This window comes from Mustelus asterias, chromosome 5 (genome assembly GCF_964213995.1).
Source record: "Mustelus asterias chromosome 5, sMusAst1.hap1.1, whole genome shotgun sequence".
In the NCBI taxonomy this organism is placed as follows: domain Eukaryota; kingdom Metazoa; phylum Chordata; class Chondrichthyes; order Carcharhiniformes; family Triakidae; genus Mustelus; species Mustelus asterias.
In genome coordinates, this window is record NC_135805.1 from 63045070 (window position 1) to 63189248 (window position 144179).

Sequence of the window (144179 nt, forward strand, 5' to 3'; positions counted from 1 at the left end):
AGTGACAACCAAGAAGAGGGAAGAATCTACTGGATCCCATCCTCACCCTGTGCCTGATGCAGATGCATTTATTCATTGCAGTACTGGCAGTCCTCGCAGTGACAAAGTCCCATCTTCACATTGAGGATACCATCATTGTATTGTATGGCACTATCACTGTGCTCAAAGGGATAAATTTAGAACTGATCTAGCAGCTCAAAAATGGACATCTATGAGATGTGTGCTATTGACAACAGCAGAATTGTACTCAGCCGCAATCTGTAACCTCATATCTAGATGCGCGGCCAGTTCTGCAGCACAAGGCTCCCTACCCAACAGACCTTCACCACAAGGTGGCTCATGAAGACAGCTCGTCACCACTATCCAAAGGGCAAGTAGGAATGGGCATTAAAACACCCACATCCCACAAATGAAGTAAAAAGAAACACATTTTGCATAAGCTAGGAAACCTATGGTCAGACTTCTTAATATGATTTATGGTGTAGGACGCAGCAATTATTTTACCCGAGGAGTATGCAACACGCAATGACTTTGACGAGTCACAAAAGAAGATTATTCAGTCACCTTAAAGACTCATTTCACTCTTTAGCTTTTGATTTAATTAGGTTTGCAATCTTCTCCCAAGATAAGAACAGGTGTTTTAAAAAAACAAGTTTAGGTGGGTGGTTTGTGATCGTTTTACTGCAAGCGTATTGAGCTGCACCTGAGTAGGAAAATTGAGTGGGCATCATGATGGGAAGGCAGCTTTTCTTATCTGATTTTCCTTATTGTGTTATTTACAGGGGGTGAAAATATCCCCCCATGATGTTTAGTTTACATCTGTCAATTTCTAGACTTTCCTCCAACAATCATTGGAAAACATGTTTCCAGTCTGCAATTGGAAAGGTGCCAATTCAAGAACAGGGTTAATTTTGAAGTAAGTTGCTGAGTAGCAGAATGATGTAGCTGGGAAATTGAGGGTCTGTATCCTGTACAGAGTGGAAAATCCACAGGCCAATGACTCCCCAGCTGGTACTCCCTGTGAGCACTGCTTTGTCCTATAGCTTCTTGACTGTGAAAATCAGCCTTTCTGGGTCATTTCAATAATCTAGCTAAACAGCTCAAAGCAACCGCTAAAAGCAAGTGAAATTAATGTGCAAATTCTAATTTCATTACCAAAATAGACTGACTGAAGGAAGCTAAACTTTTAATGACCTGAATTTTATAGTGGTGCAGTTTTCAATTTTAGAGTGCTTATTTCATTTTTTTTCAAGGATTGTGTCTGTTGCATCTTTAGCTTATTTTCAATGCGATCAAATTAAAATGACAAACTTACAGATTTTCCAACAATATTTCCCTTCTGCTAACTTCAGTGATTCCAGAATTGTTGATACTCAAAACTATTGGATATTGCCATTACATCACACAATTTATCGGGTGACTTGATAAGTACCCATTGACTTTGCAATTGCAGGTATCTGATTAGCTAGTTAAACATGCGTATGGGCGGCACGGTAGCACAGTGGTTAGCACTGCTGCTTCACAGCTCCAGGGACCTGGGTTCGAATCCTGGCTTGGGTCACTGTCTGTGTGGAGTTTGTACATTCTCCCTGTGTCTGCGTGGGTTTCCTCCGGGTGCTCCGGTTTCCTCCCACAGTCCAAAGATGTGCGGGCTAGGTTGATTGGCCATTCTAAATTGCCCCTTAGTGTCCCGGGATGCATGGGTTAGTGGATAAATATGTAGGGATATGTGGATAGGGCCTGGGTGGGATTGTGGTTGGTGCAGACTTGATGGGCTGAATGGCCTCTTTCTGCACTGTAGGATTCTATGATCATGCAAGAATCCAATTGATTCCAAGTGGCTGCTTGTTGCATCCCTCAGGACTGTTCTGACGAGATCATGTTACACATCCAATGCTAATGTGGCTGTCCTGTATTGAAGACGCCCATTTCAAATTACAGTCATTCAGGCTACAGGATAGCTGAGCTGCCACCATTGTGAAATTGAGCAAAAGGATGCAAAGAGAAAGTCTCTTCCTGTTTGTGATTTTTATGTACCTTACAAATCCCCAGCTTTTATTATTATGTTTTGTTCCATTTATAAATCTGTTTTTTTCCCCAACTGTTGCACTATTTAGTGATTGTGGAAGCCATATTTATGATACAGGCTCCAACATTTTGAAATAAATATGGTGCTAAATGATGTTGATTTATTGTGATTCTCTGTGTTGGTTTGAACAAATAAAGTTTAAGTATTAGTCACAAGTAAGGCTCACATTAACACTGCAATGAAGTTACTGTGAAATTTCCCTAGTTGCCACACTTTGGCGCCTGTTCGGGTCAATGCACCTAACCAGCACGTCTTTCAGACTGGGAGGAAACTGGAGCACCCAGAGAAAACCCACGCAGACACGGGGAGAATGTGCAAACTCCACACAGACAGTGACCCAAGCTGGGAATCGAACCCAGGTCCCTGGCACTGTGAGGCAGCAGTGCTAATCACTGTGCCACTCCAGAATTATACAGATTGATGTCCAAATGTAATCCCAGGATTTTTATATCTTTTGTGTCATCATACTGGAAAGGAACCACAGTTCCAGTTAAGCACCTGGTCTGTTCTGGTTGAAGTCAAATACTGGGTTATCTAACAAATCCGTAATCATAGGTTATGTGAGTATCCGTGAGAGCCAGCCCCTGCTCTCTTGACTCCGCTCTCATTCAATTTTATTCCCTGCTCCTAATGCTAGATTATATTGTAAGCAGTTTCTTCTCCTCGGGGTACTGTGCCTCTCCTCAGTCCATCCTTGAACCATTCTGGTCTTTGCAAATTGCCACCCCATCTCCAAACTACCTTTCCTCTTCAAAGTCCTTGAAGGTGTTGTCTCCTCTCAGAATTTATGCCCATTTTACCTATAACTACATGTTTGAACCTCAAAGATCACCCCAGTTTTCACTCCTGCCACAGCACTGAAACTTATTCAAAGTCACAAGTTGCAATTCAGCCTTCTCCACTAGTCTGCTATCTTTGACCTGACTGACCACACCATCCTCCACCAACACCTCACCTCCGTTGTCCCTGTAGATGGGACTGTCCTTGCTTGGTTTCACTCTTACTGGGCACATGTGGAGGAGAAATAGAATAATTTGGGCAAAACTAGTACAATTTATTTGGATGATAATTTATTACATCTTTAAAGGATAAAAATATTAAGATTAATAAAAGAACTAATTTCCACATTTAGCAATTTTTTGGATGCAAGGAACAGAAACTAGGCACTTGAGCATCAGTAGCATCTCCCCAGGTCACAGAAGAAACCCTCTTTCTCTGAGCTACCTCCCCCACCTTTTCCTCATTCACTTTTTTCCCCTAATGTAATCATGCCAATAAAATGAAAAGTAGTCTGCTCCCCAAACAGACAGTCGTGAAAGAGTTGGTGTTGCAATCCTACCCATTCCCCTCCATCCTTTATGGATATCCCTGCAGAGTGTTTCTAAAGAAACTGTGGCACATCTCAGTGGTGCATTTCTTTCTCTACAGATCAGCACAGGCTGAAATGTGCTAAGAGTGTGTGAAGATAGCAACATCTATACGCATCATTGAGCCCTGAGTGAAAGGAGCTATGATTAAAAGTCAATGAAAGCCATAAATCTTGTCGGTTTTTGTTTTTGCATACAATAGCATTTATTTAGTAGTTCATGTTTAGGGGTTTTAGCATAGTGCAGTCTGCCAGCAACACATTAGTGCAGAGAGATTTTCAGTAGCTTTGTGCTGTAAACCTATTTGCTATAACAATGAAGGTTTATGGAAGTAGTCTTCAAAGCAGGTAAAGCAAGAACTTTTCCCCTTCATGCTTCTCTGTAAAAGAATAATGAAAGATAATTGACAAATCTTCAGTATTTAATGTTAATATTTAAACATATGAAAATAAATATTCAAACTTCCAGCATCCACAGTATCTTGTTTTTGCTTCAATATGTAAACTTTGTTAAGTAGTCACACCCAACAGAATTAAATGTTCTGCCAATTTCAGAAGAGAAAATAACATAGTCACGTTTTAATCACTAACTGAACACACCGCACAAAGACCAATTTATCCTTCCTTCCTGGGAAAGTGGTGCAGATTTGGGTAAGGCTTTTGTGAAGAAATATAACAAAGATGTACAAATGAATGTCACAGCAGTCCAAGCAATAGTTAAGCATTATCCTCGACACTGAGTAGCACTCAATTACACTAGCCATTGGGCCTTTGGAAAGTGTGCATGCCTGTGGCAATGTATTTCTGGAAGATATGTACTTGTGTTTGGAGGGATTACAATGCATTCATTGCAAATTCTGATTCAAGTCACGTAATTATGTTAGCAGCTTAGCAGTACGTGCTGTAAAACAAAGTTACTATCAGAAAGAATGAGGATATAGTTGAGAAAAAAATAAAATTGGAGCCACCAATGAGAAAAAAAGCTCATGCGCTTTGGGCGACCGATTCAATCAGTTGGGATTGGGCAGGGCAAAGCTTGCTCCCCATTTGATATTCTGAGGGTTGGGTCTCATGATTTGGCTTCATAATAGCAAAGGTGAATTGCTCAAACATTATGAGCATCTTTCTGGTTGGGGATGGACCAAAATCCATCAGTACCTCTGAAGAAGTGAAGGCAGGTATAAAAAGGAAGGGGGCAGGGGGCATCCAGGGGAATGAGAATGAAAGTGAGGCATCACAGGATCAACCTTAAGTGGTCAGAGGAATCATTAACACACCTTCTGATCCCACAAAAGTCATTTTTAAATGTGAAATTATCCCCTTTTGAACCTCCTGCACCTTTAAGAATTGCAGGATAGGTTGCTCAGCATCTATGATTACCAATAGTCAGAGCACATGCAGTAGTGCATACTATGAAAGATCAAAAAGATGTTTGAGCAACTCACCTTTGTTACAATGAAGCCTAATCATGAGACCCCACCCTCAGAATTAGTTTAGCCCATTTGTAATGAAAATGCCATTGGAAATCCAATAGCCAGCATCAGACTCCAATCCATGTATTGAAATAAATGGTTTCTGCTTGTTTTGAACAGGCGAGCTGGTCACACATTTCATTCATGTGTGGAGATTTAAGTTTCAGCTACACACTTGCATTCATGCATTCAGTTGGAGATTGAGTTGGGAGGACTTTGGTTAGCCAGTAGACATGAAACTTATTTTAAAAATTGCATCTGTGGTCACCCCGAGGGCAGTCGGCCAATGAAAGTTGTCTGCAACAAAGCTGATGAAACAGTAGGTCTTAACAAACAGTTATAAATTATCTATTCGTGTAGACTGAAATACGCAACTTTTACTGGTTTGTTTTGGATCAGTAACTCTCTCACCAAGTATCCATGATGATCTAGTTCATGAATAACCAGGTGTAGGAGAAGAATCACATTGTCTTTGTGCTTGCAGACAGTGAGTGGAACATTACTCCACAATCTACCCAATGATTACATTAAGCAATTTACTTGGCCTTTTGGCTAAGATCAATTGTTGGATCAAGCGCTAGATGGGGTGCAATGCCTTATCTTGTCAGATTGGATCATGATTGTCTCTCTTGTGGGGACCATGAATTGGATTCATAGAATCCCTGCAGTGCAGAAGAGGCAATTCAGCCCATCAGGTCTGCACCTACAGAGCATCTTACCCAAGCCGTCTCCCCTGCACTATCCCTATAACCCCACACATTTATCATGGCTAATCCGCTTAACCTACACATTTTTGGACACTATGGGGCAATTTAGCATGGTCAATCCACCTAACCTGTGCACCTTTGTGTGGGAGGAAACTCACACAGACACGGGCAAAATGTGCAAACTCCACACAGTCACCCAAAGCCGGAATTGAACCTGGGTCCCTGGAGCTGTGAGGCAGCAGTGCTAACCACTGTGCTACTGTGCATTCAATTTGAATTTGATTTTTAGAGCAAGCAAGGAGTGGATTCAGGTCTGCCCGGTCCACTCTGAGCTCTGGCTTTACAACTTTAACAATGGAGTAAAAAAATTTAATTAAAAAATACATTTAGTGCAGGTCAGTTATAGTGCAGGACTGTCAGGTCAGCTCCCATTCCCAAGCAGGGCAGTATGAGAGGTAGTGTTCTGTTCTATTAGTTTCCCAGGTGAACAAAAAGGTAGAAAGTTTTTTTTGCATTTTACTTCTGCTGGCCAGCATGAACTTCCACTGGGTTTTCACCAAATCTGCAACCAAGAACTTGAGGTGTGTGACCGAAGCAAGATTGATTTTCCCAACCTGCCCTTTGCATCAGCTTACAGTGGCATGGCTGTGATTTTTAACAAAAACTGCCAGGAATGAAACCAGGGGCTTGAGTCATAGTCTGTCACTGGACAACACAGAGAGATGCAATGTAAGGTGCAGCGATACTGAACCACCCCTCCATAAAAACATCTTTCCCTCAAATGCATCATTATACGTAACAGTGATACTCACATGGTTTCCAGCTTATGATCTGGCGGGCCTTGCAACATTCTGTTCTCATTGTAGTGCTTCAATGCTTGCTGTGCCAGCATTTCCGAGAACTTAGCATCCTCCCAGTTGTTCTGTCCTGGAACCATGAAGGTCAATGGAGGCGAATCAAAGATCTGGACTGTAACAGTTGTAGCCGAATCTTTGGATGGACCGTCGTTTGCAGATCTGGACATTATCTGGAGAAGTGTGGGGATAAATGACGTAAGTCAATTCAGTTGTGTTTGAGCCAACAGAATAGAAATGCAGTCTCCTGCCTCAAACAATAACACAGTTAGAAGTCTCACAACACCAGGTTAAAGTCCAACAGGTTTATTTGGTAGCAAATACCATAAGCTTTCGGGGCGCTGCTCCTTCGTCAGATGGAGTGGAAATGTGCTCTCAAACAGTGCACAGACACAGAAATCAAGTTACAGAATACTAATTAGAATGCGATCACGGGCATTCAGCCTTGGATCTTCAGGTAAGCGTTCTCCAAGGTGGCCTTCACGACACACGACAGCGCAGAGTCGCTGAGCAGAAACTGATAGTCAAGTTCCGCACACACGAGGACGGCCTAAACCGGGATGTTGGATTTATGTCACATTATCAGTAACCCCCACAGCTTGCCCCCTGGACTTGCAGAATCTCACTAGCTGTTCTGTCTGGAGACAATACACATCTCTTTAACCTGTGTTTAAAATGCTCCCTCCACCCACATTGTCTGTACCTTTAAGACCTGGCTGGCTGTCGGGATTTGCATTCTAATTAGTATTCTGTAACTTGACTTCTGTGTCTGTGCACTGTTTGAGAGCACATTTCCACTCCATCTGACGAAGGAGCAGCGCTCCGGAAGCTTATGGTATTTGCTACCAAATAAACCTGTTGGACTTTAACCTGGTGTTGTGAGACTTCTTACTGTGTTCACCCCAGTCCAACGCCGGCATCTCCACATCAAACAATAACAGCCAGGAAAGGCTAGCTGAGCCCAATTACAGTCATCTTAACTGGTATAATTTTCCATCTTACTTAATTCTTCCATTGATTTCTGCTTATTGCTTTACACGTATCTTGCATACATTTCCTTAGTTCAGTATGAAGGAATTAAAATGTCTCTGGGGGGCCAAAGTGGGATGAGGGGGACCTCCAGGTTCCCACAGACAGCAAGGACCAGTTTAGGTGCCTGGAGGTCGCATCCAGCAGGCCAGGGCTTGACAAGGTTCTCCCTGCATGGATGCAGCCCTGTAGAGTGGTGGTTTTTGCCTGCAAGATTTAAAACAGTTGGATGGGGGGTATTTGTTATCTATTGCAGCCCGGTGACCCCTCAGGCTCCAATTGCCTGCTTACCATTTTTAATAGGACAGCCAATTAAAGGCATGCTGCTGTAAAAACAACAATGAGTTGTTGCTTTCCCCTTGGCTGTGGGTTTGGGACCCAGTAACAGTCACGACTTCTGTTTCCCAACACTGAGGTAAAATCCTGCCCCAGAACACATCAGCCACTTCTCTTTTTCCAGAGTGGCAGCCTTCATCTAAATGAAGGTTTTAACTTGGAGTTTCAAAGAAAAAATGAATGCAGCAATAAACATGGATATAATAGGCACAGAAAGGAGGTAAGGACAATTTCTTGCATCCATGCCCATTAGCAAATAATTCTAGATCATTTGGTTCTTCAACATTATTGTGCATGAATTTTATTGAGATGCAAATCAATTCCCAGCCTGCAACCATGTTAACATACAGGAATTTCCTTTGTGACTGGACTGGGTTTGTAACGCATGGCACAAACATTGACATAAAACACAAAAGGGATTGTCTTAAAATCAGTGACCACCTACTCCAATGAATCAATGAACTACCTGGTATGATAACGAAATTCTAAATGAAATGATTTCTATCAGAGCATTTGATCTTTGCTCTTCCCTCTGTGACTGGATCCTGAACTTCCTAACCCACAGACCACAATCAGTAAGGATAGGCAACAACACCTCCTCCACAATCACCCTCAACACCGGTGAAGTGGGGAAAAACATAAAGATGGATACCTCACACATAAAATGGCTGCCTGGCACATAAAAAGGTTACCTGGGAAAGAGATATTAAGCAGGCACTGAATTGTAGCGCAGACAGCTACTTGACATTAAAACATGCAGAACAGACAGTTATTTACATGCAGGGAACAAATACTGCAGGAAGCCAGGGCTTGAGGCACTTTTAAGATAAGGACAGACCCAGGACAATAGGGTCTGATAAAGAGATTAGCCACAAATGGGAACGGGAATACATAAATGCAGGAAAACCAATTACTGTATGTATAGACAGAAACTAAGTCATTGATAGATCACTGAAAGAGGAAATGTATCCATTCTATGAAACAATGCGATGTTAAAAACCAATGTCTGTATATGTCTGGCTGTAACGATGTGTTAAACTATCGATCCTACTCAACTGTAACGATGTGTTAAATGGCTAATGTCCGGACTATCCACTGTCTGAAAAGTATAAAAATGAACCACTCCTATTGTATCATTGGGAGAAGGTAGCTGCCTAAAGTACTGCGGAGTGCCAGTGCCTTTTCTCCACGAAGCTTCGTTAAATAAAACTGTATTGTTGAACCTCCAGTCTGACTCCGGTGGCAATTTTCCCACAACACCGGTGCCCCACAAGGCTGTGTTCTCAGCCCCCTACTATGCACCTTATACACGTATGACTGTGTGGCCAAATTTCCCTCCAACTCGATTTTCAAGTTTGCTGACGACACCACCGTAGTGGGTTGGATTTCAATCAATGACGAGACAGAGTACAGGAATGAGATAGAAAATCTGGTGAACTGGTGCAGTGACAATAATCTCTCCCTCAATGTCAACAAAATGAAGGAGATTGTCATCGACTTCAAGAAGCGTAAAGGAGAACATACCCCTGTCTACATCAACGGGGATGAAGTAGAAAGTGTCGAGAGCTTCAAGTTTTTAGGTGTCCAGATCACCAACAACCTGCCCTGGTCCCCCCATGCTGACACTATAGTTAAGAAAGCCCAACAACGCCTCTACTTTCTCAGAAGACTAAGGAAATTTGGCATGTCAGCTACGATTCTCACCAACCTTTACAGATGCACCATAGAAAGCACTCTTTCTGGTTGTATCACAGCTTGGTATGGCTCCTGCTCTGCCCAAGACCAGAAGAAACTAAGAAAGGTTGTGAATGTAGCCCAATCCATCACGCAAACCAGCCTCCCATCCATTGACTCTGTCTACACTTCCCGTTGCCTCGGCAAAGCAGCCAGCATAACTAAGGACCCCACGCATCCCGAACATTTTCTCTTCCACTTTCTTCCGTCAGGAAAAAGATACAAAAGTCTGAGGTCACGGACCAACTGACTCAAGAACAGCTTCTTCCCTGCTGCTGTCAGACCTTTGAATGGACTTACCTCGCATTAAGTTGATCTTTCTCTACACCCTGGCTATGACTATAACACTACATTCTGCACTCTCTCCTTTCCTTCTCTATGAACGGTATGTTCTGTCTGTACAGCGCGAACAAAACAATACCTTTCACTGTGTGCTAATACATGTGGCAATCATAAATCAAATCAAATCAAATCTTAGTACACTCGGAGTTAGGAGGTGCAAAGTCAACCAAGACTTGCACTGCTGTTTGCTGTTCATTGATCTCTGCTGGTTAATGTACATCCATGGGTGAGGTTTGTCTGTGCTGCCACCCTTCATAAAGTGGGCTTTAATTGACCTTTCACAGAATGATCACTTGAATGAAGTAGCAGAGGGCTACAACTGCCTGTGGTGTGGAATGTAACCCCCATGTTCATCAATGCCTCCAGCAGAATTCAGAAAAAAAAACTGAGATTAGTGAAATTAAAATCACAAAGTTGTTATTAACCTGTTTATCTGCCCCAATTTCAAAATTTTGTTGAATGCTTTCTTTCCTTTGAAAACAAACCTCAGAATATATTTTAATAAAAACGTCAATAAAAACAAAGGTCCTGAAATGCTCAAGGTTCTTTTCTGTGGTGAGTAACTCACCCCCTGACTCCTCAAAGCCTATCCACTATCTACAAGGCACAAGTCAGGAGTGTAATGGAATACTCTCCATTTGCCTGGATATGTGCAGCTCCAACAGCACTCAGCACTCAACAACACCATCCAAGACAAAGCAGCTCACTTGACTGGCATCCCATCCACCACCTTCAACCTTCATTCCCTCCACCGACGCACATCTCACCTGAGGCAGTACCTTCCAAACCTGCGACCTCTACCATCTAGGACAAGGGTAGCTTCTCTTCTTCTTAGGCAATCCCTCGGAGTCAATGATGACTTGCTTCCACACTAAACATGAGTTCTCAGGGATTGAGGACTCAATGCGCAACCTAGTCTCTGTCAGGGGTGGGGCAGACAGTGGAGTAGGTGGGGTGGGGTGCCTGGGTTGCCACACGCTCCCTTCAATGTCAACATGTGACTTCAGCTGGTTCTTGGCTATGAAACTCAAGGTGTTCAGCTCCTTCCCGGAGATTTTCCTCTATTTCAGATGGTCTTGGACCAGGGGATTTCCAGGTGTCAGTAGGGATGCTATATTTTTTCAAGGAAGTTTTGAGGGTGTCATTGAAGCATGTTTTCTGCCTCCCTGGGGCTCACTTGCTATATCAAAGCTCTGAGTAGAGTGCTTGTTTTGGGAGTCTTGTGTCAGGCATGCGGGCAACGTGACCTGCCCAGTGGTGCTGATCAGTGCCAGGACCCGGGTTCGATTTACGGCTTGGGTCACTGTCTGTGTAGAGTTTGCACGTTCTCTCCGTGTCTGCGTGGGTTTCCTCCGGGTGCTCCGGTTTCCTCGCACAGTCCAAAGATGTGCTGATTAGGTGGATTGGCCATGCTAAATTGCCCCTTGTCAGGGGGATTAGCTAGGGTAAATGCATGGGGGTATGAGGATAGGGCCTGGGTGGGATTGTGGTTGGTGCAGACTCGATGGGCCGAATGGCCTCCTTCTGCACTGTAGATTTCTATGATTCTATAAACATGGTCAGGGCTTCAATGCTGGGAATGTTGGCCTGAGCATGAACACAAGATCTTGCAGGATCTTGCAGAGGCAGCGCTGGTGGTACTTCTCCAGAGTTTTGAGGTGCCTGCTGTAAATAATCCATGTCTCTGAGCCAATTAGAAGGGTGAGTATTACTACTGCTCTGCAAACCATGAGCTTTGCTCCAGGTCTGAGGTACAGGTCTTCAAAGAGTCTTTCCCTCAGGTAACCAAAGGCTACGTGGGCTCACTGAAGGCATTGTTAAATCTCACTGTCTGCCCATGTTGACAGTCGGCTCCCAAGGTATGGAATGTGGTCCATGTTCTTTGGGTATATTCTTTCTCAAGTAAGCAGACCAAAACTGTACACCATATGACAATAAGACACAGGAGCAGAATTAGGCCACTCGGCCCATCGAGTCTGCTCCACCATTCAATCATGGCTGATATTTTTCTCATCCCCATTCTCCTGCCTTTTCCCCATAACCCCTGATCCCCTTATTAATCAAGAACCTATCTATCTCTGTCTTAAAGACACTCAATGACCTGGCCTCCACAGTCCTCTGTGGCAAAGAGTTCCACAGATTCACCACCCTTGGCTGAAGAAATTCCTCTCATCTCTGTTTTAAAGGATCACCCCTTTAGTCTGAAGTTGTACCTTCTGGTTCTCATTTTTCCTACTAGTGGAAACATCCTCTCCACATCCACTCTATCCAGGCCTCGCAGTATCCTGTAAATTTAAATAAGATCCCCCCTCATCCTTCCAAACTCCAATGGGTGCAGACCCAGAGTTCTCAGCCATTCCTCATACGACAAACTCTTCATTCCAGGGATCATTCTTGTGAACCTCCTCTAGACCCTTTCCAAGGCCAGCACATCCTTTCGTAGGTATGGGGCCCAAAACTGCTCACAATATTCCAAATGGGGTCTGACCAGAGCCTTATACAGCCTCAGAAGTACATCCCTGCTCTTGTATTCTAGCCCTCTTGACATGAATGCTAACATTGCATTTGCCTTCCTAACTGCTGACCGAACCTGCACGTTAACCTTAAGAGAATCTTGAACAAGGACTCCCAAGTCCCTTTCTGATTTCCTAACCATTTTCCCATTTAGAAAATAGTCTATGCCTCCATTCCTCCTTCCAAAGTGCATAACCTCACACTTTTCCATATTGTATTCCATCTGCCACTTCTTTCCCCATCTCCTAACCTGTCCTAGTCCTCTGCAGCCCCCCTGCTTCCTCAATACTGCCGGTCCCTCTTTGTATCAGATGATATCCTTGTATCATCTGCCAACTTAGCAACAGTGCCTTTAGTTCCTTCTTCCAAATTGTTAATGTATATTGTGAAAAGTTGTGGTCCCAGCACCGACCACTGAGGCACACCACTAGTACCAGCTGCCATCTTGAAAAAGACCCCTTTATCCCCACTCTCTGCCTTCTGCCAGTCAGCCAATCCTCTATCCATGCCAGGGCCTTAACACCATGAACTCTTAACTTATTTAACAGTCTCCTATGCGGCATCTTGTCAAAGGCCTTTGACACAGTACTCCAGGTATGGCCTCACCAGCACCTCATACAGCTGCAACATAACCTCCCTGTTTTTAAACTCCATCCCTCTAGCAATGAAGGCCAAAATTCCATGTCTTCTTAATTACCTGCTGCACCAGTATACCAACCGTTTGCAATTCCTAACTACTCTCTCTAATGGGGGGAGTGCAGAACAAGGGGGCATAACCTCAATATTAGATCTAGGTGAAGAAAGCACTTCTTCACTCAAACAGTACTGAAAATCTGGAACATTTACTCCAAAGGGGTGTTGCCACTAGGTCAATTGAAAACATCAAAATTAAGATTTATCAATTTTGTTACATAATGGAATTAAAGGATATAGAACCTAGGCAGGTAAGTGAAGCGAAAATGAATGGCTCTTGTGCCTAGAAATTTGTTTAAATGCCTTAATTTAATATCTATTGGTGTTCGGTATTACAACTCTCATGTAACACAGACATAGCACACTGGTGAAGGCTAGGGAAGTATGACGGCAGTTGTTAAAAAACAAGAACAACAGACTGGAGGAGTGAAAGATTAGGAGAGTATTTGGCACAGTGAGTTGACTGATAGGTAGTTGTAATGTTTGCTTCCTGTGCCTCTGCGAAGAGTTTTCAAGTGGAGAATCAGGGCATTACAATGAAGTTATAAATAATATTCCATTTCAACATTCAGACCCTCCTGGATGTGATGAAATGAATGAGGGAAAGACCATTTAACCTCTTAATTAATAGCTGCTATCTAATCTTTCCCTATTGTCATTAGAGCTATAATCTGTGCCATTGTGAAGGTGTAGACTTGTATCAAGTGATGTCTGAGAGGGTGGGCTGTTGCAGATTACAATGAAGCTCCCACACACTGCATTCCTTCTTGCAACACTGAGAAAGTTTCAATGATGGTTCTGCAAATAGTATCTGCAGGTGGCAGAATAACAGCCGCCATTTTCCCCCCCATTTTCCAAAATGCCTACTTATCTCTGAGGAAGTAGTGTTGGACTAAGCAAGCATGATGTGTGACTTGAATGGCAACTTGAGGGTGGTGGTATTCTCAAGCATTTTCTATCCTTCTTCTTCGTTAAATTCACAAGTTTGGGGGACATTGTCAGCCTTGGTGACATGCTGCAGTGCAGATGGTACATACTGCTGCCATTAAGCACTGGTGGTGGATGGAGTGAATATAGTATATCAGATACCTCTGAAACAAGTAATTGAGGGAAATGGGTATAGTGTGGGAAGGTGGAATTAAAGTAGATGATCATCCGTGATCTTATTGAATAGTGGAGCAGACTTGATAGGCAAAATGGCCTGGTCTTGTTCCCATTTCTCATGTTTAAATATATTTAGAATTGCACTCATTCCAGCCAAGTTGAAGAGTATTTCGTCGCACACCTGACTTGTGCCTTGTCTGTCACACACCAAGTGTTTTTTTTGTAGAACATCCGGAATACCTTCTCTTATAGTCATAATATTTATGTGGTTGGTTCACTTAAGTTTTAGCTCAATGATTACTCCTTCAGGATGTTGATGAGGTGACATTCAACAATGATAATGTTGTTGAAAATCAAGGGGAGGTGGTTAGACTTTCTCTTGTTGGAGTTGGTCATTACCTAGTATTTATATGGCCTGAATGTTACTTCCCACGTATCAGCCCAAGCCTTAATTTTGTCCAGGCCTTGCTACATGCAAATACAGAAGACTTCATTATCTGATAAATTATGAATGGTACTGGACACTGTGCAGTCATCAGTTGACATCCCACCTTTGACCTTATAATGGAGGGCAAGTCATTAATGGAGCAGATGAACCTGGTTGGGCCTTGGACAGAAGTTTTCTTTTTTGGCTCTGAGCCACATTATTTGGTTCCTCAGCACCTGTTTTGCTATTAGGGATCAGAAAAATTATACTGATGTTTCAAGCATGTTGTTCTTTGTTGATATACAACTTTTTTTTTGGTCTTTGAGCTTTGAAAGGTTGGATACCCCTGTCATACGTATCTGCCCTACAAACTCACAGCTTTAACGTGAAACGATCCATCGGGGCTCTGTGTGTAATTTGCCAGTTTAGACACCCATCCAAACTGTTTGTTCAGCATCTCTAACTCCCTGGTGCTGTTTTCCATCTTATGCTGAAACTCTTTCATTAGATTATCGTATTTCTTTGTAAAATGCTCTGCCATTGACAAAGCCTCTTCAAACGCCTTTCGTAAAGGTTTGTGATCCACATCAAAACACTCTGAAATGAAGAGGAGAAAAACAAATGAGTCATAGAAAAATCCTAATCATTAAAATAACGTCATGTGGCTTATTATTAATAGATGGGTGACTGTTCACAATTCTACTTTGTTAATATCCAATTTGGAAACTAGCAGAGTGAAGGAACTGTCTGGGTAAATGTCTGACGAAAAGGTCCCCCTCTATAATAAGCAACTTTTGTTGTTCCAAATCTCGTGATTCTATGGCTTGAATTATCTTTCAAAGAAATTGCTAAATATTTCCCTGCTTTCCGATTACACTGTTTTACAATAGGATGGGTCAGAATTGCTTCTGCAGTTTTTTAAAATGTTTTGTTCAGTTAAAGCAAGGAAAATCACAGTGCAGGGCAGAATTTTCTTTTATAATAATTTATTTTCTACCCATTTATATTGCTTTTTCTAGTTTCAATGTATTCATTTTGATCTAACTTGCTTCTTTCTTAACCATTGCAACACCTAACTCTGACAGCAGAACTCTTTATCCTCTTCTCTATCTCATACTTACCTACATTAAATACAATAATGCTATTCACTTCAACAGCTTCCTTATGCTTTAAACATTCAAGTTTTCTTTATTTATGTTCTAACACATTACTTCCAAGTTCATCCATATATATGCGAGGATAATACCTTTGATTGGAAATGAATTCTCCATAATGCATTTATGAGTTAAAAAATTTTGATATAGCACCCTGGACCCTGGATATTTACATATAACAGGCAAATGGACACAGTGAGTTCTCACAAACTGCAATGAGAAAATGGTGCAGCTAATCTGTACGAGTTGATGGATAAATGCTGGATGGGCTACTGGCTGAGCTCCCCTGCTCTTCTCTGAATTATATTATTAAACCATTTACATGCATCTGAGCAGGCAGTTTAGTCACACTTCTGTGATACTAAACTCTCAAAGGTGGCACCTCCAGTACACCATCACGATCCGTAACGTAAGAGACAGGGAATCCCGGAAAATTCCTTGATGACATGGTGTTAAATTGCCCACTGCATGGAAGGCCCAAATGGTGGTGCATTTCCTGGTACGGTTATTGACATAGGCACCAGGATCAGCAAAATCCTCCTTACTAACGTCTGGGGTCTGTGGTGGACCTCAGTTGTGCCTTTGTCCTATATGGACCACCGTTGTGTGTGTTTGTCATACCTGGACACATCCCCTTCCAGTTTGGTTCCTCCCCTCAGCACCTAGTATAAAGGTGGCTGTCTCCTCCCCCTTGTTCAGTCCAGGTCGGTTACTTGTTGGGATCTGCTCCTGATTCTGTTGTGAATAAAAGCCTACACTTATATTGGCATATCGGTAGTCTTTCGCCTTATTGATAGCGCATCAGGGTCTTGTGCCAAAATTGGGAGAGCTGTCCCACAGACTAGTCAGGGAACAGCCTGACATAGTCATACTCATGCCTCACAGAAACTGTAGGTTATGCTCATGTAGTTCAATCTCATTTCCCTGCACTTTCATCTAATATAATATAGTGCAGGAAGCTTGTGGCATTTAACATCAGACGTCATCTGAATTATTTTTTTTCTATTGTATTACCACAGAACAGGTCCATAAATAAATACCAAAATAATAAATGGCTGACTGTAGGATACTAATGCTATGTGGCTTGCAGCTACTGCTCTAGAAATAATTCCTCCTCAGAGCAGAGTTTACAGATTTGTTGTAAGGCATGGACTCCTGGGCTGAGAAAGAAAAGGTCCATGATGTTCTATGTAATTATCACCCCACATCGCATCACATTCAGGCTTCTGACTCAGATACATGAAAGATTTGAAATATAGCTTTGTGTTATTTTTATGATTTTGATATTTACCAAGGATCTTCAATTCTAAAGTGAATTTCTTTCCTCCCACAACTTAAAATGTATGGATGTGCTTAATTGGTTGAAATGCAATCAGCAGCTATTACATGGACATAAATAGACAAGGAGAGCTGTTAATAATTTAGCAGATATACAATTCTGGTCAGAGCAATTTTCTTTCCCTTCATCTCCACCTATTTTGTGGCGCAGAGGCCACCACCCTGACAATTCCTCAATATTGCACAAGAAGAGTTTCATTTAAGGTATTACAAAATAATTTTAATGAGAAAGGAAAGAACTTGCATTGATGTAGCAATACATAATGATTAAATAATTTGTTTACAAGAAGTTGAAAGTTATGACGGGTAGGTCGTGCCTTACGAGCCTGGTTGAGTTCTTTGAAAATGTGACCAAGCACATTGACGAAGGAAGAGCGGTGGATGTGGTCTATATGGACTTCAGCAAAGCGTTCGATAAGGTCCCCCATGCAAGACTTCTTGAGAAAGTGAGAGGGCATGGGATCCAAGGGGCTGTTGCCTTGTGGATCCAGAACTGGCTTGCCTGCAGAAGGCAGAGAGTGGCTGTGGAGGGGTCTTTCTCTGCATGGAGGTCAGTGACCAGTGGAGTGCCCCAGGGATCTGTTCTGGGACCCTTGCTGTTTGTCATTTTCATAAATGACCTGGATGAGGAAGTGGAGGGATGGGTTGGTAAGTTTGCTGACGACACCAAGGTAGGTGGTGTTGTGGATAGTTTGGAGGGATGTCAGAAGTTGCAGCGAGACATAGATAGAATGCAAGACTGGGCGGAGAAGTGGCAGATGGACTTCAACCCGGATAAGTGTGTAGTGATCCATTTTGGCAGATCCAATGGGATGAAGCAGCAGTATAAAATGAAGGGTACCATTCTTAGCAGTGTAGAGGATCAGAAGGACCTTGGGGTCCGGGTCCATAGGACTCTTAAATCGGCCTCGCAGGTGGAGGATGCGGTCAAGAAGGCGTATGGCGTACTAGCCTTCATTAATCGAGGGATTGAGTTTAGGAGTCGGGAGATAATGCTGCAGCTTTATAGGACCCTGGTTAGACCCCACTTGGAGTACTGCGCGCAGTTCTGGTCACCTCATTACAGGAAAGATGTTGAAGCCATTGAAAGGGTGCAGAGGAGATTTACAAGGATGTTGCCTGGATTGGGGGGCATGCCTTATGAGGATAGGTTGAGGGAGCTTGGTCTCTTCTCCCTGGAGAGACGAAGGATGAGAGGTGACCTGATAGAGGTTTACAAGATGTTGAGGGGTCTGGATAGGGTGGACTCTCAGAGGCTATTTCCAAGGGCTGAAATGGTTGCTACGAGAGGACACAGGTTTAAGGTGCTGGGGGGTAGGTACAGGGGGGATGTCAGGGGGAAGTTTTTCACTCAGAGGGTGGTGGGTGAGTGGAATCGGCTGACGTCGGTGGTGGTGGAGGCAAACTCGTTGGGGTCTTTTAAGAGACTTCTGGATGAGTACATGGGATTTAATGGGATTGAGGGCTATAGATAGGCCTAGAGGTGGGGATGTGATCGGCGCAACTTGTGGGCCGAAGGGCCTGTTTGTGCTGTGGCTTTCTATGTTCTATGTTCTATGTAAATAGTGGCCAGTAGACCCACGTGCCTTGGCATGGCACATTGGTTAGCGCTGTTGCCTCAGAGCACCAGGGACCCGGGTTCAACTGTGTGCAGACACCTGGATGATTGTGTAAAGTTTGCACGTTCTCCTCATGTCTGTGTGGGTTTCCTACGGGTTCTCCGGTCTCCTCCCACAGTCCAAAGGTGTGCAGGTTAGGTAGATTGGCCATGCTAAATTGCCCCTTAGTATCCCAAGGTGTGTAGGTTAGGGGGATTAGCGAGGTAATTATGTGGTGTTACAAGAATAGGGCCTGGGGGAGATGCTCTGTCAGAGAGTCGGTGCAAATTCAATGGGCCAAAAGGCCTCCTTCGGCACTGTAGGGGTTTTATGATTCTATGAAGAAAACGCCCTTGGCTGTCTTCAAAAAGTACCATGGGGTCTTTTACATCCACCTGAAAGAGCAGTGAGACCTTCATTTAACATCTCATTGAAAAGACAGTTCCATACTGCGATGAAGTATCAGCCTGGCTAACATGCTCAAGTCTCCAGAATGGGGTTTGTACCCACGACTTTCTGAGGCAGGAATGTGTCACTAAGCCAAAGATAATGCCTGAAGAAACATATGTTTGCTCAATCACCTGTGTGAAACAGGAAGGAGCATTTCAGTGTGTCCTAGCAGGCTATGACTGCTGGCTAACAGCTGAATGTAATTACTTTATGACTTCCTTGGAAAATAATTGGCAGTAAAGATATACCAAAATATAAATTAAGCACGCTGTAAATATTCTCATCGAGGCTAGATCCAATAGACCATGGTTGTTAAGTTTCACAGGAATTCCCTTAGTCTCTCACCAGAGTTATGAGTGAATGCCACAGAGTTTTAGAATTGAAATAGTCAGAGTCATAAGGTGGAATTTTATGGTCTAGCTCATCTCAAAACTGTAAAATCCTGCCCGAAGTCAACTGACCTTCCCATTGTCCGCCCCGCGCCCGTTCCAATTTCCGTGGCGGGCGGGGCAGTAAAATTCCGGCCATATAATTTTACAGCTCAGAAAGAGGCCCTTCAGCCCATCGTGTCTGTGCCAGCTGTCAAGCACCTATCTATTCTAATCCCATTTCCCAGCACTTGGTCTGTAGCCGTGTATGCTATGGTGCTTCAAGTGCTTATCTAAATGCTTCTTAAAGGTTGTGAGGGTTCCCACCTCTACCACCCTTTCAGGAATAAATTCCAGATTCCCACCAAGATCTGGGCGAAAAGGTTTTTCCTCAAATCCTGTCTAAATCTTCTGCCTCTTACCTTAAATCGATGCTCTCTGGTTACTGACCCCTTTACGAAGAGGAAATGTTTCTTCCTAACTACCCTATCCATACCCCTCAATCAGGTCCTCCCTCAGCCTTCTCTGCTCGAAGGAAAGCATCCCCAAACCAACCAGCCTCTCTTCATAGCTAAAACACTCCATCCCAGGCAACATCCTGGTGGATGGATCTTGTGGCGCCGTGGTAGCGCCCCTACCACTGGGCCAGAAGCCTCAAGTTCTGGACTTGTTGGCCATAGAAAGAGCAATCAACACAATTCAATGGGCTGATAATCAGCTCGGAAATCCTTCCACTACTATTCTCCAAAGGGTAAGAAACAGTATGGGTGTGAAGATGTGCTATGCAAACAAACTGCACCCTTTTTAGTGCAATCACATTGTTCCTATAGTGTGATAACCACAACTGCACACACTACTCTTGCTGTGGCCTAATGAGCGTTTTATACCGCTCTATTATAACCTCCCTGCTCTTATATATGCCAAGGCTACTAAAGGCAAGAATCCCATATTCCTTCTTAACCACCATGTCTACCTGTCCTGCTGCCTTCAGGGACCCTAAGGTCCCTCTGGATTTTACTTCCTAGCATCCTACCATTCATTGTGTATTTCCTTGCCTTGTTAGTCCTCCCAAAATGCATTGTCTGAAGCCCAGAAGGATTTTACTTGTGGTTCAATGTGAATTTAAATTGGACACTGACTAATGCAAAGCAGTGTTTGTAGCTAACAGAAAAATGTTTCTAAATTCCTGAAAATTTTTTAAAGGTGACAAAATAAATAAATTGTCCCGTCAACTTCCACAAATAAATACAGGTCTTTTTTGTAGCAAAAAGGACTTTTCTTAGTTTCTTTTCTAATTTTCTTTCACAATTTAATCACTGGAATGTTTTAATTTACCCAAGGACATAAGCTCCTTGCATTTCTCACACTTGTCTGAAAGTTTCATGCACCCGGAGGAGTTCCGACGTATTTCTCGGCAGATGAGTGGATCCTGTCCGCCTGTTGAATTTGTCATGTTTTGTCCACCTGTTAAAAATGGAATCAAACCTTTAGTAAAAAACAAAAAAGAGGGTTGCATGGGAATAAGGACAAATCATCTGAGTTATTAAATGTGTATACAGCACAGAAACATGTCACTCAGCCCAAGAGGTCAATGCTGATGTTTTCCTGCTATCCTTTATCTAACCCCATCAACACATTCTTCCTCCTCATGTGCTTATCTAACTTTCCCTTGAATTCGACATAACTACTCCTTGTGGTAGGAAGTTCAACATTCAAACAACTTTCTGGGTGAAAAAACATTTCTTCTGAATTCCCTTTTGGATTTATATCTATGGTGCCTAGTTATGGTGACGCATGCAAGTGGAAACATCTTTTCAATGCCTACCCTATCAGTCCTTTACTAACCTTGAAGACCTCTGTCGGGTCACTCCTCAAATTTCTTTCTAGAGAAAACAGCCTATTTCAATCTGTCCCGATAGGTACAACCAACTCTCAGTTCCGGTATAATTTTAATCTCTTTTTCACCTTCTCCAGTGCCTCGATATCCTTTTTATTATATGGTTCCCAGCTCTTCATAGGACTGCAAAGTGTCATCTAGCTAAGATTCCACACAAATTTATTCCATTCCTGTAGAAATGAACCAGTATTTTGTTTGCTTTTCTCAATTGCCTGCATTACATTTTTTAGATGTTTACTTTCTAAGGAGTATGTTCCCTCCTTTTTTAAAAGATTTGTTCATGGGATATTGGTGTCACTGGCTAGGCCTATTCCCAACTACTGCCTTCTTGAATCACTGCAATCCATGTATTGCAGGCACACCCACAGTGTCGTTAGGAAGGGAGTTACAGGGTTTTGCACCAGTGAAGGAATGGAAAATAGTTCCAAGTCAGGATGCTGTACATCCAAGAGTGGAACTTGCAGGTGGTGGTATTCCCATGCCCCTGCTGCTCATGTCTATCTAATTGGGAGAGGTCATAAGTTTGGAAGGTGCTGTTGAAGGAGCCTTAGTGAGTTGCTGCAGTGCATCTTGTAGATGGTATACACAGCTGCCATTGTACGTCAGTGGTGGAGGAAGTGAATCTTTAAGGTGGTGGATGGAGTGATAAATGGCAAATAACATTCGCGTCACACAAGTGCCAGGCAATGGCCATCTCCAACAAGAGAGAATCTAATCATCTTCCCATGACATTCAATGGCATCAGCATCACTGAATACCCCCACCTGGGGGTGGTTACCATTAACCAGAAACTGATCTGAAATACCATATAAATACTGTGGCTACAAGAGCAGGTCAGAGCCTGGGAATTCTGCAGTAAGAAACTCACCTCCTGACTCCCCAAAGCCTGTCCACCATCTACAAGGCACAAGTTAGGAGTGTGATGGAGTACTCTCCAGCTTCCTGGATGAGTACAGCTGCAACCACAGTCAAGAAGCTCTATGCCATCCAGGACAAAGCAGCTGCTTGATCGACCAACCCATCCACCATCTTAAACATTCATTCCCTCCACCACTCGCACACCGTGGCAGCAATGTGTACCATATACAAGATGCACTGCTGAAACTTACCTCGTCTCCTTCAATAGTAGCTTTCAAATTCACAACCTTTACCACCCAGAATGACAAGTGCAGCAGATAGATGAGAATACCACCACCTTAAAGTCCTCCTCCAAGTCACACACCACCTTGACTTGGAAAATTATTGTTGTTCCTTCACTGTCACTGGGTCAAAATCCTAGAACTCCCTTCCTAACAGTGCTGTGAGTGTACCTATAGCACATGTGCTGCAGGAGTTCAAGAAGGCAGTCAACACCACCTTCTCAAGGACAATTAGGGATGGACAATAAATGGTGGCCTAGCCAGCACATCCCATGAAAGAACTAAAACTTACCTGAAGCATGAGGGGGCCAAGTTGACAAATGTAAAGATGGTTTGACTGTGTTTCATGTGCATTTGCACTTTAGCGAAGCACCAAGCTCTAGTCGGCTGCATTCAGCTCTGAAATATGATGGCACCTCAGCAAAATTCCTTATTACAGTACATTAACACTTCAATGTAGGTAATTTTTGATCAATTTGAAATGGGGCAAAACTTCTGCCTGACCCTTACAAAACAAAAGATGGAAAGAGTTGGAGACTCCTTACACTAGGAGTTCCCACTTCTGAGGCTCACTCAGGGTTCTGTAGAAAACAGAATAACCACTTAAAATCTGTTGGGTTCCTTTACATGCAGATGCTCCAAGTGGACCATTTTCTGATATTTAACAAGCTCAGACAAATCCAGGAAATTCAGCCCTACTCAACAGGTTATGGGCATGTCTATGACTGCATGGATTTGGCACAGTCCCACTTTCTAACTCTGTGGAAAGTCAGATTTCATTCAGTTGACAGTTGGCTAAGTATTTGCTGGAGGGAGTTGCAAGGTATCATTCTTAAACTGAGTGCTTAACAGGTCATTCCCACACCCATATACCTTCTTACCTATCTCATGATGAATTCCCCTATCTATTTCAGCATCATGCATAAGTTTGTGGAATTTCTCAAACATCCGCTGAGTCATCGTGAAGAAAGAGGAAAGCATCCCATGACTGTCGAACATGGAAGGTTTAAAAGGGGAAAAGGATGAATCTGGAAACAAAGAAAACTGCTTTGGGAAAATTCCAAAGTTGCTAGAGGGACGATCAATCAGTCTATCTGTTCCATCAAAGGCTTTCATGCTTTCTTTGAACATTTCATCGATGTCTTCATACTGTCTTTCAACAGTTTCGAACTGTGCACCCTGCTCTGCGTTCTTTTCAACCAGTGAGTTGAATTTATTCCCATTGAGCCATACAGAAAACAGTGGAGTATCATTAAAGAACCTTTCTACCTGTTGAAAAAAGTAGGTGGTTTAGATTCCAAGGTTCGATGGTGAAAAATTTTATGACAGATTTACAGCAAAACTTTATTGTTGATTCACAACCTGCCTCTTATTCCAAATAAGCTGGCTTGCTAAATGAAAACATGAGAATTATATTCAGTGATTTTGGCACTGTTACCTGTTTTCAGCAAGCCCATGGATGACTTACAACCAAAACAATTGTGCACATGTGTCCTAACAATTGTTGTCATTATTTATGGATGAAGTTCTATTAATTTATATCCTACTAAAAATAAATGATTCTGAGTGTCATAAAATTCTTATTCACAGAAGATACATATTGTATAATTTACTCACATTGTTATCATACTCACAGACCTTGCAATTGCATCAATCTTCAATAGATACAGACAAACAAGGTCCTGATAGTTCAACAGAAAGAGTTGTTTGGGACTGAATCATTTAGACTAGAAACTATATTTGGTATTAAGAAAGAGAATTAGCCACAGTTCTTGCTACTGATCACTGTTGTGTTTGTGTAAGTGAATATTAGATGAGGGCAGGATCAGCTATGGCTGTCACATTCTCTTCAGTCAAATTGCTTGCTGAGACCCTATAGTTGGGCTCACATGTGAAGGAAGACAGGTGGGCATAAACTATGGGGGAATAAGAGGAGCAGGGACAAAGACATATCCCAAAAGTTAAGGGTGGGAATTATCCGCCCTGCTGCGCAGGTCGAGTAGCGCAGTGGTTCGCGCCCAATTTCTCGCCTCTCGGGATATTGCCGGCTGTGTTCCGCAGGTGAAATCAGCCTCGCGCCCTTCCCGGGCACGAGGTTGATTTAAATAGCCTGGGATACAATAGTCCGGACTCACTTACCTTTCCCACTTCACCGGTCGAGGTCCTCACCAGCAAGGATGATAGATGGTCCCCACCGACAGGGACCTCGCCGGTGGGACCGGAGGCCATTGAAGCCCCCTTACCTTGCTGGAAAAACGGGTGAGAATTTCCAAGGACATTTTCACCTGAATATGTATTATCTTTTCTCCAGACTCTGGTGGGTCTTTAGCGCTGATGGATCAGCACATGCCCTAGGCTATGATGTCTGATAAATATGATTCGGTGAGTGTGATTTTGTCACGTTGCTCCTTGGCTAATCTATAGCGCATTCCTTACAAATTGGCCAGCCCATCCTCTGTCACGCTCATTCGGCACTTAGATTTTTTGGTAAGATCGCCCCTTTTATCTTTTACTTTATTGTGACTGTTTATACCTGAGTAGCTTCTCAGTTATAACAGCAAAACATTTCTATTTATATAGCACCATTAACACAATGAGGCACCTCGAGGTGCTTCACAGGAGCACTGGCAGTGGCAGTCCCTCATTTTCAGGATGTCGTCCACTCAGGGTCACGAGGTTCTGCCACAGGTCTTCATGTGACTGAGTAGGCAGATTCTGAATCTTTCGATTTTTGGGCACATGAGGCAGGATGTCCCACAAGGCAATGGGATCTGGAGTGCAGGATTTGCTTCCTTTTCTTTCCTTCCCTGCCACTGCTCTGCCTCATCATTAAGTCATTTGTCTCAAACCTTTATGGATGAGTTTCCACTATTTTGAACAATTGGTAGCAAATTTCTCCTACCCTTAATGCCAATACATGTTTCAAAGGGGGTTTCTGAATGTCTTTGAAGCATTTTCTTTGTCCATCCATGAAACATTGGCCATTTGAGAGTGGAGAAAACAGGAACTGACAGGGGTAGCTCTTTTCAGCCATCTTGACTCAATGTCCAGTTCACAAGGGCAAAATATGACACAGACACATAAAGGAGAGAGCAAGGTAGGGAGGTGAAGAGACAAAGGGAGAGAATTCCAGAACTTGGGGCCTAGGCAACTGAAGACATGGCCACCAATGATGAAGAAATTATATGTGGGAATGCACGAGAGGCCAGAATTAGAGGAGAGCAGATATCTTGGAGGATTGTGGGGCTTGAGGAGATTACAGAGATAGGGGCCAGGCGAGAGAGGGATTTGTGATGTTTCTTGACCAGGAGCTAGTGTAGGCTGGTGGGGCTCAGGGCTTGCTGCGAGTTAAGATACGGACAGCAGAGTTTTGGATGACCTCAAGTTTCCAAAGGGTAGAATGTGGGAGACCCAGCAGGAATAGTCAAGTTTAGAGATAACAAAGACATTAATGAGGATTGCAGCAGGATGTGAGCAGAGGCAGGAGTGATGTAAGAGAAGTGAAAGTAATGATAGTGTAGTTGTGGTGATAGAGGTCGGAAGCTCATCTTAGGATCAAATGTGACACCAAGGTTGCAAACAGCTTGGTTTAATTTCAGACTGTTGCTAGGGAAAGGGATAAGAGTTGATAACCAGGGAATGGAGCAAGGACCAAAACAATGGTGAATGCTTTCCCAATATTTAATTGGAGCAAATTTCTGATCATCCAGTACTAGAAGTCAGATAAGTAATCTGATAATTTACAGATACACAGTCTGGTAATTTGTCAATTTCGGAGGAGTCAAGAGAGGCAGTGATGAAGTAGAGTTGGGTAAGTGGAATCTAACGCTGTGCTATCGCAGAAGGTGACAGAAGTCAAATATGTGGGACTGGAGTCACAAATAGCTCAGACTGGACAGTGGGTGAAATTTTCTCCTCTGAAACACATTAGTGAAGCAATTGGATTTTTAACAATAACCTGTTAGGTTCTTCATGGCCATACATGATTTAACAACAATTCGATCTTGCAGCTTGCCGTGGTTGAATATCAGTTCATGACCTCTGTACTGGTAGCCATTACCACAGTACCAGTGTACTCACCAACACATTGGAAGACCTTTGCAATTTGCTGGAGCGTACATAACTTCAAGACATTAGTGTAAAAAATTGGCCTTTGGCAATTGGGAGTGAGTTGGACAGGATTTAGTGGGAAAAGTAAGTAAGGAACTGTGCATTCTCGTTTGAAGCCTGAGGTCAGCAAGATTGGCCATTATTCCTTATTGCCTGTTCTCTACAAGACTGGTGAAGCCATCTTTTTAAATTAAAGAGGGTACTCCTGACATTGAGTAGACGTGCTGGTCCTTTTCAGCACACTTATTACATCTTTGGAACTGATATGGGATTGGAATTGGAAGTGGGTTTTCAAATTACAAAATTATAACTTCCTCATTATAAAGGATTTTACCACATTGATGTCTGGTCCCAAGAGGCATGGGGGGTTTGAAGGGGTGGTGGGTGCTGCATGAGGAGGACCCTTTGCACTTACCTTTTGAAAGGTCCCCTCATGCAGTGTATAGTCCACGACAACTCTGAGAGGCCGTGAATCATGACTTATTGAAAAGCTGGCTTGACTCCATGGAAATTGCGGAGGACTAGGGACAACCAGGTTGGAAGAGCAGGGTTAGGGGCTACTGACCAAAACAAGCCGCACCCTTAAAAGTAACTCCTGAAAACTGGGAACCCTGAGAATGGGGTCAATGATCCCAGAACTGAGTCCTGGCTGCCATTTTTAAAGGACTCCCAAGCCATCGTGTCTCAGGGAAAATCCAGCCCTTGGTATTTACTTGGGAACTTTAGAGTAAGTCTTTTTATTACTGTTTCAACAGGATGTTCAGAGCTTTTGGCTGGTGATCTCCATCAACAGTAAAAATGTCCTGTTCTCAGAGGACCAGCAACATTGCTGCAAACCAAAGCGGCCTACAACGAACTTCAATTTCCTGCTGCTTGTGTCAACACTTGTCTTGCCCATGCTGGGAGTGCCAATGGCCCAGGACAGAAAATACAAATAAATTCTAAAAGTAATGTGAATTCTACTTTCTCAATTTACAATTTGGCACTGCTTCTGTCTGATTCTGCCAGAGGTGGGTTAATTCATTCGTTATTGTGCATCACCAAGCCATATTTGTTTCGTGCTTGGCATTTTAAATCTTTAATCAATTTTATTTAGTTGCGTGTTTTCTAAACTTTGCTGCATTACATAGGATTGTGTGGAACATAGGGCACAGAAACAGGCTGTCGTACCCAATCAGTTCATTTATGCTCCATAATTGAGCATCCTCCCATCATTCCTCATCTAAATCTACCTTTGTAATCTTCCATTCCCATCTCCATTACATGTTTGTCCAGCTTCCTCTGAAGTGCACCTAATCTATTTGCTTCAACCACTCCCTGTGGTAGCGAGTTCCACATTCTTACCACTCTTTTGATAAAAAAAAGTTTCTTCCAAATTCCCTGCTGGATTTCTTGTTGATTGTCTTATATTGATGGCCTCTGGTTATGCCCTTCCGCAGAACAGGAAACATTCTCTTTATAGCCACGCTATCAAAACCTTTAATAATTTTAAAGATCACCCCTCAGCCTTATTTGTTTTGCAAGAAAAGAGACCCAGTTCATCAGTCCTTTCCAGATATGGATCCATTGTTATTGGTGTACGCTGTTACCCTAAGTATCTAAGTAGATTTTATGTAGACAGGCAGCCTGCAGTGGGAAAAGTCAATAAAAAAAAAAATCAGGGACTCACATCTCCGATTAAGTTTTGGTTTCTTCCAAACAACAACTTGCACCTTAAAGTATCTCTAACCGAGCAAAACGTCCCAAGCCATTTAACAAGAGTGTTATCAATAAACATTTGATAAGTAACAATAATCTTACAGATCTCTTAGAGTATTACAGTACTTACGTCTTTTTCAACCACACCAAAACCTCTTCTGCAAACTCTTGAGTAGAATCGTGTGCATGTTTGCTTCAAGCATGGCTTGCACTCTTCCCAGAGGGCCTCCTTTGACTGACATTGCTCAACATCAGTCATCTTTCTCTGAGCATCTTTAGCAGCTACCAGAGCTTCCTGGTTAACATTTGAAAACAATCATTTAGCAGTTTTGACATTGCACAGTGCATATAAGATTAAGTTCAAGTACAATTATCTCATTATTTTCTACAGATGCTGCCTGACCTACTGAGCACTCACAGCATTTTCTGTCTTTACTTCAGATTTCCAGCACCCATTGTTGTACCAATTTAATTTCACGCTTTTGTCCACATGAGGGATGTTAGTAGCAGGTGATTTTGTACATTTGACTTCAGTGGAAGGATCAAGTTCTTTCACGTCACATTACATAAATTAGCTGCAGATTAAGGGCCCAATTTTACCAAAACAATCGCGGTAAAGTTGGGCGTCGGGCCTATACCGCGATCTGCACCCGATTCCGAGCAGATCGCGGCTTTACCAACACCCGATTCGGGCGGGGGTCCGGCCCACGCCCGAATCGGGCAGCCCGATGATTTAAATGCATTTGCATGCACTTAAATCGACTTAACCGCGCGCCCAACCCTACCGCCAAATCCCACTTTACCGTCTTCTGGCCCGTTCCGCATCCGCGCTGTAAGCGACCTGCAAAATAAAAGTCTGAAGTCGTCGCTGCAGCTTCCGAAGAGCGGGGTCAGAGCCTGGAACGGTCATCCTCTGGTTGGGGGTGGGGTGGGATGGGAGGAGGAGGGGCGGGGGGGACCCAGATCATTCTCTGGTCGTGAGGGGGTGAGAGGAGGGGGGGGGGGGTGGTACCCAGATCATCCTCTGGTCTGGGGGGGCGGTTCCGCTGCCAGTCTGCGGCCGATCGGTGGGGAGGGAGGGGGCAGGGGGGTCCGCCACCACTCTGCGGGCGATCCCTCCTCCCCACCGGAGGAACGAATCCCTCCTGCCGAAGTAGACGTGCGGCCATGCCATCCCACAAAACCTTCAGGATGAAGCGATTCCTCGCTGAGATGAAGCAGAACCGGCCGATTCCACAGTGGATCCGGATGAAAACCGGCTACAAGATCAGTACAAGTCCAAGAGGAGACACTGGAGAAGGACCAAGCTGGGCCTGTAAAGGGATACTCCATCACTGGTACACTACCAGCCGCAGATTACTCTTCCCTGCAGGGGCAAGAGAGCGGGAGAGATGGCTGTGGCTGGTAGTGAACCAGTGATGGTGTATCTCTTTACAGGCTCAGCTTGGTCCTTCTCCAGTGTCTCCACGTGGACTTGTACTGATCTTGTAGCCAGTTTTCATGCAGATCCACTGTGGAATCGGCCGGTTCTGCTTCATCTTCTTAGCGAGGAATCGCTTCATCCTGAAGGTTTTGTGGGATGGCATGGCCGCACGTTCACTCCGGGAGGAGTGATTCGTTCCTCCGGTGGGGAGGAGGGATTGCCCGCAGAGTGGCGGTGGACCCCCCAGCCCCCTCCCTCCCCACCGATCGGCTGCACACTGGCAGTGGAACCCCCCCCTCCCCCGACCAGAGGATGATCTGGGTCCCGCCCCCCTCTCCTCCTCCCACACCCCCCCTCCCCCCCTCCCCGCCCCGCCCCCCCCCCCCCCCCCGACCAGAGGATGATCGTCAGAGAGCCGCCCTCTCCGCGTTCTGCTTTTTTTTCTTTCACGCCCGGGCGCGCTCTGTCAGTTTTTTTCGAACTGCGCATGCGCAGTTCAGAGCTCCGATCGGTCCGCCAGCGCTAAGCCCCACCCACAGCACGAATTGGACCAGAGCCGGCAAAACGCGTATGGGCGCGCTGCAAAGAGGATTCCAGGCGCGGATCTATTTGACGCCCAGATTCGGCACTTAGACTCAAAATGATAAAATCAGGCCCACAATGTGCATTAGCCCCCGCCTAGGATAAATATCCATTTACTATCAATGTACCAGTTTTTCAATTGCCACTTGATTCATTTTTCTGTCTTTTCAAAGTAGGACTGTGCTCATTTATAGGCTGCTATACTGTGTTTTCATTTTCCCAAGGAAATAGGTTGAGATGATATTTCCTTTTTTTCAGAGCTCTGCAGAAGTCATACAGACTCGAACCGTTAACTTTGTTTCTCCCTCCACAGACGTTGCCAGTCTTGCAGAGTTTTTCCAACATTTTCTTTTTTTATTTCCAGCATCTGCAGTATTTTGCTTTCACTCAAGTGATATTGATAAATAGGAAAAATTGATAATCCAGAGATTTTGTTTCTTTTTTAATCATTCATGGGACATGTGCATCACTGGCCGGCCAGCATTTATTGCCCATCTCTAGTTGCCCTTGGAGAGCAGTTGAGAGTCAACCACATTGCTGTGGCTCTGGAGTCGCAGGTAGGTAAGGACAGCAGATTTCCAGGTAAGATCAGGTAAGGACGGCAGATTTCCTTCCCTAAAGGACATTAGTGAACCAGATGGGTTTTTCCTACAATCGACAATTGTTTCATGGTCATCAGTAGATCCTTAATTCCAGATATTTTTTATTGAATTCAAATTTCACCCATCTGCCGTGGCAGGATTCGAACTCGTGTCCCCAGAGCATTAGCTGAGTTTCTGGATTAATAGTCTAGTGATAATACCATTAGGCCATCGCCTCCCCAGCCAGACAGGATGATGGAAATGTGAAGGTAAGAAAGGGACTGCTGGTCAGACAAAAAGATTTTCCCTTATCCACTGTAGGAATGAAATAATGTGCTAAAGGTGCTGTTTCTAATATGGAAACAACATAAAAGTATGGATGGAAAATCGTGAGCTTTGGATCAGCTGCCATTATGTGCCCCACTGGACATGTCCAAAGTATAAATTACCCCCTTAAAATCACGGAGGAGAAATACTTCAGATGAAGGAGGAATTTCAGCTGCCTAGGATCACTTTAATAATGGAGGGCATGCAATTTGCGAGGCCAAGAATGTTCATTGATTTAATGGCTCCATCTTAGTTCTTCAGCAAAGAGATGATCATTGTTGGTTAGAGTTCAGAAGACAGAAAGCAACTGTGTGGATGAAATGAGCCTTTGCCATGTTCCGAATGCTGAACTTTACAAGATGGTAATATTCTAAAATGCTGCCTTTAAGTTAAGGTAAAATTGAGAATTCTAGAAGCACCCCAACTTGAGGCTGCTCTTACATTGTAAGTCAAAGAAAAAGGACTCTCTAGAGACAGAGAGAGAGAGAAAGCAGACACTGTTATGTCACTGTCTGTGTGGAGCTTGCACGTTCACCCCGTGTCTGCGTGGGTTTCCTTCAGGTGCTCCGGTTTCCTCCCACAGTCCAAAGACGTGTGGGTTAGATTGATTGGCCACCCTAAATTGACTGTAGTGTCAGGTGGATTAGTAGGGTAACTATGTGGGGTTACAGGAATAGGGCCTGGGTGGGATTGTCGTCAGCACAGACTCGACTGGCCAAATGGCCTCCTTCTGTACTGTAGGGATTCTATGATTCATCAAAGCAGCCACTATAGTGAGAAGCAGAGAAGGACTATTTTTTGTTAACAGCCAAACAGGATGCTTATCACAGTTAGTTTTCTGTTTGAAAAGGAAGGGGACCGAACCAATGGGACCTTGGAGATTTAAGGAACATGGTATCGCCCAGGTGAGCCTTATTGGTGAAACATGGATCTGGAAGGCTCATGCTGAGTGGAATGACTTTCGAAGGACACTGGAAGTTTCTATCTAGCATGCTAGGGAGAAACATGTTGGAGAACTAGGAGTAATTTTGGACTTGTTCCTGTAATGCCAGAAGTGAGGTACACAGTGAAGAGTAAGCTGTATCTTGATTGCATTAGTCAGTTAATCTGAAAGCTCCTTTTCTTTAGTTTGGTGTTATAGTTGCCTGTTCAGTAATGTTTGGTCTAGGTTAATTTTAGTTGTTACAGTAAAAGTCTTAAAACATAACATTTTGTTCCGTTATTTTTATAGTTTGCTATCTTTATCCTCTTATTTTGATCAATAAGGGGATAAAGAGTTATGGGGATTAGGCAGAAGTGGAGTTGAGGATTATCATAACAGATTCAGTCATGATCCCATTGAATGACAGAGCAGATCGATGGGCTGAATGGCCTACTTCTGCTACTGCGTCTTATGGTCTTATGGAAATTCATCTAATTTAAAAAGCTATTGGAATTGTAACAGCTACTAGTGTAAAACTAGTGATCATGAATCAGCAACCCATTTTACATTCTATCCAAATTTCTTTTCCATTGACTCTGGATATAAAGTAAGTTATCAATTCACCATAAACCCAATTCACATTACTGCTGAACATGAATTTTTCACCCGACGTATTTTTTAAGAAACTGGAAAAAACAAGAATATAGATTGAAGAATTACTGTATTAACATTACTTAAATGTGGAGATGCTGGCGTTGGAGTGGAGAAGGCACAGTAAGAAGTCTGCACCTGTAAAGACTTGATTACCTATTAAGTTACGCATTCCAGCCATTATCTTGTAATTGAGTCTGTGTCTATATATGCCCTGTTTGTGAACCCAATTCTTCACTCACCTGATGAAGGAGCAGAGCTCCGAAAGCTCGTGCTACCAAATAAACCTGTTGGACTTTAACCTGGTGTTGTGAGACTTCTTACTATAACATTACTTAAAATAAATGAGTTAATGCTAGTTATAAAATAACTTCCATTAGAAAGGTTAGGTTAAGATTATCTTTATTTCACTGAAGGGTTTAGAACAGTGCTTTCCAAATCTTTTCTGTTGTGACCCCATTTTTGTGCTCCACAGTTGTTTCAAACCTAGAACAAAAATTGCAGGGTGGGGTGGAGAAAGTTGTTGAGCTGCTTGGTGGTTAAAACAGCAGGGATACAGGAACAAAAAACAGCTCAGTCATCTACCATTTTGCAGGCTCTGTTGATGTCACCGACCAGGCCTCAGAGTTCATTTGATTATTTCATGAGCCCATTTGAAGGGCAGCCAATCCCAGGACTGTCAAATCTCAATCTCCATTCCCTCGCTTCCATTGTTGCCTCATAGCTCACGACCCATGGCCCATGACCCAACAGGGGGTTGTGACCCACAGTTTTGAACGCCTAGTTTAGAATGATTCAGCCATTACGTGGTCTCTCACTGAAGAGTGCACCGTCTCAGATGTTAAGAAACAAATGGATAGTGAAATCAGCAGCAACAGAGTGGATAGGGTTGAGTACGTTTACTTAATTGCAAAAAGGCAAAGAAAAAACTATTCATGCTGGAAAGCTGAAATTAAAGAAAACTCTGGAAATGCTCAGCGGGTCTGGCAGGCTGCACATGTTGAGAAACAGAAATAACGTGCTCGATTCTCCCATCACAACCCACAACCTTTCTGGCGGGTCCAGTTGGGAGAATCGCTTTGTCGGCCTTTTTCCGGGATTTGCGCACATGCCAGGAACACATCTCCCAGAGCTGGAGAACAGTCGGAGTCCAGACCATGCTGGAAACCGGCGGGAAGACAGGTAAGTCATCTGAATTTTTAAAATGTACTTTAAATATGTTTTGCATGTCATTATCGGGAACTTGCTGGTCCTGATAGAATCTCCCACCCCGCCAGGAGTACTTCATTCCAGCGGGATTTAGAGTAGCTCCCCACATTCAGGGGACTAGCGGGAGACCCCGCTGGAATGAAGGGGGGGCAATTGGGGCTACCAAGGGGTCAGGCGGGGGGGGGGGGGCGGGGAGAGGAGGTTGCACCCCTTGGGCATGGGCACCCTGGCAGTGCCAGCCTGTGTCCCCGGCACTGCCCAAGGAGCAAAGTGCCCATGCCCAGGGGGCACCTTGGCACTGCCCACCAGGCACCAGGCAGTGCCAAGGGGTCAGGGCCTAGGGGTGATTGGTGGGGGTGGGGGGGGGGTCCCGCTGCCACTCTGCATGGGGATCGGTGTGGGCTGGAGGGAGGCCAGTGATCGGGGCGGGCCACGGTGGTGGTGGGTGGTGGTGGTCTGCCGGGGTGAGGGGGGATCGCCACTGCTGGTGGGGTGGGCTGGACATTGGGGCACTCTTGGGGGCGGGGGAGGTCAGGGCTGGCCCGGGAATTGTGGGGGCCATGATCGGGCTGTGGGGGGGCGCTGGAGGGGCAGCACTGTGGGGGTCCCGGGCTGGCCAGCGATTGAGGAGGCCAGCAAACGGGGGGTCTGACAGATCGGGACCACTGCACATGTGCAGAGTTCCAGAACTGTCAAACTCTGGCTCAAATAGAACCCCCCACACCCGGGTTTTTAATGAGATTCACGATTGTGACCTCTGCAGTGCACAGAGTGCGGAGATTCGGGGCTGAAGCTGCACTGAAAAAACAGTCATGATCTAGAACAGTTTTCCCACCAATTCAGCGCTTTTGTGAGAACCATCACAACATTTCAGTCTTTCTCCACAGATGGTGCCAGCCCTGTTGAGTATTTCCAGCATTTCCTGTTTCTATCACAAATCTGTACTCCCCTATGCAGCCAATATCCATGTTCTCAAAACTCAAAGGGGGTGATTTCTCACAGGAATTCATCTACTTATCTACCATAAGTTTGACTGACAAGCCACGGAAACAACAGCTTGCATTTTTATAGGACTTTTCACATTGTAAAATGTTCCAGGTGCTTCACGAGAATGTTGTTACACAAAATGTGACACTGAGCTGCTGAAACAATTTTAGATCAGGTTACAAAATGCTTGGGAAAAAGAGATTCCAAGGGATGTCTAAAAGAGAAAAGAGAGGTAAAGAGTTGGAGAACATTAGGAAGGAACTCCACAGTTGTGCGTCTTGGCAGGTGAAGGAATGTCTGGTGATGGCCAAATAAAATATATTGGATTGCACAAGAAGCTGGAGTTGGTGGACAGCAGGGCTACTGAAATCCCTGGAAAAAAGAGAGGATATGATAATAGTGCCATATTTCCAAGGTTTCTTCTGTTGACATGAGAATGGGCAAACAGGAACTTCATGTTCATAATTCACAGAAATACTTTCACGCTTACGTTCAATGCTCCATGCTCATATTCTGTGTATATGTACAACATTTTTCACTGAGATTAGACTGAACTTGAACCTCGATCTTATCCTAACCTGCCTGGTTTTACTTTCCATTGAATTTGATGGAGTATACAACAGGAGTCCAACCCAAACTCACCCATTCCCACGGGGGAGGTTGAGTTAAAATTGGAGCCGTTGTAAAAGTAATAAAACCACAGAAACCAGGAGAACATTGCGCAATACCTCCTTTTGCTTGCTGGTTTGTTCTAAAAGCTGTAGATAGTCCTGGTGTTGTTGATCACTTTTATCAGCAATAGATTTCATCATCTTTGCTCCATTGATAGCATTTTCGATTTGTTTATTTACATATTTCTGTCCATCCATCGACATCTCTGTAAAAATACAATTCAGCATTAGCTCAAAATTATATAGGTATCCCCTTATTGCAACCAACTGGCTTGCTTCCCCCTCCCCAGTGTACTCATTTTTCCCTCTTACCCTTCTTTCCCGAAATATAATGAGTTACCATCATAGATATACATTCCCACGAGTGCCTGCTTCTAAGTGGCTATGCTTGATGCATGAACCTGTTCACCCTGTGCCAGTCAACTGTTCAACAGGAAAGCTATTACAATTAGCCCAATCCTGACATCACAAATTATCCATAGATGAACATTTCCAGTTAACTGTTAAAGAATGGAAACATTTATTTGCCCGTCTAGTCTGGAGCTAAATTATAACAACACCACAACCAAGGATTGTTATTCTCAACATAAATCCAGCTCAAAACTAGGACCTTCCTTTCTGGTCTGTTTAGCTGTGTAATTTTTACTCAGACACCAGTTAAACTCTGGTTTTGTAATAAATATGAGGAATTGCTAGGTGAACAAATAATGCTGTCCATCTACTATCACCTTCTACTAGTCAGATCATTGCATGATGCAATGATAATGGAATCATAGACTGATTATAACAATTAATTTCTATTAGTCCACAACAGACACTGACGTGTGACTAAGAAAATCCCAGTATGTCCACAGTCATCAGTTCCTGTATAATATGCTTCACATATCTCTGATCCCAATTTACTTGCTTACTCTATTCTAAAATATTAATTTCTGAAAAAGATCTATCAATTTGAATAAATCAACGCCCAACTGTCTCCTGAGGGTGCTGGTTCCTTACATTTACCACTTACTCACTGATGTTTCTGCAGATTTGACACGTAAAGGTTCTTTGCTTCACCTGTTCTGGTCAAGGTGAAATAACTAGTCATGGTTCACATTACCTAATCCCTTTAGAATCAGTGATCACCTGACCCCTCTCTTCTCCAGACCACCACCATGTCTCCAGAGGGATTTTCTCCAATTTATATAACACAAGCCCTCCATCCCCACAATTATGCTGGATCCTTTCTTCAGGGGCTATCCCTTCAACAGCACCCTTTGTATACCGTGGCAATCAGAACTGTGCACAATATTTCTACATGTGATTTATAAAGTTACAGGATTATTCCACTATTTTGGTTCAATATTGACTGTTTTAATATCTAGCATCTGATTGTTATCCTGATTAAAACACACATTTTCTTTCACAAATTCATCGGTGATGTATTCCCGTCAGTTGGTCAGTGCTGATATGTCCGCCAATGTGTGAAAGGACATATTGTACTTTACCGGTTACTTTTGGCAGGAAATTCACTTGGTGCGAAAATGAGCAGGAACAGCAGAGTGAGTCTGTCCAATTTTGTGTCCCCCACCTACCCCAGTTCTGCTCACTAAATGGAGAAGCGAGTGCAGAAAATCTTGGCTGCTGAATGCACACTGGCTACTCGCAACAAGGAAAAGAAAGAAAACCATATACCCACAAAGTGCATTTTATCACAAACAGAAATACTCAGAAGTCTCTTGTTAATAATACAAGATGTTGATCATACTTGGAAATTGAAATTCTTATCTTACTCTCACAATACACACTCTCACAATACACATTTTGATGTCCTCTGTAAGTGTATTGTTGAAAGAACTCAGCGTAGCCACAAACTTGTCCTATATCTTCAAGGAATAAAACTCTAAAAGTTCTTTACCTTTTCTACACATTAAATGCCTGATTGACAATATCATTCTGCTGCTGACTCAACTCCCAATTTTTAAACTTTACCTTAATTGTAACTGAAGAAGACTAAAAGAAAACTGAAGAAGGTTGGGTTATACAGCATCTGTTAATGGAAACTTGCTATAGCAGCATCAATGGATCCATAACTGGAGGCAATAATATTTTATTACACTGGTAAACACTGAAGTAATGAATAAAAGTATTTTACTTCAGAGACATTTCAGCAATTTTGAATGTCACTCACTTCTCAGTTTCTCCGGTGGAACCTGTTGCAAGCTTTCACTCACGGCAAGCGCGAGAATGAGCCACACGGTGAACATAATGTTTTTCATTTCTCTCTCAATGGGGCTTGAAAATTCTCAATCTGGAAGAGAGACAAATGATGACTGCATTACAATGGAAAGTTCAGGAAACATGATGAGACCCAAATTGAACTTGTTTCAAAGACAGCAGAATGGATATAATTTTGCATACGTCAGTGGCCGATCACTTAAAATACTGACAAGTCTGCACACAAACAACTATTTTGTGTTATTAAATCTTAATATCAGAGTGATGGCAGAGCAGACAAGAAGCTGATTTACATTTGTATTCGAGTCTACAGGCAATCAGTTTAATAATTGCACATTATGAATTGAAAACAAACAATTCTATGCCCTAGGGATGGAAGGAATCTGTCAGAGCTTGTGCTGGTGGTAGGCTGGAAGTCTGGTACCTTTTTATTCTGCATTCTTCCCTGGTGAGGAGAGCGTGGGCTTTTGCTCAATAGTGCTCCACCTATTCAATGTCTAGAAACTTGGCAGAGTTAGTGATCTGCTTTGTGATTTTGATTCCTTGTTACTTACTGTGATCACATCCTGGAACATGAGCCTTCTTGAGTTTTGTTAATATTTGGATATTTTGATTTGCAGCTTGATTGATTTCTGACCTCTGATCCTATTTCGCAAACATAAATGCTAACAGAAATCCAGTTCTCAGTTTGAGTCATTTATAAGCCTTTGTTCCAAGCTTACATTTGGACAGTCAGAAAATTAAGAGTGAAGAATGAGGAGAAATGAACAACTGTGTTCACTTGCCTCTGCTTCCTCAGCAATGTCGGGAAAGGCTTTCTCATCAGCCCTGCCTATGGTGTCTCCAAAGTATTCTACAACAACATTGCTATACTATTGACAAGACTTAATAACACAGATACAGATAAAACAGGGAATGCCCAATTATGCACACATCATTGGTGTCCTTCCATCTTCATAAGGTGATGGATGTGCAGCAAGTCAAATCCATTGAGGATGAGGTTTCTTCACATGGTGCACTTTTGCGGATAGGCAAAGAGACAAGTCCATGAGAGGCAGGTTCTGCCACAACTGCTGCATATGTTATGGATTCTTCTTTTCAGTATTGATGCCCGTTGCCAAACTGCTCTGGCCACTAATCAACATGAAGGCACATGCCAGTCCATAGGTGATGATGCCATTTCCCTCTGTCATTTGCTGTTTAGGGTCTTCATGTCAAGCACCCTTTAAGCATCTTACTGGTCCTCTGGCTATGGCTACCTCGCCACACAGAAATCTTTGTCCATTGTCCATCCTGCTAATGTGCCCAAGCCAGCAAAGTCACCTTTACTTGATGAATGTCAACATACTTTGGAGATTTCCCTTCGAGGAGACAGCCACATTCATAATTTTGTCCTTTCTAGAGATGCCCAGAATGCGCCAAAAACAGAAGATGAAAGTTGTGAAGCTTCCTTTCTTGACAGCCATAAGTCATCAATGCTTCACAGCCACGCAACAGAGTATTGAGAACGCAAGCCTGATAAATCAGCATTTTACTCCTAGGAGTCAGCTTGATGTAATTCCATGCATGTTTCATGAGTCGGCCAAAGATGGGAGCTTCTTTCCCAATGCGTGTTTCAAGTTCTGCATCTGGAGACAGGTTGTCTGTTACCATGGATCCAACTGGTCACAGAGTTTGCGAACCATTTCAGTGGGGTGTTACTCAGAGTGATCAAGGGTAGAGGTGCAACGACTTACCCCATTGCCACAGTTTGCTTGACACTTATAGTAAGGGAAAACAAGTTGCAGGCATGGAAGATTCAATCTAAGAGTCTTTGTGGCAATTATACACACAGATGAAGTATGTATCTATTATGGTATATTGACTCTTTTGAATCATAACATGATAAGACTACTCCTCGAATTATTATGCAAGATTGTGCATAATGCGATTGAGCAGACCTGAAGTGGAGGAGAGCTCAGAAATTGCAAGCCATTGACATTTCCACACAATAATAGAAAGTGGCATGGCCTCTTCCAAGCTTATCTTGCTCTCATGCTCATCCTGCTCTCCTGTCTTGTTCCCTGCTCACTCACTGTGTGCTTTAGGCATACACATAATGACACAAATATTACACATGTAAATATCACTACGAAGGATTCTAATGTTCTTTTCTGTCATTTTTAGCCTAGAAAAGTACCACAACAGAACAAAGGGTCAGTCGCAGGACCCTGTACACATATTCGCAAGCACCAGCAATGCAGCTACACACACCCCGGAAGATGCAGCTAGGGAACCTGAGAAGCTAAAAGCACACAGGCTGGCTGGACAAGAGCAGCAATCTGATGGTGAGAGGACCATATCAACGACCTACTCTCCTTGGGAAATGCAAGTGCAGTTGCATTTGGCAGGATGTTCTCCTGCTGTTTCTATTCCGTGGGAAAGGAAGTGAAAGCACTGGTCCTGCTTCACACTGTGCCAGTAGCATTTTGATACATTAACAGAAATTTACATTTATATAACACCACATTCTAAGATGTTTCACAGCACCATAATTAGTCAAAAACTGGCACCAAGCCAAACACAATATGAGGATGGGTGACTATAAGCTTGGTTACAGAGGCAGGTTTTAAGGAGAGGTTTAAAGGTGGTGAGGTTAAGGTCATAGATAGCAGGTGCGATCACCAAACATTGAGTGAAGGAAGTGGAGGATTCAGAGCAAGATACAATTGGAGGCTTGCAAAAGTCTCAGAGGGTTGTGGGGCTGGAGGAGGTCCCAGGGAAGCAGAGATGGAAGGCGATGGAGCAATTTGAACACAAGGCTGAGAATTGGAAAATCAAGAGGAGTGTACATATTACAGAGAAGGAGGTGCTGGAAGTCTTAAAGCGCATCAAGATAAATCTTCGGGACCTGATGAGGTATATCCCAGGATGTTGTGGGAGGCTAGGGAGGAAATTGCGGGTCCCCTAGCTGAGATATTTGAATCATCGATAGTCAAGGGTGAGGTGCCTGAAGATTGGAGAGTGGCAAATGTTGTGCCTTTGTTTAAAAAGGGCTGCAGGGAAAAGCCTGGGAACTACAGGCCAGTGAGCCTCACATCTGTGGTGGGTAAATTGTTGGAAAGTATTTTGAGAGACAGGATCTACAGGCATTTAGAGATGCAAGGACTGATTAGGGACAGTCAGCATGGCTTTGAGTGGAAAATCATGTCTCACAAATTTAATTGAGTTTTTTGAAGAGGTAACCAAGAAGGTAGATGAGGGCAGTGCAGTTGATGTTGTCTAAATGGACTTTAGCAAGGCCTTTGACAAGGTACCGCGTGGTAGGTTGTTGCATAAAGTTAAATCTCACGGGATCCAGGGTGAGGCATCTAAATGGATACAAAATTGGATTCTTGACAGAAGCCAGAGAGTGGTTGTAGAGGGTTGTTTTTCAAACTGGAGGCCTATGACCAGCGGTGTGCCTCAGGGATCAGTGCTGGGCCCACTGTTATTTGTCATTTATATTAATGATTTGGATGAGAATATAGGGGGCATGGTTAGTAAGTTTGCAGATGACATCAAGATTGGTGGCAGGGTGGATAGTGAGGAAGGTTATCTCCAATTGCAGCGGGATCTTGATCAATTGGGCCAGTGGGCTGACGAATGGCAGATGGAGTTTAATTTAGACAAATGCGAGGTAATGCATTTTGGTAGATTGAACCAGGGCAAGACTTACTCAGTTAATGGTAGGGCATTGGGGAGAGTTACAGAACAAAGAGATCTAGGGGTACATGTTCATCGCTCCTTGAAAGTGGAGTCACAGGTGGATAGAGTGGTGAAGAAGGCATTCGGCATGCTTGGTTTCATCAGTCAGAACATTGAATACAGGAGTTGGGACGTCTTGTTGAAGTTGTACAAGACATTGGTAAGGCCACACTTGGAATACTGTGTGCAATTCTGGTCTCCCTATTATAGAAAGGATATTATTAAACTAGAGAGAGTGCAGAAAATATTTACCAGGATGCTACCGGGACTTGATGGATTGACTCATAAGGAGAGGCTGAATAGACTGGGACTTTTTTCTCTGGAGAGTAGGAGGCTGAGGGGTGACCTTATAGAGGTCTATAAAATACTGAGGGGCATAGACAAGGTAGATAGTCAATACCTTTTCCCAAAGGTAGGGGAGTCTAAAACTAGAGGGCATAGGTTTAAGGTGAGAGGGGAGAGATACAAATGTGTCCAGAGGGGCAATTTTTTCACACAGAGGGTGGTGAGTGTCTGGAACAAGCTGCTAGAGGTAGTAGTAGAGACGGGTACAATTTTATCTTTTAAAAAGCATTTAGACAGTTACATGGGTAAGATAGGTATAGAGGGATATGGGCCAAATGCGGGCAATTGGGATTAGTTTAGGGGTTTTAAAAAAAAACGGCATGGGCAAGTTGGACTGAAGGGTCTGTTTCCAGGCTGTAAACCTCTATGACTCTAAGACTTTGGGTGACCTCGTCAGCAAGCACAGGGGTCAAGAGTGAATGGGACTTGTGTGGGTGAGGATACAGGCTGATGAGGATACAGGCAGATGAGGATACAGGCAGACGTGGGTGAGGATACAGGCTGATGAGGATACAGGCAGGCGTGGGTGAGGATACAGGCAGGCGTGGGTGAGGATACAGGCTGATGAGGATACAGGCAGGCGTGGGTGAGGATACAGGCAGGTGTGGGTGAGGATACAGGCAGGCGTGGGTGAGGATACAGGCAGGCGTGGGTGAGGATACAGGCAGGCGTGGGTGAGGATACAGGCAGGCGTGGGTGAGGATACAGGCAGGCGTGGGTGAGGATACAGGCAGGCGTGGGTGAGGATACAGGCAGGCGTGGGTGAGGATACAGGCAGGCGTGGGTGAGGATACAGGCAGGCGTGGGTGAGGATACAGGCAGGCGTGGGTGAGGACGAACTAGTTTATGAAGCGATATAGTGGAGGCCAGTGAGGAAAGTATCCAAGTAGTTGAGTCTGGTGGTTGCAAAAGCATTGATGAGGATTTCAGTGGTTGAGGTTCAAAAGAAAGGTTGTCCCTGATTTTAACGGCAGTTGCCCCAAAATCGGGGCTGGCGAGGCTCGCAGAACGTTGGCCTCCGGCACAATCTTACGAGCCTCGGACGGCTGTGCCGATAAAATCAGGGCCGTTATGTCCTGTCCAAGATGCACAGATAGAGGGAACTGAGAGTGATGGTCCAGAGGTAGATCTGGGTATGTGGAAGTTGAATCTTTGTCTACAAATGATCTCATCAACAGACAACAGAAAGAAAAGGCTTTTCTAACTGTAGTGGATTGGGAGTTGAGTAAATTGTAATGGACTCTGCAGTCTGTTCAACACATCACATGGCTTCAAAACACTCTGCTGTGACAGATAAAAATGGGAGAACCATAGCCAATATGTGTTCACCAGTTTCTTTCTAGAACTTCCCTTGAACAACTATGCCAGGACTCTCAAGGCCAGTTACAGCAATTTGTAAATATTTAATACATTCCAGTGACAGGTCTGCAAATCATTTTGAAAATTCCCTATTTTTCCTCTAGTCTACTAATAAAATGGACAGTTCGATTTTTGCAAACAGGCAGACTGAAAGTGCTGAACAGATAAGGACAAAAAGTAACCATTTTATTCATACATGTACCAGAACCAAGAAAACTAATGCTCTGTATAATGGAACAGACCCAAACATGGTTTAACAGTTTCTGCAGAGCTCTGCATACATTGAAACAGGCCCAATAAAGCATTGTACGTGTTGTCATTTATGTTTAATAGCCCAGTGGAGTTAAATGCATTAAAATGATAAAACGCTCAAAAGGGATAGGGAACAGTGTCAATACATGGGATTAGAACTACGGTTTATGTGGATTATAAACACCAATGTGGACTGCCTGGACCGAATGGCCTCCTTTTGTGCTGTAAACATCTATGAATCAATGAGAAAGTAAAATAAGAAAACAAGCCATTCGGCCCATCATGTCCACACCAGTCAACAAAGATCTGACTGCACTAATCTCATTTTCCAGCACTTGGCCCATGGCCCTAGAGGTTATGACAATGCAAGTGAATATCTAAATACTTCTTAAATGTTATGAGAGTTTCTGACTCAACCTCCCTTTCAGGCAGTAAGTTCCAGACTCCCATAACCCTCTGGGTGAAAATGTTTCTCCGCAGCTCCTCTCTTAACCTTCTGCCTCTTACTTTAAATCTATGCCCCCTGGCTATTGACCCCTTTACTAATGGAAAAAGTACCTTCCTATCCACCCTAACTATGCCCCTCATACACCTGTATCAGATCCCGCTCAAGCTTTACTGCTCTGAGGAAAGCAGCCCTGCCTATCCAATCTTTCCTTGTAGCTCAGACCTTCCAGCCCAGGCAACATCCTGACGAATCTCCTCTGCACCCTCTCCAATGCAATCGCATCCTTCCTAAAATATGGTGACCAGAAATGCACTCCAGCTGTAGCTTAACCAGCATTTTATACAGTTCCAGCACAACCTCCTTGCTCTTGTTCTCTATGTCTTGATTAATAAGCCAAGTATCTCATATGCCTTCTTAATCACCTCATCTACCTGCCCTAATCTTTTTCCTTGTTAGCCTTCCCCAAGTGCATTACCTCACACTTTTCTGGGTTGAATTCTATTTGCCACTGCTCTGTTCACTTGACCAGTCCATTGTCCCACAGCCTATGACTATCCTCCTCACTATTTATCACCCTACCAATTTTCATGTCATGTGCAAACGTCTTGATCATGCCCCCTACATTTAAGTCAAAATCATTAAGGTACACACAAAAATCAAGGGCCCAACACTGAGCCCTGCAGAACCCCACTAGAAACAAACTTCCAGTCCCTCTAACCCTCTACCAACATGCTCTGTTTCCTGCCTCCCAGTCAATCTTGGATCCAATGTGCTAATTTGCCTTGGAACCCATAGACCCTTACTTTCTTGACCAGCCTGTCATGAGGGACCTTTTCAAAAACATTGCTAAAGTCCATATAGACCATATCAAATACATTACCCTTCTCAACATTCCTGGTTACCTCCTCAAAAAATTCAATTAAATTTGTTGAACATGACCTTCCCTTAACAAATCTATGCTGACTATCAAAGAGCAAAGAACAATACAGCACAGGAACAGGCCCTTCGGCCCTCCAAGCCCGCGCCGCTCCCTGGTCCAAACTAGACCATTCTTTTGTATCCCTCCATTCCCACTCCGTTCATGTGGCTATCTAGATAAGTCTTAAACGTTCACAGTGTGTCCGCCTCCACCACCTTGCCCGGCAGCGCATTCCAGGCCCCCACCACCTTCTGTGTAAAATACGTCCTTCTCCCCCCCCTCACCTTGAACCTATGACCCCTCGTGAACGTCACCACCGACCTGGGAAAAAGCTTCCCACCGTTCACCCTATCTATGCCTTTCATAATTTCATACACCTCTATTAGGTCACCCCTCATCCTCCGTCTTTCCAGTGAGAACAATCCCAGTTTACCCAATCTCTCCTCATAACTAAGCCCTTCCATACCAGGCAACATCCTGGTAAACCTCCTCTGCACTCTCTCTAAAGCCTCCACGTCCTTCTGGTAGTGTGGCGACCAGAACTGGGCGCAGTATTCCAAATGCGGCCGAACCAACGTTCTATACAACTGCAACATCAGACCCCAACTTTTATACTCTATGCCCCGTCCGATAAAGGCAAGCATGCCATATGCCTTATTCACTACCTTCTCCACCTGTGACATCACCTTCAAGGATCTGTGGACTTGCACACCCAGGTCCCTCTGCGTATCTACACCCTTTATGGTTCTGCCATTTATCATATAGCTCCCCCCTTCGTTAGTTCTACCAAAATGCATTAATCCCTGATTAATCCACGTCAGTTGAAGTGTGGATTAATTTTGTCCCGAGAAGCTTTGAAAAATTACTGCCAGTGTCCCTAATATCTCTTCCCTTGCCTCCCTCAAAAGCGTGGGGATACATCTCATCCAGGCCTCCGGATTTATCCACCTTTAAGGCTGCTAAACCTGCTAGTACCTCCTCTCTCTCGATGTTAAAGGGAGGCAGTGAAGAAGTCAAGCGAGATAGTGGTGAGGTAGAACTAGTTGTCATCATTGTACATGTGGAACCTAATACCATGTCTTTAGGTTATATTGCTGAGGAGTAATATGTAGGTATGAAATAGGAGAAGGTGAATGTTGAATTCTTTTGAGAGTTTAGGGATATATGAGAATGAGAAAATAAACAATTTTATGATATTCTCTGGTTACAACTGGATATGTAAGAGTGGAACAAAGTGAGCAGATCTGCTCAGCTGGACAGTGGAGGAGAAATAGTGGAAGAATATTGGGAAAATTAGGGTGGTTGAGAAGAATAAGCAGTGATTGTGCACAACAGTCATGTAGGATATCATTTATTACTTTGACTAGAGCTATTTCAGGACTGTTTCAGGGACAGAAATTTAACTGAAGACATTCAAACATCTACATGCAGGAAAAATGGGAATCTTTCACATGGAATGTGACAATATGGTCAAGTACTTTGAAGAGAAAATGGAGATTGGAGATTGTGCAATAGTTTGCAATGACTGAAGGGAAAAGAGTGGGATTTTTGAGGAAGAGGTTGGCGATGCCAGATTTGAAAGAGAGGTGGACAGTTTTTGAGGACAGGGAACAGTTTACAAGGTGATATGGTGCCAGTGATAGAAGTTTGATGGGAATAGCATTAAGAGGGCAGGAGGTGGGTTTGATGGATGAGATGAGATTACAGAGGGCTTGATGGGAAGAAAGGAAGGAAACTAGAAAAAGATGTGAGCTTAGAACTAGGACAGGGAGGAATCTTGGCTTGGGGAGAATGGGAAAGGGAGGGCTATGGCTGAGGCAGCTGAAAGGACTGTCTGATTGTTGGAGATAAAAGACAATGCGCTCCTGTGCTTTTTGTTGAAGCTGAGGGTAGAAGGAGTTAGAGAAGGATGTAAAGAGATGGCTAAAAGTGGAGAAGGGACCATTCAGCCCATTCTGCCTGTGTCATTTCTTTTATAGAGCAAACCTATTAGTCCCACTCCCCTGCCATTTCTCCATAGCTCTGCAAATGTTTCCTATTCACATATATTCCTTTAAGAAAGTTACTAATGAATCTGCTTCCAATACCCTCTCAGGCAATGCATTACACAAGAAGAGGTCTCCCCTCTGGTCCTTTGCGAATCACCTATAATTTGTATCTTCTGGTTACTAGCCTCCCTGCCAGTGGAAACAGCATGCCCTATTAACTAAGTCAAAAATCTTCATCTTTTCAAACATCACTATTAAATCTCCCTTAATATTTTCTGCTCTAAGTAAAACAACTCCAGCTTCTCTAGACTTTCCACATAACTGAAGTTCTCAACCCTGGTATCTTTCCAGTAAATTGCCTCTTCCCCCTTTCCAGGATCTTAACATCCATCCTAAAGTGTGTTGCTCAGATATGGCCATGATACTCCAGTTGAGGTCAAACCAATGCTTTATCAAAATTACTATAACTTCCTTGGGCGTGATCTTACCGGCCGTTCATGCTACGCTCCCACTGCAGTGAGGTTGGAGAATTTAGCGCCCGGCCCAATCTTTGTTCACTGCAGTGGGATGGAAAACTCCTGCCATCGTGAACGGTGGTAACTTTCCGGCCCTTGTTTTTGTACTTGAGACCTTCAACTTTTTAAACAGCCTTATCAGCTTGTCCTAACACCATCAAAGACTGGAGAACTTCCCAGATCTCTTTGTTCTTCCACCCCCTTTAAAATATTTGCATTCCAGGATGATCCTGGAGTAGTGAGCAGACCTAGCTAGGTTTAGCAGCATCCAATATTGCATGAAGTGTTCATGCTGGATTTGGTAATGAATGACTAAACCAATTGTGCACTATATACATTCATATTGGCCAATGTTAGACTAAATGGAGCAAAGATGGTGGCCATACTGGGGGGAAGCATTAGGGTGCTGAAGAACAAAGGTTTTGCTGGGTGCAAAGGAGAACATAGGTGGAGGTGAGACTGTTATGGAAATTGACAACAGAAGAAGCATCACGGGAAACAAAGGGTCAAAGGCTAGATTGTGAGGTGTTTGAAAGTGTCTAAAGGAAGATTTTTTTTCCCCAAGAGGTGAAAAGAAGGCAATAGATTTGGAAGGATTAAGGGGGATTGAGTGGTGAGGAATACAAGAAAATGATCAACTATGTCAATAGAGAAATCACGCAAAGTGACTTGTTTCTGGTTGAGAGGCTGGCCGCGAATGTATGTGAAGTTTGGAGGACAGAAGTGGAGTGAACCCAGAATGAGTAGGGGCAAGGTGAGCTGAGATGGAGGCTGAAGTGGCCAAGGATGAGAACATGCCATGGGTCAGGGTAGGTGGTAGATAATGAAGATTTCAAAGGAGAGTGAGATTGAATAAGATGAGTTGCTCAAAAGAGAAGGTGCCAGTGAAGTAGGGGGCAAGCCAAGGTGAGATGAACAGAAGAGCCATTTGCCCACTTTGCATCTATCTGGGGTTCAAAGGGTACAATGCATATGAGTGATCCAATTCTGAATGGTCTCTGTTACAATCTCAACCATCGAATAAATGAATTCTGCTTACACATTTAATGAAAGTAGATTTCTGTTCCAGGATAGGGCGGTGAAAGGGAAAATGCTTGTACATGATAAATGACGCTGTGTCTTAAATACAGCATAAGGCTGCCCAACCTTATTTTGGGCTAAATGGAACTTTGATAGTGATTATTGTACAAGCAAATTGTTTGGGACAGGCCTGCAGTGCTTTTCGTTTATCAGCTGAAATATATTCACAAAAAATGTTCAAATTTCCAGTGCAGGAAACCCTTTGGGAATCTCATAGTAAATAACTCAGAACTATTCAAGTCACAGTTAAAACCTGCAGTTCGGGGAACCATAGATCTGTATAGAATGAATGGCCTCCCTCAACTTTGTTTCTTCATGAGAGTTAGTTGATTATTTAAAGAGGCAACAGAATCTAAGGAGAATTATCTTTATTAATTCAAAATTTAAGTTCTTATGGGGTTAAAATGGAATCTAAAATACATTTTTCTTTTGAAGATGTCAATTTTCCTGCCAGCTGGAGATCCTCTGATCTCCCTTGATGCTACAAGACACCTGTGTTGAGTGACTCAATTAATAAAATGGCATGATTTCAAATCAGCCTGTGGCCCACAAGGACCTTCCAATGCCTGGAACCACTTTATAGATTTGGATTGCAAATTTCTTGCTAAAACATGAAATGTAAATTGCCCTAGAAGGAGGGAAAGAAAAATAACGAATGTTATACAAATGAACTAAAACACTCATGTTACTAGTAAGAATACTAACCTCAAAATATGAAAGCTAAGATGCTTGACATATGGCATGGATGGCATATGGCACACTCGCCTTTATCAATCGGGGTACAGATTACAAAAGCAGAGAGGTCATGTTGGAGTTATATAGAACTTTGGTTAGGCCACAGCTGGAGTAGTGTGTGCAGTTCTGGTCGCCACATTATAGGAAGGATGTGATCGCACTGGAACGGGTGCAGAGGAGATTCACCAGGATGTTGCCTGGGATGGAACATTTAAGTTATAAAGAGAGGTTAGCTAGTCTTGGGTTGTTTTCCCTGGAGCAGAGAAGACTGAGAGGCGATCTAATTGAGATGTTCAAGATTATGAGGCACATGGGCAGGGTGAATAGGGAACAGCTGTTCTCCTTAGTTGAAGGGTCAGTTAGGAGGGGACACAAGTTAAAATTGAAGGGTGGGAGGTTTTGGGGGGATTTGAGAAAAACGTTTTTACCCAGAGGGTGGTGATGGTCCGGAATGCACTGCCTGGGAAGGTGGTGGATGCAGGATGCCTCACATCCTTTAAAAAGCATCTGGATGAGTCCTTGGCACACCATAACACTCAAGGCCATGCGCCAAGTGCTGGCAAGTGGGATTAGGTGGGCAGGTCAGGGCATCTCATGCTTCGGTGCAGACTCAATGGGTCGCAGGGCCTCTTCTGCTCTGTAGTATTCTGTAATTCTGTGACATTGCTAAAACTACTTCCTGAAATTGTTTCTGGAAATGTGATGATACCAGTGTTGTGTTTAAAAATAACCTAAAAAAAATAATCTCAAAGCCACAGTCCTGGCTTCACTGAACAGCCAACAAGTTGCAGTATCAAAGCCATGTGAGTTGTCTCTTCTATTTCCAAGTTTTATGATCCATATAACTTCATTTCTGTGGCTCAGTCTCTGCTGTCCATCAGTTACCTCAGGAAACTATATTCCATTCTGATGCCTGACATTCACAATCATTTTATAAGTCAACAGTTAACTATTCTTATGCCATCTGGATTTTTGATAATATTGTGCTGGAGCCAAAGTGCCAATACATCTTTTGTTATCTCTTAATCTCTGACAAATGCAAAGAGATCCAGCCACAACAGCCCGTCAGGTGAAAGGAAGCTTCCTCTATCATTCTGTGGTTTACTTGGCATTGCTTTAAATTTCTGGTGCTTAATCCAATAAATCTTTGCCTGGAGCTAGTTTTAAGCTGATATAGAAACATAGAAAAACTACAGCACAAACAGGCCCTTCGGCCCACAAGTTGTGCCGAACACGTTCCTACCTTCTAGACCTCCCTATAACCCTCCATCCTATTAAGCTCCATGTACTCTTAAAAGACCCTATTGAGTTCGCCTCCACCACCACTGACGGCAGCCGATTCCACTCGCCCACCACCCTCTGTGTGAAAAACTTACCCCTAACATCTCCCCTGTACCTACCCCCCAGCACCTTAAACCTGTGTCCTCTCGTAGCAGACATTTCCACCCTGGGAAAAAGCCTCTGAGAGTCCACCCGATCTATGCCTCTCAACATCTTATATACCTCTATTAGGTCTCCTCTCATCCTTCATCTCTCCAAGGAGAAAAGACCGAGCTCCCTCAGCCTATCCTCATAAGGCATGCCACTCAATCCAGGCAACATCCTTGTAAATCTCCTCTGCACCCTTTCAATCTTTTCCACATCCTTCCTATAGTGAGGTGACCAGAACTGAGCACAGTACTCCAAGTGGGGTCTGACGAGGGTCTTATATTCTTATATAGGAATGTGGGTCCTGCTGCAAAATGCTATGAATTATTTTACTATCAGAAGCCAATTATATTTTATACTAGTGCAGAAAATTATTCTTGCCATCATTAATAGTCAAGTTGACAAATTTATTTTAATGCAAACCTTATTCTATTCTCAATGTATTTATGATTATATTAACAAAAAAAATATGTTACACATATTTGCCCTCTAATACCAATTCATTGCATTGACCTGAACAGGCGCCGGACTGTGGCGACTAGGGGAATTTCACAGTAACTTCATTGCAGTGTTAATGCAAGCCTTACTTGTGACTAATAAATAAACTTTAACTTTATCTTTAACATGAAGGATTCCATGGAAGGCATTTCAATCTGAGCTTTAGTGATTTTTAAGTTAATTTATTTTGTCTGATCCTTGTTGTGAATAACATCAATGTTGAGGAATGCAAAATTTAGTTTTAAATTTGCAACCGGTGTCAGTATTAAGCATGCACATGTCAAATAAAGCACCAGATAATAATGTTTCAAAGCTATATATGTCTAGAGGGTTAAATGTGCACTGGAAATACACAGCAGTAATTCATGTACATTTTTAATTGCACATTTTAAAATTATTTGAGCACCCCACACATCTCACATGAGGGGAGAAAAGTTATATTTCTCAGAAGATTTTAATATTTTTCATGGGATGTGGGCGTCACTGGCAAGGTCAGAACTTGTTACCCATCCCTAATTGTACGTGAACTGTGTGGCTTGCTGTACCATTTCAGAGGTGTTCGGAAATACAAATAGTTAAGAAAGTTGTATCGGTGGATTTTAATTCCTAAGTTTCAGTTTGAAGTTTAAGTTTAGTTTATATTTCTGTATTTGTGTGTTGAGAAAGTTTTGGTTTAGAGTTCCCTAACGTCTGTGGGTATGTTTGTGTACCTACATTTTAATGACCCTTGAAGTGGGGAGCTGTGTTATTCATCAAAAGGGTCAGTGGCTTAGGGAAGTTAAAACAAAGTAGAAAAAACTGGGCTGACCCACACAACATGGAGAAAGCGAAAGCAGTTTTGTCCAGTTGGAAGCAGGTGCCAGCAGGAAATAGACACAGGCGAGGAAACTACAGAAAGCAGACTTCCCAAAAAAAAGGAGAAAGTCCCAGAAACCAGGGAATGGGACAAAAAGAATGTCTCAAGTCAAAGAACAAAACCAAGAGTATGAACAAGGTCCTGCTCAATGCAGATAAAGTAAGGAGCAGAGCAAAAGGTTCCAAGATAAAGAGAGAAGGTTGTGGGGAACACAATTGAGGCTATGTGGGCTTGTGAGAAGTTTGAAGACCTGATGAGATAGCCAAAGGTGGGTGACTTCTTACTATGAATCAGTGAAGCAGCAATGTTCTGTTGGTATGGCCAAGTTTCTGAGAGTGTGTGGAAGGCAAAGCTTGAATGCACTTGGCGATCCAAGGGAAAGGAACACTGGAGGTGAGATCGAAGCCCTGGAGGTGGATCCTTGTGGAAGCTGCTGACAGAAAGTGTCAATTGGGAGAAGATTCCAATGGGAGTTTTTCATGCACTGAGATAGGAAATCCTCAGGAGAAAGACAGAATTTTGTGTGACCAGTTGCCTCACGGTGTGACAAGCTTCTGGGAGAGTTAATGAGAGATTCATAGAAGTTGCTTTGGGATGGCATCTGTCACTTGGTTTCTGAGTGCTGCGTGTCCGACCACAGGTCACCTATTTATATGGATTGTACCTACTGTGAAAATTAGAGTATAAGATAGAGTTTGTAACTTGTGTTATCATACAAATCTCTATAGATCTGCAAATGTCTAGTTGGGGTGAAGGAGTAGTGTGATATAGTTCATTGTTTCATAGATGTTAAATCTTTTGTTAAAAGTCCATCAACAGACTCCAGTGATTCTGCTCAATAACTGCTCTCCACATTTCTAAGCAAAAAATAAAAGTTAGGATCTATCAAGCCAGGTCACACACTGGGATCTGACTTGTAGTAACATCAGCTGGGATCATAACAGAGGGTAGTTAAGAGTCAACCACATTGTTGTTGGTCTGGAGTCACAGGTAAGGAGGGCAGATTTCTTTCTTCCCTTAAAGATATTAGTGAACCGGATGGGTTTTTGCAACAATCAATGATGTTTTATGGTCACCAGTACTAAGACCAAGCTTTTAGCTTGATTGAATTTAAATTCCAACAGCTGCCATGATGGGATTTGAACCCATTGCTCCCAGAGCATTATCCTGCCCCCAAGATTACTGGTACCACCATCTCCCCATACCATCAGCCTTTCTCATGAAACTCTTGCAAGGCCTCTGTCAATGTAACTGCAATTTATTAGCTGGGGTTGTTCTTGTGACACACATCCATATTCTGTCCCTTAACATAAACGAAACAATGAACCTACATTGTGTCATATGTGGCTCATTGCTAACACTTACTTACCTTCAAAACTGAAGGTTGTGGATTCAAGCCCCACAACAGAAATCTGTGCATATACTCAAAGCTGATACTCTTATGCTGTTCTGGCTGTGTACTATACCATTTGAGGTGCTACCTTTCAGATGAAATGTTAAACTGAGCACCAGTCTGCCCTTATGGATGGATGTAAAAGAACCCATGGAACCTTTTGAAGTACAGGGGATTTCTCTCTGGTGTCCAGGCCAATGATTATCTCCTAACCAAAAGAAACAATGATTGGGAGATTATCACATTGCTGTGAGTGAGACTTTCTGTGCAAAGTCGTTATCACATTTCCAACAACACAACAGTGACTACACCTGAAAAAATAATTGACTGTAAAGTACTTGGTAATACACTGAGATTGTGGAAGACACTATGTAACGTTTTCTTTTCAGTTAGCAACTCTCTTGTGTGACCTGGCTGAAATGAAGAATATGTCTCTGTGGAAGAGTATCAGAATCCACACTCTAACCCCCTACGGTGCAATACAACTAACCTTGGTCACCAACTGGAGCAAGAGTTTTAACAACACCAGGTTAAAGTCCAACAGGTTTATTTGGTAGCAAATGCCATTAGCTTTGGCATTTGCTACCAAATAAACCTGTTGGACTTTAACCTGGTGTTGTTAAAACTCTTACTGTGTTTACCCCAGTCCAACGCCGGCATCTCCACATCATGACCACCAACTGGAGCCACAGACTTAATCAACACAGCTGTAAGTCCTATTTCAGAGAGCAAATCTTCACTGCATCCCAGATGTAGCTGATTTTGATGATTCAATATAAGATATGTGAAATACAACAAGAGTTGCTTCGCAGTTAGCTACCTAATAAGAGCATAAGAACATAAGAAATAGGAGCAGGAGTAGGCCATCTAGCCCCTCGAGCCTGCCCCGCCATTCAATAAGATCATGGCTGATCCGAAGTGGATCAGTTCCACTTACCCGCCTGATCCCCATAACCCCTAATTCCCTTACTGATCAGAAATCCATCTATCCGTGATTTAAACATATTCAATGAGGTAGCCTCCACCACTTCAGTGGGCAGAGAATTCCAGAGATTCACCACCCTCTGAGAGAAGAAGTTCCTCCTCAACTCTGTCCTAAACTGACCCCCCTTTATTTTGAGGCTGTGCCCTCTAGTTCTAGCTTCCTTTCTAAGTGGAAAGAATCTCTCCACCTCTACCCTATCCAGCCCCTTCATTATCTTATAGGTCTCTATAAGATCCCCCCTCAGCCTTCTAAATTCCAACGAGTACAAACCCAATCTGCTCAGTCTCTCCTCATAATCAACACCCCTCATCTCTGGTATCAACCTGGTGAACCTTCTCTGCACTCCCTCCAAGGCCAATATATCCTTCTGCAAATAAGGGCACCAATACTGCACACAGTATTCCAGCTGCGGCCTCACCAATGCCCTGTACAGATGCAGCAAGACATCTCTGCTTTTAAATTCTATCCCCCTTGCGATATAGGCCAACATCCCATTTGCCTTCTTGATCACCTGTTGCACCTGCAAACTGGGTTTTTGCATCTCATGCACAAGGACCCCGAGGTCCCTTTGCACAGTAGCATGTTGTAATTTTTTTCCATTTAGATAATAATCCAATTTGCTATTATTTCCTCCAAAGTGAATAACCTCGCATTTGTCAACATTATACTCCATCTGCCAGATCCTCGCCCACTCACTCAGCCTGTCCAAATCTCTCTGCAGACCTTCTACGCCCTCCACATGATTCACTTTTCCACTTATCTTTGTGTCGTCTGCAAACTTTGTTACACTACACTCAGTCCCCTCCTCCAGATCGTCTATATAAATGGTAAATAGTTGAGGCCCCAGTACCGATCCCTGCGGCATGCCACTAGTTACCATCTGCCAACCAGAAAAGCACCCATTTATTCCGACTCTCTGCTTCCTGTCGGATACAGTAAGAAGTTTAACAACACCAGGTTAAAGTCCAACAGGTTTATTTGGTAGCAAAAGCCACACAAGCTTTCGAGGCTCTGAGCCCCTTCTTCAGGTGAGTGGGAATTCTGTTCACAAACAGAACTTATAAGACACAGACTCAATTTACATGAATAATGGTTGGAATGCGAATACTTACAACTAATCCAGTCTTTAAGAAACAAAACAATGGGAGTGGAGAGAGCATCAAGACAGGCTAAAAAGATGTGTATTGTCTCCAGACAAGACAGCCAGTGAAACTCTGCAGGTCCACGCAACCGTGGGAGTTACAAATAGTGTGACATAAATTCTGATTCTAGGATCGCATGATAAAGACTCAGGAGGAAAAAAGCAGAAATATTTATGTGAAATAGTGTGACATAAACCCAATATCCCGGTTGAGGCCGTCCTTGTGTGTGCGGAACCTGGCTATCAGTTTCTGCTCCGCGACTCTGCGCTGTCGTGTGTCGCGAAGGCCGCCTTGGAGAACGCTTACCCGAATATCAGAGGCCGAATGCCCGTGACCGCTGAAGTGCTCCCCAACAGGAAGAGAACAGTCTTGCCTGGTGATTGTCGAGCGGTGTTCATTCATCCGTTGTCGCAGCGTCTGCATAGTTTCCCCAATGTACCATGCCTCGGGACATCCTTTCTTGCAGCGTATCAGGTAGACAACGTTGGCCGAGTTGCAAGAGTATGTACCGTGTACCTGGTGGATGGTGTTCTCACGTGAGATGATGGCATCTGTGTCGATGATCCGGCACGTCTTGCAGAGGTTGCTGTGGCAGGGTTGTGTGGTGTCTTGGTCACTGTTCTCCTGAAGGCTGGGTAGTTTGCTGCGGACAATGGTCTGTTTGAGGTTGTGCGGTTGTTTGAAGGCAAGAAGTGGGGGTGTGGGGATGGCCTTGGCGAGATGTTCGTCTTCATCAATGACATGTTGAAGGCTCCGGAGGAGATGCCGTAGCTTCTCCGCTCCGGGGAAGTACTGGACAACGAAGGGTACTCTGTCCACTGTGTCCCGTGTTTGTCTTCTGAGGAGGTCGGTGCGGTTTTTCGCTGTGGCGCGTTGGAACTGTTGATCAATGAGTCTAGCGCCATATCCTGTTCTTATGAGGGCATCTTTCAGCGTCTGGAGGTGTCTGTTGCGATCCTCCTCATCCGAGCAGATCCTGTGTATACGGAGGGCTTGTCCGTAGGGGATGGCTTCTTTAACGTGTTTAGGGTGGAAGCTGGAGAAGTGGAGCATCGTGAGGTTATCCGTGGGCTTGCGGTACAGTGAGGTGCTGAGGTGACCGTCCTTAATGGAGATGCGCGTGTCCAAGAATGCAACCGATTCCGGAGAGTAGTCTATGGTGAGCCTGATGGTGGGATGGAACTTGTTGATGTCATCATAGAGTTGTTTCAGTGATTGTTCACCATGAGTCCAAAGGAAGAAAATGTCATCGATGTATCTAGTGTATAGCACCGGTTGAAGGATTGGGGTTGAAGGATAGTGTATAGCACCGGTTGAAGGATTGGCTATCCTGTCGGATAGCCAATCCCCAATCCACGCTAACATCCTACCCCCAACTCCGTGTGACCCAATCTTTTTCAGCAACCTTTTGTGAGGCACCTTATCAAACGCCTTTTGGAAATCCAAAAACACCGCATCCACCGGTTCCCCTCCATCAACCGCACTAGTCACATCTTCATAAAAATCCAATAACAGGATCCTATAACAGGATCCATTGTATTGTATAATCTTTGCTTTTGAAATAGAATCATTTACACCTAAAAGCAGTTATATGTCAGAATTAACGAATATTTTACACAAGCAAAATACTATGGACGCTAAAAACCTGAAATAAAAACAGAAAATGCTTGAAATACTCAAATAACACTAACACTGGCTTCAAATTTAAAACTAAAATCTGTTTTGATGAAAAGTCACAAACCTGAAACGCTGGGCGGGATTTTACAACCTCGCTCGAGCGAGACTGGAAATTCCCACCTGAGGTCAACGGACATTTCCGTTGTCCGCCCCTCTCCCACTCCAATTCTGTGATGGGCGAAGCGGTAGAATTCCGGCGGCTAATTCTGTTTCTCTCTCCACAGATGCTGCCATAACTCCTGAGAATTTCCAACATTTTTTGTTTATATTTTCATTTTAGTTCTCTAATGCCTGAATAATGTGCAGATATTTTAAATGCCAATTTTATTGACAGGTATCCAAACACCTCGGGTGATCCCAGTTTGCGCTTAGTCCCATCACAGGTAATAGATAATTGTTTTAGTTAAAAAAATCATAATTTATAAAATTTAGAATTAAAGTTTCAGGGTGGCACGGTGGTACAGTGGTTAGCACTGCTGCCTCACAGCACCGGGGGCCAGGGTTCGATTCTGGTCTTGGGTGACTGTCAGTGTGGAGTTTGCACATTCTCCCTGTGTCTGCGTGGATTTCCTCCGGGTGCTCCGGTTTCCTCCCACACTCCAAAGATGTGTGGGTTAGGTTGATTGGCCATGTTAAGTTGCCCCCTAATGTCATGGGGACTAGCAGGGTAAATACTTGGGGTTACATGGTAGGGCTAGGGTGGGATTTTGTCAGTCCAGACTCGATGGGCCAAATGGCCTCCTTCTGCACTGTAGGAATTCTATGAAAGTTAAAACAGAGGATTTTAAATTTTAAAAACTATCGAACTATGCAGCTACACCAGCTCTGACGAAGAGCCATCCAGGCTTGAAACATTAGCTCTGTTCTCTCTCCACAGATGCTGTCAGACCTGCTGAGATTTTCCAGCATTTTCTGTGTTTGCTTCAGAATCCAATACCAGCAGTAATTTGCTTTTACATTACACCAGTGTCCCACCTTGCTTCTGATCAGATGCAGTGGCAAACATGAAAACGAGTCCATCTTACCTCTCACTGTTTCAAAGCCCTCCCTCTGAGATGCAGTCAGACTGCAGCAGGCTGGGTGCAAATAACTGCAGCTTGGCTGTGAGCCAACACCTAAAGCAATAACCTTGACCATCTAGAATGATAGCATGCAAAGAATTCCAGCCTCTAGAAAGGAGATGTGGTGCTATTAACATGTTTTTGTCATATTGCGAAAATTTTAAGAAACAGCTTAAAAACCTAAAAATACCTTGTTCATTTACTTAACTCTGTAATTTTCTTTTTGCTTTGCTCCTCTTCCCAAGTCTCGGCAATGGTGAAGAGTGGGGGAGGCTTGGGACGGTTGTTGCTTCTTGGTTAATAGAGGATCAATCACTAAGCAAAGAGCAACAACCACCCCACACACAGCTCTCCCCCTTCCCCACTTACCGGATCGCCCCCTCTCCCCCTAACACCACCACGCTGCCCTTGTGCCTTTTCACAATTTTTTCTCCATGGTCAGAGTGGAAAAGAAAATGCTACAATGTTCGCCTCTTCTCGAAACCTCTCCACATTCAACATGTGCGCCATCTCATGCAGATGCTCAGCAATTTAAAAAGCTTAAACCATGGAACTGTCCCATGGGATCTTAGCTGTCTTTGACTTGTGCTTTGACCACTCTTCCTTCCACCTCTCTCATCTGGCAGCATGCTTATTACACCTTTATATAAATCAGTTCAGCTATCCTGGTCCTGCTAAATCTTCAAAGTTGTATTTAACAAGTAGTTTTGGGAGGGCAGAATGTGTGGTTTGCCTGAGTCATTTGGTAAACAGGTTTTGATCATATTCTAGAATCAAAATGATAAATCTACAAGCTGTAATTGGTTTTTGGAGGACAACAACAATGTTCCTACCATCTTAAAAAAAATAACATATGTGCCTAAGGCCTATACCCACAGACAGGAGTTCCCAAACACAAGGTGCATCGACTGCACAATAATGTCCTCAATAGTAAAGAATGGGCAGTATTTAGCAACACTGATGAGAAATTCTTTTTAACCACAAAAGCAAAACCCTTCCCGGTTAATTACAGTATCAGAATACCTGTACGTGTCATAGAATCCCTACAGTGCAGGAGGAGGCCATTCAGCCCATCGAGACTGCACCGACCCCCACAATCTTATATTCCCCCATCCAGGCCCTATCCCCACAACCCCACATATTTACCCTGTTAATCCCACTGACACTAATGATCAATTTAGCATGGCCAATCAACTTAACCTGCACATCTTTTACAGTTTTATTTACAGTCTTTCAGTTTGTCTGTTACAGTTTTATCTGAAATAATAAGGGCGGAGAGCCCACAATAACTTTCAAACTACTTTGAAGCACAAACCTCATGTCAGACTTGTCAACTCACCATTACACTCTAAACTTTAGGTTAGAAAACGTTTAATGCGGCTCTCGCTCTGTGACAAGACTTCTGAACGGGGGGCGGGGTCGTTTGCATTAAATTGTTTAAATAATATGTAAAGAGCGATTAAAATCAGCATATTTATCATCCACAATATGTTTCAGCATGGGCCAGTTATTGCTTATTTTTAAAGCTGAATTGCTGCAATTTACCATTTCGTTTTCATATGTTGCCAGTGATAATTTTGTGTTACCACCGGCTAAATCTATATTGTTGATCGTTCATACTTTACATTCAATATCTTACATCAACGTGTTTTCAAATCGTATTATTTAACCATCACAAAACACTGACTGCTGTTTAAAATAAGCTATTCCCCCTTTCAGACAAAGCATCAGGAGCAGCCCCTCCACCCACCCCCCAAACCATTAGCAATTGTATAAACAAACCCTCTCTGGTACCCATACCTTGCAGAGAAGTCTGTCCCTGCCCTTGCTGATCTCCGCTTCGCGCAGCAGTCCTGGAGCTTTTTATCCTGGCACTCAAGGTTACATTTACATTTTTGTTGAGTCACCAATACGCAATGTTGAATAGCTTTCTGGGACGTTCTGGAAAATTCTACAAGGTCTGTCTTCTCCCGAAGTGTAGAAAAAAAACCCACGAATGACTGGAATCTGGGCGACCGGTGCAAATGCTGCATGGATCCAGCAGTGGGCAACACGACACCGGCTACAAGCCGCCGCTGCGACCGAGGGGTGGGGGCAAGTCATTCACAAACAAGCAGGGCTGTCAGTTTCTAGCTGTCACTTTTGGCGAGTTAGTGTGTTTACGTGACTCAAAAACATCAGGGAAATGAGATTAAATCATTGGTGCAACTGCACATCTTGGCCAAAATCATTTTCTTGCTGGAAATATTGAGAAGCCTTATATTCAATTCATTGGGAGAAGCAATAATTCAAAGTGATTTGTTGTTTTTTGTTTCTTTTTAGGCTATGGATTTTGTACTTTCATGACATGGAGATGCGTTCACACATGTTTCTGTCAGCTGTGGTTCCCTTTCATGTCCCACTTTTGTTTATTCTTATACGTTTCTTTCCAATGAGGTTAAAGGCAAAAGTACTGCCAACGTCTTCATACTTTAGAGGTCCGATCAGCACACTTTGTACATGTGAAGTGAACTTTTCTCTCATTTCCAAGACATTTGGTAACAATTAGCATCGCCCAAAACTGTGGTTACCTTGCAGACTGACAACATGGTCGCTGCGTCTCTGAAAATGTTTTGAGTAAAATGAGCCAAGGTCACGGTTCTCCAAACGTGAAACATGTCGCCCCGGCAAAAAAAAACGTCCTGCCTTTTTTTCTCTCTCTCTGTGAGGATGTTTATTCAGGCTCCAGAACAAGGAAGATTAGTAGAAGTTTTTAGTTGCAGTCTGCGTTTCCCAGACATGTTTTCATGAAGGAAACTTAGCTGAAAACAAGTAGGTAACTGTAATCATGCCGTGCTTTCAAAAAAAAATCAAAATCGGCTTTAATCTTTTTAAATATATACAAATAAAAGGATGCATGTTTAAATCTATAGTAACAGACTAAAGTCAGTTTTTTAAGCAACAGATTGAAATGTCTGCATCTGTGTGTGCCTATATGTTCATTGCAATGTTATCCTAAACCTTTACTGTGTTACAGGAAGTTCTTGTCTGCTTAACTTTACAAGGAAGTTTTTTTTGATGCAGAGATGCAGCAGGCGTTTACTTCAGATAGAATATAATTACAGAACATGAAAGGTTAGTACCTTACTATCTCCGTTTCATTTTATTAGCAAATCTATTCGTTCAGCTTTGTTTTGTTGCCCCCTTTTCCATTTCTGATACCCTCTTGATAAGTTTGTTTAATGTTTACCACAGCTTACCATAAAATATGTATGTCTGTAAATATATATGTATATATAGTGTGTCTATGTGTGCGGTCCTGTAGCAAGTAAAGCACAGCAGTTTTACAATGACTAATTCAGTGCTTGCGATCTTGAGAAAGTTATTATTGGATAAACTCGCTTGTTACATAGTCTGTCATCATTGTAAATGTAGGAACTTCTTAATAATTTTCAGGAACAATTTCTACTTTAGCTCATGGATATTGCGAAATATATTTTTTGGCATGTAGTAATTTTTGGTCAGTTTGTATGTGTAGAAAAACATTGTGCTTATATATTTGTGCATAGCATTGAGGAGAGAACATTTTCCTCAAGGACTATTGGATTAATCAAATAAACGTCTCATTTTAGCAACAAAGAAACACTCCTTTCATAAGTAATCTAAAAAGCTTGTGGAATGTTAGCCTTTAATAACGAGAGGGATAGAACAGTTATGGGCAACCCACCTTAGAAAAGATATATTGGTTTTGGAAAGAGTGCAGCAAAGGTTCACTCTAGTGTTACTAGGGCTTCAAGAGTTATGATCATGAGGAGAGATTACATAAACTAGAAGCAGAGAGTAAAATCACAGAATGATCTTAGTACAGAAGGAGGCCATTCAGCCTGTTGCGACTGCTAGCTCTCTACAGGAGCAGTTAAACTAACCCCACTTCCTTGTCTATCAAGCTGCCAGAGGTAGTAGTAGAGGCGGGTACAATTTTGTCTTTTAAAAAGCATTTAGATAGTTACATGGGTACAATGGGTATAGAGGGATATGGGCCAAATGCGGGCAATTGGGATTAGCTTAGGGGTTTAAAAAAAAGGGCGGCATGGACAAGTTGGGCTGAAGGGCCTGTTTCCATGCTGTAAACCTCTATGACTCTTGTCCTTTTCCTTAGTCCTGCAATTTCTTTTTCTCTTGAAGTGTTTATCCAACCCCATTTGAAAGCCACAATTGCATCTGAACTCTCAGATGTGAAACTAGGATGGTATTCCTGGAATCTAGTCAGTTAAAAGGTGATTTAATTAAGGAATTTTGAAAGGAATTGGTAGGATAGATAAAAATATTTCTTTCCCACTGATGGGGAATCTCAGACAAGGGGACATAACCTTAAAATCAGAGCCTGGTCATTTAGGAGAATCATAGAATTCCTACAGTGCAGAAAGAGGCCATTTGACCCATCGAGTCTGCACCAGCCACAATACCACCCAGGCCCTATCCCCATAAAACCACATGTTTACCCTACTAATCCCCCTGACACTTAGGGGTAATTTAGCATGGCCAATTAACCTAATCCGCACATTTTTGGAGTGTGGGAGGAAACCGGAGCACCCGGAGGAAACCCATGCAGACACAGGGAGAATATGCAGACTCTGCACAGACAGTGACCTGAAGTCAGAATTGAACCCAGGTCCCTGGCACTGTGAGGCAGCAGTGCTAACCACTGTGCCACCCTGCTGCTTCATGTAAATGGTGGTCGATGTGTGGAACTCTCTCCCACAAATAGCAGTAGATTCTAACTCCATTAATAATATTAAATGTATGATCCAGCCTAGGGTAGGTGCCAAGGCAGATGGATGGAGTTAATATACAGATTAACAATGATCTCATTGAATGACAAATCAACTTTGAGGGGCTGAATTATTATTCTTGCTCCTATGTTCCAAAAAGATAAGCCCAGGTACATGAGAGGTTACAAAGCTGATGGGGCAATTGAGATAACAAACCATTGTAGAGTCTTTGACTTACAATTGGATTGTGAAGAACAACTAAAGCTTCAAGTGTTGCCTGCGTTAGTATGGTTGAAATGATTGAATGGCCCCTGCCAGAAAAGCATGTCTGTGATATTGGTGAGGACAGGAATGACCTTGGTTGTGATGCTCCTTTGGTCAAATAGCCTTTACCGACATTATTTTGTCTACATTATTGTATGGAGATCTGTGCTGATAGGTGTTGTGTATGGCATGAGTAAGACTAACACTTGGTCAACTGCAGGTAGCCATCTTTCAAATGACTTTTATTACACCTCCCCAACAGAGAGGACAGCAGTGAATGCAATGTAACAAAACGCTCAGATTTTGCAATATACTACAATAGGAAACATAAATCTGACAGTATCCATGCAAGTATTGGCATAATTCTGTAATCTCCATCTGAACTTCTGCTTTGAGGCAGAGGAACGGGAGCCGGGGCTATTTCTGAGTCCTGAATCTAGTGAAACAGTCGCTTGTTGGAATTTTAACTGTGGTGGCCCTTAATTGGCATGAAAACAGGCTCGCTGTCCAATTAAGGGTGGCAGACAGGCTTATGAAGCTGGAGAGGCAAACAGAGGCCCTCCAGCTTTGGAGGAGCAGTCAGCTGCTGTAAAGGATAAGTAAATAAGAGGATACTTCAATGTGAAGATGCCCACTCAACAACGTTTTGCAAAATTTAATTCAGAATAGAAAAAGCAGCCCTGCCATATCACCACAGTAGTGGTAAGGTTGGGGGCGGGGCTGTGTGGGAGGGGGTGTGGTGGAAATTCCTCCGTAGGGAAGTAGTCTTGGCTTCACCCACACTCGCACAGTCAGAGAGGGCCTGTACTTACCTGGAGGTCTGGCCCACCAGCTTACTGCTCATTGCACATATCACCGCTCCCCGCCGCACCCCTCCCCCCCACCCCTCATGTCAATTGAACCACCCAAGTTGCTTCAGGAAACAGGAGGCTGATTGGAAAATCCCAGTTGGTCTCTATTACCAACTATTAACAAGGCTCCAAACAAGACTACTTTGCTGCCCACAGATGTTCCTTAGACAGCACCTTCCAAACCCATGACCTCTACCATCTAAAAGGACAAGGTCAGCAGACACATGGGAACATATCCACTTGCAAGTTCTCTTCCAGGTCACTCACCATCCTGATTTTGAAATATATTGCTCACAGTCCCTTCACTATCACTAGGTCAAACTCCTGAAACTCCCTCTCTTACAGCACTGTGAGTGTACCCACACCACATTGACTGCAGCGGATCAAGGAGGCAGCTCACCACCACGTTTTCAAGTGCAGTTCAGGTTGGGCAATAAATGCTGGCCTTGCCAGCAGAAGCCCACATTGGAAAGAATGACTTAAAAAAACTCATAGAGAAAAGCAGACCTGGTGGCCTTGAATCTATCACAGACAAAACGGTTGATGCCAGGAACATGGTCAGCAGGCTGGTTGTTGTTGGTATTTTTGGGCTCATTCTACTACGGCATATCCCTGTAAGGATGAAGGATAAGTATGGCAAGTTTTGGGAACCTTGGATAACGAGAGATATTGTGAGACTAGTCAAAGAGAAAAAGGAAGCATTTGTCAAAGCTAGGAGGCTGGGAACACATGAAGCAAGTGTGGAATACAAGGAAAGTAGAAAGAAACTTAAGCAAGGAGGAAGGAGGGCTAAAATTGGTCACGAAAAAGCATTGGCCAGCAGGATTAAGGAAAATCCCAAGGCTTTTTATACATATATAAGGAGCAAGAGGGTAGCCAGGGAGAGGGTTGGCCCACTCAAGGGCAAGGGTGGGATGCGTGGAGCCAGAGGAAATGGGCGAGGTATTAAATGAGTACTTTGCGTCAGTATTCACCAAAGAGAAGGACTTGTTGGATGATGAGTCTGGGAAAGGGTGTGTAGATAGTTTGAGTCATGTTGAGATCAAAAAGGAGGAGGTATTGGGGTTCTTGCGAAACATTAAGGTAGACAAGTCCCCAGGGCCTGATGGGATATACCCCAGAATACGGAGAGAGGCAAGGGAGGAAATTGCTGGGGCCTTGAGAGAAATCTTTGTATCCTCACTGGCTACAGGGGAGGTCAACATAGTAAGAAGTCTCACAAAAGCAGGTTAAAGTCCAACAGGTTTGTTTGGTAGCACAAGACACAAGCTTTCAGAGCACTGCTCCTTCATCAGGTGAGTGGGAGTTCTGTTTACAAATAGGGCATATAAAGACACAACTCAATTTACAAAATAATGGTTGGAATGCGAGTCTCCACAGGCAATCAAGTCTTAAAGGAACAGACAAATTGAGTGGAGAGAGGGTTAAGCACAGGTTAAAGAGATGTGTATTGTCTCCAGCCAGGACAGATAGTGAGATTTTGCAATCCCAGGCAAGTCATGGGGGTTACAGATAGTGTGACATGAACCCAAGATCCCGGTTGAGGCCGTCCTCATGTGTGCGGAACTTGGCTATCAGTCTCTGCTCAGCGATTCTGCGCTGTCGTGTGTCGTGAAGGCCGCTTGGAGAACGCTTACCTGAAGGTCAGAGGCCGAATGCCCGTGACCGCTGAAGTGTTCCCCAACAGGAAGAGAACACTCTTGCCTGGTGATTGTCGAGCGATGTTCATTCATCGTAGCGTGTGCATGGTCTCTCCAATGTACCATGCCTCAGGACATCCTTTCCTGCAGCGAATCAGGTAGACAACGTTGGCCGAGATTCAAGTGTATGTACCGTGTACCTGGTGGATGGTGTTCTCACGTGAGATGATGGCATCCGTGTCGATGATCCGGCATGTCTTGCAGAGGTTGTTGTGGCAGGGTTGTGTGGTGTCGTGGTCACTGTTCTCCTGAAGGCTGGGTAGTTTGCTGTGGACAATGGTCTGTTTGAGGTTGTGCGATTGTTTGAAGGCAAGAAGTGGGGGTGTGGGCCTTGGCAAGATGTTCGTCTTTATCAATGACATGTTGAAAGCTCCGGAGAAGATGTCGTAGCTTCTCCACTTCGGGGAAGTACTGTGTTTGTCTTCTGAGGAGGTCGGTGCGGTTTTTCGCTGTGGCGCGTCGAAACTTTCGACCGATGAGTCGAGCGCCATATCCTGTTCTTATGAGGGCATCTTTCAGCATCTGGAGGTGTCTGTTGTGATCCTCCTCATCTGAGCAGATCCTGTGTATATGGAGGGCTTGTCCGTAGGGGATGGCTTCTTTAACGTGTTTAGGGTGGAAGCTGGAGAAGTGGAGCATCGTGAGGTTATCCTTGGGCTTGCGGTACAGTGAAGTGCTGAGGTGACCGTCCTTGATGGAGATGCGTGTGTCCAAGAATGCAACCGATTCCGGAGAGTAGTCCATGGTGAGTCTGATGGTGGGATGGAACTTGTTGATGTCAACACATAGTTGTTTCAGTGATTGTTCACCATGAGTCCAAAGGAAGAAAATGTCATCAATGTATCTAGTGTATAGCATCGGTTGAAAGTCCTGTGCGGTGAAGAGGTCTTGTTCGAACCTGTGCATGAAGATGTTGGCATATGGAGGTGCGAATTTGGTCCCCATGGCTGTTCCGTGTGTCTGGATGAAGAACTGGTTGTTAAAGGTGAAGACATTGTGGTCCTGGATGAAGCAGATGAGTTGTAAAATTGCATCTGGAGATTGGCAGTTGTCGGTGTTGAGTACTGGGGCAGTTGCAGCAATGCCATCGTCGTGGGGGATGCTGGTGTAGAGTGCCGAGACATCCATTGTGACGAGGAATGCTCCTAGTTCAACTGCTCCAAGTGTGCTGAGTTTCTGTAGGAAGTCTGTAGTGTCGCGACAAAAGCTGGAGGTTCTTTGTACAATGGGTTTCAGGATGCCCTCGACGTAGCCGGAGAGGTTCTCGCACGGGGTCCCATTACCCGGGTAGGTCCCAGAGGATTGGAGAATAACCAATGTTCTTCCTTCGTTTAAGAAGGAAGGCAAGAATAATCCAGGTAATTACAGGCCGGTGAGCCTTACATCAGTGGTATGGAAATTACTGGAGAGGATTCTTCGAGACACGATTTATTCCCACTTGGAATTAAGTGGACGTATTAGTGAGAGGCGACATGGTTTTGTGAAGGGGAGCTCGTGTCTCACGAACTTGGTCGAGTTTTTCGAGGAAGTGATGAAGATGATTGATGAGGGTAGGGCAGTGGATGTTGTCTACATGGACTTCAGTAAAGCCTTTGACAAGGCCCCTCATGGCATACTGGTGCAGAAGGTGAAGTCGCATGGGATCAGAGGTGAGCTGGCAAGGTGGATACAAAACTGGCTCGGTCAAAGAAGACAGAGGGTAGCAGTGGAAGGGTGCGTTTCTGAATGGAGGGCTATGACAAGTGGCGTTCCTCAGGGATCAGTGCTGGGACCTTTGCTGTTTGTAATATATATAAATGATTTGGAGGAAAATGTAACTGGTTTGATTAGTAAGTTTGCAGACGACACAAAAGTTGGTGGATTTGCAGATAGCGGTGAGGACCATCAGAGGATACAGCAGGATATAGATCAGTTGGAGACTTGGGCGGAGAGATGGAGTTTAATCCGGACAAATGTGAGGTAATGCATTTTGGAAGGTTTAATACAGATAGGAAATATACAATAAATGACAGAACCCTTAAGAGTATTGATAGGCAAAGGGATCTGATAGGCACAGGTCACTGAAAGTGGCAACGCAGGTGGAGAAGGTAGTCAAGAAGGCATACAGCATGCTTGCCTTCATTGGCTAGGGCATTGAGTTTAAAAATTGGCAAGTCATGTTGCAGCTTTATAGAACCTTAGTGAAGCCACACTATGAATGAAGTGTTCAATTCTGGTCGCCACACTACCAGAAAGATGTGGAGGCTTTGGAGTCGGTACAAAAATGATTTACCAGGATGTTGTCTGGTGTGGAGGGCATTGGCTATGAAGAGAGGTTGGAAAAACTTGGTTTGTTCTCACTGGAATGACAGAGGTTGAGGGGCGACCTGATAGAAGTCTACAAGATTATGAGAGGCATGGACAGAGTGGATAGTCAGAAGCTTTTTCCCATTGTGGAAGAGTCAATTACTAGGGGGCATAGGTTTAAGGTGCGAGGGGCAAGGTTTAAAGAAGATGTACGAGGCAGATGTTTTACACAGAGGGTGGTGGGTGCCTGGAACTCGCTGCCGGGGAGGTAGTGGAAGCGGATACGGTAGTAGCTTTTAAGGGGCGTCTTGACAAATACATGAATAGGATGGGAATAGAGGGATATGGTCCCTGGAAGGGTAGGGGGTCAGGCAGCATGGTCGGTGCAGGCTTGGAGGGCCGAAGGGCCTGTTCATGTGCTGTAATTTTCTTTGTTCTTTGTTGCCACCCATTTACTATCACTCTCCACCTTGGTGCAGCTGAATATCCTACCCCACCCTTTCCTCATGTTCCCAGCAGGGAAGATGTACTCAAAGGGAGCATGAATCAAAGTTGGGAAAGTAGCAACAACTTCAGTTTTCTTAATCACACCCCCGCAAGCATAGGTCCAAGCTGGAAGCTTGAGAACAAAATATTATCCCTCCATGTTTTAACATGAATACTGCCTTCAGTCGGGGAAAGGACAGGAATGAAGTAAGGAGGAAAAAATTGGAGCGAGTTCCACTTAGCAATCATTTTAAAGCACTGCTGATATTAGCACCAGATATCTGGTTCAGAGGGGATTTTTCTTGGAGTTGGAAATGCAATCCAGATTTCAAATTAAAGTTGTTTATATCGTGACTATGAATCATTTTATTTACAGTGTGAATCATTCTACAATTCTACAACACATTGATGGCAAGATTCTGGAACCCTGGATGAAAGGAGAGATTGTGAGCTTAGTGAAAAAGAAAAAGTAGGCATACATAAATTTCGGGAAATTGAAAATGGATAAGCCTCTTGAAGAATACAAAGATAGCAGGAAAGAGCTCAAATGGGGATTTAGTAGGGCAAAAAAGGTCCATGAAATGTCCTTGGCAGGCAGGATTAAGGAGAATCCCAAGGCTTTTTATGCATATATAAGGAAGAAGAGGATAGCTAAGGAAAGGGTAGGTTCACTCAAGGACAGTGGAGAGAATTTGTGTTTGGAGCCAGAAGAGGTGGGTGAGGTCCTTGACAAGTACTTTGCATCAGTATTCACAAAGAAGGATGTGGTGCATGGTGAGTGTCGAAAGGAGGATGTTGACATTCTAGGACACGTTGAAATAAAAAGGGAGGAGGTATTGGAGATTTTGAAAAACATTAAAGTGGACAAGTCTCCAGGGCCAGATATGATCTATCCCAGAATACTGAGAGAAGCGAGGGAAGAAATTACTGAGGCCTTGACCAAAATCTTTGAATCCTCTTTAGTCATGGGTGAGGTACCAGAGGATTGGAGACTAGCTAACATTGTCCCTCTGTTTAAGAAGGGCAGAAGAGACAGTCCAGGAAATTACAGGCCTGTGAGCCTTACATCAGTGGTGGTGAAATTATTGGAAAAGATTCTTAGGGACAGGATGTTCTCACATTTGGAAGAGAGTAGGCTCCTTAGCAATGGTTTTGTGAAGGGGAGGTCATGTCTCACAAACTTGATTGAGTTATTTGAGGAAGTGACAAGAAACATTGACCAGGGTAGGGCAGTGGATGTTGTATACATGGACTTTAATAAAGCCTTCGATAAGGTTCCTCATGGTGGCTGATACAGAAGGTGAAGTCATATGAGATCCAAGGTGAGCTGGTAAGATGGATACAAAACTGGCTTGGACATAGAAGATACCGACGTTGGACTGGGTGGGCACAGTAAGAAGTCTCACGACACCAGGTCAAAGTCCAACAGGTTTATTTGTAATCACGAGCTTTCAGAGCGCTGCTCCTTCATAAGGTGAGTGGAGGTTAGTTCACAAACACAGCATATATAGGTAAAGATACAATTTTCTTGCATCTTTGTAGAAACTTGATGTCTGTGTTGATATGTGCAATCTTCTTGGAGATTCTCTCCACTTTGAGCTGGCGGTTTGCGATGCCGATGGTAGCCATGCTGTGGAGATGTCGGCGTTGGACTGGGATGGGCACAGTAAGAAGTCTCACAACACCATTTGGGGTATTGTGTACAATTCTGGTCGCCACATTACTGGAAGGATGTTAATGCATTGGAAGGGTGCAGAGGAGATTTACCAGGATGTTGCCTGGTTTGGAGGATATAGATTATGAAGAAAGGTTGAACAAACTTGGATTATTTTCATTGGAGCGTTGGAGGATGAGGGGGGACCTAATAGAGGTTTATAAGATTATGACAAGCTTGGATAGAGTGGATAGTCAGAGTCTTTTTCCCAGGACTCTGACTATCCACTCTATCCAGGGTCGAAGGGGACATAGATTGAAAGTGATGGGGGAAAGTTTAAAAGAGATGTGAGGGGCAAGTATTTCACACAGAGGGTGGTGAATGCCTGGAACATGCTGCTGGAGGAGCTGGCGGAAGCAGATTCTATAACAAAGTTCAAGAGGCATCTGGATAGATACATGAATAGGCAGGGAATAGAGGGATGTGGACCATGTAAAGGCAAGAAAATGTTAGATTGGAAAGGCATCTGTGTGGGCACAGGCTTGTGGGCCGCAGGGCCTGTTCCTGTGCTATACTGTTCTTTGTTTTTTGTTCTTAGATATTTTGATCGAAATGTGCGTGCAATGTTTAACTAGTCAGTGCACTATTTTAAAAGCAATGTGGCAGCTATAAACGCTGAGAATTGTATAGAGTGATCATTTTATGTGGATAATAGGAAAATGAGAAAAATGTACGATCTGAATTTTCCAAGTACGTACTAATGGCAGGGAGCCTGCCACTTTCCCATATGTGCTGGTGGTCGGTGAGGTTTGTCAGTGCCGTTCAAAAATCACACCCTTGATGATTTCTAACTTTGTGCAAGATATAGTCAGACTGTATTTCCAATTTTACTTAAAGTAATTGACAATTCCAATCTAGTCTGCAGCCCAGTGGAATGTTACTCACTAACTTTTAGCCCGGGCCAAAATCCCTGACTGCGATTTGCTCAAGTGTCACTCTTGGGAAAGCTGTGATAAGCTGCACCTCATACTGATGTGGATCTATAAGCTGTACCTTGTAGTGATGTGGATCAAAAGCTGCACCCTGTAGCGATGTGGTCTATAAGCTGCACCTTTTAGTGGTGTGTATCTATAAGCTGCAACACATAGTGATGTGGATCTATAAGATGCACCCAGTAGTCATGTGGATCTATAAGCTGCACCTTGTAGTGATGTGGATCTATAAGCTGTACCCTGTAGTGACATGGATCTATAAGCTGTACCCTGCAGTCATGTGGAGCTATAAGCTGCACCCTGTAATGATGTGGATCTATGTCTGTGATTTCTCAGGCTCATCCTCATCTTAATCATTTCAGTATAGGCCGGTGCAAGTGAGATCCTGGCACCTCCTCACGGCAGAGGGACAGATTCAAAGCTTCAATTCTACATAAACATTAGAGACAATTATATGGCATCACACCTCTTTGGCAGAATCTTGTGCCCTCCCCTATGAGTATTCGATTGGGCAGGAGGGTGACAGATGGGAACCTCGACACCTTACCATCTCCAACCCAATTAAGTCCTTGGCAGGAAGGCCTTTGTGGCCCTTACTAATTGAGGCTCTGAAGTGACCACTTAAGGGCCTCATTCAGCTGGCATTAACCTAGTGCCAGCTCGGGGTTCATCTTGGGAACAGCATGACTAGTAAACCCTGACATTTTTGCTGGTCGGCTTGTTTACCAGTGTCTTTACAAGATGATGGATGAAAGCTTACATAAGGAAATTTCAAATTGTGAACCACTGAGCTGATCTCGATTGCTGATTCATTCGACCAATCATCCTTTCAGGACCAATTTTAAGTGATTTTTCCAGTGGCCCTCTGGTTGTTGATAGGTACATGATTAAAGCTCCATTGTCCATGCACTATGTTTTGCAGTACCCAAGTTTTAACTTGAACCTTGTGTGGGAATTTGGCAGGCAAATGCCAATCTCCTGTCACTGACCTTAACATCATGAGGCCTAGTTCAATACAATAATTGGATCCAATCTGTACTTCCTCCCATTTATGCATTATTTTTTTCTGTAATTTCTATAAAATCCTGACTCATGTTAGCCTTGCTGAGTAATCCCTTCCAGTGCTTTTCTTCATTATACTTGATTGTTGCTGGCAGTAAAATTGCATTGTACAAAGTGGGGAGGGTGGAGATTTCTTTTAGGGTTCTGGCCAAACTACATGATTCAGATTAAGATGAATAGTGGATAAATGGCCAGAAAATGTAGGTACAATGATGCATTTGCTTGGCATCTACTTCATGTGCCTGCACTTCAGTGGTAACCATTTCCATCATACATCATATAAGGAGAAGAATGGGAGTCCAACATGCAGATAACCCAGGCAGAAAACTTAGCTCGTAACAGTAAACTTGTGCTAAGATACAGGAAATCCAGTGCAGCAACTGCTCTTATAGGGCCGAAGCTTGTCATTAAAGGGTATAATAGTAGGGAAGTGAACTAAACATGATACAATAGAAACATCTGGCAACATGCTAGTTTGATGATGAGGAGTTAGAGGCTGTATTGCAGAAGGTTCATCAAAGGCGGATGATGCTATTTGAAGCCTAGCTCCCCTGTAAAAGCACAGATGCAAGTCTGCAGAGATGGAAGTTACTAATCACGTCTCTGCAAGTCTCTGCAAGTCTTCGATACTTGGTTTCACAATGAAGAAGTTTGATGGTATCAGGAGCAAGCTGAAACTATTACATAATTTTTACAGGCACTTAACTGTGTGGGGCCTCATCAAGCATGACACACTTTAGTTTCAAATGTCTGGAAGGTACTAAATTAAACATTGCGCATACGCCAGGGGGCTGTGGGAAACAGGAATGCACTGCCTGGGAAGGTAGTCGAAGCTGGAAACCTTACAACCTTGAAAAAATATTTGGATGAAATATATTCAAGGATATTGGACCAGTACAGGAAAATGGGATTCGCGCATCTTTAGTGGTAGATGTCGGTGCAGACTCAATGGGCCGAAGGGCCTTTTCTGTACTGTATGACTCTATGGACGGGATTTTGCAACCTTGTTGTGCACATTTTTGGGCATGAAAATGTCGTAAAATCAGACGTGAGGCATCTAGCGGGAATAGCTCCTGTTTTGGCGCCCATTCCCACTTTACTATGGTAAGAAAATGGGCGCGATCGGGAGCCCGCCCAAACCGGGCAAGACATCAATTTACGTGTTTTTGCATTCACCATAATGTCATTAACAGACCTTCATGCCCAATCATCCCAGCTCGCCTACCTTTACCACCTCACTCGCCACCACAGGGTCGGTCTGGAAAACACCACCTCTACGTAGGTCAGAGTCTGGTGCTGCGTTAGTGAGTGAGCGAGGAGTAAATCGCTGCGTTCAAACTGCTCCGTGCTGCTCGGAGGAGGGCTATTTCGTGGCGGCCATGTTGCATTTCGGGTCGGGGGGGGGGGGCGTTGTGAGTGTGTGGAGAGGGTGGGGAGCTCTTGTTGCTCACGAGGTCCAACCTCAGACTTTCAACATGGACCCAGGTCGGAGCGCTGACCTCAGTTCATAGGGATCACTCATGGTCCTAGTGCACGCAGCTGGAAGTACAATTGCAGGTGGAGGCTTGCTGAAAACTGTGAAAACTGACAGTGATGCAGTCTCAGGGCTGTTAAAGCAGCACTGCCTGCCTGTGGCCACTACTGCACGGGTTCTGGCTCTCTGCCTGTAAGTCGGGGCGGGGGGGGGGGATGTGGCTGTGTTACTATTCTGGAACCTGTGGGGGATTATGGGCAGTGCATGTTACTGGGGGGCTGTTTGGGGGGGGGGGGGGGGGGGGGCGGGGGGGGGGGGTGTTGCTGGACAGCTGGCTGGGATCTTGCTGTTCTTTTGGTTGCTGCTGGAGCTGAGGAGGAGGAGGAGCAGGAAGCTGAATTGCGGGCAGAGAAGGCCCAGGTCTTACCATTCGGAGGAGGAGAGGGAATCAGCCACCGGAGGCAGGATGTGGCTGCCATTTGCCCAGGGGTGGGGGGAGGGGGGGTGGGGTGGCGTGGCAGGAGAAGGAGGGAGTGGAGACCCTGGCACTTCTGCACGCAGGTGTCCTTCAAACAGCTGTCAGCTATCGCATGCCGCCAAAGGCTCCAGCTCCGAAAGGAGACAGTGCAACACCTGTGCCATTCGTTGCAGGACCTGGCACCTCGGGGCACAGGGGCATACCCACTCTTGGTGGCTGTGAAAGTGATGGCCGCCTTAAACGTTTACACCACCGAGTCCTTCCAGACTGCCAGTGGAGACCTTTGTGGCACTTCACAATCATCCGTCCACAAGTGTGTGAAGGAGGTCCTGGATGCCCTGTATGCCCAGGCTGGCCAGTGTACCAAATGTGACCTGGACCAGGCCCAACAACAAGGCCAGGCTGCAGGATTCGCAGCCATCGCGGGGATGCTAAATGTGCAGGGGGCTATAGATTGCACCCACGTCGCTCTCAAGGCCCTGGTCAAGAATCCAGCAAGATTTGTGACCAGAAAGGGCTTCAATTAAATAAATGTGCAGTTGGTGTGTGACCATCAGCTCAACATTACACACGTCTGCGCCAGACACCCCGGCAGCATGCATGACAGCTTCATCTTGAGGGGCTCGAATGTCCTGGAGGTCTTTGAGGAGGAGCCCAGGGTGCAGCAATAGCTTGTGGGGCACATGGGGTACCCGCTTTGGACTTGGCTGATGACGCCTGTGTGGAGGCCTGAGACTGAGGTAGGGACCCGATATAATGAGGCCCACGTTGCCACCGTTCAATAGTGGAGCAGTGCATAGGGCTTCTCAAAATACAGTTCAGGTGCCTGGACCGCTTTGGAAGGGCCCTCCAATATAGCCCCTGATACTATCCCGCATTGTGGTGGTGTGGTGTGCCCTTCACAACCTGGCGCAGCAGCGAGGACACCTTCTTGAGGAGGAGGATGTGGAGGCTGACTAGCCAGACGTCGCTGGAGAGGAGGCAGCCCAGGAGGAGGAAGAAGAGGAGAAGGACGACAATGAAGAGCAACACCACCCAGGCGCTGGAGGGCTGGTGGCAGCGAGGATCAGGCATGTGAGGGCAGCGAGGGAGGCCCTGATCACCACGCGTTTGGCCACTAGGAGCCTGTGTTGCCCACGTTGGTTCCATTCCCCCCCCACTGCACTCTACAAAGTCCAACAATCTCCTGCAACATTGTAATACCAGAGTGGTGGGCCTGGGTACTCTGTGTTAGTGAGTTTTTGTGGCAGGCAGAAGGATGATGACGACTCGTTATGCTCAATTGTGATGATGCCCTGGCACAAACTAGCCTGACTCCTACCTGAGCTCCCTATGCACGCTGACACCTGAGTCCACGTCTAGGTAGTGGGTAAGGGATCACTAAACCGCCATGCAGGGGTGTGTGGGGAGGGGGAGGGGAGGGAACCTCTAATGGGTTCAGGGGATGCCATGGCAGATGATGTAAGTTGCTGCCAATGAATGAAACCCATCATAGCCCATCATGATTCCTTTGAGCGCTTTCATTTTCTCAGCAACAGAGCATTGGGGGGCTTCCTCCATTGACATCAACATGCAGGTTCCCTCTGGAGTAAGGATGTTCCTGTTGGGAGAAATCTGAGACAAATTAGTGACATTTATTGGTGCCAATAAAAGTGTCTTAACAATAAGTAATAACATGCAAACATGTGAACACGAGACTTTGAAGTGCATGACTATTCTGTCTGCCTAGTGCTGCCCTTCACTTGTGCAATCTTAGTACCGCTACAACTTCCTAACTTTACATGGCCTACCACGACGTCTCTGTGTCTCCCCAGGATGTACATCGAAGGTGGAGGTGCTGTCTACCGCACCCTGTGGCCTGTGATGCTCTTGGCGATTGTCCTCTGGAGGCCCGGGACCTTGAGGGCCCTGGCCGGCTTCCAGGTGTCTGGGATGTTTCCATGACACCCTCTTCACCCCGCTGCCCCTGCGATGCCCCAGTGTCAGGAAGGGGGAGTCAGAACGTGTAGCCACAGCTGCTGTCTCTTGCGTGGATGGTCTCGAGCCCTTCCTCCTCCCTTGGGGTTCCTGTGGGCCCCTGAGTCACTTCATGGGACAGTGGTGTTTCTGCAGTGAACTCCAGCTCTGGGACCACCTGCCAGTTCTGGAGGACCACCTGCGTTTTGGGCATGGTGGTCGAGCCCTCTGCGATGGCGCTCTGAGTTGGAGGCCACCTGTCAATGGCAGCAGCAAGTGTCCTCTGAAACTGGGCCATGTTCTGCAGCTCCTCAGCCATGGCCCTCTGTGATTGAGCCACGTTCTCATGTTGCCATAGCCCACTGTGTCTCAGTGCCTCTCAGCCTCTCAGCCATGGGCCGCAGAATCTTGAGAATCCTGTTCAGTCCCTCAGCTGTGGCCTGCTGGGACTCGGCCATCGCTTGGAGCCTGCTCCTCATTTGAGGATCCCCTGCCCCAGGCTTTCCACTGCAGACGCCACCCTTACAGTGTTGGCCTGGGAAGCACGCAAGACAGGCAATAGGTGGTCTACTGAAATCTTTGGCACTCTTCCCAACAGCCTCACAGTTGGTCCAGTGTGGCCATCAGCCCCTCCTGCATTCCCTTGCTCTGTTGCTGCATCTCCAGCAGCTGAGGGAGAAGTGATCTCAGAGGCCCAGCATGTAGCCTGGGGCCAGCTGAGTCCTCGCCTCTGGCAGGCCCCCGCTCGCCAAAGGCCTCAGACGTTCCCTCCTCCTCCCGATGTACATCAGCAGATGCATCATACGTGCCAGAGAGTGACCCAGATACGCACCACTAACTTGACCCACCGATATGAGAGTCTCTGGGATGATGATTTGCAGGGTGGAACCTGGTGCCGCCCTTGGAGGTCCCTTCATCCGCTTCCTCTGAGGTGTCTTCCGAGCTGTCAGGGGCAGGATGGGTGGCAGCAGCAGTGGGGGCTGAAATGCCAGATGGACTAGGCGCATCGGGATCCCTTTCTGTAACACAGGACACAAGGTTAGGTGCAAGGGAGGGAGAGGAATCTGGGATGCAGGCAACTTACTTAACATTTCTCCATTGAGTGGAGGATTGACAGATGCTTCTGTACTCCAGCCCGACCATGCTGTCACTGATGGTCCAGATGTCCTCTTCTCCCGCAAGCTCCAGTGCCAGCTCCTCAAAGTGGGTGAGGACTCGGAGGTTAGGCTCACCACCCCCTGTCTTCACCCTCTCCCGGTGGTTATGGGCATTCTTCTCCTGTGGGGACAGAGGGAACCATGAAAAATCTGACAGCGTGACTCCTGCAGGGTATCGGGGGTGGCCCTCAGAGGGCAAGTGCTGTGGGGTGGTCGGGGAGGAAAGAGGAGCTTGGGTGTCAGGGGCTGGAAGAATGCAGGGTGCTGGGGATGGGAGGATCTGGGAGTGATTTGTGGGAAGGTACTAGATGGGGTTAAACACTCACCCTTGCTGCCTGGCTGAAGTCATTTATTTTCTTGTGCACTGCTTGCCGGTTCTCCTGGCCAGTGCCATGTCACTTACAGGTGCAGCCACTGCTTCCCAGGCTGTTTTTCCCCTGGGATGATGTCCTGCTGGGGGGAAGAGGGTGTCCCGTCTTGCCTCCACTGCCTCCAGTAACCTGACCAGATTAGATTCAGAACATCTGGGAGCTGCCTTTCTCTATGCCATTTCTTCCTGCATTGCATGCCTGTCCATTCTTGAGTTTTTAATGGAACTGCCCCTCGTTAGGGCAGATCAGCTGCAGGCAGTTTGGCAGAGCTTTCCAGCAAGTTCCATGCAGTTTGCTTCTTAGCATTGAGGGGAAGGCAAGTGAGCACTTGCAGTTTGCTGATGGGGAGGGGGGGAGGGGGGGAGGGGGTGGTGGGGGAGGGGTGAATTTGTGCCTCTATGATGATTGGGGCCAGGGGAGAGAGAAGGAGAGGGGATCGTGTCAGACAGCCATTGGGGCCAGCGGGTGATGGGGGCCAAGTACAAGTGGGTCTGGGGTGGGGGGAGATAGGGTGTGGGGGTCAGGGCACCAGTAATATCGGGTCCAATGTCCGTGGGGGCCAGGGGGAGGCATTATCTGGCCCAGGAGGGTTCTGGCAGGGGAGCTGCTTTATTTTAGTTTTTTTTTCTGCACATGTGCAGTTTGAGGCTCCGATAGGAGCTGCAGGTTTTGGGGCGCATTAAGCCCTGCCACTGCCTTCTGCAGCGAGAAGCGAACTTGCCCAAAATTTTAGAGACAGAGTGCATAAGATTGGACTTGAAAACGCGCCCAAAAAAAGATTTGGAAGTCTCCCTGTTTCACACCCACCCGACGCTTGCAAAAAATCTAATAAAATCCTGCCCTATGACTCTATTGCTGTGGGTCTGGAGTCACATGTGGGTCTGGAGTGACATGTTGGCCAGATGAGGAAAGGATGGCACAATTCTTCTCACAAAGGACGTTATTGAACTAAATCAGTTTTTGTGACAATCAATGATAGTTTTAGGATCATCATTACTGAGACTACCTTCATATTCCAGATTTCTCAATTGAATTTAATTTCCAGTTGCCTATGAACCTGTGTCCCTGGAGCATTAGCCTGGGTCAGATTACTAGGCAAGTGTGTTGCCATTATGACACCATCACCCAACTGATTTGAATCAATCTGCAGCATCGGTCAACCACTTTTTTGCCAGAGTTGCAAAATTAGGCTTCAGTTTTTTCAGAAATCTTATATTATTAAGAAAAATATAAATTGCAGCCCAATGGAGAATCTTTTTTGCTAATTTAAAGCCCTGGTTCTGAGGAGTTCTGTACATATTTTTTCCGAATAAGTCTGTTGATACGACCAGTGAACAACATATAAGTGTAAAGGCCTTATCCTTGGCCTTGTTAGTAACCATAGATAGGTGTTTAGTGATTTAAAAATGAGGAAACTTTACAGAGTCAAACATTCTCTAACTGGGCTGCCCCCGAAACATTTTCAAGGAAAGGTGCTGCAGTTCCCATACATTGTGGAATAACAAAGAACAGTACAGCACAGGAACAGGCCCTTCAGCCCACCAAGTCTGTGCCCACACAGGCGCCTCTCTAATCTAATATTTTCTTGCCTCTATGTGGTCCATATGCCTCTATTCCCTGCCTATTCATGTATCTATCCAGATGCCTCTTGAATGTTGTTATAGAATCTGCTTCCATCACCTTCTCCAGCAGCACATTCCAGGCATTCACCACCCTCTGTGTGAAAACTTGCCCCTTACATCTCTTTTAAATTTCCCCCCTCTCACTCTCAACCTATACTCCTGAGTAATTGACCCTTTGAACCTGGGAAAAAGCCTTACTATTCACACTATCCAAGCCTGTCATAATCTTATAAACCTCCATCAGATCCCCCCTCATTCTCCAATGCTCCAATGAAAACAGTCCAAGTTTGTTCAACCTTTCTTCATAGTCCATATCCTCCAAACCAGCCAACATCCTGGTAAATCTCTTCTGCACCCTTTCCAATGCATCAACATCCTTCCAGTAGTGTGGTGACCAGAATACTCAAATGCGACCTATAGAACTGCAACATGATTTTCCATTTCCTATACTTAATGCCCTGACTGATGAAGGCAGCATGCCATATGCCTTCTTGACCACCTTGTCCACCTGAGTTGCCACCTTCAGGGAACTGTGGATCAACACACCTCGAAATCCCTCTGTATGCTAATATTCCTAAAGCCTCTACCATTTACTGTATACTTTCCTTCTGCAATAGACCTTCCAAATCACATCACCTCACCTTTGTCCGGGTTAAATTCCATCTTTGAGCCCAGGTCTCCAGCCGATTTATATTCTGCTGTGTCCTCTGACAATCCTCCTCACTATCTGCTACTCCCCCAATTTTTGTATCATCTGCTAATTTACTCATCAGACCACCTACATTTTCCTCCAAATCATTTATATATAACAAACAACAGGGGCCCCAGCACTGATCCTTGTGGAACATCGCTTGTAACAAACCTCCAGTTATAAAAGTACCCTTCCACTGCTGCTCTCTGCTTTCTATGCCCAAGCCAGTTTTGTATGCAATTTACCAGCTCACTTCAGATCCCATATAACTCCACCTTCTGTATCAGCCTGCCATGAGGAATCTTATTGAAGATTTTACTAAAGTCCATGTATACAACATCCACTGCCCTGCCTTGGTCAATTTTTCTTGTCACTTCCTCAAAGAACTCAATCAAGTTTGTGAGACATGACTTCCTCTTCACAAAACGACGTTGCCTATCGCTAATAAGCCTATTCTCTTCCAGATGTGAGTACATCCTGTCCCTAAGAATCTTCTCCAATAATTTCCCCACCACTGATGTAAGGTGGGGAAACTGGAGAAATGTATTCGGAAAACTCTTTCTGTGCTAGGGATGTTGAATCTGGCATTGCTTAGTGCAGAATAAAAGACATTTGTTTACAGATTATGATGATTTTATCCTCCTCTAAGTCATCCCTCAGAAATTTTCTCAGCATCAGCAGTAGATCAGCCCGCTACTAGTACACCGAGAAGGATGACCTTTCATTCATCAGATGTGTGGTCCACATTAGGGTCCACATTAGACTCCACATTAGGGTCCACATTAGACTCCACATTAGGGTCCACATTAGACACATCATCTAACCTGATTGGCCCTTTTGCAATAGGTGCTTTGGCATCCGCATGCTGGCACTGCTATAAGCCAGCCAACACCTCTCCTTCTGCCTGGCTCTGCGGGTATCCAATATGTGCCAGTAGTTACATAGCACATGCCAACTATTTTTATAAGTGAATCTTTCCATGACTCTGGAAAGCAGGTGCATCCTGGTGCTGATATTGGATGTTCATCTTCAACACCCTATCCAACAGATGATAATCCTATATCTTCTCAATACAATATATCCATGTAATCTGTAAACACTGCTGTTCGATCTTTGTGGATGGATGCACACTCTTTAAGGATGCCACATTAGGAACCATCGACAAGGAGAGAATGCAACCAAGCTATTGATTATCATATTGATTATCATAATGCTCACATTCTATAATGTCCTACGGAATGACATTCATGGAGGCACACGCACCAAAGGCAGCAGCAGTATTCTGGTCAATTTCAGTTATACTTGTGAAAATTTGTTTTCTTCCCAGAAAGGGGAAAACACAATGAATTAGGAACTGGTACCTACCAATATAACCACAAATCACAATATCCTGCAACACCAGAGCCGCATAACTTAAACATTCCTATTGACACTTGCACTCCGGAAATTTAGTTAGTGAGTCTGTAGAGGGAACTCAGTTCCGAAACATTTCAAAGCTGATGAAGAGCACAGGCCAGGCACCTTCTGAGTCATGTTCCTCACATGATTACTGGCCATGCTGCAGTACTTGGGAACACAGGTGAAGCAAAGTTCTGTTGCTTACAATGAAAATGTTGTCATAGCAACACCAGTGACATCTGCAATGACACAAACTATAATTGTGTATCCCTCATAAAATCTCTGATTGATGCAAGAGCCTTTGGGATTAAAAACAAGCGTTTCTTTTCCCAGTAAGAATGATTATGAACACCCTTACACATGGGATTCCCGAGTCAGTTCCTTCCACCCAGTGTGGAGTGGCAGTTGCAAAGTTCTTATTGCTGTACACCAACTATGATTTCCCATCGAACAATTGTAACAGCTAAAGAATACAGAGTAATGAAGGAAGACCAAGGCTATTCTAAGGATATGGCCATTCCTGTGATCAAGCCTTGTTATAATAACGATCTGTGGAGCTTGATTTGATTTCATTAATTGTCACATGTACTGGGATACAGAGAAAAGTATTGCTTCTTGCGCACTGTACAGGCAAAACATACCATTCGTGAAGTACATAAGGGAAGAGGAAAAGGATAGGGTGCAGAATATAATGTTGTAGTTACAGGTAGGGTGTGGAGAAAGATCAGCTTAGTATATGAGAGGACCATTTAGAAGTCTGATGACAGCAGGGAAGAAGCTGTTCTTGAGTCAATTGGTACATGTTATCAGACTCTTGTATCTTTTTCCCGAAGGAAGAAGGTAGAAGAAAGTATATCCGGGGTGTGTGGGGTCCTTGATTATGCTGGCTGCTTTCTGAGGCAGCGGGAAGTGTAGATGGAGTCAATGGATGGGAGGCTGTTTTGCGTGAGGGACTGGGCTACGTTCACAATCCTTTGTAGTTTCTTGCAGTCTTGGTTAAACCAAGACATACCAAGCTGTGATACATCCGGAAAGGATGCTTTCTGTGGTGCATCTGTAAAAATTGGTGAGAGTCATAGTGGTCATGCTGAATTTCCTTAGCCTTCTGAGAAAGTAGAGGCATTTGGTGAGCTTAATGGAAGGCCACAGCTGAGACAGCATCAGTGCAACTATTCTGAAGTTCTTACCCAACTGATCAGCCTAAATATTCCCAATTATCTGCTGAACGCATGAGTTCTACAGCCTTGTTCTGCTTTTGGATATGAGTACAGTAAGAAGTCTCACCACACCAGGTTAAAGTCCAACAGGTTTATTTGGTAGCACAAGCCACTAGCTTTCGGAGCACTGTCCCTTCATCAGGTGAGTAGGAGTTGTTTTCACAAACAGGGCATATATAGACACAAACTCAATTTACAAAATAATGGTTAGAATGCAGTCTTTACAGGTAATCAAGTCTTAAAGGTACACACAATGTGAGTGGAGAGAGGCTTCAGCAAAGGTTAAAGAGATGTGTATTGTCTCCAGTCAGGACAGTTAGTGAGATTTTGCAAGCCCAGGCAAGTCTTGGGGGTTACAGATAGTGTGACATGAACCCAAGATCCCGGTTGAGGCCGTCCTCATGTATGTGGAACTTGGCTATCAGTTTCTGCTCAGTGATTCTGCATTGTCGTGTGTTGTGAAGGCCGCCTTGGAGAACGCTTACCCGAAGATCAGAGGCTGAATGCCCGTGACTGTTGAAGTGCTCCCCAACTGGAAGAGAACACTCCTGCCTGGTGATTGACAAGCGGCGTTCATTCATCCATTGTCGTAGCTTCTGCATGGTCTCCCCAGTGTACCATGCCTCGGGACATCCTTTCCTGCAGCGTATCAGGTAGACAACGTTGGCCGAGTTGCAAGAGTATGTACCGTATACCTCGTAGATGGTGTTCTCACATGAGATGATGCCATCCGTGTCGATGATCCAGCACGTCTTGCAGAGGTTGCTGTGGCAGGGTTGTGTGGTGTCATAGTCACTGTTCTCCTGAAGGCTGGGTAGTTTGCTGTGGACCATTGTCTGTTTGAGGTTGTGCAGTTGTTTGAAGGCAAGAAGTGGGGGTGTGGGGATGGCCTTGGCGAGCTGTTCGTCTTCATCGATGACATGTTGAAGGCTCTGGAGAAGATGTCGTAGCTTTTCCGTTCTGGGGAAGTACTGGACAACGAAGGGTACTCTGTCTGCCATGTCCCGTGTTTGTCTTGTGAGGAGGTCAGTGCAGGTTTTCCCTGTGGCACGTCGGAACTGTCGATCGATGAGTCGAGCGCCATATCTTATACTTATGAGGGCATCTTTCAGCGTCTGGAGGTGTCTGTTGCGATCCTCGTCACATGAGCAGATCCTGTGGACATGGAGGGCTTGTCCGTAGAGGATGGCTTCTTTAACGTGTTTAGGGTGGAAGCTGGAGAAGTGGAGCATCGTGAGGTTATCTGTGGGCTTGCGGTACAGTGAAGTGCTGAGGTGACCGTCCTTGATGGAGATGCGTGTGTCCAAGAATGCAACCGATTCTGGAGAGTAGTCTGATGGTGGGATGGAACTTGTTGATGTCATCATATAGTTGTTTCAGTGATTGTTTTCCATGAGTCCAAAGGAAGAAAATGTCATCGATGTGTATAGTGTATAGCATCAGTTGAAGGTCCTGTGCAGTGAAGAGGTCTTGTTCGAACCTGTGCATGAAGATGTTGGCAGATTGAGGTGCAAATTTGGTCCCCATGGCTGTTCCGTGTTTCTGGATGAAGAACTGGTTGTTGAAGGTGAAGATGTTGTGGTCTAGGATGAAGCGGATGAGTTGTAAAATTGCATCTGGAGATTGGCAGTTGTTGGCGTTGAGCACTGAGGCAGTTGCAACAATGCTATCATCGTGGTGGATGCTTGTGTAGAGTGCCGAGATATCCATTGTGACGAGGAGTGCTCCTGGTTCAACTGCTGAGCTTCTGTAGGAAGTCCGTAGTGTCGCGACAAAAGCTGGGGGTTCTTTGTATAATGGGTTTCAGGATGCCCTCGACGTAGCCAGAGAGGTTCTCGCACAGGGTCCCATTGCCTGATACGATGGGATGGCCGGGTGTGTTGGCCTTGTGTATCTTCGGGAGGCAGTAGAGATCTCCAACGCGGGGAATACGTGGGATGAGAGCACGGAGGGTGCTCTGAAGGTCCAGATCAAAGGTCTTGATCAGTCTGTTGAGTTGACGGGTGTGTTCTTTGGTCAGATCTGCAGGTAACTGTCTGTAATGTTCCTTGTTGTTCAGTTATCGGTACACTTCTTTGCAGTAATCCGTTCTGTTCAGTATGACGGTGGCCCCTCCTTTGTCTGCTGGTTTGATGACAGTGCTGCGGTTTGGTCTTGAGAGCGCGGATGGCGTCGCGTTGTGCTTGGGTGATGATCGGGGCTGTCTTGTGAGTGCAGCTGATGAATCTGGCATTGATGCACCTCCTGACGGCTTGGGCATACATGTCGAGTCAAGGGCAGCGGCCATCCGGAGGAGTCCAGTTTGACTCTTTCCTCTTCGGTTGCTGCACCGCGGATCTCTCTGTTGGCTGTTCTGGTTCATTGGCTGTCTCATTGGCTGCAGAAAAGGATGTCCCGAGGCATGGTACATTGGGGAGACCATGCAGACGCTATGACAATGGATGAATGAACACCGCTCGACAATCACCAGGCAGGAGTGTTCTCTTCCTGTTGAGGAACACTTCACGGGCATTCAGCCTCTGATCTTCAGGTAAGCGTTCTCCAAGGCAGCCTTCACGGCACATGACAACGCAGAATCGCTGAGCAGAGGCTGACAGCCAAGTTCCGCACACATGAGGACGGCCTCAACCGGGATCTTGGGTTCATGTCACACTATCTGTAACCCTCACGACTTTCCTGGGCTTGCAAAATCTCACTGACTGTCCTGGCTGGAGACAATACACATCTCTTTAACCTGTGCTTAACCCTCTCTCCACTCACATTGTCTGTACCTTTAAGACTTGATTACCTGTAAAGACTCACATTCCAACCATTATCTTGTAAATTGAGTTTGTGTTTATATATGCCCTGTTTGTGAACACAACTCCTACCACCTGATGAAGGGGCAGCGCTCTGAAAGTTAGTGGCTTGTGCTGCCAAATAAACCTGTTGGACTTTAACCTGGTATTGTGAGACTTCTTACTGTGCTTACCCCAGTCCAACTGGGGTAAGCACTCCACATCTTTGGATATGAATGCCAGTGGGTATCCAAAATCTGCATGCGGAAACGCATTATCTTCTGCTTAGCTTCTTGCTCCTCCCCTAATAAATGATACTGGTAGCCCATTAAATCTGGTGATTTCCTGAATGGAAACAAAATGTTATCACATCATTCTGACATGATGCTCAGCCACCAGTGAAACAAAGCTGTTTCCAGCCACACACTATGCAAACTGTGAGGCAGGGAGTTGCACTCAAGATTTGTAAATGTTGATTATCATCAGTTTGAAGCATTGCATACAGAATCTTCATTATTATGCTGCATACCAGACTCATGCAGGGAAGCAGAAATTAATGTGTGAAAAATTAATGTTATGGTTTAGTACAGAAATTTCTACTCTAATACCTCCATGTATATTAACATGGTCCAATTCTGTCTGTTGCATGAGGAAGATTGAACTGTCTGCTCCAACAATAGGTGCAAGCAAGGAACAGTCATTTAGATTAGAAGTCGGGGTTCCGGGCCCCTCCATCCTAATTTCCTGTTTTTTTGTCAGCAAGTCTCCCATTTTGATACATCCCAACCTCTCTATGATTTCGATAATCACAAAAGGACATGTGGCTGTCCTTATGTATAAGTACATCCCTTTTCTTCTTTAGAAAGATGCCGGGGAGAGATCAGGCTGGAGATTGTCAAATTGCTGTTTTAGGAAAGCAACCAAAAGGCCCTGGGCACTGGGCTCAGCTACTCCAGTGATAGACAGTTGTATTCTGCACCTAGACACTAGGAGCTGGATTTTATGGGATGCCATGCGATGCACGCACCCCCAGCTAAACGTTGGTGGATGCACAGTCATGATGTGGATGGCTGGCTACAATTTAACACTCAGAGCAGAGTTAATTATTTTAAGGTCAGACTTCTGTTCCCTCCAGAAGCCCAACCACTCTCCATTCACCTCCATCCTCCACCACTTGGCTGAACATGTTCTCACTTTGAACAAACTTCTCCTTCAACTCCATTTACTTCCTCCAAATAAAAGGTGTTGCTCTGCAACCTGTATGGGCCCTCACTATACCTGCCTTTTGTAAGGAAAGTGGAAAATTCTTTGTTCCAGTCCTACTCAGGTCCCTTCCCTCACCTCTTTCTTCGGTACCTCAATGAGCATTTCCTATACTTGTTCTGAATTGGAAAATTTCATTAACTTTGCTTTAGATTTTCACCTTTCTCTAACCTGCACATGGTTCAGCTCAGGCTCTTTCCTTCCCTGCCCTTATTTGATTTCATTGACTCCACTTCTGACAATAGGCTATCAACCACATTCGACTATAAGCTCACTGACTCCCACAACTGTCTGAACTACACTTCCTCACACCCCACTTCCTTTAAGGACTCGATTTCATTCCCAAAGTTTCTCAGTTACATTTGTTCATATGGTGACACCTTCCATTTTAGCACTTCTGATAGGATTTCCCATTTTCTCAATCAAAGATTCTCCCACACCCTGGGGCATATAGATCCCTTGACCATGACCCATTCTACTTCAAGCACTCCTGTTCTCATTCCTTTCCCACTCTCCCAAAACCATAACACAATGGCCCTCGTGCCTCTCCTTTACTCCACTATGATCCACATTCAGCGGATCATACTCAACATTTCTGCCACATCCAATGTGATACCACCACCAAACATATCTTGACACTCAATGAGATTATCATGACTGAATCCCCCACCATTTAAACCTGGGGATTACCACTGACCAGAAACTGAACAGGACTAGCCATCTGCCACTGTGGCTATAAGAACAGGTCAGAGACTAGGGGTGGAATTTTCCTGTCCCGCCCACCACAGGAATCATAGCGGGCGGGACACGGACCATGCAAAGGACCGTTGACTGCGGGCTGGAGTTTTTGGCCTCAGGGCGAGCGAGACCAGAAAATCCCTCCCTAGGAATCCTGTGGCACGTAATTCATCTCCTCACTCCCCAGAGCCTGTCCACCATCAACAAGGCACAAGTCAGGAGTGTGATGGAATGCTCTCCACTTGCCTGGATTAATGCAGTTCCAACAACACTCAAGAAGCTTGACACTATCCAGCACAAAACAGCCCGCTTGATTGGCACCCCATCCACAAAAATTCACTCCCGCCAATGCACAGTGGCAGCAGTGTGTACATTTGGACGTTGCAATGCAAGAATTCACCAAGACTCCTCGAACAGCCCCTTCCAAATCCATGACTGCTACCATCAAAAAGGATAAGGGCAGCAGACACGTGGGAATACCACCACCTGCACGTTCCCCTCTAAACACTCACCATCCTGATTTTGGAATGATGTCACCATTCCTTCACTGTCGCTTGCTCAAAATCTCGGAATTCTCCTGTCTTGCCCACCGCGAGAATCGCAGCGGGTGAGACAGAAAATTCGATGGACCATTTAAAGGTCCGTTGAGCTGGGACGGGAATTTCAATCTTGGAATGCGGCTGGAGAATCCCGCCCATTAACTCTGTTTCTCTCTCCAGAGATACTACCAGACTTGCTGAGTTTTTCCAGCATTTCCTGTTTATATTTCAGAATTCCAGAAACTGCAGTAATTTGCTCTTTTATTGGCAACTCAGTTACATTGGCCTAATTGTCAATTTCAGATCATTACACCTGGCCTGTTTTATTGTGTGTTTTATTTGTGGCTCTCAGATGCTGGTAATGATTTTGCTTTCCCCAATTACAGCTTGTCTAGAATCACAGAAGAATCATAGTATCCCACAGTATCCCCTATTATAGCATTTGGCCCATCGAGCCTGCACTGACCACAATCCCACACAGGCCCTCTCCCTGCAACCCCACGTATTTACCCTGCTAGTCCCCCTGACACTAAGGGGCAATTTAGCATGGCCAATCAACCTAACCCTCACATCTTTGGGTTGTGGGAGGAAACCGGAGCACCAGAGGAAACCCATGCGGACACGGGGAGAACATGCAGACTCCGCACATACAGTAATGCAAGGCCATAATTGAACCTGGGTCTCTGGCGCTGTGAAGCAGCAGTGCTCTAACCACTGTGCCACCATGCCACATCTTTTGTTTTCTTTTACTTTTTCCCTTTACCATCCCCTTTTTGCCTTGCACCATTATCCCTGTTGTCATTTAATGTCTCCTGTCTTTCTCCCATCACAGGCCTTCCCTTTTGTTCACCCTCTCCCACCTTTCCCTGTTGTAGTACTTGCTTTAAACCTGTTACATACTAATTACAAATACAAAATCCTGTGGATGCCGGAAAGCTGAAATGGAAACAGAAATCAAAAAACTCAAGAGTTCTGATGAAAGATCACTGACCTGAAACGTTCACCAGAAACCTCTGACCTTGCCCAGTGCTGGGATTTTCCAGTGCCGCTGCGGTGAATGGAACTTTGGCTGAGCGCCAAATTCTCCATTCTCACTGGCAGCGGGGCTGGTATGGACGAGATCGGGTCAGCTCTGTTTCTGTCTCCACTGTAGCCAATGTACATTTTCTGATTCCATTTCTAAAGTCCATAATGGGAGCAAAACGTTTGAATATTCTGTCTCCACTGACAGATCTGCTGAGTATTTCCAGGACTTAGTCTTATTTCAGATTGCCAATGTCTGCAGTATTTTGTTTTAAATCTGTAATTAAATAGATATGTTTGCATTTTAGACGACGACTTCTCTGGAGAAGAAGAGGAGATGCATTCCTTCAGATGTGAACAAAGTGGTTTGTAAAAAGTTTTTAATATAATTTTTTGTTTATTTCACAGAATTGTACTATATCACCCATATTTTAAGTTTTCTTTAAGTAATAGGATTGAATTAAATCACCGGCCTCAGAATTTCACCTTACTAGTTTAAGGAGCTGGAAGTGAAGCCGAGCTTCACTTCCATCTGTTGTTTTGTCCCACCATTGACCCTGTACCAAACCACAGAGAAATAATCATTTAGGTACATGGCACAGGCAGTTATCACCTATGTAGATGCCAGCGAGGTGACTGGCGATTGCCTGATGAGGTGTTGGGAATTGCAACAAGTCTCTGCCACTCTGAGAGGACGACCCAACGCCCAAAGGAGAAGAAATATAGTGGAGCATTGCTGCTCTGGGGCAGGATTTTACAGGTACCAGATCCCTCTGTGATTCATTATCTTCCTTCACATCATTCCCAAAGCCTATATCTCCTCTCAGCAAACCAGCAATGTAAGTTTAGACATGCCACCACATGCGCGCCCCCCACCCACCCCCCCAAAGCGAGCTGTAGATTTAACAATGGCTAGTCTAACATCTCCTTCCCTACATTGACTGTAATTTAAGGCAGTTCTTTTCATAATCATTCCTGGGATATAAGGATTGCTGGCGAGATCTGAATTTATTGCCTGTCTCTAAATCCCCTTGAGCAGTTGATGCTGAGCCACCTGCAACTCTGTGGCTTGCTAGGCCAGTTCAGAAGGTAGTTGCAGGGCAACGACATTGCTGTGGATCTGGGACCACAGCGATGGAAGACTGCAATCAAGGCAGCATCCAGTCCTGTGGAGGGGTTCCCACTCCATCCTGATGGCCCCAGTGGCTCTGATCATCTCTGTTGTTCAGTAAAACTGCCGCCATGTTGAGACAACCTGGCACACGATCTGCCTTAGCAGTAGCAGGAGGCAGTAACGTAGTGGTATTGCCACTGGACCAGCACTCCAGATACCCAGGGCAATGTTCTGGGGACTAGGGTTCGAATCCCACCATGGCAGATGGTGAAATTTAAATTCAATACAAATATGAAATTAAAAGCCTAAAGATGACCATAAATCAATTGTTCCTTCTGTTGGCCTTACGTGGTTTGGCCTACATGTGATCTAGATCCATAGAAATTTTCTCTGAAATGGCCCAGCAAGTCACTGAGTTCATGGGCAATTAGGGATGGGCAATAAATGTTGGTTCAATATTAATAAATTAATTTTAAAAATCCACTCCCTTTGGAGCTATAAAGAAGCGCATCCTCTGTCCTTAATTGGACAACAAGTGCCGAGGCAACCTCCCAGAAGATTGCACCGCTGGACTTGCTGCCAGGACACGTGGGTTCGGGACTCCCATTTGGTCCCAATGTCAGAGTCCCAGAATCTGCAGCAAAATCCAGCCCCATGTGTCGATTCACATTGAAAATAATGTCCGTCACTGGGAAATGGTTAACATAGAAATAGCCCTTATTTTGATGAAATTCTGATGCAAGCTGTGTTTTTTAGAACAGTTTTCAAAGAGCTTTTATTGACTCGTGAGACCATGGAAGACATAATTTACGGTAGTCTGTTCTTAGTTCCAATAACAACAGTAAACTGGCTGAGATAACGCATGTCTACAAAACACCAGCACCTGAAACGGGTCAAAGTCATAGTTCTTGCCAAGCTACAAAAATTTATTTTCCAGACACATCTGCCTTGCAGAAAACATTTAAACTATGGTTGTTGCATTAAAAACAAAATCGACCTTCATTGCAAGGTTGTGTTATTCTGCAAGTTAACATCAGCACTACAAAGTTAAGCTGCTTTATGCAGAAAAGTAATTACTGTATTCAGGAATACTTCAATGCCTGGGTTCATTTGAACATGATTGAAAACAGCTGCTCTTTTTAATCTGGCTGTGTTTTCTTCTGACAAAAATGATTTGTAGCACTGTCCTCAAAGCAGGAGAAGCTTTAAGCGGAGTATTTTCTTTTCTAAATAAGCCACAATTCAGCCGAATCGGCTCAAAGTGCCCAGGCCAGTGGGAAAACCGGAGTATTTCCTGATGGCGTTAACATCACTTGTTAGATGGGATTCACCCACCTGATCGATGCAAATTTATGCATGGCGGGAAACACGACAGCCAGTCCGGCGTTTCTGAGAACGAAGTACAATTTTTAAAAGTGGCCCGATCTCAATGTTCGGATAGAACATAGAACATAGAACATTACAGCGCAGAACAGGCCCTTCGGCCCACGATGTTGCACCGACCAGTTAAAAAAAAACTGTGACCCTCCAACCTAAACCAATTTCTTTTCGTCCATGAACCTATCTACGGATCTCTTAAATGCCCCCAAACTAGGCGCATTTACTACTGATGCTGGCAGGGCATTCCAATCCCTCACCACCCTCTGGGTAAAGAACCTACCCCTGACATCGGTTCTATAACTACCCCCCCTCAATTTAAAGCCATGCCCCCTCGTGCTGGATTTCTCCATCAGAGGAAAAAGGCTATCACTATCCACCCTATCTAAACCTCTAATCATCTTATATGTTTCAATAAGATCCCCTCTTAGCCGCCGCCTTTCCAGCGAAAACAATCCCAAATCCCTCAGCCTCTCCTCATAGGATCTCCCCTCCATACCAGGCAACATCCTGGTAAACCTCCTCTGCACCCTCTCCAAAGCCTCCACATCCTTCCTGTAATGTGGGGACCAGAACTGCACACAGTACTCCAAGTGCGGCCGCACCAGAGTTGTGTACAGTTGCAACATAACGCTACGACTCCTAAATTCAATCCCCCTACCAATAAACGCCAAGACACCATATGCCTTCTTAACAACCTTATCTACTTGATTCCCAACTTTCAGGGATCTATGCACACATACACCTAGATCCCTCTGCTCCTCCACACTATTCAAAGTCCTCCCGTTAGCCCTATACTCAACACATCTGTTATTCCTACCAAAGTGAATTACCTCACACTTCTCCGCATTGTAGGCCCCTTTCCCCCCAACAACAGAAAAGGTGACCCTACCCGCTCCCTGCTGACCAACTCCCAACCCCACAGCACCCTCGTCCCCACCACCGGGAGAATGGGTCACCCCTCCGCTTCCCCCCACATCACACCGGCATGAGGCTGACCCGTGCGCCCCCCACCCCCTGCACCAGACAAAGACTCCATTAAGGGACCTTCTGACCACCCCCCTTCCCTCCTCCCAGGTCCAGCCTGGCACCACCCCCTGGCACCCTGGCATTGGCACCCTGGCAGTGACACCCTGATCTGGCACATTGTACTCTGCAGGGGATCAAGGAGATAAGTGTTCTGCCCAAATGTCCCTCTGTTGCTGCCAGGATGCAGAGGGGAGGGGGTTCCCAAGGCACCTGGGGATTGGGGGCTCAGATTTGGGGCAAGGCATTGTCCTCGGGACTCTTCCCCAGGATGGGGGTCTCGTGGCTGGACTGCCCCGTCTGGCCCTGGTAAACCTGAAGATCACTCTTGGCATGGTGATTTCAGGCAACTATCTGATCAAAATTTTCATTCTTGTCTGTGTACTGTGAAAACTTTGAAATAGGCTGGCCAATTTAATCACCATGTTCCTTGAACAGTTGGAAGGCTTCCAAATCACAGCATCACCCCACTCTGCAGAAGGGATTCCCGTTTTTCTCTCTAAGAAGTTGCAGATGTCAAAAGGCCCCTTTGAAGTCCTCTGACTCACAGGGGAAGTCACTTACACTGAAGAGGGTGGGAGGCGGGGGGGGTGGGGGGGGCGGTGGGCGGTGGGCGGTGGGGGGGGGGGCTGCTGGCGGAGCGGGGTGATAATCCCTTCCCCACAGCTGCTCACTCAGACCCATTCTTTTAACACTGCATTTTTTCAAGTGTCTGAGCCTTCCTAGAAAGCTCAAATCTGTTGCCATCCATTTCTACAGTTGTTGCAACCTCAAAAATGTATTTGCTGATGAACTTTCATAACCTCTGTCACGGTGCCTTTAATTACAAATCCCTCCCTTGATGGATGCATTGCATCTTGCCACCTCCCTCCTTAACATAGAACATAGAAAGCCACAGCACAAACAGGCCCTTCGGCCCACAAGTTGCGCTGATCATATCCCTACCTCTAGGCCTATCTATAGCCCTCAATCCCATTAAATCCCATGTACTCATCCAGAAGTCTCTTAAAAGACCCCAACGAGTTTGCCTCCACCACCACCGACGTCAGCCGATTCCACTCACCCACCACCCCCCAGCACCTTAAACCTGTGTCCTCTCGTAGCAACCATTTCAGCCCTTGGAAATAGCCTCTGAGAGTCTACCCTATCCAGACCTCTCAACATCTTGTAAACCTCTATCAGGTCACCTCTCATCCTTCGTCTCTCCAGGGAGAAGAGACCAAGCTCCCTCAACCTATCCTCATAAGGCATGCCCCCCAATCCAGGCAACATCCTTGTAAATCTCCTCTGCACCCTTTCAATGGCTTCAACATCTTTCCTGTAATGAGGTGACCAGAACTGCGCGCAGTACTCCAAGTGGGGTCTAACCAGGGTCCTATAAAGCTGCAGCATTATCTCCCGACTCCTAAACTCAATCCCTTGATTAATGAAGGCTAGTACGCCGTACGCCTTCTTGACCGCATCCTCCACCTGCGAGGCCGATTTAAGAGTCCTATGGACCCGGACCCCAAGGTCCTCCTGATCCTCTACACTGCTAAGAATGGTACCCTTCATATTATACTGCTGCTTCATCCCATTGGATCTGCCAAAATGGATCACTACACACTTATCCGGGTTGAAGTCCATCTGCCACTTCTCCGCCCAGTCTTGCATTCTATCTATGTCTCGCTGCAACTTCTGACATCCCTCCAAACTATCCACAACACCACCTACCTTGGTGTCGTCAGCAAACTTACCAACCCATCCCTCCACTTCCTCATCCAGGTCATTTATGAAAATGACAAACAGCAAGGGTCCCAGAACAGATCCCCGGGGCACTCCACTGGTCACTGACCTCCATGCAGAGAAAGACCCCTCCACAGCCACTCTCTGCCTTCTGCAGGCAAGCCAGTTCTGGATCCACAAGGCAACAGCCCCTTGGATCCCATGCCCTCTCACTTTCTCAAGAAGTCTTGCATGGGGGACCTTTTCGAACGCCTTGCTGAAGTCCATATAGACCACATCCACCGCTCTTCCTTCGTCAATGTGTTTGGTCACATTTTCAAAGAACTCAACCAGGCTCGTAAGGCACGACCTGCCCTTGACAAAGCCGTGCTGACTACTTTTGATCATACTAAACTTCTCTAGATGATCATAAATCCTGTCTCTCAGGATCCTCTCCATCAACTTACCAACCACTGAGGTTAGACTCACCGGTCGGTAATTTCCCGGGCTGTCCCTGTTCCCTTTCTTGAATATAGGGACCACATCTGCAATCCTCCAATCCTCCGGAACCTCTCCCGTCTCCATCGACGATGCAAAGATCATCGCCAAAGGCTCCGCAATCTCCTCCCTCGCCTCCCACAGTAACCTGGGGTACATCCCATCCGGTCCCAGCGACTTACCAACCTTGATGCCATTCAATAGTTCCAACACATCCTCTTTCTTTATGTCCACATGCTCGATCCTTTCTGTCCACCGCAAACCAGCAGTACAACCACCCAGATCCCTTTCCACCGTGAATACCGAGGTAAAGTATTCATTAAGCACCTCCGCCATTTCTAACGGTTCCGCACAAACTTTTCCCCCTTCACCTTTTAAGGGTCCTATGCCTTCATATCTCATCCTTTTACTCTTGACATATTTGTAGAAAGCCTTGGGATTCTCCTTAATATTACCCGCCAAGGTCTTCTCATGACCCCTTCTCGCTCTCCTAATTTCCTTCTTAAGCTCCTTCCTACATCCCGTATACTCCTCTAAATCCTTAACACCTCCTAGCTCTCTGAACCTTCTGTACGCCTCTCTTTTCTTATTCACCAGGTTCATCACAACCTTCGTGCACCACGGTTCCCGTACCCTACCAACACCCCCCTGTCTCATCAGAACGTTGTCATGCAGAGCTCCAGACAAACATTCCTTGAAAATCCTCCACTTTCCTTCGGTACTTTTCCCCAAGAATGCCTCCTTCCAATTTACCCGTCTAATTTCCTCCCTGATGACACTGTATTTCCCTTTACTCCAGAGAAACACTTTCCTAGCCTGCCTGATCCTATCTCTTTCCAATGCTATCGTGAAGGAGATAGAATTATGATTGCTTTCCCCAAGATGCTCACCCACCGAGAGATCCTCCACCTGTCCAGGTTCATTAGCCAGCACCAGATCAAGTACAGCCTCTCCTCTAGTAGGCTTATCCACATACTGTGTCAGGAAACTCTCCTGGACACACCTAACAAACTCCTCTCCATCCAAACCCCTAGCCCTAGGGATATTCCAATCTATGTTTGGGAAATTAAAATCTCCCATCACGACAACTCTGTTATTCCTACATCTCTCCAGGATCTGTTTCCCCATCTGCTCCTCAACATCTCTGTTACTATTGGGCGGCCTATAGAAAACACCCAGCAAAGTTACCGACCCCTTCCTGTTCCTAACCTCCACCCACAGAGACTCCGTAGTCAATCCCTCCACGGCGTCCACCTTCTCTACAGCCGTGACACTATCCCTGATCAACAGTGCCACTCCCCCCCCTCTCTTGCCTCCCTCCCTGTCCTTCCTGAAACATCTAAAACCCGGCACCTGAAGCACCCAGTCCTGTCCCTGAGACATCCAAGTCTCCGTAATGGCCACCACATCACAATTCGAAGCAGCAATCCACGCTCTAAGCTCATCCACTTTATTCACTACACTCCTGGCATTAAAATAGACACATCTCAGACCTTCAGCCTGAGCACTTCCCTTCTCCATCACTCGTCTAACCTCCCTCTTACCCTGTCTACATTCCTTATCTATTTGCGAGCTAACCTCCTCACTCTCAGTCCCCTCATTTCGATTCCCTCCCCCCAACCTTTCTAGTTTAAAGTCTCTCCAGTAGCCTTGAAAGGCAGCCAGCTAATTCCAGTGGTTAAGGCCCAATTAGGGCCAATTTTACACTGTCACTCTAACATTCCCACCAGCAGTTCATTAGAGATGATCTTTCAACGGCAGGTCAGGGTGTCTTTGGAGCCAAAGGCTCCATGCGTCAGCAAAACAGTGGCAAGAATGCAAGGCTGTAATCGTGGCTGCATCTGATTCTTTTGAGAAGTTTCCCCAACTTCCTGATGTCTCTACTAGCTTTTGGAACCTTCACTGCAGCCCTTCTCCACAGGCCGGTAAGGATACCTCCAGGTTAAAGTGCTCTTGCGATCAACAATCTGCCTCAGCAGTACTTACCACTTCTAATAGGGCTCCTGGAGCTCTGGGGCTGCCGGCCCTGTGATTGAGTCTGTAGCATTAGGAGCAGCGTGAAGGCTCGAGATCTACATCTGGTACATCTGACACTAGGGTCTTGAAGCCAATCATAGAATCCCTACAGTGCAGAAGGAGGCCATTTGGCCCATCGAGTCTGTACTAACCACAATCCCATCCAAGCCCTATTCCCGTAACCTCACACATTCCCCCTGCTAATCCCCCTGACACTAGGGTCAATTTAGCATGGCCAATCAACCTAACCCGCACATCTTTGGCTTGTGGGAGGAAACCAGAGGAAACCCACACAGACACGGGGCGAAAGTACAAACTCCACACAGACAGTGACCCGAGGCCGGAATTGAACCCGGGTTCCTGGCGCTGTGAGGCAGCAGTGCTAACCACTGAGCCACCGTGCCGCCAATGTTAAAGCCCAGCACAGCAAGGTAAAAGACATTGCAATTGTAATGTCAATTATGAATGAGCAGTAGTCATAGGCCATTCAGCCCCTCAAATCTGCTCTACCATTCAATAAGATCATGGCTGATCCGAACATGGCCTCACTTTCACTTTCATTCCTAACTCCTACACCCTTTGAGACCCTTGTCAATCAAGAATCCATCTAATGCAGCCTTAAAAATATTCAATGACCCTAACAAGTTCATTTTCCTTCATAATAATACATCTGCCAAAATTTAGCCTATTTGATTAACCTAGACACATCCCTTTGCAGACTCCTTATGTCCTCTTCGCAACTTTATTTTCCTACCTACCATTGTGTCATCAGCAAATTTAATAACCATGCATTCAATCCAAGTCATTAATATAGTTGAGGCCCTGGCATTGATCCCTGTGTGGCACTTCACTCAGTATACCTTGCCAACCAGAAAATTATTCATTCATACTCTCAGTTTCCTGTTAGCTAACTAATCCTCTATCCATGCTAAGTTGTTACCTTCTATACCTTGAGCTTATATTTTGTGCAGTAACACATTATGTGGCTGCTTTTCAAATGCCTTCTGGAAATCCGTGCACACCACACTTCCAGAAAGAATAGTTGGTGCATAATGTAAACATCAATATTCTTTCCATGGTCTCGCTATTGTATTTAGATCGATGGTTCATGGCATTTCAACATTATTTGCAATTTTGGATAAGTTTTAACAAATGTAAGGCCGCAATCTTATCACCGTTCACGCCGGCGGAATTTATCATCCCGCTGCAGTGAACGGAGATTTGGCTGGCCGTCAGATTCTCTGACCTCGCTGCAGCGGGAGCGTGGCATGAATGATAAGGTCATGCTGTCAAAGGTATGTATATGGATGGAGCCAAAATTGCCAGTTGAACCACCAACATCAATATATACTAACAGAATTATTAAATTCAAACAGTGCAATAGAGAACATTAACTCAATGCACATTTCTGCCACAATAACATAAGAAATAGGAATAGAAATGAACCATTTGGCCCCTTGAACCTGCTCCATAATTCAATATGTTCCTGGTTGATCTACCTCAATTCTACTTTTTTGTCCTCTTCTCTTATCCCTTTGTTATCCCTTCTCTTATCCCTTATCCCATAAAGATCAAAAATCTATTGGTCTCAGTCTTGAACCATGATCCTTTGGGATGGGCAATTCCAAAGATTCACAACTCTCCGTAAGGATGAAATTTCTTCTCATCTCAGTCATAAGTGCTTGTAACTCTTTTTGTTGAAGTTGTGCCCTTATGTTCTAGATTCCCCAGTCAGGGGAAACAACCTTTCAATGTCTACCCTTTCAAGCCCCTTCAGAATCTTGTATGTTTCAATGAGATCACCTCTCAATTTTCTAACCACCAGAACATAAACCCAATTTACTCAATCTCTCATCATTGGACAACCCTCTCATTCCTGGAACCAATCTAGAGAACTTTTCCTGTACAGCTTCCAATACAAGTATAACCTTCCTTAGGTATGGAGTCAAAAATTGCGCATAGTATTGCAGATGTGGTCTTGTCAAAACCCTGTACAATTAGAATTTCATAGAAACCCTACAGTGCAGAAGGAGGCCATTCGGCCCATCGAGTCTGCACCGACCACAATCCCACCCAGGCCCTACCCCCACATATTTACCCGCTAATCCCTCAAACCTACGCATCTCAGGATGCTAAGGGGCAATTTTTAACCTGGCCAATCAACCTAACCCGCACATCTTTGGACTGTGGGAGGAAACCGGAGCACCCGGAGGAAACCCACGCAGACACGAGGAGAATGTGCAAACTCCACACAGACAGTGACCCAAGCCGGGAATCGAACCCAGGTCCCTGGATTTGTGAAGCAGCAGTGCTAACCATTGTGCTACCGTGCCGCCCTGTAACAAGACTTTCTTATTCTTGTACTCCAATCAGTTTGCAATAAAGGCCAACATACCATTTCTATTCCTAATTAATTGCCGTATCTGCATTCTAATACACGTACACGCAAATCTTTAGGAACGTCAATTGAAATGAGAATTTCTGAAAATCAACATATAAAAGTTTCATGACTTCAAAAAAAATCTGTTTTCTATTCTCACTACCAGAAGTGAATAACCTCACCCATCCCCATTTTATATTTCATCTGTCACCTTATTGCCATTCACTTAACCTGTTACGGCTTGAGTGTTTGTTAAGATCGAGAGAATCTCTGGCTTAGCCAAAATGGCGTCCGCCATTTTCATCAGGGGAGAAGGCAGCATGTTCCCAGTGACTGCCATCAGGTTACCCAGTCTGTCGTTAACTGTTTTCTCTCTCCCTCCCTTCTTGAATACATGGTTACATTTGCTACCTTCCAACTTACTGAGACTATTGTAGAATCCAGGGAATTTTGGAAAATTGCAACCAGTAAATCCCTTTTAGAACCTAGGATGTAAGTGATCAATTCCTGGGAAATTTTTGGCTTCTGCACCTCTTCCCCAATAAAACAAGGGTTTGGAAAGCCACGTTTCAAATAAAGATTCTTCAAATTACAATAAAAGTATAATTGGTTATTCATGTTTTAATCAGTAGACAAGCATAATTACTATTTTAAACAAAATTTTATGAAAATGCATACAAGAAATGCAATTATGGAATTTTAGTAACACATAGAAATCTTTTTCCCTTAACTTACAGACATCATTTTGTTTTCAAATGGAGCAGAGAGGACTTCAAGGCCTGGCTGTTGTAGATGCCAAACTGCGTGGTCATTGAGTCTGGCTGTGAAAGTGCTGTATATATTCTTTAGTTGTCTCATCATTGCTATTGCTGTGCTGGCATCCGTAGGTAAGATGGTTCTGTTATTTCATCAGATATGAAGTTAACAAAATATTTACAGCATAGAAGCTGGATATTCAGTCCAGGGGTTCATGCCAGTAATAATGCTCCACAAAAGTCCCCTACCCCTCTTCATTTCGTTCCATCAATATATCCTATTTTTGTTTCATGTGCTTATAGCCTCCCCTTGAATGTGTCTATGCTGGTTGCCTCAATTACTTCCTGTGGCAGCAAATTTCACATTCCAACTATTCTCTGGGTAAAAAAAAAATGATGTGGAGATGCCAGCGTTGGACTGGGGTAAACACAGTAAGAAGTCTCACAACACCAGGTTAAAGTCCAATAGGTTTATTTGGTCGCAAAAGCCACTAGCTTTCGGAGCGCTGCCCCTTCGTTACCTGACGAAGGGGCAGTACTCCGAAAGTTAGTGGCTTTTGCTACCAAATAAACCTGTTGGACTTTAACCTGGTGTTGTGAGACTTCTTACTAAAAAAAAATCATATTCTGAATTGAATTTATTAGTGACTGCCTTTTATTTACAGCTTATTGTTACGATCTTACCCACAAGTGGAAACTTCTTCTCTGTCTACCTTATCGAACTCTTTCACAATTTTATTAGATTATCCCTCTGTTTCTCCTTTCTAGATACATATGACTTTTGGGAGGTATAATATCTTAGTCTTGGTACTATTCCAATAACTCTTTTTTGTACCTTCTCCATTTCTGTCAATCTGTTTATAATATGGAGACCAGAACTGCAAACAATAGCCCAGTTGTGGTTTAATAAATGGTCGACACAAGTTCCATATAATTTTTCTTGTACACTATATTCTTTTGTTTTCATATATCATCCGCAATTGGATCAATTATCAGACAATGAGATTTTGTCACAATAGCAGTCCAGATTCATGTAGGAAATGATGGACCGAGAAGTCAGAGTGGAAAATTATGATTCTAACTCCCATTTAAAGCATGAAGCATTTTTACCAGAAAGATTAAAGTTGCTAAAGACAAACTTTACACTGGCAATCTGAGCTTGATCTGTAACCATTATAGCTTGAACCGAGAGTACAACTTCCATCACACTTGCATTTGGCTGCTTCTAAGTCGATGCAAGAAGTTTTGGGATAAAACATGTATGAAATTGAGATTCTGAAGTGTGGAATTTGCAGTCACACCATTCACAGTGACAAATGAAAGCCAAATATTCTGTTTATTCCCCATCAAGTCACACATCATCCTGACTTGGAACTATATCGTCATTCCTTCACTGTTCCTGGATCAAAATCCCTAACAGCATTATACATGTATCTACAGCATATGGACTGCAGGACCAGAATCCTACAGCCCTGCTATGACATGTCTTCCCTCAGCAGATAGGGCAGGCCATTTAAATTGCCATTTACTTTGGCAGGACCGTAATTACTTGCTAGGTGGGCAGGGATCATAAAACCCTAGCCCAGGCCTTCAAAAAGGCAGGTCACCACCACCTCAAGGGCAATTAAGGGTGAAAAATAAATGCTGGCCTAGCCAGTGATGCTTGCATCCCATGAGCAATTATAAAGAAATTAACATTCATTTGGTATAATTAACCAGTTGCGTAACAATACAACATCAATATACGATTAAGTAACATTTTGAATTTTGAAATATGTCTGTAGTCCTTATAGAACAGTACAGCACAGAACAGGCCCTTCGGCCCACGATGTTGTACCGACCTTCATCTGAAACCAAGATCAAGCTATCCCACTCCCTACCATCCTGGTGTGCTCCATGTGCCTATCCAATAACCGCTTAAATGTTCCTAAAGTGTCTGACTCCACTATCACTGCAGGCAGTCCATTCCACACCCCAACCACTCTCTGCGTGAAGAACCTACCTCTGATATCCTTCCTATATCTCCCACCATGAACCCTATAGTTATGCCCCCTCGTAATAGCTCCATCCACCCGAGGAAATAGTCTTTGAACGTTCACTCGATCTATCCCCTTCATCATTTTATAAACCTCTATTAAGTCTCCCCTCAATCTCCTCCGCTCCAGAGAGAACAGCCCCAGCTCCCTCAACCTTTCCTCATAAGACCGACACTCCAAACCAGGCAGCATCCTGGTAAATCTCCTCTGCACTCTTTCCAGCGCTTCCACATCCTTCTTATAGTGAGGTGACCAGAACTGCACGCAATATTCCAAATGCGGTCTCACCAAGGTCCTGTACAGTTGCAGCATAACCCCACGGCTCTTAAACTCCAACCCCCTGTTAATAAAAGCTAACACACTATATGCCTTCTTCACAGCTCTATCCACTTGAGTGGCAACCTTTAGAGATCTGTGGATATGGACCCCAAGATCTCTCTGTTCCTCCACAGTCTTCAGAACCCTACCTTTGACCCTGTAATCCTTGGGTAGTTACTTGTTTCCATTTTAAATAGTTAGCTATTCTAGAGATGTGCAAGTCCGTTTAAAACTTATTGAGCCATATGAAAGCCAAAAAGAGGAACCTCATTCTGGTTTTTACCCTGTACAATTCTCTGATCTTTTCCCTTGCCCAGCCTGGGGAAAGTGAGACCATTTCCTGCAGATAACGCCATGCCATTTTGAACCTAATCGAATGGTGTAGCCATGGCTCCTTCATCTATGGACAAGAGGACTGGAATATCTTTTTGTTTGATCTAATATGATTCAGCTGCAAACAAAATTGCCCACAAAGCAGTATTAACCAATGAAATATTGAATTTTTCATTTTGTGTCTGATTGCTTGACTGGTAACTAAATCTTGCATTATTGCAGTATTCAGAAAGGTTGACTCCATAACTGAAGATATCAATGTGGCCCAATCGTTTTATGAGACAAAGATTAGCTCGGTTCAGATGAACATTAAAGAACTCGGTGAGTAATGCTGTTTATATTGTGTAGCAGAATTGCTCCTCATTTCCAGCATGTCACCATAGGAGTTGTCACTGGACGTGTCCCAAGGGAAAACAAAGACAAAAACTGTCGAGTTAATTAAATAATTCCAAGCATGATTTCACCTATTGAGCAGATGCCGGAATAACCATACCTCCCGATAACATTCTCTTCCCTTCTCTTACTGGAAAACGAGAAAAATTACAAACATTGCTGAATGTCAGCTTGGTGAATGTTTCACGGTCTGACAGATCAGCAATGAAAGCCCAGAGGGATATGGAGCAACAAATCTGCCAGGAATCACAGCTGCAGATGCAACAAGGTTAAGAGGACCTGTAGTCATATTAGAATTACCGTTGTGCCAGACTAAGATAACAAGAAGAAAAGTTGTAGTCAGGAGGCTAGGAGCAATCTGATGGCTGCCGCAATGTCACATATTAACTCTTCAGCTTAACTAGGATTGGTGATTTTCAAGAAATGATTATCTGCAATCAAAATGCCAACTGAATGGTGCGGGAGAACTGAAACACCAGGAAGTAGCAACTAAACTCAGTTATTTTTGCTTTGCACCATCAAAACTTTTGCAATTTAATCTCTCCTGTCTTCCACCCAATCACAAACCTTCCCAACTGGTCCTTCCTCCCTTCCTCCCTATCCCTTTCCACTTGTTTGAAACCTATTACACTTCTAAATGTATAGGTCATCCACCTGAACCATTGGGCAGAATCGTTTTACCTTAATCCTTGCTGGGATGGCAACTTCAATGTCGGAACTGGAACCCAACTCTCTGAATGGTACACCCGGCAGTGGATGTGCACCAGGGCAAAGTAATGGTCATCCAACTTCAGGCTTGTAAGCCATTTAGAGAGGGAGGGTGGGATGACACATCCATTCTTTGACCGGAAGGATTTCTATTTAAAGGGACCCTGGCATGTGTGAGAAAAGCTCAGTGCATTTGGATTTTTCAGATTGCAGTAACAGGAATGGTGAGGAGACCCTGGTATGGCCCAGATTTCTCATAGAAGCATAGAATTCCTACAGTGCAGAAGGAGGCCATTTGGCTGAGGAAGTCACCAGCAGAAATGTGCCCCTTTCAACAGACACAGTGCAGTAAGAGAGCCTAGGACCTCAGGAGGTCATGATAGGGGAATGGTATAACACTATGATTTTCCCAGCATTCTCCTGCACAGCAAGGCTCAGGTCAACATCCTTTGCAACAGTACAAATCATTCTCTCTCCAGGTACATTGTACAGTGGTTAGCACTGTGGGCTCACAGCACCAGGGACCCAGGTTCGATTCCTGGCTTGGGTCACTGTCTGTGTGGAGTTTGCACATTCTCCCCGTGTCTGCGTGGGTTTCCTCCGGGTGCTCTGGTTTCCCCCCACAGTCCAAAGATGTGCGGGTTAGGTGCATTGGCCATGCTAAATTCTCCCTCAGTGTACCTGAACAGGCGCCGGAGTGTGGTGACTAGGGGATTTTCACAGTAACTTCGTTGCAGTGTGAATGTAAGCCTACTTGTGACTAATAAAATATAAACTTTTTAACTTTATACCGCACATCCCTTTCTGAGCAGTCTACACCCACACTCATAGAAACCCTACAGTACAGAAAGAGGCCATTTGGCCCATCGAGTCTGCACCGACCACAATCCCACCCAGGCCCTACTCTCATATCCCTACATATTTACCCACTAATCCCTCTAACCTACGCATCTCAGGACACTAAGGGCAATTTTTAGCATGGTCAATCAACCTAATCCGCACATCTTTCGACTGTGGGAGGAAACTGGAGCACCCGGAGGAAACCCACGCAGACACGAGGAGAATGTGCAAACTCCACACAGACAGTGACCCAAGCCGGGAATCGAACCCAGGTCCCTGGATTTGTGAAGCAGCAGTGCTAGCCACTGTGCTACCGTGCCGTGCTACTCACTCTCAGCTGATTGCTCTCTCACACCCCACAGTCGCCCTCCACCATTAGTGTCCCTCCCTCCTCTCCATGCAAGCAATTATAACATCTCACACTTCTCAGTTTTCTTTACTTGCACAGGAAGAGAGCTCACAACTTGGCAGGAAACAGAGACCCAGGGTGGTGGGGAGTTGCAGAGGTTGCCTTCCAGTGGCAGGCACCTTTTCGGCCACTAGAAGTGCATACCCACCAGGTCCTTTGGGAAAGAGGTCTTTGTTTCAGGAGGCCGCAGATGTCAGCAGCAACCTCTTGTGAGAGTCGAAGTTTCCTGGGGCAGCTGTGCTCAAGACACATGGAGACAGCCGATCCTGTCAGCCTGTAGATCCAGGCAGTTGGGGGTCTCGCCTCCCCCGCAGCTGAATTTTGATGAGTCTGCATGTGACTTTTTTTATTCATTCCTGGGACATGGCGTCGCTGGCTAGGCCAGCATTTATTGCCCCTCCTTAGTTGCCCTTGAGAGGGAAGTGGTGAGCTGCCTTCTTGGAATGCTGCAGTCCATGTGCTGTGAATTGATCCACAGTGCTGTTAGAAAGAGAATTCCAGGATTTTGACCCAGCGACAGTGAAGGAACAGTGATATATTTCCAAGTTAGGATGGTGAGTGGCTTGAAGGGGAACTTGCAGGTAGTGGCGTTCCTATATATCTGCTGCCCTTGTCCTTCTAGATGGAAGTGGTCGTGGGTTTGAAAGGTGCTGTCTAAGGATCTTTGGTGAATTTCTGCAGTGCATCTTGTAGATAGTACACACTGCTGCTAATGTGGCATTGTGTACGATCTGAATGTGGACGTTTGTAGATGTGGTGTCAATCAAACGGGCTGCTTTATCCTGGATGGTGCCAAGCTTTTGAGTGTTGTTGGAGCTGCGCCCATCCAGGCAAATAGGGAGTATTCCACCACATTCTGAGGAGGAGATAACTGGTGCTGCTGGTGGTGTTGCTGGCGCTAGTGCTGGAGTTGTTGTGGTGGTATGGCTTCGGGTCTTTACCCTCAGCAGATACGGGAGGTGGAGCTACATAAGCCACTTCCATTTTGTGTTAAAGGCCGGCATCAAGGAATTGTAGCAGGCTGTGAGTAAAGTACTGGAAAGGTGAAGTGCTTTCCAAGAAGTTGATAATCACCTGCTGAGCAGTGAAAGCATTTTTTGAGAGAAGACCAACAGTCTCTCAACAGCAGCACAGTGGCACAGTGGTTAGCACTGCTGCCTTACAGCGCCAGGGACCCAGATTCAATTCCGGCCTCGTATGACTGTCTGTGTGGAGTTTGCACACTCTCCCCATGTCTGCGTGGGTTTCCTTCGGGTGCTCCGGTTTCCTCCCGCAGTCCAAATATCTGTGGGTTAGGTTGATTGGCCGTGATAAATTGCCCCTTAGTGTCAGGGGGATTGCGGGGCGTGGATGTGTGGAATTACGGGGATAGGACAGGACCTTGGTGGAATTGTTGTCGGTGCAGGCTCGATGAGCCAAATGACCTCCTTCTGCACTGTAGATTCTATAATTCAACTGGCTTTTTTATTTTCTGTTTTTATTTCAGATTTTCAGCATTTGCGGAAGTTTTATATTTTTATTGACTTATTTTACTTTTTTCTGATAAAAGAGAATTATGCTAAAGTGATTGTCACAGAGTAGAAATATCCAAGGACATTTCTCAGGACTGTAACTTTGTACATAAAAGAAGTAAGCCATGTGCAAATACCATCTGAAATGATACAGCTCACATCAATCATAGATCTCTTTGTTTTAAAAATGCAATCACAGAACCTCTGTCAAAAGCATCGGCATACAAACTGCTGCAAGGACTGCTGCCAGGTTATAAAACCACTGCTGCCAAGTTCATAGGCAAATGAAAATGTTCTGCAGTTCATTCTTAAGAAGATGAATGAAACCAACTTAGTTGTCTCACATCAGTATATGCACGTTTACAGTTCTAATACCCATCAATCTTCCTGAATACACATTTAGTTGAACCAGGAGGAGCAGCTGAGTTTTAATACTCAGATTCACTCTATAACCCGAATTGCCCTTCTCCACTTCCACACCATTGCCAACATAATTTACTTTAAATGGACAGCAAATCTGGAAAGCTCCAATCAGCCCTGCTTTTAATCTTTCTCTGTGGTCTACACCTAGGTGATTACTTAATGCCCAATGAAAAAAAAAGTGAGTCTCGCATTTGAGGCAAAATTTTATGTTCCCCCCAAAGTAGGTTCTGAGCTGAGGGGAGGAAGAGTAAAATTGAATGGAACCTAACTGCCCAAATCCAGAAGCAACTACACGCTTGGGTGGACAGGGCCTTGGGCAGGAAATCAACCCATTACCTATTAAAGGCCTTGAAGGACCTTATCTTACCCAGCCTCAATTTTTAAGCTGGCAGGAGCAGGTGCTGGTAAGGGTGGAAAAGTGATTTTTGCACACTTTCCTCCATCCAAGCGGGAAAGGATGGGGCATCTTATTCTGAAGGCCCCCTCAGAGTTGGGACGTCCTCCCACCTGGGAAATTGTAGCTCTGAGACCCCCTTCCTCCCTAGCCTAACCCCCAAAGCCCCGATTACCTCCCTCTTCCTCCCTCTCCCCCCCCTCCCAACCAACATCCCCAGGTTTGCCCTACCGTCCTGCTCCCAGAACCGCTGGGACTTACCTTTTCAAAGGCCATGGCACTTAGTCCCAGGCACAGTGCTTCTCTACCACTTTTGGCCAATGCAGCGCTGTGCTTAGTTGGATTGAAGAGCTGTTGGCAAAGAGCTGTCATGGGTGGGACTTCCTTCCAAGGGCAGATGGAAGTCTCACCCACAGACAATCAATGCTCAAGTGAGAGTTAAGTGGCAGTGGAAGCCTGTGAGTCAATATTAGGTGTTAGGTGCCCACCCTCAGGATGGCGATCACTCACCTTCCTTCAAATGTTACCCTTCCTGTGATGTGCACATTCCAATGCCCATACACCAAGACAACTCTTTTGAAGAAGAAGAGAGAAGTTATTCCTGGCCAATATTTCCCTTCAATCAGCATCACTGAAACAAATTATCTGGTCATTATCACAATATTTTTTGTGGGAGCTTGCTGTCCACAAATTGGTTGCTGTGTTTCTGATATTATTATAGCGACTGCACTTCAGAAGTACATCATTGGCTGCTAAGTGCATTGGTTAACTGGTTGTCTTGAAAAACGCTTTATAATTGTAAAGTATTTTTGTGGTTAGTCTTAGGACAAGGGCTGATGCTTTGAACAAGAATTAGATGATTTTCACCATGGGAAAGGAGATCCTGTTCTATGGAAGAACTAATTCAAGCAATGTTGACTGCGCACAGTACATTTTTCAATGAATCTCAATGCCTTTTGGACTGGATCGCCACCTTCTCCAAATTATTGCACTTGGAGATGAAATAAACTGTCCGCACATGTACACTTTAATTAATTAGTAAAATGAAACAATGGGCCCTATTTTACCATTTTGATTCTAAGTGCTGGGTGGACTTGAATCTGGGAGTGTTTCAGATCCGACTTTTAGACCCGTTCTGAGGCGCCCCCATATGCACTCTGCCTGAAAAAATATCAGCGATTCCCCAAATAGTGCTGCACAAGCCTGTGGGTGGGGCTTAACGCGCCCGAAAGCCTGCAGCTCTGATTGGAGTCTCAAACTGCGCATGTGCAGAAAAGAAATGATAGAATAATGCTCCCCTGCCACATCCCTCCTGGCCCGGATAATGCCACCCCTGGTCCCCACAACATTACTGACCCCCTTATCCCTCCCCCCCGAGCCCTGCCATCCAGACCGAACGTGGGCCCCTTCCTCCCCACTGATCTCGGGCAGAGTGGCAGTGGACCCCCCTCCCCCCCCACTAATCACAGGCAAAGTGGCAGCGGACCCTCCTCCCCCCCCCCCACTGATCTCAGGCCGAGTGGCAGTGGACCCCCCTTCTCCCCCACTGATCACAGGCAAAGTGGCAGCGGGCCCCCTTTCCCCCCCATCCCCACCGATATCAAGCAGAGAGCCAACAGACGATAGGCACTTACCTCCCCACTAACCCTTACTGATGGAGCACCTGAATCAGATTTATATGGAGCATGTCTGTTTCACGCTGATGCTGGATGAGCGAACACAGTGGTAAACAGGGAAGTGCCGGTAAGGTTGGGCGTGCAGCCCATTAAGTCAATTTAAACGCATGCAAATACATTTAAATGGCTGTCACGCCCATTCCAGGCGCGGTCCCGATCGCGGCCATTTTCGGGCCTTGGTAAAGGGGAAACTGGCATGGAGGCAGGCATAGATCATGCTACTCACCTCCTGCCCAACTTTATCAAGTTTTCAGGCCTGAAAATGGCACAACGCGATGGTAAAATGGGGCCTAATGAGTTGCTTCTGATTTAGAGTAATCTATATTTCCCACTGTGAGCTTTCATTTTGCATGAAAGCAACTACATTAATTGATTTTGATACCTTTCGACATATATCTCAAACATATTTGTTTCTGTGCTGAGTCAATTAAATCAACAAGAGACGGGGGTCGGGGGAGGTATTGGAATACTGGACAAATGTGGAAAAAATGTCGAGCACTTTGTCACTCTTTCTACAATTCAGTGACATCTGTGAATGTATCTGAATGGATGTCGGTGAGTCCGGGTATCTTCTCCATTGTCAAATGGGCTGTCAGACCTGTCCAGTCATGAAGAATGAACAGGTATCACAGCATAGCTCATCCCTTTATTACCATGCCTTACTAGAAGCTCCGATCTAAGGAAGGGGGGTTTATTTTTTAAAGTTTCACTTCATTGGAAGGAGACCCGATAGCAAGTATAGAAGAATTGAATTATAGATAATCATCATCAGGAATGTTGCTCAAAGCCGTTGCTGTGCTGCTGTGACTGCCAGAAGGTTGGTGGAAACCATTTTTTATACACATAAAAAAGACTGCTGCCACACTTACACATAGTAGCAGAGCAACTCCGAGGATGTTCCTGACTCATAGATAGCCAACCCTATGAGACTCTTATGAAGCAAGTGCATCAATGATATCTCTTCAAATGTGAGTAGGGTAGACAATATTTGGAAAAAAAACTGGTTAGGTTTTTATTCCAGCTCTGAATGTGCTGCTAGTTTAGCTTTGGCATTTTTGACTATTCCTTGTTGATCTTTATTTTTGTACTTACCACCAATTTTCAGGACCTTGGAAGTGCCATTTCTTCAATCATAAACTGACTTTATCATAAGAGTCCTTTATGCACTTAGAAGACTTTGACTTCACTTTTACTGTTCTATAAGGACACAAGTAATCATATGAATTGTAGGCATTGCAAGAAGTAGGTAACCAGGATGACAAATTTAATATAGGAAACAAAAGAGAAAACTAATAACTTTTAAAATTCTCATCCGCTCCACTCCCTCAGATCAAAAATCCGTCAGCAAGAATTGTTCTTCTTGCCACGAGGTTTCCCAATTTACGCAAGAGATCATTGACTTGCAGAAAGAGTTTGAACAGATTCAACAGCTACTTCTGGCACAAGAGCCTGTTCTGGATGAGACTGTCCAAAATCACCTAACTCTTTCATCTGACAACAGAAGAATCAACAAGGAGATCACCCATTATTCAACAGCCATCGAACAGATCAATCAAACAGTGGAAAGTGTTTCAGTGCAAGTAAATGGCTTGCAAGTGCTTGTAAAAGAACTCGATGAGTTTATGAGGAGACTGACCCAGGACCAGTACAAGGTCAGGATTAGTGTCCAACACGTAAACTTCACCACCAGCCAGAACACTTTGTGGCTTGAAGAAATTCAAAGAAAAGCTGATGAGGAAACCTTAATATTACGGAAGATAGTGACTGATTGGCAGAACTCCACAAAGGTATTTGGGGTTTTAAAGGCTTCAGTGAGCAAGATGAATGACGTGGTGAAAAGTATTCAGAATACTCTGACCACTGCCCTCCAGAGGGTCTCTCAGAATGCTGAGGTCATGCATGACTTAAGCTTGCAACTACTTGTGGTGCATGAGCAGTTTGAAAATATATCCTCCTTCCTTGATGACCATGAGGAAAATATCCAGGACTTCCTTTATCACGCAAAATATTATGAAAATAGGACGGCTGAAAGGTTCGAAACTATCATGGGGCGAATGGTTTCTCATGAAACTGAAATTAACACCATACTGGCCAACATTAATGCCACAAATAACCATGTGCACAGTATGATCAAATATATCAGCGACGTGAGGACATCTTGTTCGAGCGGGCTTGGAGCACATTCAGAAGAAATTTACCATCTCAACAATTCTCTGATCATTATTCAGAGCACCACCGATACGTTAAGGCAACGGTATAATCTCTTAAGTACAACGCTAAATGGGGAATTAAGCAAGCTTGCTATGGTAATGGAAGAAATGAAAATTGTTGATGCACAACATGGAGAAGCAATCAAAAACGTCACAATTGTAAGAGGTGAGTGACTTTTATTTCCCTTATTTTTGAACCATCAGAATAATGCATTGTGATCACTGGGTTATATTTTGTAATTGTTGCAGCTGGTGTTGCCATTGTAGAATGGGTGATTGGGGTCAGGAAATAGAGTGGCAGTTGCACTCATTAGATATCTGCTCAATTTCACAATGATTCTGATAGCTTTGAAGACAGACCCTAAATGCTCTCACACAAGCTATGTGATAGCTTCACTCTAATATTATAGGCTCTGGTAACAAGAAGGAAATCATTTTTCAGGAATGAGTTCCTGATTTTCTCACAGGAATGTGCTATCTACTCAACTGCTTTGGTGCAGAGGGATCTGGATGTCCTCATGCATGAATCGTAGAAAGTTAGTATTCAACCTTATCTACCTGTACTGCTACCATTAGGGACCTGTGCACTTGCACAACAGGATCTGTCACTTCACCTACCCCTCTCAGTATATTCCCATTTATTGTGTATTCCCTTTTACTGTTTGACCTCCTTAAATGCATTAGCTCACACTTATCAGAGTTGAACTCCATCTGCCACTTTCCTACGCACTCTACAAACCCATCTATATCATTTTGGCATTTACAGCTACCCTCTATACAATCCACTGCATGATCAATTTTTGTGAAGACTGTAAATTTCCTAATCGTACCCCCATGTTCAAATCCAAATCGTTAACATGTAAAACAAACAGCAGGGGTCCCAACACAGACCCTGCGGAACACCACTTGAAAACACCTTACTGTGTTTACCCCAGTCCAACGCCGGCATTTCCGCATCATGAACACCACTTGAAACAGCTTTCCATTTGCAAGCCTTTGTTTCCTGTTACTAAGACAACTTTGGATCCAATTTGCCACATTACCCTTTATCCCATGGGTTTTTACTTTTTTGACCAGTCTTCCATGTATGATCTTGTCAAATGCCTTACTAAAATCTATGTAGATAGCATCTACTGCACTACCCTCATTGATCCTCCTTGTCATCTTCTCAAAGAATTCAATCAAATTTGTAAGGCATGACCTTTCCTTAATAAAGCCATGTTGACTTTCCCTGACTAGTCCATGGCTTTCTAAATGACAGTTTATCTGATCTCTCAGGATTGATTCTAACAATTTGTCCACCACCGAAGTAGACTAACTGGCCTGTAATTATTTGGCATTTCCTTTGTACCATTTTTAAACAATAGAACCACATTTCCATTCCTCCAGTCCTCCGGCACATCCGCTGTGTCTAGTGAAGATTGGAAAATAATCATCAGAGCATCTGTTATTTCCTCCTGACCTCCTTCAACATCCTAGAGAACAATCCATTTGACCCTGGTGACTTATCCACTTCCAAGGATTCCAAATTCTCCAACTTGCCTCCCTTCTACCCTTATTTCTTGATTCCCAGAGAGACCAAAGATCTGTCAGAAATACAACTTTTATTATGAATCAATGCTGATTCAGAAATTATGGGCAGTGTTTTCCACGCAGCCTGTCATGTGCTTTGCGGGGGCAGCCCACAATGGACTGGTGGCGGGATTTTCTGACCCTGCCGTTGTCAACAAGGTTTCCTGTTGTATGCACCCCTCGCCACCAGGAAATGTGTGCAGGGTTTGCCTTTGTTGGGACTGGAAGATCCCGCCGGCATGAAAGACTGGAAAATTCCAGCCTATATGAAAGTAGACTTGACTGTTGAGCTTGTGAATCTTTTGTATTTTAATTTTTGGAAGAAAGTTGCCCTTTTTTTGCCCCAAGATTTTTTGATAATTAAAATTCTGGATAGTTTGGCCTATCGCACATCCCAGGTTTTAATCGGACGGCCATTAGCAGTTGCCTAGGCTCAAAGCTTTGGAATTCCTTTCCGAAACTGTTCCACCTGTCTACACCCCTGTTTGTCTCTCTCTCATTTAAGACACTCATATGAAGTGTCATTTGATATCTAACTGAATTAATAGTGCTATATAAATGCTTGTTGTTGTATCGTCTTTTTACACTGTTTGGACGAGGAAGAAGAGAATGAAAGAGCGATGTGAGCTTGGTCCCCTTATAAGAGGTGGTCTGCCCGCACCTCCCCTTTCCCCATTTTGGTTTATAAATAATCAGATGTATCACTAGAGTATTTCTGAAATATTACTCACACACTCCTTAAACTTTAAATGCCAAGTTTAAAGTTCATGTTCAGCAGGTATTGCAATACTGTTTGACAACATTAAGTTTAATTTGATTGCAGTGCTAAAATAAATCTTTAACACTTATTTACCAACCTGATTTCTCCAGCGCTTGCTTCAATTGACAGCACTCCTATTTATATTCACTTCTCTACTGTGTATCTGTCTTTAACATTTACTATCCATAATGTGATGAGTTCCTGTGGAAATGTATAATACAGGAAGGAACATACTTATAAAGTGCGGATTTGTTCCTCATTCATTAATGCATTGTCATTTCTGTCTTTATCAAATGCGTTTACATCAGCTTTCTTGTCTCCATCCCTACATGGTGCATATAAGGTGATTCCAATGTAATTCAGTTTCTCACTTATCTTAACTATGAAAATAATAGCTTACATAAGTAAGAAATTATTTGTATATTAACTTCCCAAATACAGACTTCTAAGGCCATCCTCTTAACATGTGCATCCACTTACGTAGGTTGGAACAAAATGCTTCTACAATATTGACAGCATGCATATATAAACCAGTGTCCTCTGTTTGAACAGAGGGAAATATGATAGGATGAGGGATGAATTGGCTAAGGTAGACTGGGAGAGCAGGCTGGCAGGTAGGATAGCTGAGGAACAGTGGAGGATTTTTAAGGAGATCCTTTTCAGTTCTCAGCAAAAATATATTCCAGCAAAAAACAAGGATTGTAAGAAAAGGGAGAACCAGCCGTGGATAACGAAGGAAATAAAGGAGAGTATTAAAATAAAAACAGCTGCGTACAGAGTGGCCAAAAATAGTGGAGAAACAAGTGATTGGGAAAAATTTAAGAAACAACAAAGAGAGACTAAGAAAGCGATAAAGAAAGGAAGGATAGACTATGAAGCTAGGCTAGCAATTAATATAAAAAATGATAGTAAAAGTTTTTATAAATATATAAAAAGGAATAGAGTGGCTAGAGTGAATGTTGGACCCTTGGAGGACGAGAGGGGGGAGTTAATAGTGGGAAATGAGGATATGGCTGAGTCTTTAAATAAGTTTTTTGTGTCGGTCTTCACGGTGGAGGACACAAATAGTTTGCCAAATATTAACGATAGAGGGTTGGCAGCAGGAGAAATACTTAATACAATTAATGTTACCAGAGAGGCAGTGCTGGGTAGACTAATGGGACTGAAGGTGGATAAGTCCCCGGGTCCGGATGGAATGCATCCCAGGGTATTGAAAGAAATGTCAGAGGTAATAGTGGATGCGTTAGTGATTATTTATCAAAACTCGTTGCATTCTGGGGTAGTGCCGGTTGATTGGAAAACGGCTAATGTTACGCCGCTGTTTAAAAAAGGAAGGAGACAAAAGGCGGGTAACTATAGGCCGGTCAGCTTAACGTCTGTAGTAGGGAAAATGCTGGAATCCATTATTAAAGAGGAGATAGCAGGGCATCTGGATAGAAATGGTTCGATCAATCAGACGCAGCATGGATTCATGAGGGGAAAGTCGTGCTTGACGAACATGTTGGATTTTTATGAAGATGTGACTAGGGCGGTTGATGGAGGAGAACCGGTGGATGCGGTGTTTTTGGATTTCCAAAAGGCATTTGATAAGGTGCCCCATAAAAGGCTACTGAAGAAGATTAGGGCACACGGAGTTGGGGGTAGTGTGTTAAAGTGGATTGGGGACTGGCTATCTGACAGGAAGCAAAGAGTCGGAATAAATGGGTGTTTTTCCGGTTGGAGGAAAGTAACTAGTGGCGTGCCGCAGGGATCGGTACTCGGGCCGCAACTATTTACCATTTATATAGATGATCTGGAGGAGGGGACGGAGTGTAGGGTAACGAAGTTTGCAGACGACACAAAGATAAGTGGAAAAGTGAATCGTGTGGAGGACGGAGAAGATCTGCAGAGAGATTTGGACAGGCTGAGTGAGTGGGCGAGGATATGGCAAATGGAGTATAACGTTGAGAAATGCGAGGTTATACACTTTGGAGGAAATAATAACAAATGGGATTACTATCTCAATGGAAACAAATTAAAACATGCTACCGTGCAAAGGGACCTGGGGGTCCTTGTGCATGAGACGCAAAAGCCCAGTCTGCAGGTACAACAGGTGATCAAGAAGGCAAATGGGATGTTGGCCTATATTGCGAAGGGGATAGAATATAAAAGCAGGGATGTCTTGATGCACCTGTACAGGGCATTGGTGAGGCCGCAGCTGGAATACTGTGTGCAGTATTGGTCCCCTTATATATTGGCATTGGAGGGAGTGCAGAGAAGGTTCACCAGGTTGATACCGGAGATGAGGGGTTTGGATTATGAGGAGAGGCTGAGGAGATTGGGTTTGTACTCGTTGGAGTTTAGAAGGATGAGGGGGGATCTTATGGAGACTTATAAGATAATGCGGGGGCTGGATAGGGTGGAGGCGGAGAGATTCTTTCCACTTAGTAAGGAAGTTAAAACTAGAGGACACAGCCTCAAAATAAAGGGGGGTCGGTTTAAGACAGAGTTGAGGAGGAACTTCTTCTCCCAGAGGGTGGTGAATCTCTGGAATTCTCTGCCCACTGAGGTGGTGGAGGCTACCTCGCTGAATATGTTTAAAGCGCGGATGGATGGATTCCTGATCGGTAAGGGAATTAAGGGTTATGGGGATCAGGCGGGTAAGTGGTACTGATCCACGTCAGATCAGCCATGATCTTATTGAATGGCGGGGCAGGCTCGAGGGGCTAGATGGCCTACTCCTGCTCCTATTTCTTATGTTCTTATGTTCTTATTTAGAATTCACTGAATTATAGAATGATTACAGCCCAGAAGGAGGCCATTTGGCCCATTGTTTATGCACCAGCTCTCCGAATGAGCAATTAACCTGGTACCATTCCTCCACCTTCTGCTCATTAACTCTGCATGTCCTCCGCTTTCGGATAATTCCCTATTGAATACCTAGATTGATTATAACATTCATCTTTTCTTTTCAATCAATCGGTTGGAAGTCTGTAAATGAAGAACAAACAAAGCAAGTGAAGGAAATATGAAGTACTGTCAGCAGAAATTTCTAAGATGCAAACAACAGATTCCTATTTGTAAACAAGTTGCCTGATAAGAGTCCAAGATACTATCTAAGCACAAGGCCACTCTAAACTTGATTTCCAAAGTTTCAGAAGGGAACCATAATCTATAGGAAGGTCACACCTTGAAACAAAGTCAAATAATGGCTGTTTAGTTGGAAGTAAGTAGCAGATTAAATAGCTACCATTTTCAGTGTTGTTGAGCTGAATCTAATATTGTTAGAATGGTTTAGACTGTTATCCAACCGCATCAGGAGCAAAACTCTTGTATTTGCCACAGTCGTGTAAATGCAGAGAAACAGACATGGCTGAGCTGATATAATCAGCATCAGAATAAGGTCACACATGCGAGCATCTTGAGCACCCACAGGGTTTGATGCTGATGGTGGGCTGGGAGGGATTTTGGCAGGGCATGAACAGACAAACATATGAATTAGGAGCAGGAGTAGGACCCTCAAGCATGCTTCGCCATTCAATAAGACCATGGCTGATCTATAACTTCAACCCCACATTACTTCCTACGCCTGATAACCTTTCACCCCTTGTTAATCAAGAATCTATCTAATTCTGCCTTAAAAATAGACTCTGCTTTCATTGCCTTCAGTGGAAAAGCGTTCCAGACACTCACACTTCTCTGAGTGAAAAGAATTCTCCACATCTCTGCCTTAAATGAATGATCCCTTATTCTTAAACAGTGACCCCTAGATCTAGATTCTCTGACAAGAAGAAACATCCTTACCACATGCACTAAGTCAATACCCCTCAGGATCATAAAGGTTTCAATCAAGTTGCTTCTTACCCTTCTAAATGCTAGTGGATACAAACCTGACCTCTCCAATCTTTCCTGTTCATGGTATTAACCCAGTGAACCTTCTCTGAACTGTTTCTAAAGCATTAACATCCTTCCTTAAATAATTTACTGTGTTTACCCCAGTCCAACGCCGGCATCTCCACATCATTAAATAAGGAGGCCAGTACAGTACACAATGCTTCAGATGTGGTCTCACCAATGCCCTGTACAACTGAAGCATAACACTAACTCTAACTTTTGTAATCAATTCCCCACACGATAAAATGATAACATTCTATTAGCTTTCCTAATTACTTGCTGTTATCTGTATATATGCCTTTTGTGATTCACGCACTAGGACACCCAGATCCCTCTGCACCTCAGAGCTCTGCATCCTCTCACCATTTAGATAATATGGTTCTTTTTTATTCTTCTTGCCAAAATGGATAATTTCACATTTTCCCACATTATAACCCATTTGGTAGATTTTTGCCCACTCACTTAATCTATCTGTCCCTTTGTAGCCTCCTTACATCCTCTTCACAATTTACTTTCCTACCTATCTTTGTGCCATCAGCAACTTTGGCACCACTACCTTCAGTCCCTTCATCCAAGTCATTTACATAAATTGTAAATAGTTGAGGCTCCAGCACTGATTTTTGTGGCACACCACTTGTCATATCCTGTCAACTAGGAAAAGCGATCTATGTTTCCTGTTAGCTAGCCAATCTCCAATCCATGCAAATATGTTACCCCTACATCATGAACTTTTATTTTCCACAATTAACCTTTGATGTGGCAGCTTATACATAGAAACAAAAATGGAAAATAGAAGCAGGAGTAGGCCATTTGGCCCTTCGAGCCTGCTCCACCATTTATTATGATCATGGCTGATCACCAGGTTCAATACCCTGATCCCGCTTTCTCCCCATCTCTCTTGACCTTAGCCCAAGAGCTATATCTAATTCCTTCTCGAAATCACACTACATTTTGACTTCAACTACTTTCTGTGGTAGTAAATTCTACAGATTCACCACTGTTTAAGTGAAGAATTTTCCTCACCCCAGTCCTAAATGGTTTACCCCTTATCCTCCAATTATGACGCCTGGTTCTGGATTGCCTCCCCCCCTACCATCGGGAACATTCTTTCTGAATCTACCCTGTCTAATTTTGTTAGAATTTTATAACTTTTTATGAGATACCATCTCACTCTTCTAAACTCCAATGAATTATAATCTGATTTAGTCTCTCCTCATATTACAGTCCTGCCATCCCAGGAATCAGCCCGTTAAACCTTCGCTGCACTCCCTCTGTAGAAAGGACATCCTTCCTTAAATAGGGAAACCAAAACTGCATTCATTATTCCAAGGCCTTAATTAATCACAATCGATATTTTCCAAGTCGAGCTGAGCAACCGAGTTTTGGAATAGATGGTCATTTTACAAGACCAGATATCCATCAGGGTGTTACTGTAATTAACATACTAAAGCATGAACAATGGAGCAGCATAATGTTATAATTCAGTGTCGTACTGTACATTTTTACATTGGCCTAAATATGAACCGATCTGCATAAAGCTACAGCAACAATGGAGATATGCAAGAAGTCATCTTCATCAAAATTATTAACCTTTGTGATCTAATTTACCAAACTTGATTCATAATCTTTCACCATAGGTTTGCCAGGTCTGCCAGGACCAAAAGGAAACAAAGGAGAGGCAGGGATAAAAGGAATTGCTGGACCTGTTGGACCAAAAGGTGACACAGGTGAACCAGGACCTGTAGGAAAACCCGGCGCACAAGGTTTGAGTGGACCTCCTGGTGTTCGTGGAGAAAGAGGTTCAAAAGGTCCAGTCGGGGGACCTGGTCCTAAAGGAAACAAAGGTAATGTAGGGAGGCCTGGTTTGCGAGGCGAAGTTGGCTCCAAAGGAGATAGAGGATCACAAGGATCACAAGGAAATCCAGGACTACCTGGGCCCAAAGGACAATCAGGAATGAAAGGAGATCCTGGAATTCCAGGCTCACGGGGACCAAAGGGAGAGAGGGGGAAATCAGGGCCCCCAGGATCTCAAGGACCACCAGGTCCATGAAAGCAAGCACTTTAATTTTCTTTTCAGCTGCTTAAAACTTCCCGTTTGTTTATTATATAATTATTCCTCATTCTGTATCACAAAGAAAATCAGCCATTTTTCGATTTTAATCACAAGCGATTTGTGTTTAACTTTCTGAGGGAGTCATGAAACAAATTCAGTGAGACCGATATAATGGCGATTCCATGGTCACACGTGATGAGTTGCCACCAAGTTTAAATATGCATTGATGAAAATTGGCACACAAAGTGATCACCAGTAAAGCACTAACTGATTCTTCATTTTGACCTAGATCAGGATCACACCAAACTGTCTCCTCATCCCAGTGTTTAGTTTTAACTGTCTTGTTCTAATTATTCAAATATGATATATAACGTGAAGAAAATCGATGTAAGTCAGCTATCTGAGAGGTGTGAGATCCATTGAGTCCCACTCTACCATGAGTCACTGCCTTCAGGAGGAGGGTGTCGTAAAACGGGTGCCATGAGGATCAATTTCAATTTTGACTCCCGGCACACAGAGGGTGCCTGAAAGACGTTTTTGACCTGATATTGGGATTTTTCAGGCATCCATAAAGCAGGCAACCTAAAACAGGTACAATAAAAATGAGGAGCTTAATGCCTGTTTCAGACCCCACCCCCCTCGTTGCTGAATTCACCATTTAAAGGGCATAAGAACTGGACTTGTTCCACTCAGGATTCTTAACTGGGCACTGGTTCACTGACAGTGAAAGGCAAGCTTTAAACAAAAATTTAAAAAAATATATTTGATACTTTGATGCCAGGAGGAACAGGAATGCTTCCCAACTCCACTATATTCCGATTGTCCGTGCCCTGCAGACCTACAGTGGGTCACTGCAGAGAGGTTAGCTGCCTAGCATTGGTTTCTTCAAACGATGAGTTCCCTGTTGAAAGACAAAAGGTACTGGCTCTTCACCCAAATTAATATGGTTGAGACCCAATTTTGGGTCAGACATAGGCATCTCAAGGACATTAAAAAAAAATGAACCAACGTGTATAAAGCTACAGCAACAATGGAGATTTGCAAGGAGTCATGAAAATCCTGAAACTTACAGGATACTGCGAGGCCTGGATAGAGTGGACGTGGAGAGGATGTTTCCACTAGTAGGAAAAACTAGAACCAGAGGGCACAATCTCAGGCTAAAGGAACGATCCTTTAAAACAGAGATGAGGAGGAATTTCTTCAGCCAGAGAGCGGTGAATCTGTGAAACTCTTTGCCGCAGAAGGCTGTGGAGGCCAGGTCATTGAGTGTCTTTAAAACAGAGATAGATAGGTTCTTGATTAATAAGGGGATCAGGGGTTATGAGGAAAAGGCAGGAGAATGGGGATGAGAAAAATATCAGCCACGATTGAATGGCGGGGCAGACTCAATGGGCCGAGTGGCCTAATTCTGCTCCTATGTCTTATGGTCTTATGACATGTTGTAACCACATCTAGAAACTTTACCAATGAATTAATTCCCTAATCATAGAAGCATAGAATTCCTACAGTGCAGAAGGAGGCCATTCAGCTCATCAAGTCTGCACTGACCATTTACTCCCCCTGACACTATGGGGCAATTTAGCATGGCCAATCAAGCTTACCTGCATATCTTTGAACTAATACATCTTTGTCAATGTGGTCAAGATCGCATAATTTAAAGGTCATTATTCGCTGGTTTATTCAACTATAAACATTGACCATTGTGCAAGATTTTAAACTTTAAGGTAAAACCACAAATAACTTGTTTCTTGCCAAAAGATCCATAACAATTTAAACATTTGGTTTTTTTTAACCACTTTTCAGCTATTTTTGACTCGTTATTCTTCTTCTCACTTACAAAGTGTTCGCAAATTTATTAAAGTGAGCTCTTCTACACTTTTTGGGTGAACGAGTTGCTCTGAAGTTTCTGCTGAAAAAGAAATCCAATCATTAATTATGGAAAGCTTTGTGAATATCAGCCAGTCAAAGTCAATGAAACCTGCTGGTATTCTTCACAGCTTTGATATCTGTGCTGCTGAGTGGTCTGTCCATCCTGAAATGGGTCTGACTGGGCAGGACTCAACAGCTATGTAAGGTGCTGTTTACTTCATGGACATACTCTCATTAGAATGCCCAACTGAGTAGGCTTATCAGGATTCACACATTCCAAAGGGTCAGCAAACTTTCTTTTATCTTGAATCTGTAGAAGACATTCTGGTGCCATGATCACAATGGCAAAAACCCCAGACAGCATCCCTGCAGCAAACAACAGTAGATACTTAGAAACATCGAAAATAGGAGTAGGAATAGGCCATCTGGCTCCTCGAGCCTGCTCCACCGTTCATTATAATCATGGCTGATCATCCAACTCAGCAACCTGTTCTCAAATTAATGTGGGAAGGTGGATATATTTTGATCCCTTTTAGCAACAAGAGCTATATCTAACTCCTTGAAAACATTCAATATTTTGGCCTTAACTTCTATCTGTTGTAGCGAATTCCATAGGCTCACCACTCTTTGGGTGAAGAAATTTCTCCTGATCTCAGTCCTAAATGTTTTAGTCTAGTCCTGTTAGAATTTTATAGAATTCTATGAGACCCCCCCCCCCCCCCCCCACCCACCCCATTCATTCTTCTAAACTCCAGCGAATATAATCCTAACCAACTCAATCTCTTCTCATATGCCTGTCCCGCCATCCAAGCAATCAGTCTGATGAACACAAGAACACACAAGAAATAGAAGCAGGGGAGGCCACCAGGCCTTTCAAGCCTGCCCCACCATTCAACATGATCAAGGCTGATCTTTGCCAGCCTCGGCCCCTTTTCTGTACCACTTCCCCATTGCTCTCTATTCCTTGATCTATTGAGTATTTATCCACCTCCAGTTTTGCTGCACTCCCTGAAAGAGCAAAAACATCCTTCCTCAGATAAGGACACCAACTGCACACAATATTCCAGGTGTGGTCTCACCAAGGTCTTGTATAATTTCAGCAAGACATCCCTGCTCCTGTACTCAAATCCTCTCGCTATGAAGGCCAACATACCATTTGACTTCTTTACTTAGTTTCAGTGACTGGTGTACAAGGACATCTCGGTCTCTTTCAATCTATAGCCATTCAGATAATAACCTGTCTTCCTGTTTTTGCTACAAAACTGGAAAATGTCACATTATCCACATTATCCTACATTTACCCACTTGCTCAGCTTGTCAAAATCACACTGAAGCATTACTCTATCCTTCTCATAACCCACTCTCCCACCTAGCTTTGTGTCATCTGCAAATTTGGAGATATTACATTTAGATCCCTTTAGTTCACACTCATAATATTTCAGGGGTTATTATTGGTCTATTACAGAATAAGTAAGGATTAAAGAATAGGTGAAACGTTATTCATACTTTGCATGCCATCATTAAATTGTAATTTTGCTTTTGACAAGTACAAAGTAAATGGCCTGAACTTTGATCCCCAAGGTAGATAGCGGGAGATGGGAAAATTCCGCGTGTGTGTGTGTCTGTGTGTGTCTGTGTGTGGGGTCCCATGGGCTGATGGGTGCTGAGGCAGGCTGTTTAAAAGGCATTGCTTTGGGATTCTGGCCTAGTTATGCTAAACACAGAAAGGCCTCTGATCCTCACATCCCCTCCCCACTCATTTTCTATGTCCCAATCATGCCATCTCATAGAATCATAGAATCCTACAGTCCAGAAGGAGGCCATTCGGCCCATTAAGTCTGCGCCAACTACAATCCCACCCAGGCCCTATCCCTATAACCCCATGCATTTATCCTAGCTAGTTCCCCTGACTCTAAGCGGCAATTTAACATGGCCAGTACACCTAACCCGCTCATCTTTGGACTGTGGGAGGAAACCGGAGCACCCAGAGGAAACCCATGCAGACACGGGGCGAATGCGCAAACTCCACACAGACAGTAACCCAAGCCGGGAATTGAACCCGGGTCCCTGGCACTGTGAGGCAGCAGTGCTAACCACTGTGCCACTGTGCTGCCCCCAAATGACAAGGTATGCTTCCTAAACAACCCTAATGACTCCTCCTGCTCCTGGCAGCCAAGCTATGCCCCTCCATCCACCCATTGACCCCCTCCCAAGCCAAGTGATGGCACTCCACCCATTCATTGCCCTTATGTCTTCAGTCCTAAGCTGTGGGGGACTTTGACATACTTGAGACTATATAGAACCAGTGAGCCCCATGGTGACAATAGGATGTGTAATTAAACATTTAAAATAACAGTAATTCATTCATAGCTTTCCAGCACGTTAAAACTTTTTACTTTTTTCCAGGGCTTAGGTCAACCAAGTCTCATTATGTATTCTTGGCTGAGAGCCCAGACATCCAACTCACAGAGAAAACATTGCTTTATTGACAGTTCTGGCTCTCTGCTCTTTGTGTTACTTTCATAATGTTTATTTACACAAGGTGAAGATGTTTCAAGTGCTTTTATTCTTACTATTGAAACTTTAAAATGCTTGGATGAACTCGCATGGATCAGAGCTGGCAAGGTGGATACAAAACTGGCTCAGTCATAGAAGATCTAATAGAGGTATACAAGATTATGAAGGGTATAGATAGGGTGAACAGTGGGAAGCTTTTTCCCAGGTCGGAGGTGACGATCACGAGGGGTCACGGGCTCAAGCTGAGAGGGGCGAAGTATAACTCAGACGTCAGAGGGATGTTTTTTACACAGAGGGTGGTGGGGGCCTGGAATGCGCTGCCAAGTAGGGTGGTGGAGGCAGGCACGCTGACATCGTTTAAGACTTACCTGGATAGTCACATGAGCAGCCTGGGAATGGAGGGATACAAACGATTGGTCTAGTTGGACCAAGGAACGGCACAGGCTTGGAGGGCCGAAGGGCCTGTTTCCTGTGCTGTACTGTTCTTTGTTCTTTGTAAGACAGAGGGCAGCAGTGGAAGGGTACGTTTCTGAATGGAGGGCTGTGACAAGTGGTGTTCCTCAGGGATCAGTGCTAGGACCTTTGCTGTTTGTAATATATATAAATGATTGGAGGAAAATGTAATTGGTTTGATTAGTAAGTTTGTGGACGACTCAAAGGTTGGTGGATTTGCAGATAGCGATGAGGAGACTTGGGTGGAGAGATGGCAGATGGAGTTTAATCTGGACAAATGTGAGGTAATGCATTTTGGAAGGTCTAATACAGGTAGGAAATATACAGTAAATGGCAGAACCCTTAAGAGTATTGATAGGCAAAGAGATCTGGGTGTTCAGGTCCACAGGTCACTGAAAGTGGCAATGCAGGTGGAGAAGGTAGTCAAGAAGGCATACGGCATGCATCGGCCAGGGCACTGAGTTTATAGAACCTTAGTTAGGCCGCACTTGGAATATAGTGTTCAATTCTGGTCGTCACACTACCAGAAGGATGTGGAGGCTTTGGAGAGGGTACAGAAAAGATTTATCAGGATGTTGCCTGGTATGGAGGGCATTAGCTATGAGGGGAGGTTGGAGAAACCTGATTTGTTCTCACTGGAATGACGGAGGTTGAGGGGCAATCTGATAGAAGTCTACAAGATTATGAGGGGCATGGATAGAGTGGATAGTCAGAAGCTTTTTCCCAGAATGGAAGAGTCAATTGCTAGGGGGCACAGGTTTAAGGTGCGAGGTTTAAAGGAGATGTATGAGGCAGATTTTTTACACAGAGGGTGGTGGATGCCTGGAACTCATTGCCGGGAGAGGTAGTTGAAGTGGATACGCTAGTGACTTTCAAGGGGCATCTTGACAACTACATGAATAAGATGGGAATAGAGGGGTATGGTCCTCGGAAGGATAGGGGGTTTTAGTTAAATTGGGCAGCATGGTCGGTGCAGGCTTGGAGGGCCAAAGGCCCTGTTCCTGCGCTGTAATTTTCTTTGTTCTTTGTTCTTTGATTGACACTTTTATTGCCCTGTAATAAAAGGGTTTTTCACATAGTGGAAAGTTATACATCTGAATTTTCAAGCATTTTCTATATATCCTATTGTCACTGACTGGTTCTTTGGTCCTGTACAGTGTATAGTGGGTCAATGGGCCTGGAAGTACAACAGCATGGAATGAGGGGCCAGAGGGATTTTTTGGGAGACATACCATGACATGGGAGCCATGAGGAGGGCGCTTAGAACTTCCCTTTTAAAAGGTCCCCTAATGCAGACTACGGTACGGAACACCAGAGCTGCAGTGTATCACTGCTCATTGAAAAGCTGGCCTGACCCTATTAAACTTGCTGGTGATTAGGACATGCCTGTGCTTGCAATGAATCTGGCTGGGTTGGGTGTGAAGGCTTTTGGCATGAACCAGCCCACATCCTTAAAAGATACTTCCAGAAACTGGAAACACTGGGAATGGGGTCAAGAATAATTGAATGGTCTCGGCCACCATTTTTAGAGGGCTCCAAGTCATCCTGACTTGATGAAAATCCAGCCCAATGTCTGTAATGCTCATTTTTCGCAAGTGTGCAATAACCTGAAAATTACATTTGAATTAATTTCTGCCCAGGTTAGTATTGCAACTGTAAGATACATGTGAAATTGTAAGCTCAGAAATAGTTATGTTTCACCACAAAGGTACATTTCATGTCAAATGTAATATGCATTATTGTTTGCTCATGGTGTCAGTTACTTGTTTGCATTAAAATACTCTTAAAGTATTGTATTCTGTATTGAAATGATCTCTACCAAAAACAACTTTTAAAGACTTTATGCAGCACCTGTACAAAGTACGTTTTACTTCTTTCAGTAAAATCTGTAGTACAGGAAAAACAATTGTAAGGTTTAAACTATTTTAATACGCACATATCACAATATCTTCAAAGAAGTAGAGTATTGTTCTCTTATAAATGGGAAAAATGAACTGGTTTCCTGAATTTTTTTGTTACTTATGTTAAAACTGCAGCTGGTTTGCATGCTATCATAAATGTCATCCAATTTATGTGTAAGCATTGTAACTTTTAATTATAGCCAGGCATTTGAGGTCCTGGTTTAATAAATATGATATACAATTCTATATAATTGTCCAGTGTTTCATCAAACTAGAGTATAATAAATCAGAGGAAAGCTTTCCCCTGGTGCTTGGTAGTATCAAGTAGGAACATTACATTATACTAAACCCAAAATAAATCTTTGAACATACCTGGTTCAATTTAAAGGAAATTAATGAAAATAATTTTAAAGATTTTACATGATGGCACAGTGGTTAGCACTGCTGCTTCACCGTGCCAGGGACTCGGGTTCAATTCCTGGCTTGGGTGACTGTGTGGAGTCTGCACATTCTCCACGTGTCTGCCTGGGTTTCCTCTGGGTGCTCCGGTTTCGTCCCACAGTCCGGAAGACATGCTGGTTAGGTCCATTGGTCATGCTAAATTCTCCCTCAGTGCACCCGAACAGGCACCAGAGTGTGATGACCAGGGGATTTTCACAGTAACTTCATTGCAGCGTTAATGTAAGCCTACCTGTGGCACTAATAATTAAAAATTAAAATATTTTGTTAACTTTAGTAAAATTATTGTGAAGAAAAGATGGTGTAATGTCAGGAAAAAGCTCTGAATTTAGTGTTAATTTATTCTTTTAGCTCTATTTCTTGCCTCTCTTTTAAAATCTTCATTCTCTTCTGTACCATCTAAGCTTACCTAAGCTTCACACTGAAATATGCTCTCTCCCCTTTCCTTCTACAGCTCTGACTCTGATCATTTACTATTATTTTTTCTTAGTCAGAGGCAAAATTGGACACATGACCATTGAGAAGAAATCCTTGTTGCAATCCTCGCTGATTCCTGGGATGGCAGGATCATTGTCTGAGAAGAAATTGGGTCGACTGGGCCTGTACTGACTGGGGTTAGAAAAATGAGAGGCAATCTCATTGAACCATATAAAATTCTGACAGTGCTGGACATATGGATGCAGGGATGATATTCCTCCTGGCTGGAGGGTCTAGAACAAAGGGTCACAGTTTCAGTATGTGGAATTTAGGACTGAGATGAGAAGAAATTTCTTCATTCAGACATTCACTACTCTTGGTCAATGAAATTCTCTCCGTCATATTTCCAAAGTGAGGTTTTCCTGACATAATCCACTATGTAAATCTTCATTTAAAATCCTTGTAATAGACATGCAGTCCAAGCCAGCCTTCCGCATGTGGCTAAATGGGGCCTGGATAGAGTGAATGAGCAGGGTCTATTTACTTTAGCAGAGAGGTCAGTGATTGGTGGGCATAACTTTAAAGTGATTGGTAGAAAGATTAAAGGGGGGATGAGGAAAAGTATTTTCACCCAGAAGGTTGTTGGGCTTTGGAACACACTGCCTGAAAGAGTAGTAGAGACAGAAACCCTCAATTCGATTAAGAGGTATTTGGATTTGTACCTCAGGTTCCATTACCTGGAACAAATGCTGGAAAGTGGAATGAGGCTGGGTGGCTTGTTTTTTGGCTGGCGCGGACATGAAGTGGCCTTTTTTTGTGCTATAAACTTTCTATGATTTCTATATCCAAAGTCTGGCTAACAGAGCAGGACAGATTCCTTTGCAATGAGTGTCTCACTTCTCCCTGCAGCCTCTTCATTAATTAAAGGACCTAAGTTAGAAGTGTGCTAGAATATTCTCTATTTCTTTGGAAACATGCAAGCAAAACAACATTCGAGAGGACAGAGCAATCCACTTACTTAGTATCCCTGCCAATGGATTCAAGAGCATTCCACTTCATTTCTGGTGAACTGTGGTTGTGGTATGTGCAGTCATTAAGATGACCTGTTGTAACTTGACAAGGTTACACAATAGCAGCTCTCTTCCGTACCACATAAAAAGAGCAGAAATATCATAGGAACACCATAATCCCCCAATCATACACCATCCTGACTTGTGTGTGTATATCTCCAGCCCTTCATAATTGCTGGATCAATATCGTGGAATTCTGTGTCCAACATTATTGCAACAACACCAACACCTCAGGGGCTGCAGCAGTTCAGGAGAAAGGCCCACCACCACTGTCTTAGCTTAGTTAGGGATAGGAAACTTCCTACCCTCACATATGACCCTCTTGCCCCTCACAACTTCCTCCTCACGTTTTCCATCTTGCCCTCAACTGAGTTCAGGGATCCCTATAACAGTCCCTGGAGCACCATTGACAGCGGTTACCACTCCTGGTTGGCTGACCAATTAAGTGCCTAGCAGGCATTTAGTTTGATTGGGCTTATCCCACCGAAGTGATGAGGGTTTTCCACTGGTTCTACAGCCAGTGGCTGCGACATGCTTTGGAAACATTAAATACAGCCCATTAACTCTCTCTGCATTTGCTGAGTTTTTCAAGCATTATCCGTCTTTATTTCAGATTTCCAACATCCACAGTATTTTGCTTTTGCATTAGCGAACATTGAGGCTTTAACTTATAAGTGGCTGGTAGCATTTACACTACACAAGTGGCAGGCATTGAATGCCATCTCCTACAAGAGAGAATCAAATCATTTCCTCTTGACATTCAAGAGCATAACATTTCTTTCTGAATGTTTACAGTATGGCCTTCAGTCTTGCACTGGAAATGTTCTATTATCTGATGTTGTTGAAGACATGTTTCTTCTTGTAGCAGTAGTTTTGTGATGAGGAACAGCTCTTTAACAAATGTTTATGAGATAAACTTCCCCTTGACCCTGAGTTTTAACAATATGCCATACATTAAGGCACTGCTGCAGCACGATTATACAACATAATTTGGCATAATGGAATGTGGTCAGTTTTTAGAGCTACGGCACATCCAAATCAACAGTGTTCCCACTGTCATGACACAGGACATAATTTATAGCTATAGGGAACAGTTTTAATTAAGTTAACACAGGTTGAGCAAAATTCTATTATTGTTTCTTTTTATTCTTTCATGGAATGTGGGTGTCACTGGGAAGGCCAGCATTTGTTGCCCATCCTTAATTTCCCTTGAACTGAATGGCTTGCTGGGTCATTTCAGAGGGCAGTTGAGAGTCAACCACATTGCTGTGGGTCTGGAGTCACATGTAGGCCAGGCCGGGTAAGGACGGCAGGTTTTGTTCATTAGTGAGCCAGATGGGTTTTTACAGCAGTTGACAATGATCACCATCAGTGAGACTTTTATTTCCAGATGTTATTAATTATAAATACAGCTCATTAACTCTCTCCACATGTGCCGAGTGTTTCAAGCACTATCTGTTTTTATTTCAGATTTCCCACATCCGCATTGTTTTGCTTTTGCACTGGTAGTGTGATTTGAACCTATGTCCCCAGTCTGGTCCTCTGGATTCCTAGCCCAGTGATCTTACCATTAAGCTACTGTTCCAATTTCGGCAAGTCATAGTTTCAATACAGGAGGCACTCCAATTTACTAAAGAATGATATAAACTGAAAAGGTTAGACTGTCCTGAATTGTCTAACTTGTCATTATTTATTAAAATATATACTTTCTAGAAGTAATAACTTCAAAAAATTATTTGGTGTATTTCTTCTTGGAAATAATAGAGGCAATAAATCTTGATGTAATATAATAAAAAGCAGGCATTGACAAATTCACTTTGCTGTTGTTGATACTCTCATTTTTGTCAAAACCTGCGACAGTAAACAAATCGTTTCCATGGCACCATGCTCCATATTTCTTTTTGCTCTCCAGCAATGCCCTCAGAAGACAACCGTTAACTTACTAAATGGTGTTCCTTTCAGTCTGCCTCTTTGAGAAAATGAATGTTTAATCACTGTGCCAATAAATCACACTGTAGCCTGTTACAGCTCTGCGGTGGCTATGAAACTTAATGAATAAACCACTGGAACACCATGACAGTGGTTGTTAATCATATACCCTGTGCATTACAGTCTTGCTTGGCGAAGCTGCAAGTGGAGAAGGTTCGAGTTCAAACTGTGTTTCATGCTTTTTCAAATGTTCAGTTTAATAAGGCTGCCAATTTGATTTTGGATAAAACAATTAATTCAAGATGGACAATGTAAGTAGAAAAGAACTGCCTTTTTACAGCACTTTCTAACTTTGTGAATGAAGACTAAAAATCTAAGCTATCAGTTTATTGCTATTGGATTTTTTGGAAAACCGTTTATTTCCCTATACAGTCAATGTGGTCATTCTGATTTAAACCCAATTCAGTTTTGGTGATTCATTGAATGCCACAACTATATATGAAATGAAAAGCAGCGATTTTTAACTGGAAGAATTAGCATCATTTTTAACGACAGGTCCATTAACCATAGTTTATTATGGACATGTACCTTCAGTTGTCCCGTATTGCTGAAAAACAGGAAGCACAAATTGTTGAATTTTTAGACACTCTTAACTTTTGTTTGATACGTTTCTGTTAGATACACTTTACTAAGTGAAAATAAATTTACATAAAATATTCTGTAGACAAAATCGCACTGATTCAAATGTTTTGGGCTGGCATGGTTACGGTTGCTATGGTTAGGATTGCTAGCAGAAGCAAAAATTACATTAGATGGTTTGTGGTGGTCCTTGATAATACAGTAAAGAACTGAAAACATACTTTCGAATTAATCTACCTAATTTTAATATTAACATTGTGGACAAGCGTTATATACCGTACTTAGAAGTAGATGGGGACTGTGATTTCTATCCACTTTCCCCAAAGCAGCAGTCATTTTCAGGTTGGATGCTGCTCTGTATTCCTTGTCGGGTTTTTTTCAACCCATTCATGGGGTGTGAGCTTTGTTGGCTGGGACAGCATTTATTATCCATCCCGAATTGCCCTTGAAGTGAATGGTCCATTTCCCAAAATGTCTACCACACTGCTATGGATGTGGACTCACATGTAGGTCAGACCAGGTAAGGATGGCAGGTTTCCTTCTCTAAAGGACATTAGTGAACCAGGTAGGTTTTAACAACAATTTAAATGCCTTCATGGTCATTATTTTACTGATATTTTTATGAATTCAAATTTCACCATCGGCCGTGGTGAAATTCGAATCTGGATCCCCAAAGCATTACACAGCTCTCTGGATTACTAGTTCGCCTACCCTGGGTCCCTGGATCTTACGAGCCCAACCTCTCCAGAAATGTAGAGCACAATGCTCATTGGAGAGCTCCATTACAGCACTGTAGCATCAGGGGGAAAGAAATGACAGGACATTTTAAGGCACAAATTTCCTTACAGTAAATTGTGTGAATTTTAGTGGATGTGTGATTGGGTGCCTAGAGGAACGAGTGAATAGGTAGGGTAGTAAGGTGGTAAATGGGTATGGTAATAGGTGGATACAATAGCAGGTGGGTGAAATGTCCAACCTGATATATACAAACCGAAATGTCCTTAAATATGCCCACGTGACTATTAATTCTCTCCTGAATTAGTATTCGTAGACGATTCCCCCCCACCACCAAAGTGAAATTGAATGGCCATCATGTTCCTTCGTCTTCATAGTAACAGCGCAGCGCTACTTGAACAACCTTTTTGATGTTATTTAACACTTTACAACTTTGCATTGTTTTCAACACTGGATTCACCTAGTATCAGTTGGGCAGCCAAGCATGTTGCTGGCATCAAAATCAATTGCGTTTTTATAGCATTCCAGCAAGGATCCTCACTCGCATGTATATCAGTCATAAAAGAAAGGTTGTGAATTTGCAGAAACCATGAGAAGTTTACATTTAAGTTCTGACAAAGTTTCTCCACTCAGAATGGTAACCTGTCCTTTCCTCTTCTCGAATGTTGATAGACCTGCTTTGTGTTTACAGCAGTTTTGGACTTGTTTCCTATTTTGAGTATTTGCAGGAACTTTAAAGAAATTTCGCTTGCCCGCGATGATGCTCAACAAGTTTCGCAACCAACTACAATAGAAAGCTTTCCCTATCTGATATGCACCTGACAGCTGGACGAATGATACAGGGAGGTAGCCTGGACTCCTGAAGAAAGGGCAGAATTGGCAAATCAAAACGCATGGGTCTCATACGCTTTCAAACTGCTTGTCTTCTTATGTCTCCACAAATTCCTGCAGTGTAGGTGCTGGTGCCACCAGTGAGAGTGATCACAACCTAACTGCCAGGATGGCATCTCAAGAAATGTTCATTCTTTTATCTTCACCAAACAGTGAGATAAAGCCACTTGGTCCAAGTTATTATTACATTTGTGATGACTGAAAAGTACCTGGAATCATAAAATTGGCAACAATGTTTGTGAGTTGGCAGAGGCTATAAGTCAGCAATCAGATCATTGTGCAGCCTGGAATTTCTGCAAGAGCTGAAATACACTGGAGCTCAATGGAGAGGTGCCAGCTATTAATTCCATTCAGTTCCAGAATGGATGGAAATTTTTTGCATTCTCTCCATATCTTTCCTAAAGTAAAACTCATGGGGCAGGAGTTTATGTCCTGGCTCATCCCGAAACCGTAAAATCCTGCCTGAGGTCAACGAACCTTTCCATGGTCCGCCTCTTGCCCGCTCCGATTCCCATGGCGGGCGGGATGTTAAAATTCTGGCCATAGCATGGATTTGGGACAGGTGGAATATAATGTAGGACAGTGTGAAGTTATGCTTTGGAAGGAAGAATAAAGGAGCTGAAATTATTTCAATGGAGAAAGATTGTAGAAAACTGCAGCACAGAGGGATTTGAAGGTTCCCATTGTATAAATCAAAAGCTAGCATGCAAGTTCAGCAGGTAATTGGAAAGATAAATGGAATGTTGGCCTTTATTTCAAAGGGAATAGATTGCCACTTTAAAGATTTGAATTGTTATGGTGTTGCAAGATCTTTGCAAATTCACAAAGTACGCTAAACTCGATGCATTATTCAAAGCACAATGAAAATGCAACAATTTTGCTTGTGAGACATTATTTTTTTGCCCACACACAGCTTGTTAAACTGCTATACATTTCATTGAGATAAATATTTCACCATTATTCTGTCAAATTTTTAAGGTTTTCATTCAGAATGCTAGATTATGAGGGTAGGCTGTGAATCAGAATTTATTTTATTCTTGAGGAGAGCAAAGCTACATTTTTATAATGTAGTAAGTTGTGGTTAATGTAGATATTAGTAGGTTGTTAAACCTAAACAAAGCATCAAATTACAAAAGCAAAGTACCACTAATGCTGGAAATCTGAAACAAAAACAGAAAATGCTGAAGGTACTCAGCAGCTCAGGCAATATTGGTGGAGAAAAAGACAAAGTTAAAGGGTGAAAACTTCTGCGATCTTTGGCGGAGTGTTTGGAGGCAGAGAAGGTATTTAATATCGGTCAGAAGAGTGATGGGTGAGCCTTGACCCCAATTAAATCCATGGCAAGAAGGCACATATTTGACCTTCTTCCCTCCCCTGGCAATTGATCCCTTTGAGTGGACCTCATTATTGGCCTCGTGCCACCACTGCTGCCACTCGGTCATAGGCAGTGTGTATGACAAATAAAGCTGGAGGGCTGCTTTTCACCTCGCAGGGGTCTCCCCCTTCAAAGCCACTCTGTGCCTGTTCGAGAGACCTGGCATTGGGACGCGGAGCCCACTGATGCTCAATTAGGGTTCCGCCAAGACCACTCAGCTCTAGACCTCATTACAATCTTGATCTAAATATGGGCCAAAGAGCTTAATGCAAGAAGTGAGGTGAGGGTGAATGCCCTTGACACCAAGGCAATATTTGGCCGAGTGTGGTGTCAAGGAGCTCTAGAAACATTTGTTCCCTCCACCACTGACCCTCTGACGCACAATAGCAACAATGTCTACCATATAAAGAACAAAGAACAAAGAAAATTACAGCACAGGAACAGGCCCTTCGGCCCTCCAAGCCTGCAGCGACTATGCTGCCTGACTTAACTAAAACCCCCTACACTTCCGGGGACCATATCCCTCTATTCCCATCTCATTCATGTACTTGTCAAGACGCCCCTTAAAAGTCACTACCGTATCCGCTTCCACTACCTCCCCCGACAACGGGTTCCAGGCACCCACCACTCTCTGTGTAAAAAATCTGCCTCGTACATCTCTTTTAAAACTTGCCCCTCATATGCAAAATGGTCTGCAGGGACTCGCCGAGCTTCCTTCAATAACATGTTCCTTGACTTCTACCACCGAAAAGGACATGGGCAGCAGGTGCATGGGAATACCACCCACCTGCAAATTCCCTGCAAGTCACTCACCCTCCTGACTTGGAACTACATTGCTGTTTCTTCACTGTCACTGGACTAAAATCCTGGAATTTCCTTCCTAATAGAACTTTAAATGTACTTACATCATAAGGATTGTGGTGGTTCAAGAGGACAGCTCAATGCTACCTTCTTGAGGACAACAAGAGATGGAAAATAAATGCTGGCTTTGTCATCACTGCTTACATCCCAAGAAGAAATAAAACAAGTTGTAGTTAGTATGTTTAACAGACTGATGCCAAAAAATGTATATTGTTGCACGACATGCTTTAAAAGGAATTTTAAAAATACCTTTAAAGGACTGTCTTAATGGTCGCCCAGCACTCACTTTATTTTATCACCTCACTTGGAAATATATCAGCACCTTTTCTTTGATGAATAACACTTGAACATAATGAACAGAAAATATACATGATGCTCGGGGAAAGAAGTTTGCTCTTTGAAATTTTGATCAAGGTAGCTTTAGTGGTAAATAATTGTGCAAAAAAATTATTATGTGTTCATTTTCTTCTTGGTTTGCACCGATTTGATTTTGTCATTTTTGTCTAGCTTTCCAAAGCTAGGATATTTTATTAATATCTTTACAAATGTCAGCATAATGTACTCCAGTAACACTTTTGAGCACACTTTAACATACCCTCCTATGATCCTTGGCCAGCTGTTGGGGCCATTTTCATCTATCATTTGTGGTTTAGTTACCTGGGGGCTTTAGACTGTGAAATGAATCTAGTGTAATGTAACTCTCACAATGGTTGAGTCAGAGAGTGTTCAAGGCAGGGTATCAGGGAGGGAAGGGACACAACATGTATCTTGGATACAATCACCAAGAGAACTACAAAGTTTGGCAACAAAACAAATATAGATGGAAATTCCCCTTCCTGAGAATGATTGTTTATGTTTTTTCCTTGTTGCTAGGCATAATTGCCCATTTAAGGACCTCAATTAGTGGCAGCTTGGGAAGGCCGTTCAGGAGCCTTTCTGCCCCACACTTAATTTTGGCAGAGATGGGATGGCAATGGGGTTTGAACTCAGCATCCTCCCATCCAATTAAATGCCCTCCACATCTAAAAATGTGCTTTTGGGAAGGGCATTATATTTGCACGGGGTGTCTGAGTACTGCACTGGGAGCTCAGGCTGAGGTTATAAAATCTCAGCCAGGTACCATACATCCTTGCACTGTTGCAATCATTGTTGCAGGTACCAGAGCTCAAAGGGATGAAATGGATTTCATAGCACTTCAGCAATCCTTACTCCAGCAAATGACTAGGATTGCTGCTGTGCCATCGCAGGGGAATGGCCATGGTTCTGTGCAACAGGAATCTGCAGTCTTCTCTCAGGATGACAGCATCTGTGTTCCCACCTCTGCAACTACACCAGTGCTCTTATCACTGAAAGTCAGAGACAACAGTGGACTGGTGCTTAATGAATGTATCATGACAGCTGACAGGATAAAGAATATTCAGCAGGATGATGGGTTGAACGTGGTTGCACACCAGATGCACATTTAATGAGTGGTAACCTTTGCCAGTTGCAGTACATCCCAGCATTGAGATGTGACACTTGCAACGCCAGAGCAGCTGATATCACCCCATGCCATGGGGCAGCCTGTTACCCTGGCAAAGCCACATGCCCACAGTGCCTACTGTTCTCTTCAGAGAGAGCACATTGAAACATCCTTTCCTGACATAAAGAACATCTGTCTTCTCCCTGACATCAATGGACAATAAACTGGGATATGTTAGATCTGTCACCTAGCCCAGAGTGGAAGGAGCACAGCACAACAGAGGGCCATGGTCACTTTCACAGCCATTGGCAATGCCATCCCCAATTTGTTCTAAGGATGGCACATTGGTTAGCACTGCTGCCTCACAGCGCCAGGGACCTGGTTTCAATTCCCGGCTTGGGTCACTGTCTGCATGGAGTTTGCACGTTCTCCCCGTGTCTGCATGAGTTTCCTCCGGGTGCTCCAGTTTGCTCCCACAGTCCAACAATGTGTGGGTTAGGCGCATTGGTCATGCTAAATTGCCCCTTAGTGTCCTGGGATGCGTAGGTTAGAGGGATTAGTGGGGTGAATATGTGGAGTTATGGGGATAGGGTCTAGGTGGGATTGTTGTCAGTGCAGACTCGATGGGCCAAATGGCCTCCTTCTGCACTGTAAGAATTCTGTTTCTATGATGCCAGTCTGGTTGCAAGAGATAGCAGGATTCTGTGAGCGCTATCTTCATAAAGCTTAACTGGACGTTTGGGAAGACCTTGGGCAGATAGGGACTCTCACTTTGAGTTTTTTCCCTTTCTCCACACTCTGAGAGCAGCTTGTCTTCTTTGTTGCTTCTGCTCCATCTCCCTCTCAGGCTGCAACCTGAGGGGAAATCATAACTGGGTGAAAGTGGTCTGATAGAATCATTGCAGTCACAACCAAGGCCTTCCCCACAAGCAGCACCATTCCCTGCAGACTTCGCTAAGTTTAACCATCTCACTGCCCAGCACTTCCACATACCAAACAGAGCCAGGAAAGATTAACCAGCAATTAACCTGAAAATTGTTGACAATCTCTTTAAATGACATTGGTGAAGAGATCTTTCCTGCTACTGAATGTTTAAAGATTGTGCATATTTAAGAGAGGACATTAGCAGGAGTGGCAAAATGGAAAATGGCAAGGCTGTGTTAGATACTGATTGGCATCATGGTTTCATGTTCTGTATACTTCCAGCACTCTCCTAACTCTTCACTAATATCATCACCAAGATAATGACCAGAACGTGCCTTTTTGAAAGTAAGAACGTGTGGATGCCATTTTAGTAGCACTGAATGTATGGACACTACAGAGGCAGATTTCATGGCTCAGGCATACAATTTCAGTACACCTGGAATACTGGGGAAATTTTTCTTCATGAGAGTGATCTGAAGCCTCATTTTATATTCATCATTTATTGTAATTATATTATAATTACGATGCATTGTCAGGTATTGCTTTCATAGCATGCAATAAACATAAAACAGAATTTTACGTTTACCATTCAGATGGCAAACCATACCACTCCTCCATAACAGTGGGCATTGTGACATTGTTTCTAGTCCCCGATGTCATCGCGCTGAACTGCAAAAATATGAAGGCAAGCGGGGCACTGGTCAAAGCACCATTGTCTTAGGAAGCTGGGTCACTCTAGGGAAGCAGTTATGTCTATCTGCAACATTCGTGTAGGGTAAGTAAGGTCAAACTGTGTGGGTGGCCATCTGATACCTGTGGTTTTGCCTTGTGATCCATGTAAGAATCAGTAGGAGATCTCTCCAACATATTACAATCAGCATCCCATCATTGCATCAGGCTTGTCACTGATGCAATGTTCAGGAGAGTGGACAATTTCATCAAGTTCAGCATTGATGAGGACAGCCAGGCCAAGAGAGTAAGGGCCATCATGGGATTCCTTAAAGTGCAAGGGGCAATTGGCTTCATGCATAAAGCCACAAGGCAGCCCATGAGCGAACTAGGGGTATTTGTCAACCGAAAGGGATTCCCTTTCATTAATCTGTAAATTGTATGCAACCACCTGCGGACTCTGCGGGTGCCTGTTCAGCACCCTGGGAGTAGCCTTGATACTTATATCCTCAGACACTCCCAGTTTCCATAACTCTTTGCACCACCATTGAACCAGGGCAGGACTTACTCAGTTAATGGTAGGGCGTTGGGGAGAGTTACAGAACAAAGAGATCTAGGGGTATATGTTCATAGCTCCTTGAAAGTGGAGTCACAGGTGGACAGAGTGGTGAAGAAGGCATTTGGCATGCTTGGTTTCATTGGTCAGAACATTGAATACAGGAGTTGGAATGTCTTGTTGAAGTTGTACAAGACATTGGTAAGGCCACACTTGGAATACTGTGTGCAATTCTGGTCACCCTATTATAGAAAGGATATTACTAAACTAGAAGGAGTGCAGAAAAGATTTACTAGGACGCTACCGGGACTTGATGGATTGAGTTATAAGGAGAGGCTGGATAGACTGGGACTTTTTTCTCTGGAGCATAGGAGGCTGAGGGGTGATCTTATAGAGGTCTATAAAATAATGAGGGGCACAGATCAGCTAGATAGTCAATATCTTTTCCCAAAGGTAGGAGAGTCTAAAACTAGAGGGCATAGGTTTAAGGTGAGAGGGGAGAGATACAAAAGTGTGCAGAAGGGCAATTTTTTCACACAGAGAGTGGTGAGTGTCTGGAACAAGCTGCCAGAGGTAGTAGTAGAGGCGGGTACAATTTTGTCTTTTAAAAAGCATTTAGATAGTTATATGGGTACGATGGGTATAGAGGGGTATGGGCCAAATGCGGGCAATTGGGATTAGCTTAGGGGTTTAAAAAAAAGGGCGGCATGGACAAGTTGGGCCGAAGGGCCTGTTTCCATGCTGTAAACCTCTATGACTCTATGACGCCAGTACAATTGGATTGTTGTCTACTTGGATACAAAGGCCATCCATTAAAGAGGTGGCAACTGACGCTGTTTAGGAGTAATCTTGACCTGGTCATAGAGCAATGTTAATTCGGTCACTCATTAAACATCACTTCTAAGATAACATCATTGGAAATTAAAATGGATATATAATAGGCGAGTGAATCGATAATGCTTATTCCACAATAACAACAAAAATATAAGTTACCATTTCCCCATGAAGTTTAACAGGATTTGACACCTGCCCTGATTTCTGCCTTTAGTGTGTATTTCATGGAATGACCTGGCTGCCAATAGCTTTCCTCACTATAAGACAGTGCAGGGAAATGTTGTAAGGTGTTATATGAATACAAGTTCTTTATTTCACGTTTTCATGGACAAAAGTAACTGTGGAAAGTTTAGAGAAGGGGAAAAAAATAACCTGATATCAATGTTTTTTTAAAAGCAAAAGATGCTGGAATCTGAATCAAAAACAGAAAATGCTGGAAAATTTCAGCAGGTCTGACAGCATCTGTGGAGAGAGAATAGAGCCAACGTTTCGAGTCTGGATGATCCTTCGTCAAATATTTTTTATTTCATTTTTGGAAGTTTGGCTAGTATAGGAGGCCCTCCCCTTTCCTAACATTTCATAAGCAAACATGAGCTAGCTAAACTGAAAATAGTGAAACAGCTGTTCGTCGTAAGTTAGAATTTAATACCCATTAGTTCTTAAATGCAATGCTTTAATTTAAATTTATCAGTCTTTCGTGGTGTCAAAAAAAAACTCTTAGTTATTAACTGCATCAACTGAACATCTGTAAAACCACCTAATTCTCAGGTGACACATATAAGATCAAGTTGGAACGGCCAGGCAGAACTGTAATGAGATTATGTAACCTCATGAACAGATACTCTCTTTGAATTTCCACGCTGGCAGTCCATGGCGTTTACTGCACCAGAAAGAATGACTGTTCTGGTATTTACTTTGGAATTATATTTATCAACCAAGGTCTTAAGGAGCTGCTTGTTACTTGTTCCTATGATTGAAAGTAAATGTTTTCTAAAATTTATAATTATTATGAACTTAATACTTTGAGAATTAACCCAATTTGGAATTTGGAAAATTCCAGCTTCATCTTAAGCACCAGCTGACTGTTACACTGACGAGATTCACTTGTGATCAGACAGATAAATGAGTGCAGCGCCCGTCAAAAACTGACTCCCTCACCGAGTGATAGTCGGAGTCTTTTTCCCAGGGTAGAAATGTCAATTACTCGGGGACATAGGTTTAAGGTGAAAGGGGGAAAGTTTAAAGGAGATGTGAGAGGTAGGTTTTTTACACAGAGGTTGGTAATTGTCTGGAGTGCGCTGTCAGAAGAGGTGGTAGAAGCAGGTACAGTAGTAACATTTAAGAGGCATCTTGACAGATACATGAATAGGCTGGGCATAGGGCCATATGGACCATGCAGAGGCAAAAGGTCTTTAGTTTAGAAGGGTGTCATGTGCCGACACAGGCTTGATGGACCACAGGGCCTGTTCCTCTGCTGTACCGTCCTTTGTTCTCTTTTGTTCTAGACATGGTAAGAAAGGGCTAATGAATCAAAGTGCACAATTCCCATGAATGCGTAGCAAGATCCAATCAATTAATTCAGATAATCTCATAACAGCAACTTGTATTGATGCAGAATCTTTAAAAGGGAGTGGCACGGTGGCACAGTGGTTAGCACTGCTGCCTTATAGCGTCAGGAACCCGGGTTCAATTCCGGCCTCGGGTGACTGTGTGAAGTTTGCACATTCTCCGCATGTCTACATGGGTTTCGTCCGGGTGCTCCTGTTTCCTCCCACAGTCCAACGATGTGCAGGTTAGGTTGATTGGCCATGCTAAGTTGACCCTTAGTGCCAGGGTAAATACAGGGGGAGGTAACATGGATAGGGCCTGGGTGGGATTGTTGTTGGTGCAGCCTCGATGGGCTAAATGGCCACATTCTGCACTGTAGGGTTTCTATGATTCTATGAAACAAAACTCATTACAGAAGGCCATTTTCTTTTCCAATAAGAGGAAATGTTGAACCATGGTGGAACAAAAGAACTCTAGTGTTGCCAGTGGTGCACTGATTCATGGCCTGAAGAGGGACCCACATAAATTTTTACCCCAGCGTGAGGCCTTTCCAATTAATTTTGCAGCTATAAATAGTTGATCAAAATTAGTGGAAAGTATTATCAATGAAACAGCTGTTTCTCGTAGGGGATTTGAAAACACTGGTTGACAGAGGACATTTCTATTCCATATCTTTGATTTCAGTTGCCAACTCAACTCAGTTGGTAGCATCTTCCTCTCTGAATCAGAAAAGTGTAGGTTAAAGTGATGCTCAGGACTTCATTTCAATACTGAGGATGTGCTGCTTTGTTGGAGGTGCTGTTCTTTGAATGAGGCTCTAAGTTCCAGCCACAGGAAGTGGTGATTCAAGAGAATGTGTGTCAAGATTTTACCTTCCCTGGACAAAAGGGAAATTTCCACAGAATGATTGATCTCCTTTCTTCAGGATAGTTATAATTGTTACATTCCTAAACTTGGGGGGAATTCTTTATCCTCCCAAATCCATAGATCTCAGCAAAGGTCTGCCAGTTTCGAGGACCTCAGCTGGAATACCATCCATTTTATTGCTTGTTGCAGCTTTCCCATCGATGATGATTTACCAACGGGTTCTACCACAGAGTACTAGGGAACAGCCTGGAGAGTATCAGTTGTCACTGTGGATTCACAGTTGAGGAGTTTTTTTCCAACTTACATGGATGGCATTTCCATCCTTAAGAAGACAAACTTAATCCTGTGTGTGAAGGGGATTTTGTCCATTTGACGTTGGTTGAAAGATGGCCCTGGTGGCTTCAAAGAGACTTTGTATACCATTATGGCCTGCATATTGTTGGACTGTCTCTTTCCACCACATGTCCTTTATTTTAGGCTTCTTGTCTTTGGGTGTCTCCCTTGAGCACTCAGAATATGAACATATTGACAAGGAGCAGGAGTAGGTCATTCAGCCCTTGAGTCTGTTCATGACTGATCTGATAGTAGAGTTTAATCCGGATAAATGCGAAGTGATGCATTTTGGAAGAAATAATGTAGGGAGGAGTTATACAATAAATGGCAGAGTCATCAGGAGTATAGAAACACAGAGGGACCTAGGTGTGCAAGTCCACAAATCCTTGAAGGTGGCAACACAGGTGGAGAAGGTGGTGAAGAAGGCATATGGTATGCTTGCCTTTATGGGACGGGGTATAGAGTATAAAAGCTGGAGTCTGATGATGCAGCTGTATAGAACGCTGGTTAGGCCACATTTGGAGTACTGCGCCAGTTCTGGTTGCCGCACTACCAGAAGGACGTGGAGGTATTAGAGAGAGTGCAGAGAAGGTTTACCAGGATGTTGCCTAGTATGGAGGGTCTTAGCTATGAGGAGATATTGGGTAAACTGGGGTTGTTCTCCCTGGAAAGACGGAGAATGAGGGGAGATCTAATCATAGAAATCATAGAAATCATAGAAACCCTACAATGCAGAAGGAGGCCATTCGGCCCATCGAGTCTGCACCGACCACAATCCCACCCAGGCCATACCCCCACATATTTACCCACTAATCCCTCTAACCTACACATCCCAGGACTCTAAGGGGCAATTTCTAACCTGGCCAATCAACCTAACCCGCACATCTTTGGACTGTGGGAGGAAACCGGAGCACCCGGAGGAAACCCACGCAGACATGAGGAGAATGTGCAAACTCTACACAGACAGTGACCCGAGCCAGGAATCGAACCCGGGACCCTGGAGCTGTGAAGCAGCGGTGCTAACCACTGTGCTACCGTGCCGCCCTCTATTTACTAGAGGTGTACAAGATTATGAAGGGGATAGATAGGGTGAACAGTGGGAAGCTTTTTCCCAGGTCGGAGGTGACGATCACGAGGGGTCACGGGCTCAAGGTGAGAGGGGCGAAGTATAACTCAGATATTAGAGGGATGTTTTTTACACAGAGGGTGGTGGGGGCCTGGAATGCGCTGCCAAGTAGGGTGGTGGAGGCAGGCACGCTGACATCGTTTAAGACTTACCTGGATAGTCACATGAGCAGCCTGGGAATGGAGGGATACAAACGATTGGTCTAGCTGGACCAAGGAGCGGCACAGGCTTGGAGGGCCGAAGGGCCTGTTTCCTGTGCTGTGCTGTTCTTTGTTCTTTGTAACCTTGAATCTGCATTCCACCTATCCCCACTAACTATCCTCCATTGCTTACCAAGAATCTTTCCAGCTCTGCCTTAAAAATATTCAAATATTATGACTGTAATTTTCCTGGGTTCCGCCCTCCCTTCAATCTAGGATCCCTCTATGTGGTTTTGTATTTGTCCTTCTGTCAGAAGAGGGTGTTTGTTATAATCATAGAATCCTACAGTGCAGAAGGAGGCCATTTGGCCCATCGAGTCTGCACCAACCACAATCCCACCTAGGCCCTATCCCCATAACTCCATGCATTTACATTAGCTAGTCCCCCTGACACTAAGGAGCAATTTAGCATGGCCAATCCACCTAATCTGCACATCTATGGACTGTGGGAAGAAACCGGAGCACCCGGAGGAAACCCACATAGACACAGGGAGAATGTGCAAACTCCGCACAGACAGTGACTCAAGCCGGGAATCGAACAGAGGTCGCTGGCGTTGTGAGGCAGCAGTGCTAACCACTGTGCCACTGTGCCGCCCATTGAGGCCATGTTGGATACACTTTGTTAGCAGAAGGATACCATTGACTTTGGCTTTTCCCGCTCCATTTTTCCCAGTGGTTCCACTCCAGACACGGATTCACAGTCAAATCTGGCATTAAATTATTTAATAGAAGGATATTACAACTAATTGACGAGGTATAGCCTGGCTTTTCTCGTTTCCCACTCCCCGTTTGGTTATAGCAGCTATTTCTAATTTTTAAAAAGATGCTTTATTGTTAATTCAGTATTTACTAGACTATGCAGTTTGTAAGAATTAAGCCAGACAGGTATTTTTGAGTTAAACGTGGGACGATTCATTTTTGGGGCAACTTTTCACACTCTCTCCATACTTGGGGTAAGCAGAAGATATCCTGTAGATGACTGTGCAGTTACAGATATTGCTGTCCAGATACACCTC

At 44.1% G+C, this 144179-nt stretch overlaps 2 protein-coding genes across 2 annotated transcripts; one reads left to right on the forward strand and one right to left on the reverse strand.

Annotated features, from left to right (window-relative positions):
* Positions 1-3149: 3149 nt before the first annotated feature.
* On the reverse strand, positions 3150-60441 carry clu (clusterin). The gene is made up of 9 exons (XM_078212669.1): positions 60200-60441; positions 37946-38065; positions 35830-35978; positions 28550-28714; positions 23493-23880; positions 20911-21039; positions 15044-15264; positions 6447-6661; positions 3150-3835 (listed from the first exon to the last, which is right to left on the reverse strand). The coding sequence occupies exons 2-9, from the start codon at positions 38031-38033 to the stop codon at positions 3826-3828; spliced, it is 1365 nt and encodes a 454-aa protein (XP_078068795.1). The 5' UTR covers positions 38034-38065; positions 60200-60441; the 3' UTR covers positions 3150-3825.
* A 673-nt stretch (positions 60442-61114) lies between these two features.
* On the forward strand, positions 61115-120519 carry scara3 (scavenger receptor class A, member 3). The gene is made up of 7 exons (XM_078212668.1): positions 61115-61210; positions 61416-61513; positions 89458-89514; positions 100002-100151; positions 102929-103027; positions 110390-111436; positions 119113-120519. Exons 2-7 carry the CDS (start codon positions 61507-61509, stop codon positions 119523-119525), a joined length of 1773 nt encoding a protein of 590 aa, XP_078068794.1. The 5' UTR covers positions 61115-61210; positions 61416-61506; the 3' UTR covers positions 119526-120519.
* Positions 120520-144179: the final 23660 nt, after the last annotated feature.

Bases quoted from the DNA above. Each gene is read 5' to 3' on its own strand.
- clu (XM_078212669.1), bottom strand. From the start codon at position 38,033: ATGAAAAACATTATGTTCACCGTGTGGCTCATTCTCGCGCTTGCCGTG. The intron at 21,040-23,492 runs GTAAGAAGGTAT...CATTTTTAACAG, and splicing joins GGGAATTCATCATGAGATAG to GTGGACAAAACATGACAAAT. The intron at 6,662-15,043 runs GTGAGTTTGTAG...ACACTTCTCCAG, and splicing joins GATCGTTTCACGTTAAAGCT to ATAATGTCCAGATCTGCAAA.
- scara3 (XM_078212668.1), top strand. The intron at 89,515-100,001 runs GTTTGTAAAAAG...CTTAACTTACAG, and splicing joins CTTCAGATGTGAACAAAGTG to ACATCATTTTGTTTTCAAAT. The intron at 111,437-119,112 runs GTGAGTGACTTT...CTTTCACCATAG, and splicing joins AAACGTCACAATTGTAAGAG to GTTTGCCAGGTCTGCCAGGA.